The sequence below is a fragment of the Megascapheus bottae genome, chromosome 22, assembly GCF_031878675.1.
Source record: "Megascapheus bottae isolate mThoBot1 chromosome 22, mThoBot2.hap1, whole genome shotgun sequence".
Lineage (NCBI taxonomy): Eukaryota > Metazoa > Chordata > Mammalia > Rodentia > Geomyidae > Megascapheus > Megascapheus bottae.
The window spans coordinates 3,789,454-3,933,632 of NC_143530.1; the positions used below are offsets into that span (position 1 = coordinate 3,789,454).

Genomic DNA, 144,179 nt, shown 5'->3' on the forward strand with positions numbered 1-144,179 from the left:
GCGCACACACACACACACACACACACACACACACACACACAAAGTTGGCACCCAAAATGGCATATCTAGCATCGCTTAGCATCTACCTTGAATCTGTTTCCATAGGATAAGCAGTGGCTTCCATCCCCTTGCAGGGAAGGCTAAGACTTGCCACATTATTTCCATGCTCACCACACACCGTGTTTCGTTCACTAGGGTTACACAATAGATTAGAGAAGGAGTTATGTGAAAGAGTAAAAAAAATTAATTTTGATTGAGATATTCTATCTCAATGAGTAACTCCCTCATTCACCTCAGTTCCTGAGAAACTTCTGAGTGTGCATCTCTGCTAAATTCCATACTGAGACCCGATAGTCAAGGTTACGTCCGTGTAATTGTTAAAAGTATGCTGTCAGCTTGCAGGGGCCGGGGGTGGCAGCAGATACGAGATGTCAGCTCTGTGTGAGTGTGAAGTCATCTTGGTAATCCACTTTCTCTAAGCCAAGCTTTTACACTGACCCAGATGACTCACAGCTCTCAGCAGCCATTTTGGAGTAACCGTGTATGGATGTCTAGCAAAGTACATTGGCGTCGGAGTAGCTCAACTGGTTCTCATTATGTGAGCAGAGTCTCTTCACTGTCTTCGCTGTCCTGATACCTCAGATCTGGTTTTATTTTTGGAGTATTTTGATGGGGCATTTAAGGTCTATGTGTCACCAAGAATCCGTTAGAAGGAAATGGATGTTCCATTGGCAGGTCCAGAGCAGCGAGTTCTCAGTGAGTGTACCCCAGACCACAGCCCTGCCACCTGGTTAAAATACAGGCCCACTGATTCCACCCCAGGGACATGAAAGGAAAACAGTCTGTGCAGTCTGTGTTGTTGTGTTGTGCTACTAGCAATCTGGTGTGTGTGTGTGTGTGTGTGTGTGTGTGTGTGTGTGTGTGTGTGTGTGTGTGTGTGTGGTGGTCCTGGGGCTTGAACTCAGGGCCTGAATGCTGTCCCTGAGCAATTTTACTCAAGGTTAATGCTCTACAGTTGAGCCACAGCTCTATTTTTTGCTGTTTGGTTGGATTGCCCAGGACTTTGCTGCCCAGATTGGCTTTGAACTGCGATCCTCAGATCTCAGCCTCCTGAGAAACTGGGATGACAGACGTTAATGACCTGTGCCCAGTGCAACCTCTGTTTTTAATGTTCTCCCAAGGGAAGGTGCTTTTAAGAAAAGACAAGGACTTGCTAGCATAGAGACTGCTTGGTTTCATAAAGTGCACATCCAACTTGGAGACTGTGTGAATTAGAGCTCGTTAGTCTTCTGTCTGTCTCTGCGCTGACTGCGTGAACAATTTTCTCTCTGATTTCTTACCTGTGAGAACAAGGGTGGTATGAGGCAACTCCTGGCATGTCTTGTCAAATGTAAACTTGACAGTGAGGTCACTTCTCATCATGTAGGATATTTGTGCAGTGAAGCTGTGACATTTCTTTTTCCCTAGCAGTCCTGGTCTTTAAAGTAAAATTAACTGAGCTTTATAACTTGATGCATGATTTAGTTGCATTCTTCAGTGGCCTTCTGCAGTGGGAAACTTACCAGCTACATGAAGCTGTGGGGCAGATTTCCACCTCCTCACTACCAACCCTAGGCATTCTGGGAAAGAAGAAGAACCAGCTACAAATTATTGTCATGAAATTCATTTTCTATTGATTTATTTCATATATTTTAGAGGGAAAATGTTGGAAGTTTGTATGAGACGATCGCATTTGATATTTCCTACAAGTAGCATATCAGATATTGAAGCTTCTAGCCTGAATAATATGTGGCTAAAGTAGTTTATTTCAAATGTTTATAAATATAATTGTTTTTGTAGTCACTGAGGTACCAAATGTTTGAACCTTCAAATACTTTACCTTTTCTTCTGTCTCAGTGGTCATTGAATACTTGACAATGTTGATTATATATTACATCATTTTTTTCTATCAGCTGTATGTTGCTTCTACAAACTTCAAAGCTCACATATGGGCTTTTGAAACTATGTTGAAATCTTACCAAGTGTTTCTTATGGTATCTGGCTACCTACTCTCAAATCCAAACAAAGGGCATCAAAAAGATTTTTTTAAGGAATACTTACTATGAACCATTTTTTGACAACTGAAATTTGGAATAAATAAATCCTATCATTTTGTATTGAGCATAAATAGAAAGCAGAGAAAGAATAGTTTAATCTTTTTTTCCCCCAGAGCTTGTCCATACAAATTAAGTCTACTTCCAAGGCTAACCTTCTGCATTGTACTAATATCGTAGTGAAATACAAGACTTCAGTGTCCCAGAATTTCTGGTTTACCAGTTTGGCACTTAAAAAATAGTACATGTAGTTTTTTTCAGGGGAAAAAATACCCGAGGCCAAAAATAAAACAGGACTTTTCACCTTGCGTTCTGTTTTGTGTAAATAGTCTAACCTCTTCTTATTCACTTGGGTCTGGAATGTCTTTCTTAGCAAAATTCAAACTCCATCACCTTGTTAAAAATACAGACAATTGTATAACTTTGTGTAAACTCATGCATTATTGAGCTGGTAAATCGTAGTGGCTTTGAAAGAGCCAATATGTTACAGCTGCCTCTCATGCAAATTAACTGCATGTGCTAAAAATCTTTATGGAAATTTCAGTGTCTAAAAATATTACATACCATCAAAATCTAATGTTGTTTTTGTTTTTCCCCCCTACAGTATCTTCCCTGATAATAGATACTTCTTAAAGGCTACCAGATTTGAGAAGTTTTGGTTCTACTTTACTTCAATGAAGAAACCCTCAAGAATACATACATATCATACAACCTATCCCTGTATGAACATGCATACAGAATATATTTTTGTTATTAGCAGTAGTTGTCAAATAATCATGGTTAGTATTGCATTACTCAATATTCAACCTTTGTGTCTAGTGATGACAGAGTGGGATTTCTGTAACTTCTCATCCCGTTTTTTTACCCTAATTTACTTTGTTGTTGTTTTAGAGATGATACACAGTGGTGTCACTTTTCTAAAAGTCAGGTAAGTTAATTGGTAGGTGAATGCATAGCCTGTTTCTTGTGTGTTCCTGCTTAAAGACACCTTACTTAATGTATTATTGATTCATTGACAATATGACAATAAGTGTATAAGACATGGCTAAAGGCACCATATTTTGCATGTTGTTGACTCATTAACATTGAATTCACAGCCCAGAGCAGTGAGAATGAATCAAAGCTTGTTTCACACATACACATCTTCACCATAAAGAACTTTATATCCTTCTTGAGCTCTCCATATCCTTTAAGACTACGGTTAGGGGGTCATTTTAATTGTGAAATCCCTAGCAAAAAGTGTGAAAATACCAAGAAGAAATGTCAGTTAGCAGGCTACACAAGGGACTCTTGTTTATAAGATGGGATCTGAAACAAGTAGGTGGAGAATGATCTGATTCTATAGAATTGTATTCATTTAAGTTGGGGAATTTGAGTTTTGGTTTTTCTTTTGGCTTTTTTTTTGGCCAGTGTTCATAAGACTGTGATGGACCAGAAAGATGACATTGAGAATTTATTGATTTAGCGGTATTAATTTATCTAAGCAAGTAGGTGAATAAGTACGGAATCTACAAGAGAAGAGAATTATACAGAGCTAAGCTCAAAATTATGCAATAAATAAAAATGAATGCTCCTCATCCCGATGGCCATTTAAATTCTAATAAAACTGATATTACATTTTATTGAATAACAAGATTCTGCTTTATTTCATTTTGACCTGCTTTCTTCTTTGGTTATGCTATGTAGCATAGAAACATTTATCCAGGCAACAGCAATGGCCTTATTCTTTCCTGACTTTCCATGCTTTGGGTTGTGTTGAAGTATCTTTTACTTGACTCTACAAAGAGAAAGTCCTAAAAGAAATGTGGGGATTGAGCTATTGATGGACTATTCCTTCTATATCTAAATTATCTGCAAACATCAAACAAGTTTCTACACATTTCATAAATCTAGGTGTCATCTTATTAGATAGAAGTGCTTGTTATCACTTTATAAACCTGGTTATCTGTAAGCCAGAAGCCAGTGGCTCACACCTGTTATTCCAGCTGCTCAGGCAGTTGAGAGCTAAGAATTGCCATTCAAAGCCAGTCTAGGCAGGAGAGTCCATGAGACTCTTATCTCTAATTAACCATGGACAAAGCTGAAAGTGGAGGTCTGGCTCATATATACACAATATATACACACATATAAATTAACATATATGATGAATGAACATAGACACAGCAGATTAATATATGCATGCTAATTTGGTTGTCATAAAAAGCCAGTTGTTTCAGAGGAAGCTGTGTTTTGGCATTGACATACATTTTCCATTGGTCAATGCATTAGATCTAGGGGATAACCTATGTAAGTGGTCCATGTGAATTTGAGAAAGGTATTTTCTGAGCCCCATAGCCCAAGCTAAGTATTAACAATGCATTACTCATGATGTCATGTTTATTCATGGCTCAATGGGAGCCAAGGAGAGGAAACAAGTGCAGATGTAATCCAGTCTCCATATTGTCTTGAAGCTCTAGCAAACCAACAGGATAGAAATGTTTACATAAAGTATGTGTCTTTTCTCATGTGCTCTATAAAAAGAAAATTGCCTCTGAAATCTGAAGATCATTTTAAGTGGTTGGGCTGGTTACATTCTGAGTAAATGATTTTTTTTTCTATTTACATGGTATACTTACCCTGTTTACCTAAACCTGTTTGCACACAAAGTGCCTGAAAACAAGGTAATAGGCTTATGAATAAATAGCCCAGGGAGAAAAGAACCACAAGGAACCCATAAGAATGGAAGGGATTAGCAGTCGTACTTAACTAGTTTATTTTATAAATGAAGGGAGATTAGATAGACCATGCAAATCATCCTGTGCAGACAGGAAAGGAATATTCTCTGTCAACATAGGGGAACGGCATAAGGAGACATGGCATATTGCAGTGACAGTGCCACACCCCTTCTGAACAGTCATTGCGTTGCAGAGGAAAGAGGGTGGGGGAGCTTTTATGGATGGAAAAGTGGAAGTGATCTTCTGTGAGGTGGCTGACTTCAACCAGAGCAGAATGTTATTCTAGAGAGAGAGTGTGTGTGTGTGTGTGTGTGTGTGTGTGTGTGTGTGTGTGTGTGCGAGAGAGAGAGAGAGAGAGAGAGAGAGAGAGAGAGAGAGAGAGAATAGTAATACATTTCAGAAATGAGAGTTCTTGTAAATGTGCTCATTTAATTATAGCATTGTACTATAATTTTTAAACAAAGCCTTCTTTTATAATCCCATACAGCTATGCATACATGCAAATTGCTCAAGTTACTGGGCAACTTTAGATACATTTGGTGTTTTCCCATGATTAACAGACTGCATTCATTTTAAATTTGAATTCAGAAAGGACACAAAGAAACTTGTGCCGCCCCCCCTCCATCCTATGAAATCAGATCATTTATCAGCTCTGCTTTATTTGCCAAAAGAAGGTTCAGTTGCCCTTTATATTATTGTGAGCGCTCCAGACAATGTTTCTTTACTTATGAGCAGATGTTTGAAATCCTCCAGGAGGTTGCTATAAGACTATGGAAATGAACTTGGCATGGGTACTGGGTTCCCAGGTGGAGGGGTGCACAGAAGTCTCCTTAGAAGTTTTAGATCAAGGCTAGAGAGGGAGAGCTACAGACCGTAGCCACCAAAAGCCAGGCGCTTTGGTGAGTGACAGGTACAGGCTCTTTCTGAAGCATGAAAAGGAATGCTAAATGATCTCCCTGACAGAATAAATCTTCTGTTTGTTTGGTCTGGACCAGATGTACTACAGGCTGATGTGGAAATGTCTGCTCATGCCAATTTCACTTTAAATCACAATTTGGCAGGCCCAGTTACGCTTGAAAGTTGCAGTCCATTTAGCACTTTAAACAGAAATGATTGCTAGTGGTCTTTTCATTTAATTTGCAAATCCACACCAGGACCTTAAATAGGATCGGAAGAAGCTGCTCCCAGGAGATTCGCGTCACTTGATGAAAGAATTCTGTTTTGAGAACGAATGGGGAATGCTGGTTTGTTTCCTGCCCTCACTGGTGAGCTCTGTGCAGAGGTGGAGGGGCTTTGCGTGATTAGCATTGTGCTGAGGTTTATTTCTATTTATGTGTAAGTTAAAATATATATGTATATATAACAGAGAGAAGTAAAATGCTGATGACCACATTGCAATTTTGCTATTCAGTTTTCCATTTTTTTTAAGTCAGGGAAGATCTAAAAAGACACATCTTTTAAACCATCTATTGCACACTGTAAGTCTGTGAACACTTCAGGATTCATCACTGATGAAACTGTGGAAAATTTTGGAATGACTTTTTTCTTGAGAATAAATCTTGATGGAATTACACAGATATTTATATCTTTATCTGTATTTTCCTTTGGAAAAAATGGTTTTGGTAGCTCTGGTTGATTAGCAATTCTTTTTCCAGGAAACTCATTTTAAATCATGAACCCTGAAGACAGCAACTTTATTTTATTCATTTTTAGGTCCAAAGTGGTAAGAGGGGGGACCTGGAATATAGTAGATGCCTAGTAAAGTCTTATTAAATATGTTTATCCAGTTACTTTGTATTACACAATTGGAGGTTAGAGAAAGACTTTGTTACTAAAACTCCACGAAGAATTTCAGTTTCTGTGGATTGAGATATAACACTTGAACTCTTAGCTACAGTTCTTGTCTAAGACTTCCCACAAAGGCTTTACCTAAAATAAGGAAGTGGTATTTGTTAGATCTATTGTTTGCTGTAAAATTTGCTGTAAAATTTTGGCTTTCTTAGTCCTTCAAATAATTATATTAAAATTTGTCATTTGCTTTTAACAGGCTCTACCAATTCCACGAGGAATAACTTCAGAATACTAATCAGCAAAGCAAATGAAAGATTTTTTATAATTATCCACTATCATCATACAAAGGTATGCCAACTTTTAAGATGAAAATAGGAGAGGATTTTCAGTTTGAGATTTAAAAATAATATTTCCATCAACTAAGTATATCTAGGTAAGAGCAAGAACTCAGAGGTCATGGAAGAAAAGGTTTTAAAATTTAAGCACAGAAATGATAACTTCTGCCTTCTAACACAACAAAGCACACAAAGCATACAAACCACATCAAAGCAGGAAGAATTTCAACATATTTGAAAGCTAATGACCAATTTCTTTAATGTATAAAAGCTGCCCAAAATCAATTAAAAAAATCCCAAAGCAGAAGATGCTCAACCTCATTTAATGAAATGAAAAAAAGGGCTAATTAAATCTTTGACAAAATATCTTTTTTTTTCCATATGACCAACTGACAAAAACCTAAAAAGTTTGATAACATGCCAAATCCCAAGGAACAGAGAAATAAGAATCAGACATTATTATTAGGTACATATTGCAGCAACCTGTCTCAAAGGCAATTTAGGAATAACTTTTTAAGTCTCCATTTTAACTTCATGCACTGTGGTGTGCGCATTCCACACCTCTACCTCTGGATACGCTGATACCCGTGGAAAGAAGTCCCCGTGAAGGACAGTTCAGTGGAAGTTCATGAACTGTTGCTGAGAGTCAAAAAAACACTGACACTAACCTGTCCAATGGTCTTCAAATGGGTTAAATGTTCCTAATGACATGGTACTTCCAGCTGAAGGAACACTGTATGGTTGTCAAAAGTCCAACTGTGCTAAAGCTGGGCATGACTTAGGAGGTGGAAGAAGAAGCATGACTGAGGGTGATGTGCAAAGCACAAGCATCCATCTGAAGAATAAATAAAAGCACCAGGGCAGAGGGTGTGGCGAGCTGGAATAAAGCTCTGAACTCCACCTCCAATACAGTTCAGAAAAATTCCCCCAAGCAATCAAGCAAACAACAACGAAACAAAGCTATTCTTTTTTTCCCCCAGCATTCCAGACTTTACTTCCCATCCTCTCCATTTACAATTTGGCTACAAATGAGATTAACATTTCCTAGTTGCTTCCACACTGTCCCATTTTCTCCCTTGTTTTGACCAGTTTTATTTGTTTTTTTTTTTTATGGTTCCAAATACCAGGATATATTGTCAAGCTACAAGTTTCATAGGGTTTCTACTTTATCATGTCCTGGTACCTAGGAGCAAGAGTTGTGTGGGGTACCACTAAGCAGCAACACTCATGAAAATGCTTCACAGTGCTCTGTTGAAATCATGAACTACAATGTTTCTACAATGGACACCTGTGAGGCACCTTGTAAAGTACATATGTGCAGTGACTTTCTACTAATGAGAAGAATGGAGCTGGTTATTTCAGCTATAAAAGGAGAAAACACAAGACCAGTGTCTAGCAATTCAAGATATTTTAAAGAACCAACGTGAGTGGAAAACAAAAAAAATACTGCATGCCCCATCACCAATGCTTTTGCATTCTGGTGACAGAGATTTCTCATTTCCTTCAGCTGACATAATCAAATCAACTTGTACTGAGAGAAGATTCAAATCAATTTTTTCCTTTTTTAAAAAATGAATATTAAAACATTTTGAACATGAAATTCACAAGTGCAAATATTTAAAACATTACTTCCCTATTCTTTTTCTAAAACCAGCATTCTTTTTGTTCCAGGGCCAACATAGAGGCTTAGATTCCTTCAGGGCCTTGTGTTCTCACTCAGCTTTTGGACTGGTGCTCTACCACTTGAGCCACACCTCCCGCCACTCTGGCAGTAATTTGGTCCTGAGTGATCATCTGGATTCATTTGAGCATCGTCTGTGTGACAGTCGTCGTCCAGCAGTTATGTGGCTGCAATCACAAATGACTCGATTAAGATTGGCACCACATATTCGTACACAATGGAATTCTATGCTGCTGTCAGAAAGAATGACTTCACCCCATTTGTTAGGCAATGGGAAGACTTAGAAAAAATCATATTAAGTGAAGTAAGCCAGACTCAAAGGAAGATAGGCTCAATGGTTTCCCTCATTCGTCATAATCAGTAGAAACCTTGGGCTCTCCTAGCAGAGATCTGCAATAGAGCAAAACCTTGATACATAAGGCCATATAGGATGACGCTAAATGAAAGGACCTCTAGGATATAGAAACAAAAGCCATATAATGAGTGATGGTTGTCCTTAACGTACTGTTATCTCTCATCTCTTTTGCTATCCCTTGACTATCTCATATTGTTACAGTATCTTACTTTGTTATCTGATATATTGAATATATTTGTATTTGGTTATTTGAAATTGGATAGGGAAGGGGGGAAAACAAGATGAGGGGTGGGCTAAGGGGGAGGGAAATGGGGATCAAGACATGAGAAAGGGTATCAATATACGTGAATTAATGTACCTTCTATCTGGCAAATATAATGTAACCCTTCTATTAATTACAATAAAAATATATGAAAAAAAAGATTGGCATCACAGTGGATGGGGCTGAACTTGTTTGTAAGTCTCATGGGAAGAAACTAGAAGGAATGCAAGAAGACAGAGCCCATGGTGGGAGCTAACCAAGCATTTTTCAGTGGATGAGGAGAGAGTGATGATCTAAGCTGCCAGAAACCTAAGTTCATGCCTGGTGTGTGTTTGTGTGTGGTGTGGGTAGGCTTGGAGATTGTGTTGAACTCATTTACACCATTCTGCAGGCCTGGGGTTAAAGATCGCTAGAAGATGTGTGCATAGATTTGAGCATGGCTGTGGACCTCCTGGGTTTGATTGGCAGATTTTCTTCTTTGCCCTCTTATTCCTGCCCTGCCTCCTGTCCCCAACTGTAGAGTCTATAGCTCTCAGAAGATTCTCACAGCAATGAATAGAATCCAATTCTATAAGTCTGGATTGTTCATCTGTACAGCAACTTGTAAGTGAATACTTATTCTGGTGAACTACACTGAGAAGTGAAAACTTTGAGTGCATAGAGAGAGGTCATGGGAATCAATGTTCCAGGGGTTTTGAAAGCCCTCAAGCTGTTCTTGCATTCCTTGCTGGCTCTGTGGGGCAAATGGGATTCTCTGCACCGGGAAAAAATTGTTGTCAAAATTCTCCCTCTTTCTAAGCAGTGAAGGGCCATTCCACCCACACACCCATGAATGTATTTTGCATGCATTCTTTGGTGGGCAGTTCCATGAAGGGCTTGCTGAGTCCCAAAGGTTCTCCCCAATTAAATTGTTGACAAATATGCGATCATCCACATTAAAATGTTCCTGGCTATTCAGAAGGCTATGGTCCAAAGATCAGGGTTTGAAAACAGCCAGAGCAGACAAAACCAACACTCCTTCTTTCTCATTAACCAGTAGAAAGCCAGAAGTGGGGCCTGGCCCAGAAAAGAGGCCAGAAAAGAGTTCAAGCCCCAGGTCTACCTGCTCTGAGGCCCCAGTGTGTGTGGCAGTAGCTTTGGCTCGGTTCCTGTGAATCAAGCCCTGTCTGCCCTGACTGTCCTTGGTGCTGTACTGCTGCACCCCCTTCGCCGTCAGAGCTAGGGTACTATTCAGTTTGGGTGGCTGGTTTCTCAAACTATAGTTTGTTTGTTCCAGAACTAATTATATTGCTCCTTTTTACTAGACTTCCGTTTTCTCCAAAGGAAAGATAAACTGTCAACTGTGGCAAAGCCATTTGCATACACCTCGAGGAATAGTTCGCACTCCAAAACAACCCTCTGACACCTGTTGTCTTTTACACCACCCCCACGTCTACCTCATCCATTTTCTTTATTGTAGTTCTTGCTAATTCTTGGGAGATGATTTCTATGAAAATGAGATCTTTATTTCTTGAGAGCTCATCTGTTCCTGCTGCTCAGAGGGGGAAAAATACTTAAAATTTAAGCTCTCCGAGTCGAATTAGAATGCATCCTGGCATTTTCTGAAGGATCAGTAGCTTTTTCTGGTCTACCAGGAATTCAAGCCCTGCTGCTTACCAGCTGCTGCTGGATGAAAAGTTTGCCTGTCTTCTGCTGCCCTGGGCCAGGAGCCAGCCATGGAGGGAGAAGGCTGTCCCCTCTCAACCTCTCTCCCTCTGCATGAGGCCTGTCCTGTCACCTCCAGTCTGACAACTCCTCTCCACAGAGCAAGTGTTCAGATGATGGTGTCTGTGGTGATTATTACTGTTATTATATTTCACTGGTCGTGGGGTTCGAACACAACACCTCATGCTCAGTAGCCAGGCACTCCAGCACAGGAGCTGCTCTGCCAGCCCTTTGTTTTTGAGATAAGGCCTTGCTTTATGCCTGGCTTGGCCTGGACTGAGATCCTCCTTTCTGGGCTTTGCCATGTTGGAAGGATGCAGGTAATACAACATAGCTCATGCCCACTGTGCTTTCCCAGGCTGAGGAGGACAGCATTCACCAGCCTTTGGTCCAGCCGTAATCAAGCATGGAGCCTCGTGAGCTTTGGTTTGCACACGCTGGCTTTAAACAGTGATCTCCATCCAGCCTTCTATTTCTCCAGGAGTCTAGTTCTTTAACTTCATGTACGATTGTCCAGTTTATCTCATCATCCTTTCTTCCCATGAAAAAAATGCCATCTCAAGTAAGGATAACGAGATTTCTATAATGAAGAGGAGGTTGACATTACAGGTGCTTCAGCAGAGAGGCTGAGATGTTTTCTCAAGTAGCTGGGTTTTGTTTTGTTTTTTTTTTCCAGTCAGCGCCAAGTGCTAATGGCTGGATCTCCTGAGGTATTATATTATTTGTTTCGAATTTCAGAGTGAGAGAAGGGAAGTGATTTGAGGAAAAGTGGTCATGTGGACTCATTTCTTCAACTAAGGCCTATGATTCTAGAACCCACATGTAGAAAACTGCATTTTAAATAGAATTTTAAGAATTAGAGACTATGACACAGAGGAAAGTACCAAATAGCATCCCTTAAAATTCAGCAATCATTTCCTTGGCTCAGATGGAAGTTACTCTAAATTATTATAAAAATTAGGCTTTCACATTATGTATTTTCACTACTTACATAAAATAATACAGTAAAACCATAGTTTTTTTTTACTGAATAGAAAATGTATTTTTTAACTTCTTTTATCTAATGTCCTGAGAAAGAACTTGGAAAAAGTCTCATAAAAAGCACCTGCTGCATTCATCCCTGCTTTCTCTCCTTATTGCAAGTTATTTCTTTAGTACAGTTGACTTTGATGTACCTTAAACTAAATCTACTCACTTCTACTGTCTACCATTGGCGGAGACAACGTTCAGGAGAGGCGGGACATATTCGATGTTTATTTTCCCATCTTCTCATTGGCTGAAGAGGATCATCAATCTAGAACTGGTTAATGCTATGTGAAGGGAATTACACTTAGAGCTAATGGAAAAACGTATTGATCTTGCACAGGCATGACTTCCTGTTATTGTTTAATACAGATATGCACTATGGGGGAGTTTTATTGGGGTCTTGTGCAGGTTCTGCCTACAGATGTAATACAAGGTTCTACCACAAATATTCTGCAATTATGAGACATCACCAAATTCTCTGGAAAAGAAAGACATGAGGACTGGAAGATCCTGCTAGTTAGGTGATACCCTGGAGCTACTGGGTCAACCCAGGAGCTGCCAATGTCAACACCTCTGTTGTGTGACGTCGTTTTCATTGGGCTTTGAATTCCTCCCAATCAAAACTCATAAATATAACTGACTTGGCAGATGCTACAAAGGCTGAGTCCACACGCACACAGTGTGGATGTGCTGTTCCCCCTGTGGCCTCAGGATCTGGGGCTTAGATCTCAGAGTGACTGTGCTGGCAGTGACTAAAGAGAGGAAAGGCCTAATGGTGGGGGGAAAACCCTGGGAACAATGACCTCCACAGAGATTAAGGTAGTTACCGAAGGACTCAGACTGTCGTGAAAGGGACAGTGGGATCTGGGGCTTTCGTGCCATTCCTGCTCCTTTGCATGATTCTGAAAAATGAAGTTGAAGAAGTCTCATTCCGTTTGTGGTCTTCTGGCACTTCTGTCCATAGCTCCTGACATTTAAATTATATTTACCTGCATTGGTTTCTTCATTGTACAGGCTATCTACAGAGTCAGCATCTGGCTGGTTGGTGCTAGCTTATGTCTCACCCAAAATACTAAAATTTTTGTTTCTCCCTTCGCGGTCTCTGTCATCTTACGGATACACTTACATATTCATTTCCTGCTTGGTCAATTACAGGCAGTGCTTCTTGACTCTCTACTTTGAAGGTAAGGACATTAGCACTTCTAACATTTCTTTCAGCTTTCATCTCGAATTCTAATGGAAACTTTGTCCTCTTTCTATGCCAACTCTGACGACATGACATTGTATTCATTAACCATAATTAACTCTTATAATTGGTGATAGACTTGTTTCTAGAGGTTGAAAAATACCAGCAAATATTACAAGAGGACATGGGTCACATTTCATCCTATTGTTTTCATCCCTCTAGAGAAAATTGGGAGAGAAAGAAGGGGGGGGGAGAAAGAAAGAGAGCACACACCCAGGGCAGAAAGAAAAGGAAGAAAATTCATTTTTGAGGCAAATTTAGACAGGTATAGATATTTGAGTTATGACCTTTTAGAAAATAACTGTGTTGAATATTTTACTACCAGAATATACAGAAGGAGATATTTCCTACCTGGATATGATCTCTTTTGAGCAAGAAATGCCATCATCCTTACTTTAAAAACTCATTTGTTCATTGTGGACCGAATCTATTCTAGCATTATAAGGACCTGGGGACTTTTTGATGATGCTGAGTTTCCAGACGCCTTTATATCTCAGAGTTATCACCAGCCTTTGTGTTAGTGTTAGGTAGGGCCCAAGTCAATGCTCTGTTACTTGAGTCTTATTTGCTAAGGAAGGAAAGCACATTTGATTGAAAATGATTAGTACATAGTTAAAATAATTAAAAGGGACCGGGAGTTTGGCCTGGTGGTAGAGTGCTTGCCTAGCATGCATGAAGACCCGGGTTCGATTCTTCGGTACCACATACATAGAAAAAAGCCAGAAGTGGTGCTGAGGCTCAAGTGATAGAGCTCTAGCCTTGAGAAAGCCCAAGGACAGTGCTCAGGCCCTGAGCTCAAGGCCAGGATTGGCAAAAAAATAATTAAAATGGTAGATAGGATTTGCTAGCAGAAGAATTTTTTTGCCAGTCTTGGGCTTGATCTCAGGGACTGAGCACTGTCCTTGGGTTTTCTCAAGGCTAGAGCTCTACCACTTGAGCCTCAGCACCACTTCTGGCTTTTTTTTCTTCTATGTATGTGATACCGAGTAATTGAACCTGGGTCTTTGTGAATGCGAGGCAAGCACTCTACCACTAGGTAAAACTCCCGGCCCAGAGGGACTTTTTTTGCTCAGTATTGTTTAACTTCAAAAAATTTCCTTTTATATTTAATATCCACTAAGTGCTTTAGCCAGTTCATCACATCAAAGTTGTTTTATGGGTGGACACTCACTGTGTTAAATTCTTGCCTCGTTGGTCAAGTAGAATGTTCTTTTTGTCATGAAGTTCCTTAGATATACACAGTGAGATTTTGGAACACTTTGTGCTTCATAAAGACAACAAACAATACTATGTCAGAAAATGGCATTATTTCTGCGATTCAGATGTATTTTCTACACAGGGAAAAATCAATATTGCTCCAGGAAAGGTTTTAGATATATATGGCTAACCTCAATTCCTCAAAGTGAGAAAATTTTGGAGAATCAATATTTGAAACAAGTAGAATATCATGATGAAATAATTCAAGAAATGCAAAAGACAGAACATTAGACACAAAAATCTGTCTTGGACTCTTGAACATGAATAAAATTTCATGAAAAGCAAAACTATTCCAGATTGCAGAGGACTAAACAGATGCAATCAAGTACAATATTCATCCCTGCACTGGAGCCTGAAGAATATTAAAATTATAAAAGATTCAGTTAAGGGACCAGGAGCGTAGCCTAGTGGTAGAGTGCTTGCCTAGCATTCACAAAGCCCGGGGTTTGATTTCCTGGTACCACATACACAAAAAGAAGCTGGAAGTGGTGCTGTGGCTCAAATGGTAGAGCTCTAGCCTTGAGAAAGCCCTAGGACAGTGCTCAGGCCCTGACTGTCAGTTTTTTGAGCTGCGGATACCTTCACATTGTTTCATTGGATATTAAAAAAACACTTTTGTCCTTTAATTTGCAAATTAAGATATAAATAAGTCACACTGATCATTATGATTAGCATTTGGATGTTTTCCACTTAATGTCTGTTCATCAGTCCTCTCTATAGAAATGTGTTTGTGTTTATATAGCCAAATGTGTTACTCTAGTAAGTTACCCACTTACTTTTTTTCTCACGAGTGGAAAACAACTTTTCTCCAAGGTTGGCTGCTTTGGGGCTGAGAGACATCTGCCTCAGATAACAAAATATTCTCTTTCCTAACATGTTCAATAGACCTTTTCTTATGTGATACCATGGCATTTCACCTTGTTTATTCTTTGTTTCTGGTTGTTGTCCCTTTCATAGTTATTCACATGAATAAATGATTGTGGGAAACGGGAGTGATTAAAATTTCTGTGTGGCCATCCTGCCTCCATTCTCTTCCCAGAAAGCCAGACTTTTACGTCTCTGCTTTAGATCTCCATACCACAAGACGCATAAATAAATGACATGATATTTGAGGCATATACTATAGTAATATGGAAGAGGAAGAGAGAATGGGCAAAATAAGACTTGTTGAGAGTTGAAAATATTGGAATGATCGGAATGATCATTTTTTTTCTTTTTCACAAACACTTTTTATTTTTGGGGGGTGGTGGGGTGCTTGAACTCAGGGACTGAGTGCTGTTTCTTTTTTTAAAAATTTTTTAAAGACTTTATTAATGCTAATTTTTACATCATATTTTAAATGACAAGTTTAACAAACAAGTGTTCAAGGAGGGAATCTCTACTTACAATCACTGGGACTTAGTATTTAGAACTTAATCAAAATTAGGCTAAGGGTTTGTATGTCATAGAAACATATCAATTTATGAAATAAAACATTATGTCTATAGAGTCATAGGTTTTTATGTCTATATAGTTATGTTTATATTTCCATTACCATGTCCGTAGCTTTGGGTATGCAGTTATTGAGTCCTTGCTCTTGTACTCTTTGGATATAATAGCCACATATTAAGGATACCATGTGCCTTTTGTTCCTTAGGTCTTGACTTGTCTCACTCAACATGATTTGCTCTAGACTCATCCATTTCCCTGTGAATGCCATTATTTTATCTCGTCTGTTGGCTATATAGAATTCCATTGTGTATATGTACCACATTTTCTGCATCCATTCATCTGCAGTGGAATGATCATTTTTAAAATGCGCGCACGCACACACACACACACACACACACACACACACACACACACACACACACACACACACACACACACACACACATATATTGTGGGTCACAGAGCTTGATCTCAGCCTGGGCAGTGTCCCTGAGCATTTCAGCTCAAGACTACCACCCTGGGCTACAGCCCCACTTCCTGTTTTCTAGAGGTTAATTGGAGATAAGAGTCTCAGGTCCTTTTGTGCCCGGGCTGGCTTTGAACCTTGATCCTCAGATCTCAGCCTCCTGAGCAGCTAGGATTACAGGCGTGAGCCACCATGCCTGACTGCATGTATATATTTGTATTGATCATCTGATTTTTTTCATGCTCAGCTGTTGAAAGCCATTGTAGAATGAGATCTGTTGCTTGTCTGGGATACCAGGTACACACAGTGCCCACTGGATGGTCAGTGAGAAGCAGCGTTCCTCTCATGGTTATGCTCCAGCTTGTGTGGCCTAGGTCTGATGGAGTTACCACTCTCCTCAGCATTTTACCAACGAGGTGACTTGGGAATTGTCCAAGTCCCTCTATGCCAATGGCGTATCCACCCATTTCCCCAATCCAGAGATTCTGGATTCAAGACCTCTGGTGCTTCACCACGATGGCCTGAGGCATAAGCTGAGATTTTCACAAGATTGTTTCAGCCTAGTGTGATTTGACCATTTTGTTCTCCTTGTATGGAACTTACAAGTAATTAGAAATAATTCTATGGCCTATTTGAAGGATATAAATTCAACAACAGAAGTCAAGAAACAAGGCCATGTATGAGTCTGGGTGTAAGAAGTGAACATGTTCTGGCTGGTGCATGGACATCTGTAAGAAGGGTAGCAACTCTTTTATATGGATGTGAGAATTAATGACGCAGCCCAGTAGTGGTGGAGAGCCGTGCTATTGCTCCCTTTATCTGAATATTAAATTAGAGAACTATCTGGTCAATGAGAAATACTACTTTTGGATTTTGAGTACTATCCTGTAGGAAATGGGAAATGAGAAAAATGTACATTATATCGCCTGGGTTATCAGAACAGGATATGCTATCTTTGAGCAAATCCGTGGATGCACATGAGTGAATGGGGAAAAAAAAAAGGACCCTAGCATATTTAAAATCTTCCCTATGCCAATGTGTACCTTTATTAGAAACAAATTGATTACATCTGTAACACAGAAAAGAAAGAAAAATGATACCCTCCAGGAGGCAACAGGGAGAATTTAATAAGCTGCTTTAAATCACTCAACCCCCAATGCATCTAAAATGTTAATTAAGCAACTTTCCCCCCCCTACCCTCACCTTTGCTCTGCTGGCTTTAGTAAAAGCCTGTCTCTCAGAACAAGTCTCCACAGGTAGCAGAAATTCTGTTTGAAGTTGGTGTTCTGGGCAGGGCTCATTGCATTCACAGTAGATTTACCTGAAAGATCAATAAAAGCATGTTCAAAGCTAGATTGGCTTCATAGAGCCCAGGATTTTTATTAATTCATATAAACTTCCTAAAACTTTCACTATAAAGGGAAAAAAAGGCAAGAGAAACTTGAAAATATTCACATTGTAAGAAATTGAATTGGTATGGAGTTTCAGAATTGGTCTGGAGCCTGCAAATCCCCTCACATGTCAGAATTCATGGAAGTAGCAAGTCTTTCTGAAATCTTCTATGAGGTCTGAGAATCGTCAATCACATCAAAAAAGTGTCTGGTGGATTGCAGTCCTGGATGCTCAGAAAGGTCAGTAATTGGATTTTGGCCTTGCTGCCTGGACGACACTGGCCTCTAGAATGTGGACTTGGTGATAATTTCATAGTTGGAGAACAGACAGCAAAAAGGAAACTCAATCAGTTTGCAAGCTCCATATGAAAAAGTAGAAACAGAGTGGCTGGACCTGAGCAAAAACTGGGCAGTTTTATTTCCAGCAACATCCACTAATGAAGAAAAAAAGAAATGTATTTGGAAGCCAAACAGAAATCCAGTTGATATGGTCCTGGTTGGTTCACTAACTTTGAGTCTCAGTTTCTGTATATTGTGGTCAGGAATAAGAAAAAAAAAAGTTGTTGACATAAAGGTTTAATTTAAATAATGACTTAGACAAGTCTACACTTTTAGAAGGCTATTTTGAAAAACCTCTCTCCACAACAAAGTTTATATATCTTAAAGAGTGGGTTTGTAGAAGGGGCATAAGTTAGTAGATTTATGGCATGTCCTGGGGTTCAGAGAATCTTTTCATGGAAGCAGTGACATATTCACAGCATGATGTCCAATGTGAGGGTTCTTACAAATTTAAGAAAAGCAGACAGTTCTAGCCAGAGGGCACAGAGCCTGATAATTAATGTGTAATCTGACAAGGATTTATCACTTACTGGAAATGAGTTCAGTAGCACTAGTTGTCTTTATGTAAGACAACTTTACAACATCAATTGGTAATTTCTCCATGTGGAAGAGGTAGTGTTCCTTTATAAAGTTTAGATTTTTGAAAAAAGACTACATAGTTTGACTGAGTATAAATTAGGACCAAGAAACGAATCAACCAACAGAGAATCTTTGATCTTTAAAATGCTGGAATTATCTTTAATCAGAGGAGATTTAAATTGGCTAAATGGTGGGATTAAGCCAAAATTATTATCATTTTGTGGACTGAAATGTTGGTTCTGCTTCTACAAGTAGATGCAACACCTTAAATGAAAACTCAGTTTCTTTTTTCTGTTTTAGTGACCAAAAGCTTTAGCATTGGTTCAGCTCTAACAATTATTCAGTTTTTTTAAATGTAGTTTTGATACAAGTGTCAATGACAGTGAAATATAAAATGGCTAACCTAAGGTTTTATTACATTTGCTGGTTCTTTACTCCCTCTTTCTGATACAACACTGTCTGTCATTTACTTGAAGACATTTTCACAAGAACATTTTCTCCCTAGGAAACATCTTGATACCCGAGTACAATTTTTACTTCGTTATTCTGTAGGATCAAATCAGGATTATCTACAAAAGGTTCCTTTGAAACTTATTTTTTAGATATATTTACAATACTGAAATAACGGAACTCAAATAACTCCACAATGTTTTATAACACTTTTTTACTTCCAAGATATTTACGTAGGTTGCCAAGGTGACCAATTTTTATGCTGAATAGGTGAAAAGGCCTCCTAATATAAGTATAAATTCAACCTCTTGCAAGAGTTTTGTGTATCATTCATTTCTCTATTACATGTTCATTGACTGGGTCTTATGGAAGCTAGTTATGTGTATTGGTGTTTATAACTGTAGAATAGGAGGCATGTTTTGTTTATTTACTTGCTTAGTTTTTCATTTTAAATCGATACCACTCTCTTGCTTAAGCAAACCTTTATTACTTCACAATCTTTCATTTTTCATTAAACACTTGTTAAGAAAACTTTCTGCCAGGCTTTGGAAATGAATTATTGTGTAAATCCTATTCTGATAGGATTAAAGCTAGTAAGAAAGAGATCATGATAATCATACAAATCTAGAGTTTTGCAGTGAGGAAACTGATTTATTTTGTTGTCTTTTTTTCAGGGCTGGGGGGGATAATTCCAAGACTTCACACACTCCATGAAGCCTCGTCCCCAACCGCAGGGAAATACTTTCTGGAGAAAATATTGGTGCTAGGCTAGAAGAATGGCTTAGTTCAGAACAAAATTGGGGGAGGGGGAAGTCTCTGGCTACAGAAGAATGTGAACAGTAACCTCTCGGGTGTGGTTACAGTTGACTAGCAGGTAAAAAGTGATAAGAAAGAGAGCTGGCTCACAGAGGCCGTGAGAAAAGAAAGTGCAGGACCATGGCTGTGTCAGGGTTAGCAGCGTGTGTGGTGGAGGGGAAGGGAGGACAGTGGACAACTTAGGTAGAGCTCTTATTGACATTAGAAGTCCCATCCAGCATCCATGAAAATCCCTTTAGGACCCCAGGCAAGGGGGTGAGGGATTCTTACAGGATTAGCTGAGCAGTTGTGGAGAATGGCCAGCACAAGAGAAAGCAAGTGGAGGTTCCATGAGGCGGACTTGACACCAGATGATGGTGGCTGATGGGAAGACAGCAAGATGGGTGTGAGGTTTATTTGGAACACAGAAACTGATGCAAGTTGGCAGTGGGTGAAAATGTGTGCAGTGAGATTTCTGCGTAACTAGGGTGAGAACTTAAGTAGTTGATGGTTAGAGGCAGATAACACTGCAGAGGAAAGTTTGAAATTTTCATCTCTTTTCCCCACTTTGCAGTTGAATTCTTTCCTCTTTTCTCTTTTTTTCTTCTACTGTGGAGACTTCTTCATGTATTTTAAATATGTACATTTTTTGTGCAACTCCATCACTTGCAGTTATTGTAGGCCACTCTTGTGCTTTTCTTGGTCTCTTCTTCCTATTGTCTTCCACAAAGCCAGAGACCAGAGATTTGATCTCTGGGATTTTAAGTGGACTTGAAGCTAATGAACTATTATCTAAAAATTCTGTTTTAAAGTCCTCTTCAAAATGAGAGTTTGTACTTTTCTCACCCAAGGCTCTAATCTTGACCTGTTCTGGTTTATGAACATCGTGAGTGTGGGTATTAAAATATGAGTATGCTTTCTTCCAGAATGATACTATGGCACATAGATTTAGAAAAAATAAGACCCTACTTGTTGGTACTACCAAAATTTTATGCATTTTCTCCTCATTCACAAATGTTAATGAAACCTTCAAAAATGTCAATTTTCTAAGACAAAAAAATCGATAGTTAGTGCCATTTTATTCCAATCCTTGTTTCTGAACACCTCAGTATTTGTTAAGCTGAAAAGTCTGTCAGTAAATAATATTCACTCGAGTTTCTTGCTCTTTCTTGTAATGTTTTGAAAAATTTGACTCTGACAGAAAAATACTGATTAACTATTCCAAAACGATTTTGATCATATTCCAAGACCCAAGTGGTGCATGAATAAGTTCTTTAAGTTTTATATTTTAAAAATAATTGGATCTGTCTAATCCTAGGTGCCCATATCCCATGTGTTGCCTGGCACAGAAGTAAGTAAATAACCCTTTTTGTGTTTGCATTTTAATTTCCCTTTAACGGTTTGCAATCTATGTTTTCATACAGGGAGTACGCCTGCATTATAAATAGATGCCACTTGAGCTGTCATTTCAAAGATTTATGATAGCTATCTGAAAAGCTAGAGATAATGTTTAAAGTGGCAGACCTAGTTAGCATCTTTGAAACATTTCTAAGCTGTTTTCCCTAACATGGAAATGTATATAGCCCCCTAATTGGTAATCGCAACTAGTGGTAGGCTGCTTATTAATATGAATTACATATATGCATCAGTTTGATTTCAAGTTTACCAGACGTTTTTGAGCAAATTATACACAGAGTGTAAGTCTGGATTAACTCACTCCCCTTGTGTGCAGAGACATGCACACATACATCAAGTCTCATAGACGCAGCCTGCAAATGCCGACAGGATACTCGCAAATTTACGTCATTCTTCTGAGACAAGCAAAAGCTGTTTCATGAAATTCAAAAGATGCATTAGATAAAGTGAAGGAAGAACCTAGCACTTTGATTTGTGATAAGTCCTCTAAACAAACACAGTGACCTTGTTCAACCCTCTCTCTGTGAATTGTGTCTTGAAGGGGTATCACTTCTATTTCATACTGAAGCGGCCATTACTCTGGGAAATATTCGAAGCTAAAGACTTCCTATCTGACCCTGCCAAGGTGAATTCCCCCCCTCACATTCTTGACTTGCAGTCGAAGTTGATGTGAGAGTTTGTCTCGGTTGTTTTGACAGCCAGGCCATCCTAATCCAAGGATCTAGTCCCTGTGGTTTGTCAATTATCCTCCTCACCCACCGGTGGGAACAGCACTCAAGGCACTGAACTGTCACCAACAACCAAGTGATAATGTCAGGATTTGGAGAGGCAGGCAAGCGAGGATGCTCTCTGCAGTGGAAGTCGGCAGATCATTTGGTATTTATTTTATTCATGGAAGTGTGTAACAAATTAATTATTGGGAATCACAAAATGAGATTCCACCCATTGTTTTGGATGTTCTTTTGTGTCAAAAGTTTGAAAGCAAGAATTTCACTGTCTGAGTTTTTCTTGGCAGAGGGCTTTGGAGTCTTACTGATTTTTTTAAGCCTGTCTCATAATTATTGTGAGATCTGAGGACAAAAAATATACCTGGGCCCTGGGTATATGGTTATAGACATGTTCTTCAACATTACTGTTCTGTTTAGAGGGATATTAGCATAAAATGGATGGAATTATGGACTGTGGATGCCAAAAAATGGTCTCTAAGTTAAAATTCCAAATGAAATTTGCTTTTGAACCATCCAGGAGCACTAATGGATCTTAATGGAAGACGCAGCACATAACAGCTCATTGTCAGTGACTTTGAGGACAGAATCTCAAGTCTTAGTTTAAGTTGATAAGTAGCATTAGAGATTCCATTGGTTACTTAGAACATTGCTAATTACTTGTTTTATAAAAAGGCTGCCACAAGGGTAGCAAGCATGAAATTACCGTCCAATTCATTGTGAAAGGAAAAACTGTCTTGGCTGAAGACAAATCATGGATTCACTCACTGTACATTTTTGTTCTGACTCAGCTCTACTCATCAGCAATCCTGGGGGAATAATGCATTGGGCAGGTTTGCTGGAGCCATCATTTGACCAAGACTCTTGGAAAATTTACATGAGTACAACCAAACCACTTGTAGCAGGATATTTCTGTGCATTCAAAACAAAGCCAGGGAGTCACTCAAGCCTGTAGGTCTATCTGTTGGGAAGTCGAGATTGGAGGAATCAAGGTTTGAGGGCAGCCCTGGTGAAAAAGACTGTAAGGTCTGATCTCAACCAATGACTCAGTGTAGTAGTGTGTGCTAACCATCTTTAAGATGCTGCCTTAAAAATAATAAGTGTAGGAGCCGGGAGTTTGGCCTAGTGATAGTGTGCCTGCCTAGCTTGCCTGAAGACTCGGGTTTGATTCCTTGGTACCACATACATAGAAAAAAAAAAGCCGGAAATGGTACAGTGGCTCAAGTGGTAGAGCTCTAGTTTTGAGAAAGCCAAGAGACAGTGCTCAGGACCTGAGTTCAAGGCCCAGGACTGGCAAAATAAATAAATAAGTAAATAAATAAATAAAAAGAAAATAATAAGTGCAAAAAAGGGGCTGGTGGCCTGGCTCAAGTGGGAGAGCACCCGCCTAGTAAGTGTGAGGTACTGAGAGCTTAATCTCTAGTACTCTTCTAAAAATTAATGAATAAATAAAACATGAAAGATTGTGATAAGTCGCCAGCCTTTTGGCCACTCTTTTCAGTAGAAAATGTAAAACCTCCAGGAAGTGAAAGGAAGAAGAGAAGCCAGGCAGGAAAGTGTTGGGATAAGAAAATTGACTTAAGCCCACGTGCTCACTTTCTGATCTGTGTTGTGCCCACTCTTGTCCTTTCCACCTCGCGATGCTCTTGGGGCCTCCTCCTCTTTTGGACTTCTCTAATAAAATAGACACAGTTTTTGAGGTCCACCAAAGCTCAGGCATTGCATAATTTTGTGATTGAACTCCTCTTTTCCAGTGAGAACTCTGTCCTAATTCATAGGCGGCCGGTTGGCAATTCTGTATGGCAAAGCCTTCCTTACCCCTGGCCCTGTGCTAGGGGCCCTGTGGTAGCTCTGTGACCAGAGCTGTCAATCATTCTGTAATTATTCCCCCTGTTTTGCCTGGGTCAAAGGGCCTGCCCTCGAGATGACATTTCATTTGAAATACAATTGGGTGTATGCCATACTGGAAAGAAAAAATTGTTACCCCATATGCAATGGGGATGAGTTTCCCCAAAAGTTTACCCCTTAAATTTAAGATATCAATGAACTGGTGTTCACCAGAAGAAATAGAAGCTTGACAATTTGTCACTCAACTTCAGCAAAACTAGAGAGGAACAGTGCAATGAATTAATGAATAGCAATAAATCCCCCTGACAACATGCGAGTTCATTAAAATTTTATCAGCATTCTTCCTTCCTAAGGAAAGTGTGCCTTCTGTTCGATGTTGAGTTGCTTCAACATTGTTTCATAGCCACGTCTCAGCATTCCGGTGCCTCAGAATTCATTTTTGTGGAATGCAAGGTACACCTGGCCTCTCGACTGGGCCATGCCTGCATCCCTGGGGTGTGACATGAAAATACCGCCTGCATTTCCTCTATCCATGGCTGAGCACGCAGCAAGCACTTGCCTAGTCCTTTTTAAATTTTGTTTTTCGAGACTAGGTGGATTAGCTAAAAATCCACATCAGTGCTAATTTTTAGCAAAGGCACTTCATAATAATAAGTCTCTTCATAATAATAAAAATGGATCACCTGGAGAAGCTATAAAATATTTCTGGTTGTTTCTTGTGATGACATTCTCCCCCCCGCCCCCCCCGCCCAGCTTTGGAGAAGAAAGAGAAATGCTTAAGGCTTGACATTTGTTTTCCCTGGCTTCTTTTCTTGTCTTTGAATTATTAGTGGTATTATTTAAAGAGTGTATAGTTGAGGGGGGATGGTGTGGGTGTTCTCAGACTTTCCAGTATTATTGGACCGTGTGTCATTTTTAAAATTTAGAAAACAAACCACAGACTTACTCTGACCAACATCAGGGAAGTTGAGACAGTGCCTTGTACTTTTGAAGTGGATTAGAGTCATATGTTCTCCTCGCCTCTGTCTGCTCCCTCCAGTCAAAAGACCTGCAGTCTGCTCTTTCTACATGTTACTCTCTCAACTGGAAACACTACAAATCAGGAATGGAGCAACTTTGTAGTTTCTTTTATTATCTGCAAAATCAGGATTATGATTTTCTCTGCCATTTCAGACTGAGATCCTGGGGCTTGCATTTGCAACCATCGTCAGATCATTGTCCTGGGGGAAATGAAATGGCCTCCCCCTCCTCCTCCTTCTCCCCTTCCTCTTCCTCCTCCCCCCCTCTTCCTCTTCCTCCTCCCCATCCTCCTCCTCCTCCCCGTCCTCCTCCTCCATCTTACAATACATTCCATTAAAGACATTCCATTAAATGCATGGTTATTTCTTATGAGTTAATTACTCTGGTTTTGTTGAGACAGGATCTTAGCATGGTCTCCGAGGCCCTCCATGAGCTCTGATTCTCCCATCTCAGCTCCCGAGTGTGGGGACCCTCTTCGTGCACTGTCCCTGCAGACTTCCACTACACCTGAAGATGAAGTTCACCACAGTTGAAAAGGAAGCCCTTCATCTCGGGGAGACCCTGTATCCCTCTGGGAAAGCCCGGTGCGATGTGGTTAGGGGACCTGGGATGGGTCTATGCCTTACACTTCTGGTCTCCTCGGGTTGCCTGCTGTCCCTGCTCCGTGGGATCCGGGAGGGATCAGGGAGAGAGGACCCGGCCTCCATCCTCATCTGCAGGGGAGTTCACCACCCCACAGGAGGGTCTGCTCACAGGGTGACACAAGCCCCCCTGCTCAGTGGAGAGGGAGAGCTGCTGCCACCTGCAATGATCAGGCTGACCGTGGACATATATGCAAAGATAGATAGATATTATACATATGTGGATATGTATATATGCATGTGCATGTATGTATGTATGTGTGCATATATGCAAAGATAGATAGATATTATACATATGTGGATATGTATATATGCATGTGCATGTGTGTATGTGTGTGTGCATGTATGCAAAGATAGATAGATATTATACATATGTGGATATGTATATATGCATGTGCATGTATGTATGTATGTGTGCATATATGCACACATATGTATACAAAATAGATATTATACATGTGTGTACATGTATCTATGTACATATGCATGTATAAGTATAAGTATATATGCATACATGTGTATGCATTTATGCATATGTGTGCATATATGTATATGCATGCGCATATATGTATACCTACATGTATACACTCATATATCATTGTGTATATGCACAGTATACGTATATTTATGCATATATGTACATATGCATATACATGTATACACGCATATATCAGTGTATATACACAGCATACATATATTTACGCATATATGTATATATACATACATGTATACGCACATATATCAGTGTGTATATATACACAGTATACGTATATTTATGTATATATGTATATATACATGTATATGCACATATATCAGTGTGTATATCTGTATATTCATGTATATGTATACATGTATATATCTGTGTGTGCGTGTGTGGGGCAGTGTTGCACCCAGGGGTTGACACCTGTGAGACTGGGTGCCCAGATGCCCCTTCCTCCCTGAAGTTGTTTCCCACCCAGGGCCTCCTCCCTGGCGCCAGCCTGCTGCCTGAGTTATCACTGGAACTCCAGGGGCATGTTCACGGCCTCAGGAGGTGCTGTGGAAGCCACCAAGGCCGCAAGCCCAGGGGCAGGTGAGGAGCCAGGGGGTTGCTATGGCAACGCAGGGGCTGGAGTCCCCCAGCCAGGCTTGGTATGCTGGTGTTTTCCACTTGCGTCAAGAAAATAAACAGGGCTAATAAGGGACTTGTCCTGGCTTTGTTCTGGAAGTCTCCCCACTTGCTGTGTCTCTGCTCACTAGGCCACTACACTTATTCTCCAAGTACACATTAAATAAAAACTTAGATGCTGCTGGATATGGAACGTAAAACTAAAGAACTCAGGAGGAAGATAAGGCAGAAAGTGCATATTATTATTTTTTTTTAAAAAAAATCACAGACATTAAGAAACACATGTTGGAGCCTGTTTCTGGAAGAGATTTCCTCGAATACAGATTCTCTCTGCTAAAATGAGCTAAGCAATGGGGCTTCTGTCACATTCCCCAGGTGTCTCTGTGACACTACAGGATAACTAAACATTAGAGTATCTCTTTTGGCTGGTTGTCTCAAACCTTCTCTGCAAAACATCCCCGAGGGTTTCAGAGGATGATTTCAAACCAGCATCTGAACCTGAGTAGAAGATGCATTCTCTCTTACCTGGTAACTGCCAAGCCTGCTAAATTCAAAATTCTAGATTGACAACTTTAAGAAACAATAAAAATGGATGGGAAAAACATACATCACCCATCCAACCACTTGAGATGATTTTCAGTTCCCTCCACTTTTCAATTCTTTCAGGTACTAAGTTGAGCTTGAGCTTCACAGAACACATGAGTATAGAACGAATGTAGGATTTGTGTGCATACATTCGCACACATGAATGCATGCATGTATTGCATTCATGCAAATGTATGTGTGTACCAGCCAATCCATTTTTAGGGATTTGGTAATACAAGCAGGCTCAAAATTAAAAAGCACATGTGAAGTAATATTAATTTGGGGATCAATATATGCAAAGATGCCATTGTAAAACCTGTATGCTCAGTAAGAAAGATACCTTGAAATTGTTTTTTCAACAACTGGAAAGAGTAGAGCTCATTTTGTTCAATCTTCTGCCTAGAAGCTACACAACAATTTTCAAACATGCAAACTTCCTCAATCATAATAAGCAATCTTCAGTTATAAAAAAAACTTTTTTTCTGCCTTGCTGAAATTCTTTTTCCTTCCTTCATTTTACTCGGATATGAAACTCATAAGATCAATTAACATTTAGACTTAGCATTTCCTCCCATGCTCGTGTGATTTCAAAAGCAGAATTGGTTTGGTTATTACTTATTTCTGAATTGTCCTTTCAATCTTTTTCTTGTACCTTATAAGATTTTCCATCTTTTTTTTTCTGATGAGTCTAGATTCAACTGTTTAAATCCCTATATTTTATTCTTCTGGAATCTTTTGAATGTAAGGGATGGAACATTAACCTGAATTGATTTACACAAAGGTTCTAACAAGGGAAGAGCTCTGCCAACAGCTGGACTTTATGAACTTCTGATTTATGGAGCTATGGTAAGTGAATTCGCACTGTCTAAATGCATATGTTGATGATTACTATAAGGACAAGAAGAAACCACCTGAGGTACTTTCTCTGCCTCTTCTCCAATTTCCTAATTAAAACTAGTTTTTCATTGTGGCATAGACCTTCTAATGTAGCAGCTATAACATCCATTTATGTTTATTTATAGGGAATTACAAACCTATGATACAACTATAACAGAGAAACTGTGACTTCTTTATATGTAACATTACTAGAATTTTTGTATCTAATATTTCCAAAGCATTCAGTTTTTTATAGAGATAACATCTTCATTTATCCTCACATTTCTCTCCTTGGTAGAATTTTGTGTTTATTGTAAAATTGAGAAGAAACCTAGATGATTATTTTCCTGTTGAATAGATGGGATTTAGTGCCACTCAATGCATCTTACTGAAGTCATGAAAAGTTAGCTCAGAACATGGCTAACTAAAGTTGTGTTTGAAGAAAGTACACCATAGCTCCAATGTCTCCACTGACCACCTGAAATTGGCATGATCTTCTTGTTCAAGGGGCTGTATTTCAATAAGTTCGGATGGTTCCACAACAATAATCTTCTGGAGTCTTTCTCTTTCCTAACCTCTCCATCTACAGCAGCTAAACCAAGCCAAACACTTGAATTTCTATTTCCAGTAGGAGCTAAGGGCAGCATATAACCACTTCTACTATAAAGACATTTGAATGTCTAGTAGAACAGGTCCTGCAAAGGAAAAAAGAATGTCATTCACTCGATTGAAATTGACAAGCATTCTTCCTTTGCCACTTTCATGGACTATAGCTCAAGTCAACTTACCTTCTTATTACGTTAGTTTCTAACTTAGAAGTGACTAACGTTTTAGAAAAAGAAAAGAAGGCAAAAAAACTTAATAGAATTTGAAAAAGCAAATGGAGTTCAATGCTTCAAGATTTTTTTCCCCTAATGCTTAGTTATTTTTTGTTTGTATTTGAGGACAGGTAATAGCAGAAAACTAAGAAAACCTTACAGGTACTTGTACATCCGTCACAATTACAGATTCACATCATGGACAAATGCGTGCTCACTGGCACAGAACAGAATGAAGTTGAAGGCTAAGGTCCCGGGGTCACCTTCAGAGTGAGATGTGGATGGGGAGATCTGCCACAGACACACAGAATATGGATGGAGCTAATGTGAACAAAACAGGAATTATAGATTTAAACACAATTCAGTCTCCAAAGCGAACATGCAACATCACGTATTAGTCACAGAAAACCTGGAAATACTAAGTTCCACTACTATCTTCCCCCAAACTCAACGTTACGGGCTCTTTTCCCTTCCTCTCTTCTTCACTTATAAATTAGAAAGTGATGTAGTAAGAAGACAAGTTGACTTGAGCTAGAGTCAAATGAAACCATCAAAAGAAGAATGCTTGTCATCTTGTCGCTGTGTTCTGAAGTGTGTCTGCCTGTCTCTTTCCTGTAGTCTGCCAGACAGCTCTTGTTAATAGCATATGTCGTGTCAGTCAGACACCAGAGGTGGTGTTTGGAGTTTGAGATATTGACAACAGATATTTGCTTCCATCTCCCATAATCCCATCTCAAAGGTACGTGGTGGGAGCAGACACCTCCTGAAAGAGGAGAGTTAAAACACGGTGGGTAAAACTCGCAGGGAGAGTTCTGCCTAGGACTGTTCAACTCAGGAGGTGTTTGTTAGACGTAACAAAGATCTTCCCTTTACTTGAGAACAAGCTCGTGTTCAAGGATGATTTGGGGAAAAAGCATGCAGCATTTTGGCTGGCTAGAAAAAGACATGGCTTGTGTCAATTATAATTCAATAAAGTTATTAATAATCTAGTAATCGGTGGGCTTCATGTAAGAATCTGTGAAGAGATCGCAATATCAAGAGTTAAAGATCTCTGCTTCCAAGTGATTTTACAGTAAAAGTAGAAAGTAGGAAAAAGAGAAGTAGGATAATTTTCATGATCAGAGCAAAGACGTTAAATACTAGAGTAGAAGAGAAGATATTTATGCAAGCTCTAATCAAGTTATAGATTTAAAGGAGTATGAGGAAGACATTTAATGCAACATTTTCAACATTTATACTGCCATAGGAATGCTTGTGTGTTATATAGACTTCTGGTGGCCGAGGTTGGCGGGAAGATCAGTGGGATTTTATCTCCCGTACATCACCAGAAAACAGGATGTGGCACTGTGGCTCAAAGTGGTAGAGCACTGGCCTCGAGCAAAGAGGTCAGAAACAACACCCAGACCCTGAGATCCAGCCCCATGAATGAACAAAAAAAGAAAAAGGCCACTGAGTCTATTGGTTATGTTATAAGTTATTTTTCTTTCTGGGGTTGCTGAAAAACTGGGAAATCATTGCACAACGACTTTGCTATATCATTTTTTTTTGTTGCTGTTGATTGTAGGGTTTGAACTCTGGGCCTTGGAGTTATCCCCACTTCCAGTTTTCTAGAGCTTAATTGGAGATAAGAGTCTCACGGTCTTTAGTGCTTGGACTGATTTTGAACCGTGATCCTCATATCTCAGCCTCCTGAGTATCTAGGATTGCAGGCGTGAGTCACCGCACATAGCTGCTATATCATTTATACAAAGGCAAGCTATCAAGGGGACACAGGAAGTAGAATCCAGCTGTCCACTTCCTCAGTGCTCCTTGCTGCTCTTCATTAGGAATGGGGGTTGCCCATCTACTTAAGTTCTCAGAGCCTGAGTCATTGCTATGAGAGGGCAGTAGATTTGTGAAACATCCAGAGAAATGGACACACACCCACAGAAGGCAAAGGGCTGAGATGGTAGAAGAATTATCAGTGTAACTCTCCATCTGTTTGCCTTCTGTCAGTTTGGGACAGATATATATAGATAGAGATATAGATATTAATTACTGTTTTAAGGGATATCAATGTACAGGCACAAAATCAGTCCTGGCATCTGAAGTTCTTCATGTGAGCAGGTGGTTTTGGACCTTGCCTGTAGCACTCACCTTTGATCAGTTAGGGCCAGTGGTGCACTGCAGGCAGCTCCAGTTACACAGTTATCGGGAGTCATTTAAATACACATGTTTATCCTCTATCTTTAATCTTGCTGCAGCAATAATGGGTTCACAGTGTGTGAATATTTGAAAAGATTTTCCCCCCACAGTTATATTTCACCTCATTCCGTTCTGGGAACATGTGTAGTCCTTTTTCTTCTTCTTTTCCTTTTGTTTTTCCTGTAGGACTAGAACTGAGATGACACGTAAGCATGATGACTTGATAAATAGAATGATATTATAAGCCCAGTGCAAAATCACCAGAAATGGTTTCTAGATGAAATCTAAATCAAGCTAACTGTTTTGATTCAAGCTTCCTGCAATCTGGAGTCTTTCAAGGGATCCCAGAACAAGAAAGTAGGATTCTCTTTGTGTATGGCTTGGGAAAATGGGACGAGGTGTGGAGTAGCTGAAGAGGAGAAGGGCACACCCCCAAAGCTGGCCCTCCTGCTCTGTGCTCCACTCTGACAGCCCTGGCTGTTCCCAGCATGCAGGGCAGGATGACCAGCCAAGCCCAGAGAGGGGGAAACTCCTTTCTGCTCCAGGAAGCTGACAGCCCTGTCACTCATCCAGTGCCCACGCTGGGGTCTTTACTAGACTGGTACGACACACCAGTGAGAGGGGCCACTTACAAACAGCAGAAATGGCTTTATCGTGGTTGTGAAGGCTGAGGAGTCCAACATGGAAATACTGCTGTAGAAGAGTTTTCTGGTGAGGGCTGGCTTCCCCCATAGATGGACATCTTGTTGTCCCCTCACATGTGGGGAGGGTAACAAGCTCCTCCATCCTCTGGGCCGAAGCCCCTTGTCCTGTTGGTGGGGGACATTGTCGTTAATCACCTCCCAGTGGTCTCTGGCCATGTCCCTCGGAGGACAGAGCTTTGGCCCCGGAATGTCAGGCGGACACACACATTCCACCAGTGCCAGCGTTCTGCACTGGGACAGGTTCCCCAGTGGATTTTGGAATAAGTGAATGTGGCCACTGCTGAGTTCTTTCTCTTCTGTCGTCCTCATAACTGGAGTGGGGAGAATTCCTCAGCATCCTTTCAAAGGCCCTGTTTAGTTGCTTAAAGCCACTTTGTGGAGATCGCTAATGAGAACTTCAATCTTCTAATAATCAGGCCGCTTGTAGCACACCAAGGCAAGCTTTGATTTAAATGAGAAATTTCAACCTGTCTTTTTTTTTTCTTTTTCTGAATCAATTTTAAATAACATCCATATGTTTCTCCAGGGGCGAGAAGTCTTAGGATCTTCTTTGATTAGTCTTTTTGCCTTTCTTAATTCGTGTTTCAAAGCCAATTCATTTAAACTTGAAAAAGATGAATTTGGATTAAAATAATGAACCCATATGTTTCAAATGGATTTTGAATATACCAAGATAAGACTCCTTAAATCCACAATTGGTAAGCGCCCTGAACAGACTTGCTACACATCTAACATCATTTCATGAGTATTTAACTAAGGTAAAGGGAAGCGATCATGGGGCTGGTCTTTCCACACTGTTGATGGTTTGTCATCAAGATCCTGACTCCTTTTAGGTTCCTAAGAAGCATTGATAGAAAACTGAGTTCAATAAGAGTAATTCCGTGTTGGTTTTTTTTTTTTGTGATTCCATTTAAGTATAACTCTTTCACCTTACAAAAATTGAAACAAGTTTGTGACCTAGGGTTCATAAAAGAAACAAAAGGTATTTGTGCTCCATATTTTTTTTGCCAGTCCTAGGCCTCGAACGCAGGGCCTGAGCACTGTCCTTGGGCTTTCTCAAGGCTAGAGCTCTACCACTTGAACCACAGTACCGTATCTGGCTTTTTTTTTCTAGGTATGTGATACTGAGAAGTTGAACTTGGGTCTTTGTGCATGCTAGGCAAACACTCTATCACTAGGCCAAACTCCCAGCTCCTTATTTTTATAATGATGATTTTTTAAAAGAATTTATTAATGTTGATTTTTACATCATATTTTAAATGACAAGTTTAACAAACAAGTGTTCAAGGAGGGAATCTCTATTTTCAATCACTGGAACTTAGTAGTTAGAACTTAATCAAAATTAGGCTAAGGGTTTGTATGTCATAGAAACATATTAATTTAAGAAATAAAACATTATGTCTATAGAGTCATAGTATAATGATGATTTTTTAAAATGCATTTTATTGTTGGGATAATGTACAGAAGGGTTACAGTTACATGTGTCAGGTAATGGGTGCATTCCTTCTTATAACAATGATTTTTAAGTGGTGAGAATTATATGCTTTAAACAAAGAACAATTATGTCTTCTGCTTTTAGTGTATTCAAGCTACTCAGGAGGCTGAGATCTGAGGATCACGGCTCAAAGCCAGACTGGGCACAATGTCCATGAGATTCTTATCTCCAATAAACCACCAGAAAACTGGAATGGTACTGTGGCTCAATGGGTAGGGCGGTAGCCTTGAGCTGAAGAGCTCAGGGACAACATTCAGTCCAAGGTGTAGAGCGGTAGCTTTGAGCTGAAGAGCTCAGAGACAGCGCCCAGGCCTAGAGTTTAAGCTCTACGACCGACAAAACAGCTGCAGCAACAACAACAAAACATTTCAATATTCATTTCCATGAAGGAGAGTTTTTCTCAGTGAAGTACCTCATGATCACCCACCAAACAGACACAAGTGGGAATTACACACATGTACTGCATTTAGCGCCTGGACGTTCATCTCTTGATGACTGTGACAAGTGACATCACACTATTTATTTAGCCTTGTATTACATGAGCTAAAATATGCTTCCAATATGTTTGAGGGATATATAATTACAATAAAAATTATAATAAAGATCTCAGATAAAAGAAATGAAAGCTTGGGAATAACTGGGTTTTGAATTTTGTTGGCCTGAAAATTACACCTTTTTAAATTTTTATTTTATTTTCTATCCATTTACTTTTGCTGTTTTTATTCTAATTGCATTTTTAGTATGTTTAAGTAGTTGCACAAAGGAGTTTCCACTCCACAAAGCAACTGACGAATACTTGATGTGTATCACTCCTCTCATCCTCCTCCCCCATCTCTCTCTACCACACCCCTCCCCTCCATTTTCTTAATTTTGCAGGATATGCGTTGAATTTTTATGACAGCATCCTTCCTCCTTCTCTTCATTTGTCTTATTCTTAAGTAGTTGTATAAAAGGGCCTCTGTGCAACACGTCAATTTATGAGTGCCATGCATCTTGGTCAGTCTTTCCCCATCTCTCCCCACCCCCGGTAACCTGTGTCCATTTTCCTATAGGAACATTGAGCATTATGACTGCACCCTGCTCCTACTGCACACCCCATTGTTACCAAAGGAAAAAGCTCCATCTGGTGGGGTGTTCACTTGTTTGTGTTCTGTCCTGGACGTAGGTCTTCTCGGATGAGGTAGTAAATTCCTCCTGTGACACCATCACTCGGTCAGGGCTGTGGGACACAGTACTCCTGGGTGAGTCTGCAGAACAGTTGCAATGGGTAGAGGTGGGCAGGAAGCGTGGAGCTCTTCCTGTATGAAAAGAGCAATCACATAGACAGTGCTCAGACTTTGAGAGGTCCAATCATTCCCATTTAAAAATTTGTTACTCACAGTCCACTGTGGCCTGGAACTATGAAGTTCAGAAATAAACAAAAATAAACAATTGACTTCAGAATTGTCAACTCTCTTGAATAGCATAAAGAAATCGTGACCATCCCCCCTCTAGCTCAGACAGGACATAAATTATTTGATGCAGCACAAACACAGTGTGCATACCACCTGTCTCCTAGTTGCTTAGTAGTTGGTTTGGTTGTCAGAGGGACTCTTGTCTCCTTGCTTTTATAGGGCTGTGTATCATGTATGGAGTCAAGCATTCACTGGGGGTTTTGGAAAGTGTCACTTGCAAATGAGGGGAGGGTTCCCAAGCTAATACAGAAGTGAATTGTGCTTTGTTGGTTGCTATGTAGCAAGGAGTGTTGCTGGCTCATGCAATCTCAGTGTTCTTACTCTCACTTAGGAAGAGAAGTGGTGAACTGTGGGGCAGATTTGGGAAAAGGATGTTTAACTTACTAGCTCACATGTTATAGAAACAAAAGTATGCTGATCCATTCTCTTATTTGCCTGAAAACCAGGGAATGTGAAATGCAGAATTTTATGTTACTGGAGAAAGATGGGCTACTTGTTTAAAACGACAACAAACAAACAAAAAACAAAACAACCCTTAATTCTACTACCTATTTCTACCCTGAATAAATTTGATCAAGTTTCCCAAACGTATTTGATTAAAATGAACATAAAATACATTGATATTTTTGTTTGGATTATAATTTATGATGCCTTGTAATGATTGCTATTGGATCCAATCATTTTATTCACGACTAGAAGGTGTTACTAGCCTGTCCCCGAGTGCCACAGAAAATGTTGACTTCAGACATAATGATTACACTGAGGAGTATTTTTAAGAAATATGAGTTTTTAAAGATGATTTTTAGCTGTAACAATTTGCACAGATTGAAGAGAAGGCTAAGACAGGTGGCGAGGGAGAGGATTTGAAGTACCAGATGTGAAATGACAAGGAAAGGAGCAGACACTTATAACTATGCAGAAAAAAATAAACCAGGAGAAACACACAACTGCCTTTCCAAAGGAAACTGTTCAGTTTCTGTTTATGAGCAGGACTTCACAATATGGTCCTATATACCAGCCCTGACTAATAAAGTATGGAACAACTTGTTTATTATTTTCATTCATCTGGTAATAAACCTGTCGTTATAATTTAGTTTGCTGCAGCCAAATTCTCGATGGTTGTCTCCTTTCTAATCCTTCACCTCTCTTCTTTATGAAATTCTTTCTTAGTGATCCAAACTTAAAAAATATTAGTAAGTCTTTGAAGAGAATACACTTTATTTATAAGAGTAGTTAGCAATGCTTAGAATTTGCACTTAGAAATAGATAAACAATGAAAGTACCAATTTGTGGTACAATATCTACAATCTTGACTGGTATATTTTTTTAACCTCCCAGCAACCATAACCTGTACGGACCATAAGGCTCTGTTCATCATGTCGGCTCTATGGAAGTGACACGGGAATTTCAGGAACTGTTGACAGAAACGTCAGCTATGAAGTGAAAAGGAATAGTGCTCATTCCTGAATGAGGTGGAGATGAACAGAGCCCACAGGGCCATCAAAAGGCAGCACAGAGCAGAGGTGTGTGGGTAGAGAGCCCAACACCCGACGTGGGCTGAGAGTTTTCTCAATGTCCCATTTGAGAGTGATTGAGAGTAAGCTGCCATCTTACCTGTTCTCCCTATCACTCTTCCAAGGAAATTTCAGGCTACTAGAGTTATTGATAGATATCTCCTTCAAATAATTAAAAAAAATTTGAAAAAATTTGGATGCTAAACACCTCAATTTTGGTCCTGGGACCTTCTCATCACATTTCAACAGTTGAGGTTTGTCAAGAGCTTTCCCAGATCCCCAAGTATTATCTGTTCGTATTCTGCAAGAAAGATCATTAACACTCTTGTTTCCAAACTTTATTAAAGATTTCCAAACCAAAGTATGTAGCCCCAAACTTTATCCTTATGTCTGCTAATCTTCTGCCAACTGGATGTCCCTTCTTGGTTCCTTGAGACTGGTTTTGCTTTCTGTCCTTAAATACATATGGGGTTTTATTGCTGCATTTTCAGATTGTGTCAGATACATGCAGAAAAGCAATGGTAAGGAAGAAAGATGAAATATAACACTTTCATTTTCAAAGTTGCCTAACTTTTCTTTCCTAAAAAGCAATTGTCACCCTCTACAGCGTTGCCACTTTCTAAGGTTGGGTAAATGATGATGTGTATAACTTCCAACTTGGGTGTCATTCTGGAAGCCTAGAAACTACTGCCAGCCTGGGTTTCAATGTCAACATGGATCCAAAGGGGAAGGAGAGAGCCATGGTCTTTTTATCTGAGTAGCAATTAAGAGGACGAGTTTTTCAAATATATTGTAATGTATAGAGGAGTTACAGTTATATTTGCCAGATAGTAGGTGTATTACTTCTCACACATTGATACCCCTTCTCATGTTTTTGTCCCCATTTTCCTCTCCCCATGCCCTCCCACTCATAAGAAGAAGATTTTTAAACATTTTCCTTCAGTTACTTCTCTAATTCCAGGTTAAATAAATCTCCGCTATAATCAAGGTGATTGAACATGGCCTATAAAATGAGGCCAAAGAATGTTCTTCTACATCTGACTCTCTACCTTCAGATTGGGCCACACAATTACTAGCATTTAAAAAAAATGAATTCTTGGGGATTGAGGAACAATTTGATGCTGTCAGGATGGTTCATTTTTTACATAAGTTTTACAGATTGACATGTGGGAAAGGCAAAATAGAGCCAGCACATGTAGCATCCAGGGTATGGCTATAGGCAACAGAATGGAAGTTCTAGAATATGAAAACTAGTCAAAGCAAGCCCAGGTGCTTTGCTGCTAAACCAGGTAGAAATATAAGGGTGGAAATCCTTTTTATAGCAAGTCATCTGCATGAATTTCTGAATATGCATATGTGGGTAAAGAATGAGATCCAAGCTGCTCTCTCTCTCTCTCTCTCTCTCTCTCTCTCTCTCTCTCTCTCTCTCTCTCTCTCTCTCTCTCTCTCTCTCTCTCTCTCTCTGTCTCTCTCTCACACACACACACACACACACACACACACTCCTAATAGATAACTGAAGGCTTGCTGCCTGCATTGGATCCCAAGTTGTCCATGTTGAATAATACACTGCTCATGGCAGAGAGTGACTATTAGAATGTACGAGAAGAGCTTCTAACAATCAAACACAATACCTTTTGTTATGCTAGGTAATAATTACTATTTACTCAGAAAATGGTATAAAGAGGCTCCAAGATATCTGGCCTCCTGTAGGTTATCTTTGCAAGAATAAAAAGGACCAAGAGTGAGTTAAGTAAAGCAAAGATTTACCTTTTTATATGGCACTGTATTTGAAAATACACTGAATTGTGTGTCACTTTTAAAACAGGTGTATTTGCAAAATCCATAACTACATAAATAGTACATCTAAGAAACATTGTAGGATAAGAGGGACAAGAACTAAAGGAAGAATACCACAGGGCCACCTGTTTTGTGTGTGTGTGTGTGTGTGTGTGTTCAAAGTTCAGTTTCTAAATGTACAGCTGTAAATTTCCTATAACCGGTTACTTTTGAGACATACTTTACGATGATTCACTGTGCACTTGTGAAATATGTAACAGTGATCACTTGTTTGTCTTTCTCTTAGCAAACTATTTATTCAATGTCTGTCCTCTGTGCTTCTCAAGTTGATTACATGGATAATGTCTGTCTTCCCAGATCTCTTCTGAATTTTTACCTGCGTGGCTCCATCTGTTGTCTCTTCTTTTGGTGCTGTGTTCTTGACTCTCACTTTACTGTATCTCCCTGGAAATCTTCACCAGTACTTCACCCATTGCCGGGACCTACCACAGCAGCCCCTTAAGGAAATTCTCTTTACTCATTTCTGTTTTTTTCAGTCATGACTCCAGTCCAGCAGTTTCAAGTGAAAATGGGGTCTCCTAGCCTGTTTCGCTCAGGCTGGGATCTAAGAGAGTGCTTTGAAATCTCAGCCTCCGGAGCAGCTAGAATACTCATTCTTGAAGTCAACAATTGCAGAGCTTCTCATGGGATCAGTTAATTTTCAAACAGCACAGAAAAACCTACCAAATAATGCTGTGGAGATACATGAATCAATCTACACACATTAAAAGAACGAGCAACATTTTCATGATTTAGTATTTCACTGATATTTACATGTCACAGAAATCCACAGTAAACTGAATTCCATTGGAACTAGAGTTGGGGAAAATTCATGTAGAATATGAATACATGGCATAGAAATTTTAGTATAATAGGGGAAGACACTAGGACTGGAGCTGAACATGTAAAAATGTTTGAGACCCAATTTAAGAATACAGAACCAATGTCAAGGTTTAGTTCAGGGCCTGTAAGTTAAAAAATTTCTGATTTTTAAAGTATAATGCATTTGGACTCTAACTTGCCACATTCAGTGAACTAAATAAGTTGAAGAACTCACTCTGAAATTCATTATAATACTTATTTAACACTTGTGAAAATGTCGCTGATAACACCCATGGCTATCTGTGACTTCTCTTTTTCAGTGCCTAGTAGAGGAGTGTGAAAGAAAGCATGATGAAATTAATGCTAACACATTCCCATAGGCTAGGAGAAAATCTGTCTGGAAATCAGGCCTGGAGCAGACCCAGGCAGTCCAGCCAGTGTCAGCCTTTGGTTGGTGTTGGTTGAATCTACCTTGCTGAATGTGGGCCTGCGAAGGAGACTTGAGACTCAGTGCTGCACATAGTTTCCCAGGAGAGCCCCCACTTCTTCCTGTCTGGAGCTGATGTGTGGGAAACACTGGAGGTGATACAGGACATATGGGGAGGGAGGGAGGGAGGGAGGGAACGGAGACAGACATGGCTGCCTGACCTTCTCAGTTCACTGTGGTTTCCCCGTCTTCTGCCCTCTTAGAGATCTGTCCAGTCCAGTCTACCCACTCTTCCTTTCTCTGTACTTACTCATATCGAGTCTTTCCATTATTACCACCTCTGCATGTGTTTTCACACTTAGTGTGAGTTTGAATAAAAAGAAAAACAAATCAACGGTTGGACTAAAAATCGAGGAAGTGGTATGCACATGGACTATTGCAGTAGAACAGTGAGTGGGATTTAAGTGCAACTCCAATAAGTGGCAGAGAGAGAGAGAGAGAGAGAGAGAGAGAGAGAGAGAGAGAGAGAGAGAGAGAGAGACAGAGAGAGAGACAGAGAGAGAGAGAGAGAGAGAGAGAGAGAGAGAGAGAGAGAGAGAGAGAGAGAGAGAGATTAAGACATTAAACAATTGTCACATATTCTCTTGGATAAGCAGCATCAACATCGAAACCAAAAATAATGAAGTAGAGTATCTAGAGAGAAAATAAGATAAAAGTGATCTGAAGAAGCTAAAAGCTGAGGGTAAAAGCAAATCCAAGTAATTAAAGAAAGAAAGAAAGAAAATGATACAATTACAGACGCAAAGAGATAAGTCCCTAATTATTCTAACAGCACAGTCACTAGACTAAACAAAATTTATAGTCTTAAAGACTGTTAACTTTTTTTTAACCTGCTACCCTTCCAAAGTTTTGAATCAGTTCAAGAAGCTTGGGAGTAGAGTCTACAGGATTGTTTTTTTTTTTTTTTGCCACTCTGGGCTTGAGCTCAGGGCCTGAGCACTGTCCTTGGACTTTCTCAAAGCTAGAGCTCTACCACTTGAGCCTCAGCACCACTTCCGGCTTTTTTCTATGTATGTGGCACCGAGGAATAGAACCTGGGTCTTCATGCATGCTAGGCAAGCACTCTACCACTAGGCCAAACTCCCAGCCCCTCTACAGGATTCTTTAAATACAAAATCATGTCATCTGCAAAGAGGGACAGTTTTACTTCCTCTTTTCCTACTTGGATCCCCTTTATGCTTGCTTCTTGCCTTATTGCACTGGCTAGGAATTCTAATACTATGTTAAAGAGGAGTGGAGAGAGTGGGCATCCTTGTCTCGTTCCTGATTTTAGAGGGAATGGCTTTAGCTTTTCGCCATTAAGTATAATACTAGCAGTGGGTTTCTCATACACAGCCTTTATTATATTGAGGAATGTTCCATGGATTCCTAGTTTCTCCAGAGCTTTTAAAATAAAGGGGTGTTGGATCTTGTCAAATGCCTTTTCCACGTCTATTGAGACAATCATGTGATTTTTGTCCTTGCTCCTGTTGATGTGTTGAATTATATTAATTGATTTGCGTATGTTGAACCAGCTTTGCCTCCCCATGATGAATCCAGTTTGATCATAGTGTATAATTTTTTTGATGAGTTGTTGTAGACGGTTGGCCAATATTTTGTTGAGAAGTTTTGCATCGATGTTCATCAAAGAAATAGGTCTATAGTTCTCTTTCTTTTATGAATCTCTCTCTGGTTTGGGAATGAGGGTTATACTGGCTTCATAGAATGAGTTTGGTAAAGAACCTTCATTTTCAATTTTGTTGAAGAGCTTGAGGAGTATTGGCGTGAGCTCTGCTTTGAAGACCTTATAGAATTCAGCTGTGAATCCATCTGGCCCTGGGCTTTTCTTAGGTGGAAGTTCTCTTATTGCCATTTCTATTTCAGAGCTTGAAATAGGCCTGTTTAGTTGGGTTAGTTCTTCTTGGTTCAGTGTGGGTATGTTAATATTGGCTAGGAATTCATCCATTTCTTCTGGATTCTCAAATTTGTTGGCGTAAAGGTTTGAGAAGTATTCCCTTATGATACTCTGGATCTTGGTAATTTCTGTCGTGATATTACCATTTTCATCTGCAATTTTGTTTATTTCGGTATGCACTCTTCTTTTTTTGGTAAGATTTGCTAAGGGTTTGTCAGAGGAACGAGGCAACAATCAGGAAAGCAACTCCTTTCACAATAGCCTCAAAGAAAATAAAGTACCTAGGAATTAGTTTAACTAAGAATGTAAAGGACCTTTTTGATGAAAACTTTAAAATCCTGAAAAAGGAAATTAAAGCAAAACTGAGGAAATGGAAAAACCTCCCATGCTCCTGGATTGGAAGAATCAACCTCGTGAAAATGAAAATCTTGCCAAGGGCTATCTACAAATTCAACGCAATACCTATCAATATCCCAATGTCATTCTTTAAAGAAATAGAAGAGGCAATCCAAAATTTCATATGGAATAATAAAAGACCCCGTATAGCAAAAACACTTCTTAGCAGAAAGAACAGTGCAGGAGGAATTTCAATACCAAACTTTAGACTATTACAGAGCTATAATTATCATACAGCTTGGTACTGGCACAAGAACAGGCCTGAAGACCAATGGAATAGAACTGAGGACCCAGATATTAAACCACAGACCTATGGCCACCTAATCTTTGACAAGAGAGCCAAAAAAATAGAATGGAAGAAAGACAGCCTCTTCAACAAGTTGTGCTGGCAGAACTGGTTAAGCACCTGCAGAAAACTAAAGTTGGATCCTTCTTTGTCACCCTGCACTAGAATTAACTCCAAATGGATCAAAGACCTGGAGGTAAAAGCCGACACACTGAAAACTTTACAAGAAGGAATAGGAGATACACTAGGCCTCCTTGGCACAGGGTGAAACTTTCTTAATAAGGACCAAGAATCACAACAAATCAGAGAAAGGCTGGATAAGTGGGACTGCATTAAACTGCAGATCTTTTGTATGGCAAAGGACATAGCTAGAAAATTAACTAGGAAGCCTACAGAGTGGGAGAAGATTTTCACCAACCATACAATGGACAAAGGTCTCATATCTAAAATATATCAACAGCTCAAAAAATTGAATCACTCCAAAAGTAAAAGTAACAACCATCCCATTAAAAGATGGGCCAAAGACTTAAAGAGAGTCTTCTCTGAAGAAGAAACAAAAATGGCCTATAGACACATGAAGAAATGCTCAACATCTCTGGTCATAAAAGAAATGCAAATCAAAACAACTCTAAGATTCCACCTCACTCCAGTTAGAATGGCCAGGATCAAGAAAACTAATAACAACAGACGCTGGAGGGGATGTGGTCAGGCGGGATCACTACTACACTGTTGGTGGGAGTGCAAACTCGTTCAACCACTATGGAAAGCAGTGTGGCAGTTCCTCAAAAGACCAAACATAGAACTCCCCTATGACCCAGCAATTCCACTCCTTGGCATTTACCCAATCATCCAGAAACAAGGACATACTAAATCCACCAGCACAACAATGTTCATTGCATCATTATTCACCATAGCAAAGATATGGAACCAACCTAGATGTCCCTCAGTTGATGAGTGGATCAACAAGTTGTGGTATTTGTACACAATGGAATTCTATGCTGCTGTCAGAAAAAATGAGATCATCCCATTTGTTAAGAAATGGAAAGACTTAGAAAAAGTCATATTAAGCCAGACTCAAAGGAACTTAGGCTCAATGGTTTCCCTCATTTGTCATAATCAGTAGAAACCTTGGGCTGTACTAGCAGAGATTTGCAACAGAGCAAAACCTTGATACATAAGGCCATATAGTATGAAGCTAATTGAAAGGACCTCCAGGATATTGAAACAAAAGCCATATAATGAATGATTGTTGTCCTTAATGTATTATGTTGTCTCTCATCTCCTTTGCTGTCCCTTGGTTATATCATATTGTCACAGTATCTCACTTTGTTATCTGATATACTGGATATATTTGTATTTGGTTATTTGAAATTGGATAGGGATGGGGGGAAAACCAAGATGGGGGGTGGGGAGGAGGGTAATGGGGACCAAGACATGTGAAAGGGTATCAATGTATGTGAATTAATGCACCTTCTATCTGGCAAATATCATGTAACCCTTTTATTAATTACAATAAAAATATTAAAAAAAACTGTTAATATATTTAATGCTACTCTATTACTTAATTATCTATAATTGAACAATCATTTCCTTTGACCTTCTATAATCTTTCATTTCCATATCAATAAACTCATTTAGATTTTGCAGGTGTTTTATGTTCATTAGCTTCAATGATTTTTTTTTGCTTTTACTAGTGGATGCTTCTTTAATGAATTTTTGCTTTTTGCTTTTTAGTATTTCACTTTCCCTTTTTTTAAAAAAAAACAAAACATCTTTACTTGTGCAAAGAAGTTGCCATTTAGCAACACAGCCCATGAGTATCTTTGTCTCTGGTGTTCAGACATCTCGGCATAAACAGCAGGACCTCAATATCTTCCTGTGTGGTTTCATCCTCTCTACTTCACCTTTTTGCTACTGTGCATTTCATTTGTGAATGTTTTACCTACTAAGCTCTCTGTGATACATTTTGCTAGTTATTCTTGGTTTCCTCCAACTCTGTCACATGTATATTTAATGAGATTCTAGACTTTTTCCCCTTGTACTTAGTTCTAAATATCTCTGAAGCACCATCATTCTTTTCTGTTTTGCAAGCATTACTGCCTCCCCTTAAGTCTTTACTATCTCTGGTAACAACAAGATTATTCAGTGTTCATTGTTACGGGGACACATTCTTTGAAGTGTTCTTCATACACTACTATATTTTTTGCAGAATTTATTTGGAATAGAGACCATTACTTCTACGATTATTGTTATCATTATTATTTTCTAGTAAAAGCTGGAGAGGCAGCGAAGTTTGATCATATGTATCCATTCCCACAGCCAACTACAGGATCCTTGCATTCTTATGGGATCTGTAACTTGTGCTGATTATAATTGAGTCCTTGATCTTGTCATGGTTACTCTTGCAAAATAAGATTCTTGTTAAAAAAAGAAATCTTTCTTGAACTTTAGCAAACATTACGCCATGTGGCCTGCCTGAAAGCCTGTGTTCTCAGCTGAAACCATTAAAAACATTTCTTGGGACGGTTTCCTGCTGACATGAATGCTGACTTCCGAAGAGAATTTGGGTTGGAAAGAGTGGTAATCACAAACAGCTACTAAAGGCAGAGCCCGCTTCTCTTCCCTTCTGTAGTGGCATAAGCTTCCTTAGAGCTTTTAATCCCCGAACTCGGGAAGGGTTTCAGCAGGCTTAATATTTTTGTTTTCCAGCCTACCTAAAGGGAAACCTGCACAGTCTTTCCATTGCTAAACCCGCTCCCGTTTCCCACCTTATCCTCGCCAGCTCATTAGGTGTCCACACTACTCTCAAGCAGAGACTCCTAATTATGTTGGTAGTTCACAGCTTGCCTTCTTAAAAACTGAGCTTTCCTCTGTCTGTGGGATTTCACTGGAGAGGAAATCTGCAGCGGCATGCCAATGGAAGCCGTAAGCCACCACGTGAAAACTTGGAGGGTAATATATAAACATATATATATACACATATAATGCATATACATATATATATATTGTTGTCAGTAATGAGATCTTAGGCAGTTGAAAAGTTCACAGGGTCCTATGTACAACAGGGAAGAATCCCTCTGTTTCCTCTGGTGCTGTTTCATGCTAATTTGAGAACATCAGCTGGTGTAAGGCATCTCCACTGAAACTTCAGTTCACAGTGGAGACCCTTTCATCCTTTTTTTATTGCTTTCTCCAGCTAGGCAGTTAGGTTTATCTTGTTGATCTGTCAAAGGAGAAAGAAAGAAAGAAACACAGTCACATGAATATAACAGATGGAACAAATTGAAAGGTTTGCTTCCACGACTTTTCTCCTTAAAATGTGAAAGGAAAATTGCTTTTCAGTAGGGCACACATTATTAGGACTGGATGGACTAGTTGCAAATTGCACGATAGCCTAAATTTCTATGATCTTTGTAAGCTGCTGGTGATGACTGATTAACAACAGTCACAGTTACAAGGATTTTGTTCACATTTTGAATTTGCTTCAGGATACCTAGTTATGTCCAAAGAGGGAACAGAAAATTAAACTACCCTATCAGTCACCAGCTTGGTTCTGTGACCTAGAACAAGTCATAGAAATGGAACTAGGAGAACAGCTGACTACCCACTGGCTTGCGTGGTGCATTTCTACGGTGGCCTATCTGCGTTGTGAAGTTGGAACAACTCTAGGGGAATGTTCTTCCAGGGTTGCCTCCTTAGAGCCTCCCTTTTCTCACCACCTCAGTTCCAGCATTATTCCCCCTAAGTTGCCGTCCCATGTCAGGAAAGAAAGAACACAGGTGAATCTATCAGAATGCCTATGAGTCTAAGGGTTCAAACTGCAGAACTAAAACCACAGTCTCACAAATTTACCTAACCTCATCTCCTACATTTTGAGAGTAACTGAGATTTCCCTTTTCTGATGTGTCTTTATTAATCTTTTTTTAAAGGCATTTGATTTTATATAAAAAATAGAATCTGAAAATTTCAGCCTAGTACAAAGGAAATGAACATTCAAGTTCTCATTTCCTCTGGGCTCCCAGTACCCTTAGAAAAAGGTCCTGGGAAGTGGGAGAATTTTTGTTTGTTTTCATTAGCGTGCATCCTTAGAGTCAACTGCGTGGTTCATACTTTTATAAGATGAGGTTAATATTGAAGACCTCCTTTCTTTTTCACTTACCTAAGTTCTGACTAATCTACCTCTCATATTTCAAGTGAAGCATAACTTATTCTTTCTTTCTTTCTTTTTTGTCATTCCTGGGCTTGAACTCAGGGCCTGAAAACTGTTCTTGGGCTTTTTCAAAGCTAGAGCTCTACCACTTGAGCACAGCACCACTTCTGGCTTTTTTCTGAGTATGTACTGAGGAATCGAATCTGGGTCGTGATGCATGCTAGGCAAGTACTCTATCCCTAGGCCAAACTCCCAGCCTCCTTTTATTTATTTATTTATTTATAATTTGTCCATAATCCTGACTCTCTTCTATATAGCCAATCATTCTCCACATACTCTATTTTGCTCTGTAGTGTAAGTAAAACATGTATCTATTGCAACACTGTATAATTATATATGCATTTGTATAATTCTGCTTAATATCTGCCACATATAGGGAACTGTGGACCTCATGGAGTTAGAACAGCATTGAGTATTATATCCCAGGGTAGCAAACAGCAATGTATATTGGGAAAATAATACATATATATTAAATACGTGCTGAACCCATGATATTCATAAACGCACTTCACATTTGACCTGGCATTTTGATTTGAACTGGTGACAAGACCATTACTTAATTCTGAAACGTTAGAAAGACATAAAAGTGGAGTTGGAGGCATGTTTCGGTTGGCAGAGCATCAGCTAATGAATGAAAGCATCTAGGACTGAGATTGTGTTCCAGTTTCAGAGTGCACCCCTCTATACAGCATCTTGCAATGAAATTTAAATATAAAGAAGAAAAGAAACAGACATGTTTATGACGAGAGTGATGAACAGTATAAACCTACCATGGTAGATTTTGCAAAGATATAACAAAAGAAGGGCTAGAAGCCTGAATTAGAGATGCGTTAACACCTTTTAAATGAACTTGTCAATGAATATTAAAACCAGACTATGAGGAAGTTTCCAGAATGTATTCTTCAGGGAATTTTGAGACATAACCTCCTTTCTGTTCAATTTCTTCATTTGCCTTTCTGAGCAATAGAGCGATACACGAACGATATTTAAAAATTCTTTGAAAATGATACATCTCTATGATTTGCCAAAATAGAAATTATACAACGATTTTCTCCATGTATTGATTAATTTTTGTCTTTGCAACATTGTGCAAATTTGGCAGGGGGCCTTTGCAAAAATGCAAAAAATGCCATAACAATGTTACTTTTATTTGAACAGACATGGGCCAACATTTTTTTTTTTTTGCAAAATGCGCTGATGGTATGCAATGGTAATGATAACGAGAAAGAAAAACTTCTAGAGAGCTTCCAGTCTCCACTTGCAGTGGAGAAAGGGTGTGGGTGAAGGGTTTAGGTGGTCGCAGAGGGTCCACCTCGCAGCTGGCCTACATGTGGCTCCCATTGCTCTGGTCGCCCTCCCTCCAAGAGAGAGACAGAGGTACAGCAGCTCTGTCCCTCCCCAGCCCCGCAGGGGGAGGAGATGCACATCGTGATAGCATCACTTTCTCCAGTGTGCATGCTTCCAGCTCTCTCGCAGGCCTGCCATGCCTCCACCAGTGCCACCAGCTTTGATATCCCCACCGTGTGCCCCAGACCCCAGAACACACACCGCTCAGGGGACTGTGGGTCTCTACTGCGATGAAATCAATGGGAACACAGGCTGTTTTGCCTGACAGCATTGTCAGGGTGTATTATCTGGTTTAGGCTGTGGCTCCCGTTCATAGCAGTCGTCAGTTAAATTTCCCTTTCTGAAGCTGAGCAAAGTGTGGTAATGTCACAGCCACAGGCGACTGCCGCTCATAGGATGGTTCCTGGAGAAGCATCGCCTCCTGGCTTGTCACACTGGATAGATCTCAGGGTCTTCTCTTCCTTCCCACTCAGAGATTTCCAAGAACGTTGCCTGGAGCAGTCATGGGATGCAAAAGAGAACGATTTTTGTTCTGCACTTAGCAACATTACCACACTTCACACTCGGTTTCTGATGAGGGGAAATTTAACTGACTTGCTGTGAACTCCATCTGTCAGATAATCCACTCTGACAGGGCTGTAGATAAAGGCTAGGAAACCTACTAATTTATATTTCATTATCTCCAGACTTGGCTTAATCTGTTATCTTTTGCTAAGTGTTAGGAAGTTAAGGAGAAGGGAAAGAGGGACCCCCAATTCCACCAGGGAGACAAGATAACGCTGGGCAATTCAGTCTCCTGGGTTGAGAAACTACATGACAGAGGAGAACTTTGGAGCTTGTGCTTCAGGGGAAGAAAAGAAGAGGAAGAGATGGCAAATGGCGGTGGCTTTTTGCACATCAGAAAGCAAAATAAGGACGATGGAATTCTGAAATATCTCTTGTTCCAGGCAGTACAACTCCTAACCCCTCACCTGTCTGTTTTGGTACACCCACCACCTTGATCAAACCAGGTACCCGGGTGTTGCTTATGGAAAAGTCATTCTCAAAGATGGATCCAAATTCCTTGGCTTCAGGTAGAAATCTTAATCTAGGGGGGGCTTAATTCAGGCAAAACTCTTCTTTTCTGTAGGATAGCGGATGGCTTAGACAATTCCAGAGGCCAAAAGGATGGGTGACATTGTCCAGATCTTAGTTAGGATGTGATCTAGTGAAGCTTTAGAATGTGAGAAACCCACGCTGAAGTTTTCCAAGCTTTGAAAAGGCAACATCCAAGAAATGCAAACCAAGATGAAATTGTGTCTTGCAGCCTTTTCTGTTGAAAAGAAACTCATGAAGTTACCTCTCCAAGGTCATGTGATTTCTTTTTCTTTCTTTCTTCCTTCCTTCCTTCCTTCCTTCCTTTCTCTTTCCTTCCTTCCTTCCTCCTTTTTTCTTTCCTTCCTTCCTTCCTTCCTTCCTTCCTTCCTTCCTTCCTTCCTTGCTTTCCTCTCTCCTCCCCTCCCTCCTTCCTTCCCTCCTCCCCTCTGCTCCCTCTCTTTCTCTTTATTTTTGCTTGTGTTGACAAGAGGTTCATTGGAGATAAGAGTCTCAAGGACTTTAGTACCTGGGCTGGCTTTGAACCATGAACCTCAGATCTCAGCCTCCTGAGTAGCTAGGTGTACAGGCATGAGCCACTGTGCCTGGAAAACTAAAAAATTTTAAAGATAAATTAGGTCCTTGAAAAAAATGAGAATGCTAAATATTTCTTAAAGGATAACATTGGCTCCCAAGATATTTTCCTAATGAAATGTGCAGTGCCTGATTGTAAACTCCACTGGACTCTTCTGGAATAACTCTTTCTGCAAACTACTCTGATGTAAGCTGTGTATTCATTTGTTTTGGCAATCTCTCTAGAGGCCTCGGTGGTCAGTTACCTAAGGGACACGACAAAAGGCTTTCATCATCCTGATTTTACTTCACACCCACGTACAGAATCAATGTGGGTTCTAGGGTGCTACTGGAACCCTCTCTCTCTCACTGCAAATGGGCAGTGACCCTCCGCCCTTCCACAGATGCCCTTGCATTAATGATTTCTCCTCTGCTTCTCTCCAACCAACAGAGCCCATCCTACATGCTGGTATTTAACTTGCAAATTAACCCTCAGAGTTTGAACTCGGGATAAATGTCAGGTGATACTAGCTGGGGGTCACGTCTTACTCATTCTTAAACGTTTTCTTTTCTTGTGGAGTGGCAATAGTGGCCCTCTTCATTGACTTGATTCTCGGGGAGGTAAAGAGAATTATTAGAGCCACAGTACTGGGAGTGGTAGCAGGCCCTATGAAGCTCTGCATGCTGTCTTGCACCCCTTCTTCTACCTCTCCCCCCAGGAGAAGGCAGGCCTGGAAAGTCAGCCTGAGCCCCACCTCGCTGATGCTTTTTTCATAACACTTCTGGGATTTAATTATGAAATTCTTTACGCTCTTGCTAATGTTCTTGAAAGTATGTTCTTTTCAGTGGTTCTCATAAGGCTTAGACCTAGTAGGATGAGGTTTATAAAGCTGGAGATCCTGACTTCTTCTGGAAAAAGTATTTTCCAGGCAAGGAAAGATTACAATGGTGATTTATATCCAGAAGGTTTATAAACCTTCTCAGGTCACTGCTAAGTTCCAGACCTGCTCTTCACAGAGAGGAAAAAGAAATCAGTTCTACAGAGTGCTGGAGCCAGCCCGCAGGGAACCGGGATGCCTGACCTTAGGGGTGAAGACTGGGAAAAAATAGAAAAGAGGAAAACAGATGGGGTCAGGAGGACGACAGCCCAAGTCAGCAGCCCAAGAAGACTGTGAGCTCAAGACTGCACCCCGTTTACTTCTAAATCAATAAGGTCAGGGAGCTCACAATACAGACAATGCAGCTCAAAAGTTCCTACGCAGGAATATGACAGCTCATATCTTAGTGTGCTTATCTTACTGAGTTATGCAGATTCATGGGTCAGTCCGACTCCACATTCTGGCTCCCAACAACAGAGTACCTTTCTTAATTAAGAGTGTACATAGTTTGATGAAATGTATTGATTAAAAGAGAGTCATTGGTAAGTGGGACTGCATTAAACTGCAGAGCTTCTGTATGGCAAAGGACATAGCTAGCAAATTAACTAGAAAGCCTACAGAATGGGAGATCTTCACTAACCATACAACAGACAAAGGCCTCATATCTAAAATATGACAACAGCTCAAAAACTAATCTCCAAAGTAACAACCATCCCATTAAAAGATGGGGCAAAGACTTAAAGAGAGTCTTCTCTGAAGAAGAAATAAAAGTGGCCTATAGACACATGAAGAAATGCTCGACATCTCTGGCCATAAAAGAAATGCAAATCAAAACAACTCTAAGAGTCCATCTCACTCTAGTTAGAATAGCCAGGATCAAGAAAACTAATAACAACAGATGCTGGAGGGGATGTGGCCAGGAGGGATCACTACTGCACTGTCGTGGGAGTGCAAACTCGTTCAACCACTATGGAAAGCAGTATGGCAGTTCCTCAAAAGACCAAACATAAAGCTCCCCTATGACCCAGCAATTCCCCTCCTTGGCATTTACCCAATCATCCAGAAACAAGGACATACTAAATCCACTAGCACAACAATGTTCATTGCAGCACTATTTACCATAGCATAGATATGGAACCAACCCAGGTGCCCCTCAGTTGATGAGTGGATCAACAAGATGTGGTATTTGTACACAATGGAATTCTATGCTGCTGTCAGAAAGAACAACATCGCCCCATTTGTTAGGAAATGGAAAGACTTAGAAAAGATCATATTAAGTGAAGTAAGCCAGACTCAAAGGAACTTAGGCTCAATGGTTTCCCTCATTTGTCATAATTAGTAGAAACCTTGGGCTGTCCTAGCAGAGATCTACAGTAGAGCAAAACCTAGATACATAAGGCCATATAGTATGACATTAAATGTAAGGACCTCCAGGATATAGAGACAAAAGCCATATAATGAGTGATTGTTATCTCTAATGTACTTTGTTATTTCTCATCTCTTTTGCTTTCCCTTGGTTATCTCATATTGTGACAGTATTTCACCATGTTATCTGATATATTGTATATATGCATATTTGGTTATTTGAAATCAGAAAGGGAAGGGGGGAAAACAAAATGAAGGGGTGGGTTTTGGGGGGAGGGAAATGGGGACAAAAACATAAAAATGGGTATCAATGTTTGTGAAGTAATGCAACTTCTATCTGGTGAATATAATGTGACCCTTCTATCAATTATAATAAAAATATATGAAAAAAAGAGTCATAGAATGGGTACATTTGACCAAGCTATATTGTGTGCACGTGTGGAAATAATACAAGGAAATCCATTTGTGCAATTAATATACACTGAAAAAGATAGGAAAGAATACAATAAGATTACATACTGAGACACACAGATGATTCCCCATCAGTCAGATCTACCCTGTCCAGGGATCTGGAGTTAGAGACAGGGAGAAGAAATGGAGGGAAACAACAAGATACATATTTCTCAGTGCAGTTCATTGATCATCTATTTAGCTAACAGTTTCACATAATGTTTCCCCTTGTCTTTTTAGGCAACTATTTTGGAAAATGCAAGTCTCTGTGAAAACCCAGAAAAGTTGGGTCTAAATTTGTAACAAAATAGACATCTGAATACTGAAAAAAATAAATGCAAACCTGAATTATGGTTGAATGCCTTGGTAATGCATAGCTGTTTTGTCATAGACAGCGGTATTTGAATTAATTTTTTTGCCAGTCCTGGGGCTTGAACTCAAGGCCTGAGAATTGTCCTTGGGCTTTTTCTCAAGGCTATCTCTCTGCCACTTGAACCACATCATCATTTCTGGCCTTCCTATATATGTAGATTCGAACCCGGTCTTTGTGCATGCTAGGCAAGTACTCTACCACTAGGTCAAACTCCCAGCATGGCAGTGGTATTTAGCTGTGGCTTGCTAATTTATGAATTATCATGGGATTTTTTGTAATGATTAAAATTAATGAATATAAAGACTTTGCATGAGATAGTTGAGTGATCTATAAATGGTAGAGCTATAAATGTTTGTGTTGTGGTAGAGGTTTGGCTTCTGAAGCTTATAAATATTTTTCTGTTTTATAGGAAAATAGTGCACACTTCTTGGCTTTTCCTTTAGATGGCTTTTATAGTATGCTCAACATATAGATAGGACAAGAATATGTTGGGGCTGGAGCTATGAAAGGGAGTCAAGAATTGGAAAAAGGGAGAAAAATGGATAATTGCTCCTTGCTAATTATTCTGTGATATTTTAAGAAGTTTTCCATGAAATTAACTTTATGGACTTAAACAATCTTGCCTTCTGAGGTTTATTTTTAGTGAAAATGAAATACTATGGAGTTACAGAAGCAAATGTTTGCATTCCTACCCATCTTTAGTAATATTCCTAGTAATATTCCACAGAATAGAGTGAAGAAATAGGTATTGAATTTGTTTTTCACACAGTTTATGTCCCAATGGTAGTGAAACCTTTAGTATCGATTCTCTAGAACTCATTTTAGTACTGTTTCGCCATTCTTTATTCATTTAAAAAGTGATTCTGATGCATAAAAAAGTGATTACAATGCATTCTAGCTGTCATCTGACTGATGTAACTGTACTCTCTTTGTACAACTACTAACTAATGAAACAAATTTACAAAGTGATTGTAGATTCCTCCTCATTGTTGCACAGCTTTCTGGCCATCTGACATCCCCTGCTTCATGTACATTTATGAAAAAAATGATGCAAAAATACCTGGTGTTTTCTCTCTTTGTGTTTTTTCCTCTGACACAAGAATAAGCATGTCAGATGAAAAGGACATCTCCTATAGTCTGAGTTCCTGGAATGAAGACGACCCCAAAGCAGAGATGAAGTTAGCATTCACCCTGGGGCAGAACCACTGCCAAAGCTCCAAATCCAGTCTCAAACTTGAAACAGCAACAGGAAATACTCATAACATTTAATTTGGTAACCGTTCCGAGGCATTCCTGATTGACATCAAATAATGAGGCTTGAATACTTTTCATCTGATTTTCCAAGAATGAATTCAAACCCGAAATTAAATCTTACAAAGCAGTTTAATTTTTTTTCTCTGCCTGGACAATAAACCACACCATGGATCAGTGTGGAAATCCAATCATGATTAATCAAATGCATTTTTAGGATGCTAGTTTTGGTAGCAGTGGTTCTGCACCAAGTCTAAGGTGTAACTACTACGTCTGGCATTGCAGAAGGAATTTATCATCACGTGATGACACTATACCCTCTGTTAGTTGCTGTTTGCATGTAGGAGCACACCATCCACCTATGGATAGGTCAGAATAAAACTCCCTTGACAATTCATGAACGTGAGAATGAAAATGAAGAAAAAGGTGAAAAATAGATGGCTCAGATCCCAGCTTAGATACAATCTTCTTCCTGGTTAACCTGTTGAATGATACTCTAATATATATAAAATTTAACCAAAAGTATAAATAAATTGAGTATTTAAAATAAAAGATGGCAGAGGACATTGGATCCAGTGGTAAAGTCTGCAAACTCCTAGGATCCTGGGTGCAAGGACTACTAACTCTCTCTCTCTCACACACACACACACACACACACACACACACACACACACACACACACACACACACACACTGGGACTGTGGATGAACTTGTAATAAATTACCTACCTGGTATGTGAGAAGTCTTGGGCTCAGAAAACAAAAATAAAGTGGAGGAAGACGACATGGAACATAGTTTTTCATCTTTTCAATAACAAACAACTCAGATAGACACTGTCAACAGGCATTTGTTTTACATTTTCCATTGAAAGTATTTGAAACTTTAAAAAATAAAAGAAATAGAACGACCTAAACAACATTGTCTCACACTGGATTGTCACAAGAGCATATGTGTTAAGTATTTTTCTACAACACTGGAAGATTGGGTTCAAAATTATGTGTAATATATATTTGGTTCAGGAAATAATTTTTAAAAATGAAGCAATCACTAGGGTTTTTATTTTTGCCTTTGAAATAATTACTTCTGTAAGTGAACTGAAGGGATACTTTTACTAGATTTAACAATTCTTCAGTATCTGACACTTAATGCTACAGGTCCTTATGTTCAATGAATTATCAGTCCAATTTCTCTTAATGCACATCTACCACAAACACAAACAAAAACAAATCCTTGATCTTAAATGGGACTAGAAAAATGTAGGAAGAATGGATTCATTGCTTATCATGAGAGGAAGTCAGGGAAAAAAAAAAAACCTTGTTCTAAGTGTATACAACAAACCTATAGTAATTGTGGCCCGATAATATGAGAAGAAATTATTTTAAGGAATTATTCTGTATTTACCAAACTTGGGGCCTGAAATTCAGAAATCATTTATATTTTATAATTGGTTTAGCAATGCATAACATTTTAACGGGAGCTCTGCCTTCTGAATTGTTTGCCTAAGGCAAATATTAAAATTAATCGTATTCCCTGACCACCAGCTAAGTGATAGCAGGGAGAACAAGGCCGGGGAGGCTCATATCTATTAGAGGATTGGTTACAGATCAGCCAGAGGATGGTTAACCGCTAGCAGCAATCTAAGGAGCTGGATCTTGAAGGTACTATCCGAGATCCTACGAAACGGATTATTTCTGACTGGCAGATCCTGGAATAATAAGGGTTCACAAGTGAACCTTAGCTGCCTATTTAGCCCATGCCATTTATACCACAATTTGGGCACTAAACCTGCATTTATCTAACACACTTTCTGATGAGTACATTTTACTTGTTTCTTATTGAAGAAGTGCTGACATCTATTTTGTCTCAAGTGTCTCTTAGTTTTAGTTATCTAACAGAAAAAAAGTTGAATCACCAGTTGGTTTCCCAAAAAGGTGTTTTCTACGATCGTCTGGCTTCACGAAGACGGAGACTGTCCAGAAACCAAACAGAATCAATGGCATTACACTACCACCACAGTTGGATATAAAAATGACTAGAATCCTCCATAATTTGTTCCTAAGTTCCAGAAATAAAATCAATGGAACTTAACACCATTTCTTTGTGCTCAGTCCATGGCTGGGTGGCCTTTTAGATACTGAGAATGCAGCCGATTCTGGATTGGTCTCCTTTGAAAAGTGTGGATCTCTTCGTCTTGCCTTCATAGTTTTAACTTGTTCACTAACGAGTAACCATACATGAGAATTGGGGTGGGGCGGTGGCAATACAAAGAATGACCTTGCCGCATGCAGCCTGCTTAGCTTTGCAGATCAACCTCTGCTCAAAGTTTCAACATCTGCCCGGCCTTCTCTTGTCTTCTAAGCCTCTTCCCTAGAGCCTTGTTCTGTATCTAGGGTCCCTCCACTCATCACTGCTTTGTGCACAGGTCACATGCTATTTCCTCTTAATGGAATACCATCGCCCTTAGCTTTTCTTATTAGATTTACCACATGTTACCATTCTGAACAATGAGTCAATCTAAATATGATCTTTTGTGAGAGCTCATTCTACTTAGGCAGTTAACCAATCACCTGTTAAAATGAATGTCCAATAGACTTACGTGTGCTCTTTTATAGATCTGGAATGATGTCCTCATTTCAGTTATTTACTTTGATCATTTATCTTTCGGGTACTTACTGTGGCCAGGTGTGCTAGGATATCAGAAGTTGTGGGTTCAATCTCACAACCAAAAAACAGGCCTATCCAATGAATGTTAAAGCAGACATGGCTACTGAAGGTACATCTTATCCTTGCACAGAAAGAGGGTGAGAGCTTCACTAGGTTAGAGGACTGAGTCTCTCTGCATAATTTATTCTAAATATTGCATGTCTCTTTACAGTAGCTAAGACATGCTAGCCAACGTTTCTATAAAGTGCAGGTTTTCCAACCTTGAGGCTTTCCATCTACAAGATCTACAGACAGAAGATGCATGAGACCAAGGACTTAATTGCCCAAACCCCCAGAAGATCTGGTGCTTAGTAAGTGGATAGCAAGATCATGTACACATAGAGGAAGGAAAGAAAGAATGCATAGATCACATAACAAATAGAGCCAATGGAAGAGTGAAATAGCTCTAGTCCCTATTTTTGGATGTCACTTTTTGGTTCAGCGTTAACTTTTCATATTAAGAGATCCTAAATTTTTCATTTCCCATGAAAGAATTCATTTTTTCCCCAAGCAAGGAGACTTTCCCACCTCTGTTCACATTCTCTCCAAGAATTAGGCATATGCTCAGTCAAGAAATGAACACAGTCTCAGCGGGTGGGCTGTATGCTTCAAACCTACAACGGATTCTTTGCAAATATTGCAACAACAACAACAAAAAGCAAATTATCAGGGTAACAGAAACAGACTCAAGCAATGCCTCCTGCCAGCTTCTCTCCATGTCTGGCCCCCAGCAGGCACCATGCCTAGGAGTGAGGAAGTGAGAGAGCTCACCTCCACCGCTCTTCACACGACTACAATTACAGGGAGGGCTGGCGTGCTCATCCCTCTTATTACCCCTCTCTCCAGCCCTCACCACAGCCCAGAACCAGACTTCCCTCCCTGGGATTAATTAAGCAAAAGCACTCTTTGACCTGCTAATCATCCTAGGGTATGTATTGAAGGCAGAAGCTGCCAATTTCCTTTCTGTATTAATTAAAAGTTGTCAACGATTCTTTAAACACTTACTATGTTTCTCTCGACTATGTCTATGTCTTCCCACCTTCAGACAGGCTGCTCTCTCGTCTTTTGAAACACTCCTCTCCCATCAACAACCATCATCACGATCACCAACGTGTACGAAGCTGATTTCATAGTACTGAGGTAGCCACTGAAATCTTTCCTGCCCACCATCTGCCATTTCCCAAGTCATTTAAGTAAATAGTCCCTTGTCACAGCATTCTGGGAGTCACTGTGTATCTTAGCATGTCCTGGATCACAATTTTGATTGCCACATATTTCAGTCAATGCCAAATCATGTTCATTGTCCTAATTTGGTTCCATCTTGTTCCAGCCAGTTCCATTGGGCAATCAAATTAGAAAAGACAGTATTTTCTCGGGAATCATGTTCTTGACTATAGATTTAGTGCACCCTTAAAGATCAGAGTATTTAACAGGGAAATTATCTGTTTGATTAAAACCCAATTATTGGTGTCTTCTTTGGAACATCCCAAGAGGTGATTAACACATGTGATTAACCTTCAAGGCTGTAGTTTCCAGCCAGTCTCTGTGTTTCTGCCCTTCGGATGTTATCTTGGGTGAGTGTTGCTCACATTGATGATTTTTTTTCCCATGTCTTATGTGGTGTTTGGTTCTACTCTAGTTTTATGCCCATGACAACTGTAAATCTCTCTGCTCCTAGTTTACTGCTTGTACAGGCCTTCACCTCCAACTTAACATTTAAATCTCATCTCCTTTATTTCATTTCCTTCTGGTTGGTGTCTTTTTAACCCAATTATATGTTGTAACTTAATTCTGCAGGGAATATTTTTCTTTTCTTTTTTTTCTTCTTATATTATCTTTCTCTACCTTTCTTTGTCTTCCTCCTCTGTCTTCATCATCATCATCTTCTTCTTGGGGTGTGTGTTGTGTGTGTGTGTGTGTGTGTGTGTGTGTGTGTGTGTGTGTGTATGTGTGTGTATTGGTGGTGGTGGTGGTCATAATGTTTGAAATCAGAGTGCCTGGACACTGTCCTTGAGTTTTTTTTGCTCAAGGCTAGTGCTCTACCACTTTGAGCCACAGCACTACTTCCAGTTTTCTGGTGGTTAATTGGACAAAGGAATCTCAAGGACTTTCCTGCCCATGCTGGCTTTGAACTATAGTCCTCAGATCTCAACCTTCTGAGTAGCTAAATTGACAGCCATGAATCACTAGTGCCCAGCCTTTCTTTCTCTTCTTCTTTGTCATCTTTATTTCAGCCTCCATCTTCTTCTGCTCCTTTTTCCTCTCTCTTTTTCTCATTCTTTCCTTCTTCCTTTCCCTTTCTCAAATAAGTTCTGGATAAACTCGAATAAGCTCAGTCTGGTCTTACCTTTAAATTCTCTTCCAAACAGAACTTTCATTGCCCTGAGAAATTAATCTAGGCCAGCCTGCAACTCACTCTGTGCTTTTCAAGGGCTGACTATAGAGCTGCTTTCTAAGCACAGATTGGAAATGTCATGTCAGTGACTAAGAGACCAAAAGAAACACATGCTAATGTGTATCCTGGTATTGAATATCCATGCCAATATTACGAAAAAGTTTTCCAAGTATGAGCCAGCAGATGTACAGGCTGAGATTTGAGCTGCTTCATAGATATCTAGTGTTGGGAAAATTACCTGAGCAGTTGCATCACTAATGGTCTTCACTTTGTGGTGGTGGAGATGAGTTCCTGGCCCTGAGATGTGCTTATTACCGGAAAATCAAGGCAGGGAAAACTCATGTGCAGTGTTCTTGCGTCTACTGTGTGGCCTTTACTGAACTCCAAGCAGTCCACTGTCTGCTTGGTCTTCAGACACAGGAAAGTACGTACGCCAGCTGTAAAGGAGTGAAGCAAACATGAACACACGATTCACCCCTTGCCTAATAAGCTCTCCACGAGCCTTCTTCATTTCTCCTACCATGGAAAAAATAAGTTGGTGCTGTATACAAAATACTCATCTCCTCTGACTTAAGATGCAGACAACCTCTTCTAAACTGCTTACATTTCTGTGAAGAGCTCCTTATGAACTGCTTTAGGAATGCAGCTTGTCTCTTTCAGAGTGAAATCACTGAGTACCCAGGAATCCTATAAACACCCTCTAGTGCTCATACGTCAACAGTGCTTGAGGTGTTTTGAATCATGGTAACTTCTCTGGAAGAGAAAAAGAAAACTGAGTGATGACCTCAGAAATGTTAGGTATGGAAAAAAAGAAATGCATGGACTTTGGATGATACCACCATTTAAGGTTTAAAAGCTTTACTAGGCCCTCTATCTGGTGAGTATAAATGTAACCCCTCTGTGCATTGAAATAAAAAAAAGACTTCACTTGGATGGCTCCGCATTCTTTCCATTCAAAGTGTCACCTCCACTGTCTGTCCTCCTCTAGTCTCCCGGACACAGAATAGAACATTCCCTGCCAGCCTCCACTCTCTCCCACTGAGAACAGTATCTCTTTTCTGTTGGCCTCCACTCTTTCCCACTGGGAAGGGAGACTCCAGTGCCGGCCTCCAATCTCTCCTACAGAGAACAGAGCCTCTTCTGCCAGCCTCCACTCTCATTGAGCACAGGGTCTTCTCCCAGCTCCTCGTAACTGCATCTTTATTACAACCCAGTAACTGTCAGGAAGCTGTGTTCTCTAACATGCCTTTCCCCGTGGCTTCAAGTAAAGATTTTTTAAATAAATAAATACAGTTTATGTTGGGCTTCCACCACTTGAAGGGCTAATGATTATTGACTAGCCTCCAGCAGGCATCAGGGAGTCTTGCCTCAGGCCCTTCCCACTCGCCCCCAAACAGGCCGAATGTTAACACATGTTTCTGGATTGTGGCTGGGATTGGACACAAACACGGCAGTCAGAATGGACCATTTAGTGTACAAGTCAAGATGACAGATCTCTGCTTAATACAAGGAAGAGAAAAAATTCGTATCTTATTGAAAACGGCAGAAGAGCCCCGGGTGCTTTCACTTTGTGATTCTGCAGCAAAAAAGTGGGTTGTGTCAATATAAGTCTGTGTCACCAGCTCACAGCTGCCACATTGAATTGACCCTGTTCACGGCAGACATGCAGGCCTTCCATTTCCAAATTCTCTCTAATGCTCATCTGTGAATGGGAGCAGAATGTGGAAGGGAAAGAAGCCAACGACTCTTCTAGCTCTAGGAGGAGAAGGGAGGCAGGATCTTCTCAGTGCAGCAGCACAACAATCTGTGGTGTGATTTTCTACCACCAGGCAAGCAAAGCAGGAAGGTTGGATGCATTTAGAATCCTGGAAGGAGAATGCTTTGACAACACAGGCGTATGCCTTGCAAATCCCAAGCCAGGAATGCTTCATAGTTCTCTAGACTGGTATAAACTGCACAGGCTGGATTAAATGGTCTAGCCATGCATTTCAGCACTGGATAATTAAAATAGTCTTTCTTAGCACATATAAGGGCCTGCAGTGTGTGGCTTTGGCAGTAGAAAACTGGTCTAGGAAGTGCAAGGCTCTGAGTTCAATTTTCCAGTGCTATATTTTAAAAAATGTGTGTGCATTTAAGCATATGTATGTATGTGTATTATGTATTTATATATACATATCAAAATGCATGTGCAGAATGCATAGGCATAGACACATACAGAGAATGTCAATGGGAAGTTTTTGCCAAGAAATATTTCTATGATCAACATAATGTTTGGAAAGGTTTGGGTACAATAGTTTCTTCATCGCATAATATTTCTGATTACTTCTATGTGTAAAACACAAATACTCAAGGCAGATACACAAGTTTTATATTTTGAGGACAGAAGCCCTTTATTGAGGAAAAGCCATGAAGTTTTCTATGGAGCACAATAAGAAAATGTCAGGTCACCAGAAGAAGCAGCATTTGAAATCTCTTATGCGTTATTTTAATGCTTCCACAAGAAACTGTACCTCCACCCTTATATTTGAAACTAATATGTTAGTTTCAGAAAATACAAATTGGGAGCCAGCTATATGAGCCAGTATAACTTATGTCTGTCTCCTAGGCTAGATCAAACAAGATTCTAGGAGGGCGGGGAGGGAGGGTCTGGAGGGCAGGGACAACAAGATTGTGGAATCACTAGGATTCTTGACCTTTCCCTCCCCCCACTACTTCTCAGTCCTAGGGCAAAATTGAATTGTCTTGGTGACTTGGAGAAGTATACGACACACCAAGGTTGTGTGACTCAGGCACTGCGTTAATCACAGGGAAGATTGTCCTCCTAAAAAGTGAACAGTTCTTGGATGGTGGAGATGGGGAGGATGGTGGTTCAAGGCACCAAGTTCAGGAGACCCCAACTCCACCAGAAAACCCTGCACTTCACACTTCATCCCAATTCAGCAAGGGCTGTCAGGGAGGGGTTGCAGCTCCTATCAGCCTGGGTGGAAGGCCAGGCCCAATCTCAGAACTGGCTGTAGCAAACAAGGAATAGATACATGACTCGCGTAGTAGAACCACGGCCTGAGGAGCATGAAATCCCGAGTTCCCGCTTCCATGCCACCACAAATGAGAGGACGAATGAATGAATGAATGAATGAATGACAGTACAGGAACTATCTACACTATCTACAAGCAACATACTCAAGCCAAACATCTAAGCAGGTTAAGTGTAAAGAATGGAAAAACATAGGGTATAGAAATAGCAACCAGAGGAGAGTGAGAATACATATAATAGAAATCACAATGAAAGTTTAAAGAAGAAAAACCTACTAAAATAAATTTTGGGGTGTGTGTGTGTGTGTGTGTGTGTGTGTGTGTGTGTGTGTGTGTGTGTGTGTGTGTCTGCCAGTCCTGGGCTTGAGCTCAGGGTCTGAGCACTGTCCTTGGATTTTCTCAAGGCTAGAGCTCTACCACTTGAGCCTCAGCACCACTTCTGACCTTTTCTTCCTATGTATTTGGTACTGATGAATCAAACCCGGGTCTTCATGCATGCTAGGCAAGGCCTCTGCCACTAGGCCAAACTCCTGGCCCCCCAGATTTTTTTTTTAAACAATGAATCAAGTAAGACACAGGGAGTGTAAGGAACATGTCTTGTTGGTACAAGATGCACTACACACTGAAATACTGAATTTTTTTTTTCTGACTTGCAGTCAGTCTCCTTCTACATGTGACTTTGTCAGTGGATGAACTTTTGAAGTAAACCAGAGGCAACGAGGGGACACGGAAGGAGCAAATCACAAGAGGAGCTGTAGTCACCTCTCTGCAAGCCTTTATCTTGGACTTTGCTTCTCTTTAGGGAACCTAGTGTCTCCTTTGTGTAGGTGTTGGGCTCACGTGAGAGCAAATTACAGGAGATGGTTTTGAACATCATGAAGTGCCAGCGAAAATGCAGCCTTCCTTACATGATTTGGGTCAGGCCCAGTCAATCCATAATGCATTACATCATCCTCTTTGCTCATTAAGATCGCTAGCTGTGTGGTTCCCAATCAATAATTTACAGTGCAGTCAGGCTGTGCAGGTAGGCGTGGAAGAAGAGAATGCCAGTATCTGAAAATGCAGATCTCTATGTGGCTGCCCTGTCTTAGTGTAACCTCAGACTGGTCCCCCGTCGTCTGCATTTGAAAAATTAGGAGCATGTCGCTGACCTGGTTTATAGAGCTTTCATTAAGAGGTATTGAGGTATTGATAGAACACGATTATAAAGCACCTTGCAAGTGGTATTGTGTGTAAAACTATTCTTGCACAGTTCGTGAATTTAGACTCTTACTAGGTATATAGAGCTTTTAAAAATCATAGAACTTGAACTTGAAAAGTTTGTCAGGTAATGATGGCAGCTGTGGGCTGAGTTTTTAGAGCCAGGCTTTCCCTGCTTCAGTTATCTGTATTGTTGGTTCTAGCATTAATTTACTAATGAACGTCTCCTAAGTTCATATCATACAGTCTGTCTCATTAGATAATTACATCATTTAAAGTGAAAGAATGGGATCATATTTAATATCGTAGCTTGTGTATACATAGTAGGGGAAAATAAATTTCCATGGCTTATGGAGAATAATTCCGGAAGGAAATATGTGCTGATAGAATTTTAGTGAGAGTAGGATTTCTGCAGATTCTCACAATTCAGATGGCCTGTACCACTGGTGACGCTGTAAAAGCAGTTATGATACAGTTAGGGTCTCACTCTAATTGAGCCCACCCAGGGTGCTTGACACCTTATTTATGTTTGATGCACAGAGAAGCGGAGAGAGAAAGAGATAGAGATCGTTAGAGAGAGAGATTGATTTAATGATGAAGGATGTCTGAGTACTATGGTAAAATGCTTAGTCCATATTCCAGAGTGTTTCTCCTACTAAGTTTAGCAGTATCTCTGGAGCTGAGCTGGATTCTGTTACTCACCACCGTGGTCATCTAACCATGGTCTCTGGAATAGCAACATCAGGTAGGAATTTAGAAATTTCCAGGCTTTGCTCAGGTCTGTTGAAGAAAGCCAGTGTTTTAATGTGATTCCTAAGTTGAAAACCATGCAGTCTAATCAATAACAGACAATTCCAGCATTCCTTCATTCAGAAAATGTATAAAGCACCACCAGGTGTTAAATACCCAGTGATCCGTGCAATGTAAAGTTTAGTCATTGTTGTTGTTAGTGGGCCTTGAACTCTGAGCCTGGACACTGTTGCTGAGCACTTTTGCTCAAGGCTAATTCTCTATTACACTGAGACACAGCGCCACTTCTGTGAGCCTGGTGGCTCACTGGAGATGAGTCTCACAGACTTTTTTGCCTGGGCTGGCTTTGAACTGTGATCCTCAGACCACAGTTTCCTGAGTAGTTAGGATGACAGAAATGAGTGCAGTGTGTTCAAGACCCTCCTCTGCCTTAGGCTGCTTTCTGTATCTGACTGTCATTAAAGAATGCAAGACTTGCTGCAATATTTAAACCACCGGGGTTTTAATATTGTTGGGTCCTTTAGGTTATATCCTAACTTGGTGTCACTAGTTAAAGTAGAGAGAGTGATTCATTATATTTGAAGTGTAGTTCAAGATTATACATTGGTAATTATCTCTCAAGTGACGATGATGCCACTGGCCCTTGAATTGCAAGTCTAGTAGCTCGGTCTTAGACAACACAGCACGCATTTAATAATGATTATGATTCCTTTCTAAGCTCTCACCAAAGTGGAGGGCTCTTTCCTATTTTAATTAAATGTCACCAAATGGTTCTTATGCTCCAAGACAGGTTACCATAAGTCCCCCAAATGCGCTGCGTTATACTCTGAACATCTGTCACTCCAGATCTATGCTGGCACGGCCCAGTTCACCAGTGCGGGGAAGCGTGATATATAAATGTTTATGTAATACAGTGGCATAATGTTCCCTCGGCTTCATGACAGTGCTGCACTCAGACTTGGCACAGCCACAGCTCACACCGTGTGTTTACCATTAAAAGACAGAGCCGAGGGCCTTCGCTATCCCAGCCTCACTCCTGGAGAAGCCAGAGTGCATTCCAGGAACACACACATGTACCCCATCACCAGTGACCTGACCGGGACATTTCCTGGTTCCCAACCCCCATCCCCCCACCCCGTCCCCTATCCCCACCGCACTGCGAGGCTGGGATTCACTCTTGCTGGAGAATGAATGTATCATCATGCTCCCCCCCCCCATATATGCATTAGGACGAGCTTATGACTTCAGCACACTTCTTCAGAAATTCCCAGGGCTCTCAATCTGCCGGCGCTTAGACCTTCTGTGGAATTTCTCATAGGCCAAAGGGATCCACTGTCAGCTAACCAAGTAGAATGACCTCAGGGGTGCGCAGAAACTCTTTTCTCAAGCAGGGTCCTCATTTGCACATTGATGCATAAATACCAACTGTCGACGTTTTTCTATTAGTATGGCTTGAAGTTTTCCTGAGTGCTAGTGTAGGCTCCTGTGTAGGACTCAGAATGAGTATAAACCCTCTAACTGCATGCAGGGTTTCATACTCAGTATACACATGGGTTTTCTTAGTCATAGGTGCTAGAGGTTTGTACTCCATTATCTGCCAAACTCAGATCCAGACAGTTCTTGGAATTCAGAGAGGTTTGCCTTTCAGAAAGTCAGGACAGTACATGCACGCAATGCAATATTTAACAGCTCTGGACTGGGAGACAGGCTAGCACCTCAGATTTGAGTGCCGACACGTTCCTTCTGTGAAAGAGAAGTAAAGGCTAAATAAAGACTACAAATTGCATTATATCCTTTCAGATCAAGTTTCATTGCTCCATTCATTATTGAAGAAGTACGAATCGGAGAGCTTTTTGGAATTCCAGATTATTAAAAGGGTATTATATGCATAGGCCCGCTTCAGCAGAACCGGGAGATGCCCAATGAATATGGCATGAGGATCCATCCACTTGTTTCTCTTTATTTTTGTAGGATCTAAAATCCTAACCATGTAGTGGCATATTTCCATGGCTTCTTATATCATGTCTTGACAAATATTAGGCTGTCTGAGTAGACAATCCTATGTATTAAAATTTAGAAAAGAAAACCTCTTATGACAGTTGTGCAGACACCATGTCTCCAACAAAGCATCAGACTGGAACAATTTAAGGTACAAACCTGAAAACTGCCTTGTCCTGAAATTGCGGGTGGGCAATTTGGCAGGATGTAACAGTAGGCAAATGAACTAACTTCTCCAAGCATCTTCGGCGATACTAGGAATTATGTTCTGTGTACAGCATTCACACAGCACCTGTCACATTGCCTTAAATGGACTCACCCGGCTATCATATTTGGAGTACAAGCACCTAACGTGGATCTTCGCTTCAGTATACAATGCAGTGTTGGCAGATTTTAAAGTGAGACAACTAAGAGATCATTTCCAAGAGTAGGGACTTGTAAGAGTTGGGATACAAGAGGCAGTACACGCGTGCACACCCCCCCACACACACACAGGCACACACGCAATCAGGGTAACGCTGAAGAACTGGACTCTTGACTAGTGTGTGCAGGGTGCAGTGTGGCCCGTGTCACCTGGCCGTGAAGGCTCCTAGTTTGTCCCCTGATACTGCAGGGCACTGAGAGGCCTCAAGAAGGGATTTTAAAAGTGCCAACAAGTGCTTTTCAAGGAGAGCCTTGGAACTTGGTCTTTCCAGACACTTTCTCTCCGTTGGCCCTGATGGGAGGAAAACTTGTTGGATTTGCATTTAAAATTACCCTTCATACTGGGCGAGGTGGCTCACGTCTGTCTTCCTGGCTACTCAGGAGGCTGAGATTTGTGGATCGCATTTCAAAGCCAGTCCTGGCACGGAAGTCTGTGAGACTCTTATCTCCAGTTAACCACCAGAAAGCTGTGGTAGAGTGTCAGCCTTGAGCTGAAGAGCTCAGGGTCAGCATCCAGGTCTAGAGTTTAAGTCCCATGACCAACAAAATAAAAAAAAATTACCCTTCATGAGATCATACATCACACAGGTCTCAACGCAATCACACAGAGACCGGAGGAGGCTGTTCTTAGGGGAGGATCACGCAGGCAGAAGAGCATCTGACTACATAAAACAATATTTATCGAAATGAACTCCAGGAAGTGGGAAGTGGAAACGTGAGGGTTGTTTTTTTTTTCTTGGCTGTTATGTTTGTCTTCTTTTCTTTGGGTCTCTCTGTCATAGGGAAGGTGAAGGAGACACGGAAATGGAGAGACCAAGGGTGAAAAAAATGGCACTTACTGGACAGTGAAGGACATGAGCTACACCACTTGTGTGGGGGTGTTGAGAGGGAAAACCTGGAAGACAGGGAGAGAAGGGGAAGGAAATTGTTCAGAAAGAAAGGTTTTCTTTGTCTGACTTATGTAACTGCAACCCCTCCGTACTCATCTTGACAATGGTAATTATGTGTGTCTGGCTGAGGCTTGTGACTGCTCTTTCTTCCCATATGCACAACTATGGGAGTCAGGGGTCTGTGGGTGGCCCAGTCCAGCCCAGCCATTCAGGGAGGCAATCTCACAAGGAAGATTCACTCCTGATCCCAAGGCCCTGGCCCATGGTTGGTACTGTGCAGGAATGTAGCTCCGCTTCTCCTGCCTGTGACCACTGGATTTTGTCACAAATATTTCAAAGAATTGTATTTTAATTAATTTTATTTATCAATTTCAATTTATTTAATGCTTCTTTTATCCCCTGGCCTGTGCCTACATTGAAATCATACTGATGAAGTAGAAAATTAGAAGACAGATGATGGTCAATTCAAATAAATTCTCAATTACATTTGGAAATGAGTAAAAAGAGTCTCCCATTTAATCCCATACCATGGACCCTTGGCTTGGATATGAGAGATATCCTAAAAAGAACTTGCTTAAATAGAAGATTAACTTGCCGAATAACCTCTGACTTTTGTGACCATTACTTCAAGAGATGCACATGGTTTGAGAATAAGCTGATCTAGTCTTAGGTAACATACCAAATGCATTATCTGAGGCATGAGTTTCCACTCTAACAGGTTTCTGAGAGTCCAGATTCAGGCAAAAGTAACTCTTGTTCTATGAAAAATGTACATGGACGCAAGCGTGACTCTCTCTGCCCAGTTTCCCTCTAAACGCTGTGACCTCACTCCATTCCTGAAGATTAGCCACCCCATTCAGTAGAACACAGAGACCAGCAGAACAGGCTCAGTGGGAATTCCAGGCTTTTTTCCTCATAGTCGTTGCCCATTCTGAGTATATCAACTGTTGATAAACATATGCCTACATTTACCATTTCATTCTCTTGGAGAAAACAGGGTAGTACTTAAGTGTTTTGCCCTCTGGGCTTCCATTAAAAGTTAATTAGTGCCTCACAGGGCCACCTCAGAAGAACCCTGGAACCAGGAGCATCATATGTGCCTCTCACATCCACTCTGGGTCTCTCAGAGCAGCGTGCTCTCTTCCCCCTTAGTGAATGGCTATGAGTTAAAACCCACACTACTTTCCATGTGAGTGCTAAGTTAAAGAAGGCCAACTTCTAGTGGAGACAGGGGGAAAAATAGAATTAGAGCCTTGGGTGATTCAGTGAAAGGGAAAAAAAAAGTGCTGTGTGAGGTCTGACCTAAAATATTGATGTCTGGCTCTAATTAGCTGCTCAGCTATGTATTTCACTAAGCTTGGGTTCCACTTATGGTTCATTTCAATATACTTACACTTTCTACGGTACGTATTCTGAATGAATGCATTTGTTCAATGATTACTGTTAACGCAATGCCAGTTTATGAATGGTTGTGTGGTTTCTTGGTCACATTTCATATGACTTCAAGTCCAATCCCCCATCTGCTTAGTTCACTATTAAGTACACAGAGAGTCTTCATAAATGCTTCACTGAAGAGAGGGAGGCAGTTTCTGCCTATAGTTATTGAGGAGGGAGAATTAGATATCACAAAAGAAGAATTAACTCATTATGGTAGGTGGTAAAACCAAAGCCAACGTGATGCCTAGAGAAGAGTGAAATGAGATGCATGGAAACAAAGAGGGTGAGAAAATAATGCCCATGGAGAATTGAAACGGACCCGAAGAAAAATGTCTGCAAATCTACTACTACCATCAATGTCAAAAAATCCAAAGTGAACAGATGATCTGAGCGTGCCGCTGACACGCTCTTTGCACGCTCTCCGTCTATGAAATCCTTCCCCGGCTTCCTGCAACAAAGGCACGGTTTTGGTCTACATGAGGTGTAGCTACGCAAAGGAAAGCACTCCCTCTCCCCTGCATGCATTAGTCATCAGTGTCCTCTGCGCGTGTGTCTTAATTGCCTCGCCTGTCTTATTAGATTGAAAGCCTACTGGCTTAGGACCGTCACTGCTCAGGTGAGCAGTACTGAGCTTGGCAGGTGATCAACACTCAATAAATGTCTATCGTGACTATCAACCGATGGATAAATCTCAGAAATAGGCCTAATCGTGGACCTGACAGATTAATGCCTTGGGCTATTTTTTGTACAGCAGCATGGGCTAGCCAAATCAAAACTCAGACACCTCAGATTCAATTCTTTTCAGTTTTGCATGTAATCCTCACTCTTTCACATTTTTGTCCTGTGACAGGCAGGAAAAGAAAAATGATAGTCAACTTTTCACTATAATTGAATTTAAAAAAAATGTTCTCTTCTGTTCTACCTGCTCTTTCCCTCCCAACCCTTCCTTGTCTTCTTCTCAAGTGCTATTGACCCATTATAGAGATGCCATGGCTTTTTTTTTATATTATTGATAAAGGAGTTTCCCATTGTATAGTATTTTTTTGTTGTTGTTCTGGTGTTTCTGAAGTTCTGTGTGGTGAATTTTCTCCAAGAACAAATACTACTTAAAAGATGCATCTAATTTCTACTCCAATGAATCCTCTGAGAAACAGTAAACTGAGGCAGAGCTGTTCTCACTATTTCTCTTCCAGAAACAAAATCAGCATGGAAAAAAAATAAAGCCTGATCCATCCAGAGGAATGTGGGTGTGATCTAGGGAGAATTCTGAAATAAGAAAGAAAGATTGTTTCAGAGCCATTGAGGGTATTTGGGATTATAATAAAATAAGATAGTATGTCTATGTGTATCAAGACTTGAACTCGGGGCCTGGGCAACATCCATTAGCTTTTATACTCAAGGCTGAACTCAAAGTTCCCCTTTGGCTTTTTGCTGGTTAATAGGAAAAAAGAGTCTTATGGGCTTTCCTGTCCAGGCTGGCTTCAAACTGTAATTTTCAGATCTCAACCTCCTGAGTAGCTTGGGTGATGGCTGTGAATCACAGAACCCAGCTAAACTATAACAGTATTCAAATTCCATTTTCCCTAGTTTTCTTGCGTTAGTAAAATATTTCTTAGTACTTCTTTTAAAAGCTGAAGTGGTAAAAAAATCTATTCAAGTTAGATTATAAAATGTATAATAGTGTCACTGAAATGATCTGAAAAATAAATTCTCTTTTGCTCATTTTGTTTGGTAGTTTGTGTTCTCAACCCAGGTCTTGTCTCAGGCTGACTTCCAGCCTCAGTTGCCCAAGTTCTGGGGTTAGGTGCATACACCACAAATGCCAGCCCCAATAAATGCCTTAATCACTCAAGATGATCTTTATTGTGCTAGGAAGCTGGCATTTTTTAAAAACCTATTAATAATCTGTTTATTTTATTTATTTTATTTTTGCCAGTCCTGGGGCTTGAACTCAGGGCCCGAGCGCTGTCCTTGGGCTTTCCTCAAGGCTAGAGCTCAACCATTTGCGCCATAGCACCATTTCCAGCTTTTTTCTATGTGGTGGTACCGAGAAATCGAACCCGGGTCTTCATGCATGCTAGGGAAGCACTTTAACCACGAGGCCAAACTCCCAGCCCCAGTTATCTGTGTTGAGATTCAGTGTTGTTGGATTTTTCTCTTCGAAGATGACTACATGGACAAGTACAACAGACTCTATGAAAATCTAAGGTGAATGAGAGAAAATTCCATTCTAAGACCCAACCCAATGAAAAAGTTGATACCACACCAAACATGAAAAGAAGACACAGGCATCAGATTAACATGCCACAATTTGAGAGAAATAAAAGAAGCAGGAATTGATATAAAAATATTTTCATATCAATATTCTTTTACAATGTATTTACCCATGAAATTTGGAAGTGGTATTCCTTCAAGTTGGGTGAAAGTAGGACAAACATGACAAGAAGATGAAATTTGTTTTCTCTGAAATGACATTTAAAAAAATGTTTCAGCAGTTCATTAAATGCACATAAGGTCCTGTCTTAAATGTTACAAAATCCCTATTCATAAAACAAGAATTAAAAAATTTCATGACTTGAATTGCTAAACAAGGTGGTCAGCATAAGAAAAAAATAAACTAATTAAAAGAATACTGTTAAATGCTTAGAAAATGATGCCACTCAAGTTTTCGCATTTTTCTCCCACTAGTTTTGATGAATTTTCCATCATAAATACCTGATTCTATTATTCAGAATCCGTATTTGGGCAGATCTAAACCTAACAATTCATGAGTCAGCTGACAAGATTCCTAGATTGTAAGAAATCTACAGAGAAACTATTCATAGATGTTTTCTGTGCCTTGAGTAGAGGGGCACTGACTTACAAATAGAATTCTCTGTAGACTGACCACGTATTTTCAAGAGACAAGTTTCAATCCAGAAGCACCGTCAAACAAGAGCATTCTCCATAGAATTTGTAAGCTGTGTTGAGGAATCAGAAAGCATTTAAGTAGCAGATAGAATGCAAGTATCAGTTGACTTACGCACAGTCTTGTTTTTTTTGACCATGAAGATTCAAATATTTATAAAGATCTTAGACAGTCTCCATTGAGTTCATAACATTGGACGCATTGCTTAGGTTGATTGATCGGAGTAACTTTTGAATTGTCCATCATGAAGCTTGAACCCAGAGCCTGGGTGCCATCCCTGAGCCTCTTGGTGCTCAAGGCTAGTGCTCCACCACTTGAACCAGAGTGCCACTTCTAGGATAAGAATCTCATGGGGACTTTTCCGCCTGGGCTGGCTTTGAGCAGCCATCCTCAGAGCTCAGCCTCCTGAGTAGCTGGCATTACAGCTAGCCTATGGAAGTCTGACTGACAGCTCTCAACAGCTCTGCAGACCATTACCATTAATGGCACATCTTTACCTCCCCAACACATCCCAGAAATCTCTCCCCATATTTTATTTATTACATCTCCCACACTCTGAAATATGCTTGCTCTGGAAATGAGACTTCCACAATCTAAGCTCTGTATTTTGCATATGCAAATTGTCACAGATTCTTTCCAGCATTCTTTAAATTATTTGCTTCAATGTTTGTTGCTGTCTTTAAAAATTAGCTCAGAAATGATGATTATCTTCATTGCCACCAGCTAAAAAGCACTGGACTCCTACAGAGAAGCTTGAGGGGATTTGTAAGTTTTCTTTCTCTCCATTAATATTTAAGCTTAAGCGAAGGCAGACAAAACTGAATACATAACAAATAACCATCAAGATTACTCTTTATGGGTCAAATGCAGTGACAGCCTCAATTACTGAAATCCCCTACAAAGGAAGAGGAGCGGCTTACCAAAAATACTCTCCAAGTTCTTCCTTAAACTTGATGGTTTCCGGTTTTAAAAAGCTAGTTTTTGGCATCAGATACAGCAATTGAATAGGGTTGAATCTCAGCTTCCGTTTTTCTTAAACTATCTCTCTAAGCCAGGCACTGTGACTCATGATTCTTACCCTACTTACTGAGAAGGCTAAAATCTGAGGATTCCAGTTTGAAACCAGACTGAGCAGGAAAGTCCTTCAGGCGCCTATCTCTGATTAACCACCAAAAAAAAGCTGGAAGTAGAGTTGTGATGACAGAGTTTTGTAAAACACCAGCTTGAGTGGAAAAGCTATGGAGAACCCAGGTCCTGAGTTCAAGCCCCAGTACTGGGGTGACCCAGTTTTCTTTCAAATGTGGATCTTAAACCCCAGACACAATCTCCCATATAAACACCTTCACGTTCATAGGTATCTACAATTATCTAGCAAAAGTATGGTACATGCAGGAATAAAACTCCATGGAGGCAACTGAACAAAATGAATATCAGAAAGCTGAAGCAGGTGTTGAGTGGCAATTGTGGGTAGCCCTCCCAGAGAGCTGGGGGAACTGGGGTAAGGCTCAACTACACCTGTGAGAAAAGAAGACAATTCAATGTGACTGGAGGGGGAAGGGTAGGTGCAGAGCAAGACAGAATGGTGGAAGGGCTGACTCTGAACTCACTGGACACATCAACAGACATGGTAGACTGCAACTGTCTTGCACACTACTTGAAGATTTTAATTATGTGAAAACAAATAAAATAAGGAAAAAGGGCATGGCTTAGGCTGGGAAAGCAGTGGAACCTGTTGGTGCCCTGTACATTGGACAGGAAAAAATGCATATCTGGAACACACGTGGCAAAAGCTGAGTTTTCTTCTTTTACATAAACACAGATTCACATTTTTAGAAATGATCGTCCTGGTGAAGGGTTTAGGGCTGCTTATGGGGGAGAAAAAGCAAGGCAGGGGCAAGAGACTCTGTGTGAAAGAAGCCTGGCTCGCTGACTGCTGGACAGTAACTGCTGCTTTTCAGAAGGAACACAGGCTACCTTGTCTCAGGAAAAGCATCCTGAGGAAGAAAACGAGAAGGTGACAGTTGGTCTGGGTCTGTCTCTCTCGTGCCGGATGCATTTCCAAATAATGGTAATACTTAGTTCTCACAACAGACTTACTGTGACGATAGCATCTTTGATGTTACATAATTGGACAGATTGTGATGGCAGAAATTCATGAGATCCAACCATCACCATGGCACCTGATACAGAGCTCAGGCTAGCCAGGAAGGCCCAACAAGACCCAGGAGGCTTCGGGATACGAGTGCCGAGTCTAAGTGTGTAAGAAAAGAGCATCTGAAAGACTTGCCCAGCGCAGGGAGGCCTCCCTGGAGAGGAGCAGAGCACAGCACGCACAGAAGAACCCATACTTGGGCTCTTAAAAATGAGTTATCCCACACACCCTGATGCAGAGGGAATGGCTTTGTGTGCTTCCTGTTTCAGGTTGGAATGGTTTCACCTGGGGCTGTTTTGACTTCACACAGATTGCATTTCTGCTGAGAAACTCTAGGTGCTAAATGCATGTCTTATGGATAGAATTTGTCTGATGTGAGACTATGAGATAATACAGGAGAATATTTGATTCACTGGGTGCTCTTCCTTTGTGTCTGTCTCTGTCTGTCTGTCTGTCTGTCTGTCTGTCCTCCTTATTTTCCCAGCTTCATTTTGTGGTTTTGTAAAGTACCTTATGTTTGATATATTCTCTAAAAATTGTAAGGAAAACATGACTGTTTCTGCACATTTGTCAGCATTAAGAGAATCTTGCCACCTAATCTTTGCACAAACTCTGCCTTTCATAGACCTAAGGACAGTATTGAAGGATGCCGATGACAATATGTGAGTGTATATGCCTGTCTTTCTTTTTACATATTTACTTGCTAGAAGGAATAACTAACTATCCTCTTGTGTGCAGGGTATTTAGTGCTTCAGGGCACAATCTGTGGCCAAACACATAGCATGGTTGCTAAGGCATCTACTAAGCTAATGGACGCCGACAGCCCCTGCTCTGACTGTGAGGTTTGGGTAGCACTTATCTTGAATGTGGGAGCGAGGCTTAGTGATACATGCTGGAAGAAGAGAGAATTAAGTTTGTTTCTATGGCATGCTTCAAATACTTGAGAGCACATTTTCTTTTGAAAGAGTTTGGAAGTGTCTAGTTACAAAATGGAGTCCTGTTTTCTTTAAGATTCTATTATTATTATTATTATTATTATTATTATTATTATTATTATTTTGCCAGTTCTGGGCTTGAGCTCAGGTCCTAAGCACTGTCCTTGGACTTTCTCAAGGCTAGAGCTCTACCACTTGAGCCTCAGCACTACTTCCGGCTTTTTTTTTCTATGTATGTGATACAGAGGAATCGAACCCGGGTCTTTGTGCATGCTAGGCAAGCACTCTACCACCAGGCCAGGGCTCTATTATTTTAAAGTCTGAGCTTTCCTTCTCAACTTTGTTTCCTTCTGTCAATAGTATTCTTAGGTTGACATCATCACTACCCAGTGTTCCTGAATAGTTATTATGTACATCACACTTAATTGAGAGAGAGAGGGGGGGAGGGAGAGGAGAGACAGACAGAGGCCTTATTGCACACAAACCCAACTCTTTTCTTCAGACAGAACAGGAGATTTTCTATATATGTCCCACCTTCATTTTCTGACTTCTCCACAGGGTTTAGAAAAGCTAGGAGAACTTGACATTGATTAATTAGCACAGAGTAATGAGGGGCTGAACCCAGCTCTGCAGTTCACGTTACTGTGATGGGTTGGAAGAGTGGGTCCTCCCAGGGGGCCTTCTCAGTGAGGTTCTGTATATGTGCTCATGTAACTGTCACCCCAATTTGGGTAAAAGTTCAGTTTATACGCTCATGTGACTGTCACTCAGGCTGATTCCAAGAAATGTATCAAATACATGGGGTAAAGTAACTAGGAAACGTCTATTCTTTTTTTTTTCAGCCCCCTCCATTCATTTTATTTTTGTTGTCATTTATTTATTTCTTTGCTCAGTTCCGTCTGCCACATCAAATGCCTCATGACCCTCTGCACCCACACGAAGGTAAAAGCCAGTGCTCCTGCCCCCAGCGGAACTCGGGCTTCATTAGATGTAAACTGTCTATCAAGCAGATCCATTATCAATTGAGGACATTGGCCCAGTCCCACGGGGAAAGGCTTGATGGGTATGAAAAGAGTCAGACGTGAGAGGACTCCAGCTCCGGGAAGGGCTGCATAATCACTGTGAACCAGGAAGACTGACGAAGCTGAATTAAAATTCAGCCTCATCGCTTACAGGATAGGCTAATACTGGGCAGATTTCTCAAACCTTCCGAAAGTGAATTCTCATAGTCCTGGACATCATCCCGGATCTCTGGTGTGCGTCAGAGAAATGCTGACCTTGGTGACACGTGCCTGCTACATTATTAGAGAAATGGTGGCTTTCCTACAAGGAGAGGCAGCAATGAAAAGAATCAACTGAGAAGACTCCATTGATTCGATGATTTGCTTTAAAATGGGACATTTATCTCTTTCTACTGCTGATTTAGTCTTGGACATTAGACAACCAACAGAAAGGGAACCATTACAAATAAGATAGTCAAAAGTTAGTATAAATATTTATCTACAAATGAGCTGGATGGACGTGTGAGATTACTTTTTGAGAGAGTAATCTCTGAGGAATAGCGTCTAGAGTAGGACTGATTCAGATGTGGCAGTCTCACAAAGAACCCCCTCTGTGCAATTCATATATGCGACTAAAAGGAGAAAGAAGAAGAAACAAACATTGTGGAAATAGAACTTGCTGAAATTTCTGTAGGCATGGAAATTCTTTAGAACTGGTTTTAGGAATTTTTTTTTTTGTTGGTCGTAGGACTTGAACTCTGGGCCTGGGCACTGTCCCTGAGCTCTTCAGCTCAAGGCTACCACCCTACCCTTGAGCCATAGCCCCACTTCCTGTTTTCTGGAGATTAATTGGAGATAAGAGTTTCATGGACTTTTTAGTGTCTGGCTGGCTTTGAACCTTGATCCTCAGACCTCAGCCTCCTGAGTAGCTAGGATTATAGACACAAGCCACCATGCCCAGCAATTTTATGAGTTTTCTAGATGAGTGAGGATCCCACTGACTTCTCTTATCTGCCATTTTCATAACATCTACCTCTACACAAGATCAGGAATAACTCCTAAGAATTCACTATGTGCACAGTAAGTTTATGAGAATGCACATTCTTGACAGCAATCTGCACTGTAATGTGTGTGTGTGTGTGTGTGTGTGTGTGTGTGTGTGTGTGTGTGTGTGTGTGTAATACTGGGAACAGGTGGGCTTGTACTCAGGGCAGGGCTCTGCCCCTTTGCTTTTTTCACTTAAGGCTGACACTCAACCACCCAAGTTACAGCTCCACTTCCAGCTTTTTGGTGGCTGATCGGAGATAAGTATCCCATGGGTTGTCTTGCTCAGGGCGCCTTCAAACATCCATCCTCAGCTCTCAGCCTCCTGAGTAGCCAGGATAGCAGGTGTGAGCCACCAGCACACAGCTTGCTCTGTGATATTTTATTCCTTTAAACCAGCTTCTCAATCTTATCTTTTTCCACTAAGATAACGTGGGCTGTATGTGCAACAGACTTTGCAGTACCCTGTCTGACAGACAACAGCTGCCTGTTTGTTCTGCCCTTGTACAAACTGAAGGGCAAGGTGTTAATTTTCTACAACCTCATGGATAAATTACAATGGTTAATTAATGACAATAGCATCTCACCTTGGTTCCCTTACTTCACTATTTCCTATCTCTAAGCATCTTCCTCCTGAAATGGGTTCTCTTATTTTACCATTGTTTTTATTCCTGGGAACTTGTGCTTTGTTAAAAATACAGCAGAACTCTCCTCATGGGTTACCATAGCAAATTGCATAAGAATTTACACCATAAATTATTCATTACTCCCAATTTAGTATAATTATTAATTCCCGCATACATTGGTGCCTGATTACATCTCAGGGCTCCTTGCTGGATCTTGACCATGTTCAGCTCAAAATAATGATCTGTCACGGTGAATCAGGATCTAACAAGTCCCACTAAAACCTGGAAACATTTAATTAACATTGGTGTAATGAAACAAGTATGGATGCAGTTGTTATAATCTGCCAAGATTTCCTTCCAAGGTCACCCAACATCAACCTGATAATGAATTTAAAAGCTAGCGTGGATGTACAAGCAATCAAAGTGCTTTCCAGTTCAAGGGCAAATTGGGATGCTTCCTTGGGTGTCATTCTGCAAAGTAAATCAGCTCTGCTTGCAACTGGAAAGCTCTGCTCCCAACACCAGTTTGAATATACGAAGCTTTCGTGCTCCATGCTTCCTGTGAGCCCCCTTCTCACATTAAAAGTGTATCCTGTATCGTCAGGGAGTGCTCCAAGCTGCATTGCCTCCCATGCTGATTTCATCTTACCTCTAAGTTGAGCTGAGCCAAGTTTGCAGTTGTATTTCCCTCCAGAATTTTAACCTGCACAGGATCTGACGCTGGCCTCAGTTCATAGGCCTTGTGGTCGCAAAACCATTGGTCAACGCATCCAGAAAGTAGCACCAAGTGGTGAGTGGGGTCCTGGCCTAATTTTGATGTGAATGTTGGGGTGTCTCCCAAAGTGGGGAGAAGCAGCGGGGCTGATATGCAACAGGATGGATGCAATCACTTGGTGTTGTCAATGGCACACTCGAAGTCCATTTTTTTCTTCTTGTTCTGGGTGCCCTGCGCAGTAAGAATCGTATTCTGGTGGAATATTGCCTGCAGTTCCCACACTTGGGAATCTGAGGCAGAAGAATGTTGAGTGTAGGTCAGCGTGAGCTATCGAGGGAGATCTCTCAAAAGAAAGGGACAAACAATATTAAATATTTACACACTTGCAGAATAAATTTAGTGGCCTTTGTTGCTCAATGCTGGGAGAGAAATCTCACTAAAGTGATAGCATCTGGATCGATAAGGATAAGCAAAAAGAAAGCCAAAGATGAAGCCCTCCTCTAGCAAACTGATGAGCAGGAAGACACTGAGGTATTTATGATCCGAAGTCCACAGTTGTCTGTGGCAGTGCAAAGTGTAGAAAAGTACCTCTAAGGCACAGGCACACGACAGAGACTGAGCAGCTCAACTGATGAGCTTTCCCCATCTTTCCTTCTTAGACCCTGAGTCAATTTTAATGCACCATCTTGAAAGCATGTATATGGATAAAACGAATTGGTATGTTTACTGGCTGGCTCTCCTTCAAAGTAACAGAACTTACAACTCCCAGTCTCTCATGCTACGGGAATGAACTGTGATCATCTCATTTCAATTCTACTTCCTTTCCATTGTCCTATATATTTCCCCAGGAAAATATTCAGCATTTCACTTCTAAGGTTTGTTTTTTTTTTAAATGTGAGTGTATGAATTTGGTTTCAAATACTTATTCCCAAAAAGTATAAAGCCTGGGACTTAGATCACTTCAGTGGAGGGCTTTAAGGGCAGTACATGCCAGAGAAACACTTTGAGTGGCCTTCTTACAGAAACCAGTGGTGGACAAATGCTATCATCTTTGCCCTGTAGTTCAGCAAACACAAGCTGAAGATGCTCTGGCCACCAGAGAATTCATCAATATCTTTAAGCTGAACTTCATACACAGCCCATTCAATCCACCCTAGAATTCTTCAACAATGCAGATGTGACTGCCATGCAAAAGAGGTCACAGTTGTGTTTATCTATAACCCTTCCATCTGCTTCTGGGGCTTCGTTATGCCTAGTGGCACGCAATTTTTGAGGTCTTTTCTGAAACAACTAGTTGCTGAAGTGTGGTGCCAGGGTTTTTTTTTCTCTCTTTCTTTCTTATTTTTGTAAGTCTGTTGGGTTGCTCTAAAGCTGAGAGGGAAAACTCCCAGGAGCAAGACTGTGAAAGCTAGTGTAGGAACAAAGACTGGAAGAACCAGGTAGAATAATGAAAGAGAAGCCAGAGAAGTAGAGAGCAAAAACTGCAAAGAGAAATCTAGCCCTGCTGACCTCTTTCTCTCTTTAGACACATGTATTGATACCAAAATTTTCACTCAGGCACCAAGTGAATCACATCATTTATGGAGTAATCACTCAGTAATTTAATTCTTTACCTCCTTGAAATAGACAAGTAAGTGTGAAGACATGACATGGAGAGTCTCTATTAACTTGATGAATTAGAATTTAGAAGGCGTTCAGTTGGAGCAATATTCTATAGAATGAGTCTACAAGGGAACTTTGTGGAGCGAGATGGAGAACGATCAAAAGACCATTCTGTACATGTACATGGGAACCTTTTCTGGTCTGCCTCCCCCCAGACACACTATCTTCTTAGGGCCAATTTTCACTTAGTACTCAATTAGTCAGATGGTAATAGACATATTCATAGATACCCTTGATAATAATGCATGGCCACAGTCGAGTAAGGCAGTATTGGCTTAGCAAAGCTGAGTATCAAGTCCTAATATAGGTGGAAATAGAACAGTAACAACTGAGTTTTTTTTCATCTGATACAAAAGGAACAAAGGCTAAAATCACAACAAAGCAATGGAACACTGAATTATGGGGTCACCAGCTGGATGTGAACTATAGACCACCAGAATGGACTTTCCTAGTGCAAGGCCTGAATGCAGCATGCCTCACTAGCGTTGCAGTTGAAGAACTCAAACTGGACTTCTCGCCTCTAAAAACAAACCAAGATAGAAGAAGTTAAGATTGTATGGGTATCAGATAGGGAATCAATGAAATATCAAAGAAGCTTGGATTGTTACCAAATTAAGGATGAAATTAACACTTCAGGTAAGCATTGTTCACAAGATCAGAACATTAAAAAGTGATAATAATACATAAAAATGGTCTCAAGAATTCTGCTTTCTAAAGATGACCAGCACTGATTGATAAAATTAATTTAATCTATACTGAAAGTTCATTTCATATTTTCAACACTCTAACCAATGGCTACACATTTAAAAAAACCCCAAAACTAGGAAGATAATTCTCATTTTTTAAAAAAAGACATCTCAACCAAGGGCTGGTGATGCAGTTCAGTGGTAGAACATTTGCTTACACAAGTAAGGCCCTGCGTTAGATACCTAGTACTTCAGGGAAATAAAAAATAAACCAGTAAAGACACATCCATCAACTTCTAGCCAAAGAATCATGGCCAAACACCCACTTGGAAAAAATTATTGTCCCATCTGTTTATGAAAAAGCCCAAGGAGGTTACACATATGTATATCTGGGCAGAGCCAGGGTGTGTGAAGAGACAGGTAGTGTTAGCTTGGAGAAGCCTGAAGAAATGGTGCTTCATCCCTCACTAGAGTGCAGATAGGACAGGAAAGAAGAATGAGGAGGAAGAGGAGCGGGAGGGAGAGGAGGCAAAGGAGGAGGAGGAAGGGAAAGAGCTGATTCTGCGCAGACGGCCTTCTGCTGGGGAGACAGGAACTGTAGTCACAGGAGGAGTGGATTTCTTCTCTAGTCCCGAGCTCTCCATCTCTTGCTCCTTCCTGGAAGACTCGAACACACGTGGAGAGGAAGCCAATGGGCAGAGCCAGTTTGTTTACACTTTAAGAGTGCCCAGCCTTGTAGCATCATGCAGATAAGATGAGGAAGGGAGGTTTGGGCCTTACGGACAATCAGTCAAGTGAAGGAAAACAGCATCTTCAAGATGCCTGTCTTCTGGATTCTAGGACCTTCTGCAGATCCTACCTGTCAGTCTTCCTGGAAGTTCCTTGCCATTCCAGCTGCCTTTCAGGTTTTATTTAGCTTTTATCTGTTTTTGATGTGTTTGGTTCTAATGGTTTGGTTTTTGGGTTTTTTTTTTTAATCTTGCTGTGGTTGAGGTTTTGACACTGTATTTTTTTAGTTCTATTTTTCAAATATTAATTCAGTTTTAACTAGACTTTATAACTTTGGTCTGTTTTATTATTTTTTTTCTAGTTTCCTAAATGAATGAACTAGAACTTTCAAAAAAACTTTGTCTGATAATTCCGATCTGTGGATTAGAATTTGTGGATATGTGGGTTTTTTTTTTAATTTCCATCTTGACTATCTGTCACATAGTTCAGTCTTTTTGAAGGTCTAAAAGTTGGTTATTGAACCCAGATGTTGGAATTTAAGAATTCTGGTGAGTGCTATCTTCCACGAGAGAGGGATATTTCTGCTTTCTTTGCTGGGCAGTCAGGGAGGAGATTTGGTCAGCTTCACCTGTGGCCTGGCCTGGGTTAACGATGAAACCATGCAGGTAGATGGCTGGTTGGCACAACTTCACTCATTGCGTAGAGGACCAGGGTCAGGAGAGTTCAGTGTAGATTTTCATGGAAGGTTTATTCACTGTGCTGGTTGTCTTGAGGGCTAGACACGGGCGTTTAAGGCTCCCCCTGTGCACAATCTTTTCACTCAAGTTCTCAAACTTCTGCTGGAAATGTCACTACTTTCTTCCTGGGAAGGACAGCGATCCGCAGGCTCTGATCCTGCCCACGCTGTCAAGTGTTCCCAGGTAGGAAGTCAGGAGGTTGGCCCCTGAGCCAGCAGGCTGCCCTTCTTTTTGGCCAGGGGCGCAGAAAATAAAATGCTCTTTTCAACCTCACCGTCTTAGAAGATTTGGATTCCTTAGAACCTTTTGGCTTGCTTTGGTCTTGATTTCTGAGGAAGGGAAAACAAAAGGGTGACTTGGAGTGTGGAGGGCATGGTCTTACTGCCTCCCGCTCTCCTCTAGTCTGGAAATTCTGAACTCCAGTTGAGGCGAGCCTCATGGCATCCTTGCTGTCTTTTTCTTGTTTCTTCTGCAAATGATACTCCAGTGCCCAGAAAACAGAACACTTTTTTGTTGTTGTTGTTTTCCCGGGCAGTGTTTGGGGGGTCTAACAAATACAGATGTAGCTGCAATAGAAGCTTCTTCGTATAGCTTATTCTTAAAAGGAGAAATTTGTGATAAAATATATGGAGCACTAGAAAGGGCTCAGATGTCTACTACAATATTAATGAGTTAAATAATGCACTGTGACAAGCATACTATGCTAATTTTATCTGTTTTGTGACTGTGTTAACTATCAGCATTTTTTCCCACACCATCTCTGCTCACGCACTCTTATTAGCTAACTTAAGAATTTGGGGGGGAGGGAATACAAGCTTTGTAAATACAATTCCTTATTTTAATACTGGCACATCAACTCAGGTAATTTCTTCTTTTTAAATCACTTGTTAGTCCCCCTGAGAAGAGTATGACGCAATCGCCCTTCTGGCTCCCGAAGAAGCATTTTCTGAGCTTTTGACAGGAGCTGATCAAATATACCCTACCATCAATTCATCATGTCCCTGGTACATGCACACAAGAGTGAGGCTGTGAATACCTCCTCTGTGACACATACGCCTAGATGCAGTTCTACACTCTGGAGGTCTGCAGACTATTCCAAGTAGCAAATGGTAAGTTGAGCAGCATTCATATAAAACTGTTGGTAAGTGGCCACATTAATGAGGAATACCAAAATGATTTGGGGATAGAAATGACCCCATTGACACCTACGAAGCAGCATTTCTGTTATTCAAGCCCAGCCTCTGGCCAAGAGTTTTGGCAAATCAATGAGCGTAAGTGCTCATGGGAAAGGAGGAGACTGGATGAGATGCTGTCGGTAATCTCTACTCAAGCATTTTGGATGGCAGGCCTGCTCAAGGTCGGGAGTGCTGTTACATTCACCATTTCTCCTGGGTCTAAATTTTGAGAGACAGTGGAGCTAGAGAGTAAAGGATATCTGGGCACTCAAGTCTGTCAGTTAGGAAATGCTCTTAGAGTGTTTAGAAAAGATCAACCCACTCCGGGACTTAAATGGTGGTTGTGGAATACAATAAAAGCAGAGGAGCTGTGATTCTGGAAACTTCTCCCCTTCCACGACTCAGAAGGTGGGAAATCTGAAGGATTGGAGCACAGCTTTTAGACAAAGCTTAAATGATTCACAGACCCTGTACCAATAAATGCTCAGAGAGGTGTGAAGTGTGGGTATGACAGGACAATCATCCTCTTCATGAGCCACAAGAAATTCAGTTTTGCTCATTGTGACAACAGTGTATGTGTGTGTATACATATATATATATATTATATATATATAAGAGTAATGTCCATGGAAGAGTAATATCCATGGAAGTCTCCCTTGTAATACATATACTCAGATGTGGTCTTGCCATCTTTACTGTTTAGTGATGATACATTTCAATGTATACATCGATGACAAATGATTAATGTACTATTTGAATACCCCAAACCTTCTAATCTACCTAAGAATCTAATTTGTCATAGAGATGTCACAATTTGTTCCAGTGGTGGAGTTTGGGCATCATGGTGGCTAAAGGCAAACTGGGAATTTTATTAAAGATATTTGCACACATGTGGGTAAAATTAGTCAACTTAAAAAAATAACTATTTGGTTAAGCCCTATCAAAGCACCAATTTGTAATGCGTCTGCAAAAGAAAAAGAAACCATTGTTTGTTGAGCCATATTCACTTTAGTGCTCTATCCTCCCTCCCCCCTCCCTCCCTCCTAGCCTCCCACTCTTCCTCTTCTTTGTTTCCCATCTTCCCTCCCCATCTCTTTCTTTTCTATCAGTCACCTGCCCTTCCCTTTCATAACTTGACTAGTAAACCACCATCCGGTGCTCTAACACTTCCATCCACATTCACACACATTCTTTATATTAAATGATTGTGAACATCCATGCTGTGCTGAGGAGACAGGAAAAAAGATTCACTCTAATGGAGAGCAAATTTCAATCATTACATTACTACCATTTAGGTCCAATCTGAAGGGGGTAAGATAAAGTTTATCTGTAGAAAGAGAAGGAGAACTAACCATAATTCAATAGCCTTCACGATCAAGTTTCCAACACCTGTCAAAAGTTTCCTTCAAATGCTAATAAACAAGTTAGTTATCCCCTTGTTCCTATCAGGGGATTGTGCTCTATGACACACAGTAAATGCTCTGCAAAAGAAGTTCACATACCTTTAGGATATGTATCTGACTGGAAGCAAAATGGGAAAAAGAATAAGAGATGAAGCACTTGCTGGAGTTGTTTTTCACTTGAAGCCTCTTTGCGCCCTGAGCTCTGAGAATTCTATCAGCGGGGTGAGAGAAGGCAGAGGCCCCCCCGGAGGCCAGGAAACACGCCGCAGGGAACTGTCGGGCCTGTGGCCTCAGGGACCAACAAGGGCTACCTGAGTGTGATTTCCACAGCTTTGCTTTCTAGAATTTGCATATTCTAATAGTCAGAAGCAAAAGAAAGCACCACGGCTGACCACACTGCCACCAGCTTCAACACCGTTGATCAGTGAGTTTTCTGGGTTTTTTTTCTTCAATCCCCCCACCCTCTCCTTCCTTTCTCTCATTAGACTCATTTTCTAGCCCAACGTCTTAGTTTAATCCTCCTGTTTTAGTTGAATCGTAGCCTAATCTTCATGGTCTAACCTTGTACCTGGGCAATTTCAGAAATATCACAAACGTGAACGAATGTTCATACAATAACCTGAACTTCTGATCAAGACAGAGAACATTGCCAGGACGAAGCGAGGCATGATAATTCACACCGAGAAGCCCAGCATCCGAGAGGCTGAGGCCGGAGGAGCGCGATGGAGAGACCAGCATGGCCTCTGCAGTGAGCTGGAGAGTCTGTCTCAAAAAAGAAAATTAGGTGCGCAAGGACTTCAGCAGTCTTCTTGTTTCTCTTCTACTAAATTACCCCGGCCTTGACTTCACCTGGCGCAGTGGCTCTTTTGCGTCAGCGTTGTTATTTTTTTTCTGTGCATTGTGCTTTTCCTCACAGCTGTATTTCCTGCGAACAGGCTGCAGTGGACTTAATCTTCCAGCTCTCCACGGACCTTTATACATTCTAGAAAGGGTATTTTCCCTGAGCTCCTTCTGGTCATGACTGGTGCTCTACCACTTGAGCCACAGCTCTACTTCTGGCGGTTGCTGTCATATAATTAGAGATAAGAGTTTCACAAACGTCCCTGCCCAGGCTGGCTTTAAACCAGGATCCTCAGTAGCCAGGATTACAGGCACAAGTGCCTGGCGGGTAACTCTTGGTACGAACAGCTTTCTTGTCAGATCTTTCCCTTTAGTTAAGCACATTCTTGATAAGCTCCTGAGCAAGCCTAATAGTTTTCTTCTGTGAGCTGGCTTCCATCCCTACTCTAGCTCATCTCTGCATTGACTGTTCTGTACTTTCTGGGAAAAAAAGTGGAAGATACTTATCATGTCTCTTTTTTTTTCACTATTAAAATACTTCTGTTATCTATGTTGCTTTTGGGATTGTTTCTTTTTTTAATTGGGTTATCTTCTCTGAGTCATATTTCTGTTTCCTTGAGTGTCTCTCAATTTATGACTGGATTAAGGATCTTAAATTAATGGTTGCAGGATTTCTCTTTCATTCTGTTGACATGTATGATTCTGTTCTGGGAGGCAGATAAATGTGGTTATTTTGAGGCTTGTCTGTAGACTTCGTTAGACAAGGCAGTGTTATTGACTGCTCATTGAATCCCCATTGTGGGATGATATGATAATTACTCTAGTGGTTTTTATTAGTAAATGATTTCAGTTTTTTTTAAATGTGTAATTATTACTCATGAAAATGATTACGTAGTTATTTCTTATATTCCCAAAGCAAATAGTAGGGAGGAAGCACTTTAGACATGTATCTTGTGGTCTTACTCTTGCCTGGGTACCATGGCAGAGATGTGAAGAAGGAGAGCTAGAAATAACGAGGTCAATCTGTCCAGGGTTAAGTGGTTCACTAACGTAGTCACTTATCATATTCCATCCCAAATCCATGATCGCCCAAGTAGGAAGTGATTTTGTTTATTGGGCAGAAATAGAAGGCTATGATTTCAATCTAAACACTTTTTTTAATACAGTTGTATTTTTAGTGACAGGAAGTTGATATTCATTTGCAAACGATCAATTTTTTTTTTCTGATGAGGTAAGAGAGCACAGAAGGAAGTTGAGTTCCCAAACCCGTGGTCTCAGGCATCCAGCCCTTAAGAAAATGTTTATTAGCTGCCACTGCCCTTTTCCTTTGGACCAACTATACCTGAAGGAGAAGATCACCATGGATATGATTTTTTGGTTTTTATCTGGTTCTAAATATCACCCACATAAGTGGTGCTTTCAGTTTGCAAAAGACTCGCATGTATCTTATTTAATGGTAGCCAAGCAGCTATTCTGTAATGAGCATTTAGGGGTTATTAGCACTCCTGTGGTGCACCCTTCCTCCATATTGTACCTCCATGCCAGATGTAATGCTGTTGTCCATGGAGCTAAAGGCTTTATAGTCTGTATAAAGGCAGATGTGGGGAATGGGAAGGGCCGGTCCAAGCAGGGCTCTAGGTGTCTCACCTTTGTGCCAGCCAGGCCTGCTCTGTGTGCTTGCCTTTATCTCTGGAGGGGGATTTGCCTCGGATCCCCTTCCCACCCCGCCTGGTACAGTTATAATGAATTGACCTGAAAATAAGTGCGTTAAATGGCCACAGAGAATAGAGACACTAATTAGTTCACTTGGGGATCGAACCCATGATAACAGACTTATTCATGCTTTCCTCCATCCCCCAAACTGCTCTGATAAAAGAAAGGGGAAAAAAAATAAATCTCTCCTCTCTATGACAATCCTCAAGAACACACGCTTTAAGTTTCAAGTATAATCTGGTTGATTCTGTCCGAGGGAACTAATTCTGTCACTAGGCAGAAAGAAGGAATTATTGTTGAGTCTGGACCAGCCACACATCTTATTTCAGAGCAAAAGAAACGCAAATTATCAATACACATGGAAAAAGGATTTGCATTGCTTTGTCACCAAAGCAATTTACGATGAGATTATGGCGGGACAGGACACTCAGACTGCTCCCCGTGTGAGTGTTTAAAAACAATCAGGTGCAAAGTGGCTGCAGTTGCCCCTTCACACATATGGCTTCTTGGGTTCCACCTGCCACTATTTGAGAGCCTCAAACGTGGACTATGGCCATAGTGTTCTTTGGAGGACGTGAGGGAAGTGGGGAGCTTCCCGTGCCTTCACCAGTGTCAGAGGGAAGGTCTGGACTGTCTCGCACTGCAGTGAGCTAGTCTACATAGGCTGATGGGGTAGGAGCTGGTGGGGAGCCACCAGGGCAGATGAAAACATCACCCAGCCCCACCACGCCTAACCACGCAGTGGACAGAGGTTGTGGGCTGAAGTCCCATTGACGGGCTCAGAGGTTGCTCCCTGCAACCTCCCCAGCACGGGCCCTCTGCATTCCTGGTGCTATAGGCCCAGGGCTGTTCTCACAGCCCTACAGCTGCCTAGTATCCAGTGCTGTGCATTTCCCATCTCCCTCTGGGTTCTGTGGATGGCGTCGTTCATTCTGATTTCTAACCTCACGGGAGATAGTCTAACTCCTCTGAAGGCCCTGATTGACCTTTCTGGAGAAACTTGGTGGGCTGGGTGGGGTTGAGCTAGATGGGAGACGATGGAAATCTGTAGAGGAAATATTTCTGTGTCTGTGTGGCTTTCAGTGTGACTTGTCACCAGGCCCAGCTCTGTGTTCACTCTGCTATTTGCTTTTATGCCTTGTTGGGCAGAACTGAGGTTTGTGGGAAGGAAAAAGTGCCCTTCTCCAAAGAGAGGAAACACACACACACACACACACACACACACACACACACACACACACACACCATACATGTGATGTGAGTTTACTATGGTTACTGATTGATCACTTTATTAGAAGACACCGAGAAGGATTGCCTATTCCTATTACTGGACTAGAAGCAGATGATAAGATTCTTATAATATTAAAGAGAAAAGAACCCAATGAAGCTTCACAAAAAAAGACCACAGAATGTGTGCTCATTGTCCTAAGACAGTAGCCAATGGCCTCCACTCCTGTTTGCACGACTGTCAGATCACAGCCTTAACATCACGTATCTGTATATGAATAAATGGAGTCTTGGTCAGCCATAAAGAATAAACTTGTGTCTGGAGATCACAATGCTAAGTGAAATAAGCCAGGCTCAGAAATACAGACATCACGCCACTGACTTTATTTTTCTCACACCAAGGATCTAGACCTAAAAAAGGAACATGGCCTGTATGTAAAAGGGGCACTGTTTGTGATGGGGAAGAAAGAAGATGATGATGGGGGGGATGTGACTGAAGCATATCATATGTGAGTATAAAAATTATATAATGAAACCCATTAGACAATGTAAAAAATTTAAAAAGCAACAGAGGGTTGTTTGTTTGAAGTTCAGGGTATTTATGTATGAAAATATGACAATAAATAAACTTGTGGTGTGATAAATTGAATGCAAATGTAAAAATTAGGGAAGGTAGTTTTTCCTGTGATTAACATTGTGATGGTCTAGGATCCTTACCTTAGGAATTTCTAAAAGGCAACCGCAATTATCCAGTGTCTCGAGCATCACTGACTACATACACAGCGGCACCACTCTTAACTGATTTTGAAGAGACGGCTCTTTCTATTTTATGCGGAAATCTGACAGGATCTCACTAATTATTTGATGAAGCATCTCAAGAAATTGTAACAATAGGGCACAAATTCCCAATGATGAAAACTTTCACTCAATTTAAATACCAAATGAATATTAATAGGAAGCTTTATTCACTTTCAAATGCCTTCCCTGTTTCACTCCCTTCCTTGGGTCAGTGGTCTTTAAGTGGAGCTCTGAGTAGTTTGCACAGTCTTATTATCTACAAAAGTATGCACAAATCCACAGGCATCCTGTGAGACTCTCCAGAAGAAAGTATACTAATTCCTATTAATTCTTGCATGTGCTGAAATATTCTTCTTGCTAGGCTAGGTGCATTCAAGGATGGGAAATGGGACCTGCTTTAAAATATCACATTCTGCCATCAAATGTTTTGAAAAAAAATCGTTGGGGAATGTTTGTTTGCTTTTAATAACACATCCAAAATGGTGCCCACTGGGCTTCTCCCATGGAAACAAAGGCTGCACTTTGAGATGGAGAGCAGAACCACTTCATGGCTGTTTATCTGTCAGGGTAGAATACTTCCACAGCACAGAAGAGCAGGAGGAGGAAGAGGAAAACAGGAATTCAAAGGTGAACGCTACTGGTTTTCCCTGGAAGATATATATTTGTTTCAAGGCAAGAAGAAAGTATTTTATTTTTCAGTCCCTGTCTCCCCAGGCTTTACAAAATGTAGATGCTCTGTTGTCAAGTTAGGAAATTAGAGCTATGATTACCTTAAAAAAAGTTTTACTTGTCAGAATTTCTTCCAAGCATGTAAAACACTCCTTTGTAGCACAACAAGCCACATTTTCCACTTCTGGAAGACACACAACAGAGAGTACCTTGTCCAAAAGAGCCAGCCTCAATGCTTTTCAAACCGTGCCAACTGATGCTAAGAACTTCCTACTTTTATTTTCCACTGGGCAAACATTTGAAACTTTTCGAGAATGACAAATGCAATTCTGTTCTGAAGTAACACAGAGAAGTGGTATCATTTAGATCTGGTATGGGTTCCATGGACTCAATTTGCAATTCAATGGGCATAGCTGAAGGGTAATATGTATTTATGGGAATTACAGTATAGACTGAAACCAGTCTGATTAAAAACAAACACAGCAGCCATCTTAAGAATCGTCGTTGATAATGAATCAAAAGCTGAGTGTGGTGTTGCATGCCTGTAATCTGGCTTCTGAGAAGGTTAAGTGAGGAGGATTATGAGTTCAAAGCCAGTCTGGGCTAAGAAGTGACACCTTATGCCAATAAAAAAAAATTTAAGTGTTATTTTAATAGGAAAAAAAGGTGAAGAATGAAATAGGTGAAATGTTTGGCTATTGGCTTCAAAGACTTCTCACATAGTACTCTTAGCAGACTCAGCTTTAAATGAATATCATCTCTGTCATTTATCACCATCAGGGTCTGATTTCAAACATAGTTTACATAACCAGGAGCTGGTGACTCATGCCTATAATCCTGGTTACTCAGGAGGCTGAGATCTGAGGACTGGGATTTGAAGCCAGCCTGGCAGGAAAAGTCCATGACAGTCTTATCTCCAATAAACTACTCATAAAAAGCCAGAAATGTGCTGTGGCTCAAATGGTAGCAGGATAACCTTGACCTAAAAGAAGCTCAGAGTCATCAGACTCTGGGACTCAAGCCCCAGGACCGGTGTTTGCTCACACACATACGTGTAGTAGTATCCATCTACATTCCAGACATAGGCTGAGGCAAGACTGAGTTGAAGGTTACATAGGAAGACACCACTCCCACTATACACTCTATATGCATTAGAAAGATTGAAATATCAAAAAAAATGTTTGAGAGTTGATTGCATCTTCCTGCCTTGGCTCTGTGGTATGCAGCTACCTGTTCAGCATCATGTTTCTATAGGAAGAATGAAGTCTGAAGTTCCGGCTTCCTCTGGATACCCCACAGCAGCCAGTTCCAATCCAGCAGCCCGTGGTGTGTGACGGCAGAGTGCAGAAGGAAGATGGACAACTCAGAGGAGCTGTGCGGAGGTGTGTCTCTGTTCTAAGCTCTGCCTCTGTAACACTGATCTTGTAAAGACGTTTCGTACGGAAGTACAGAAGATTCTAGATTCTCTGATTCATCAGAGACATGTGAGACTCCAGACCAATGCCAAAGCCAAGGCATTGCTTTGCTAAAGGCTGGACAGAGAAGGCTGCCAATCACATTCACTAACACATAAAGCTAGAAAGAACCATTGACACGGTGATGGAATGAAGAATAAAACGTACTTAGAAATATGTGATGGTGGCAGTGTAAGAAACTCACTGATAACACATACATACCCATGTATCTCCTAAAACCACAGATTGTGCGTCAGGCAAGGAAAAGTTTAAAGACAATAAACTATTTATGCAATTGGAGGGATGTTCGCTCGGTTTATAAACCCAGAGGTAGGATACTCAAGTTGTAAAGTCAGAGTTCCTTTCTAAGTGGTGATAAACAGACCCAGAAAAGAAATTCAGACTTCTACTTATCGGATAAATGAAGATGTAATGATAATGTGACAGCTAATGTGTAATACCTGTAAAGGCATCATTTACACAGTTTCCAACCAAGAGAAGAGGAGGAGAATGCGGCCAGAAACTCAAGGCAAATCCTACAAAATTAAGAAGAGCAAGGGAAAGGGTGGGTAGGGAATGGATGGGTGAGAATGTTGAAAGGGGGAATATTGTCCAAGATGCATTGTATTCATAAACCGCTTTGTTAAATGGCAACTCCTTTGTACAACTGCTGAAAGCTAATTTAAAAAAATTAAAAAGGATAAAAACCAATGTGGAAGAATTTCAGAAACACATTTTTTCCCCTCAGTACAGAATTTTCTAAAGATGGAATTATCTTCTTTGGGAGCCTGGATTCCACAACCTGAGGGCTGGACAGGTAACAGCTATGTAACCAGGTAAGAAAATTGGAATTTGACAGGCATAAACAAGGTTGTACATTAGGATATTAAGCACATTTGTACTTTTAGACTATTATGTTTTTGAGCTTCTGAGATTTTAAGTCTTTGAGTTTACTTGTTTTTGTTAGCTGATATTTTCTTTTTGCAACAGAATTTCTCTCCATATCCAAAGCTGACCTTCAAGTCCTCATCTTCCTGCCGCTAACTTCCAAGTGTTGAGATTCTATAGGAATGACCTGGTTTGAGTTTCTGTTTTTAGGAGAAAAATTTAAAATATATTCTTTTCTCCTGAAATCAAGGTGTTTGGAAACTATCAAATTTGTCAGAGAATCTGAAAATTTATCATCAGAAATTCACCCAGTGAGAATGTAAATAAGAGCTAACTTATTTCAGAGTATCATCGTACTAGATCTCCTTGGTTTGTAATCAGCCCTCAGAGAATTTATGCAAGGAAGTTGAACCTGCGATCTTCTGTCAGCCATGGTAGACACTGAACATCAGGACAGAAGGAATCTGTCTACATCCATCCATACACCCGGTCAAGACTAAGAACTGTATAGTCAAATCTCTGAAGCACGGGGCATATTTCATACCACTTCTTGTTTTCTCATCACAAAACTTGTTTTAAAATTGCATAACCTGGGGCCAGGAATTTGGCTTAGTGGAAAAGTGCTTGCCTAGCATGCACAAAGACCCAGGTTCGATTCCTCGGTACCACATACATAGAAAAAAGCCAGAAGTGGTGCTGAAGCTCAAGTGGTAGAGCTCTAGCCTTGAGAAAGTCCAAGGACGGGGGCTCAGGCCCTGAGCTCAAGCCCAGGACTGGCAAAAAAAATTGGTTAACCTATGCTTTCAGTGGGAAATATTTGCTAACTTTTCATCCACGATATGTTTCCACAAAACTCACATTTTCTCTCTTCATTGGTCTGTTGGATTCCTGCGAGATCTTGAATTTCTTCCTTCCATAAACAGTTCCAGAATAGAACTAGCTGAGTCACTCTGAAACAGGCTTCTGGGGGAGGGGAAAGTTTGTTGCATTACCCCAAGACCTGGTCATGTATTTTCCCATTCAATACCCTATTAGCTGGCCCTGGCTCCAGTCAGTCTTACATTAAATGAGTCCTCCTGGGGATGAGGCTTTGACTCCTTCGACTGGAGGTTTTCACATTTTTTATCTGCTAATCCCTGGAACGTCCGGGCTGCCTGCTATGTTTTACCCAAATTCACAGCAACCACTCTAAGGAGAGGTAACGATCTGTCTAAAGCTCCTCCAGGCCTGGCAAGGTCATCTAAGGGGATTGCCACAAGTTGTTTTTCTTGTGTTATCAATACTTAGGGCTCACCAGGGTCTCGGGAGTCTGCACTGAAGACTGGGGGCTCTGAGAACGCCTCAACGCAGCTCTCCTTTAGGATCTGAAGATGGGGTGAGGAACAGATCACCATGCTCCTTCCTTCCTTATCTTCCATAGGCAGGACACACTGGAATGACAACAGGAATTGGAAAACGGTTGAGTCTTGCTTGCACTTGCTTTCATTTGGTGCCAATAAGCATGTCATTGACACCTTTCTTTGTGCTTAAACGTACATCACCAGAACCTGTCTCTGGCCTCCCTGTTTACACCGGACCTCAGGAAAATGTTCAGGCTGATTTCATGGGTTCCTTTTGCCAAGGATAAACAACATTCCCTATGATCAGTCTTGGGAAATTCATATGTGGATTGTATGTGCTTTTCATGAAACTAGCATGCTTGTGAACCATCCATTCCTCAAACCATTGCCTATGCTCCACTTGCAAATGAATGCTCAGACACTGGTGTGTTAAAGTCCTCATGGAGTCCCTTCCCACAATCCAGCCCATCTCCTGCCCTTTACACCTTCCTCTACCACAAGACCAGGACTGACCTGTGTGATAAGTAAGATAATGCAAAAGATGCCACATGGAGGCTGGCTCTCCTCTGCTGAAGCCTCACAAACCTCACTGCCCTGCAAGGAAGTGCAGCATTCTCACAACTCATAATGTATCCTGAGGACAGCTGCCCTAGTGGGTATGTGATGCACCAATCCTCTACCTTTGCCCATCCAGCTTACATCTAGATTCCTCACCTCTGGACGAGCATGAGATACCAAGCATGCACTGTTTCACAAGGGTAAGTTTCAGAGTAGTTTGTGATTGAGCAATTCATAAATGACACAGGTCTTGTTATTTGGGACATCCAGAGAGTTGGCTGTGAGCAAGGCCATAAAGGCAATGATACATCGCATGCTGAAACTAGAGAACGCTGTGGTTAAGTGAGGATGGTTCTAAACAGCACCTAAGTTCATACGCACATCTTTGCTCCTTCAGTTCTGAATATTCCAATCCTTTACTCCGTGGAGAGCACTGGCTTGTATGGAATGCTCTCCTGGTCTGTAACCATTGGTGTCTGCAGTCTTGTTGTATTGTTTCTGTACCTTTCAATGTCATTTCTGAGAGAATCCTATTAATGGTGAGTCATAGGCATTTGTAACTCCTGAAAGGATGACTGCGACCCGGTATCTTTAAGAAAATTGAAGTCCATAATGCTCAGAGTTCCTGGTCTCTAGCCCATGTTCCTTTACTGAAACACAGACCCAACTTTCTAAGATCAAAGAAATATTTTCTCTCTTTTTTTTTTCAAAGCTAGAAAGCCATTAATAGCCATCTCTGTAAAGTAACTCAAATGAATATTTCAAAAGTGACTTGTATAATTAGCAGGATTTCACCACAGTGTCAGGCCTCATGCGAGGGCTGGCTGTGGGGAGCGAGAGGAGCCAGGGCTGCAGGGGGAGGGGGGCGGGGTGGAAGCCCTAGGAGGCCCTGGCTTGGTGCGACCCATTACATTGTTCTGAATTGAAGCTGCTTTATTTCTGAATTGAACATGCCCTTTTTTCTTTAGGAAACAGGAATTAATTAGCAACTATAAAGAACCACTTTGTAAATTTGGAGCATTTGGAGAACAAATATTATTACCATCACTTTGGGTTGACAGCCATAACCTAGGAAGTCAAAAGTATGAATTTATTACCTAAAACAGGATGCGATCGGGAGAATAAGGGATTGATTACAGGGTCCTTTCGTGGAAGGTGACAGAAAAGCAAGCATCCTCGCTAAAGAAATAGCGTGGTATTGAGTTACTTACACTTATAACTGAGAACCCTCTCTTGCTACAATATTTTTTATATCACAGATATTTCTATGGCTGTTCTTGTTTATTTGACTGACTTCAGACAGAGCACTGTTCTTCTTTTCAGATATTAGAGAGTGGGAGGAAGGAATGTTTAAGCTGACATGGAAAAGAATATGCTCTGGTCAAAAAGAAACATACTCAATACCTGACTTATATAATTGTTATCCTCTGTATATCACCTTTACATTAAGTTGTTTTTTTTTTTTATCAAAAGACACCTAAGGGAATTACATTCAAATTCAAAAAATAAAAAGGTATGCACTACAATATATAAAGTACCTAAGACGAAGACAAAAAGCCTTTATGCCTGGGTAATTCACTTTTAGCTCCAATCAATCCAGGTATAAAATCAAACCTATGACGAGGCTCATGAAAGCATAAAGTCTTTGTAGATTAGTATTGCTTAGGAAAGAAGTGGAAAAAAATTGCTTTTGGATATTGAAGTAAAATGCTGTTTGGAGTATGAAGATTTAAAATATACCTATGAATTACCAATAATGAAACAATCATCTCGATATTCTAAATTGTACAAACAAAAGTCTAAAATTTTATTATTTAAAAAAATATTCCGACAACTTGGGGTGGGGAGTTTGGCCTAGTGGTAGAGTGCTTGCCTAGCATGCATGAAGACCCAGGTTTGATTCCTCCATACCACATACATAGAAAAAAGCTGGAAGTGGTGCTGAGGCTCAAGTGGTAGAGCTCTAGCCTTGAGAAAGTCCAAGGACAGTGCTCAGGCCCTGAGCTCTAGCCCAGGACTGGCAAAAAAAATATATTCCGACAACTACAAGAGAGTGAAAGAAGGGGTGATGCTGTCCAAAAAGAAATGTACTCATTGCCTGACATATAAAATGGTAGCCCCTCCGTCCATTACCTTTACAATAACAATTAAAAAGGAGGAAAATAATATCCTCAACAGACACATAAGAATTTTTTTCTGATTATTTTTTCCCTGAGCAGTTATTGTCAGAAAACTTATTGTAATTTCTATTAGATTCTTAAGTAAATTTTGTCCAGGTAACTCTTGGGTTATTATTATTATTCATTTAAAAAATCAATCTGTATTTTGTTCATTTTTTTGGAGGGGCAAAAATGTTCATCTTCTTTATGTAGCTATGGCATAGATTTCAATGCATCTTTAAAAAAGCAAAGTAGAACAAATAATTATGTGTTACTCAGCCGCTTGCATGCAAACTTACCTGTTTATATTCATTTTTTCTGAGCTAACCTATTTCTTTCATTGTTACCCTGTTGATCATTGTGAGTATGTTCTTCACAAAGAAGAAAAACAGGGACAAGAGGACACTATTTAAAGTTGTTTTTGTTTTGAGCTTTACTCTTATTTCTTTCCTTCCAATGATTATAGAATTTGGAGATAGTGTAAAGTCCTATTGCAACTTAAAACATGCCTTTGTTTTGCCTTTTCTTTTTGTGGAGTGGGGAGGAGGAGTGGAAGGAGGTCTTTCTTAATCTCTCCTTTTAATGAAATCAGCATCAAGCTGGAGGACTCATTTTGATGGATCGCCATGGATGCCTTTTTCCCACTCCGGCTTCCGTCCATTCATCATTTCCCCTCTGTGACAAACATTTCCTAATGACACCGCTGACTCCTGTCTCACATCCCAGTCCCTGACCTTCCACGCCAGGATAAGGAAAAAAACTGGCATTCTCATCAAGTCAGAGCAGGCTCAATAATTTGCCACATAAATGATAAAGAAACAAAAAAAAAAGAAAAAAACAAACAAACGCTTTTTTTCCCCCATAGCTGCTAAGTCTTTAGAGCCGGGGAAAATAGTTTGTGATCAAAGTATTACACCTGAAGTTATGGCTCAGAAAGGCTATAAAATAAATGACCTGCCCAGAGATGTTAAACATCAAGGTACACTGACATGACCGGCTATCTGATCATTGGTGAATGTGTTTCTTTATTACATTTGTCTATGATTATTATCATTATTATTAATTATTATCATTAGAGTCATTACTTCCTTTTGTAATTTCTCAGTGGAAGCAAATTCATATCAGAAACAGAATGCTCTGCCTCGCTTCAGCCATTGCCAATCAATACCCACAGACCTCCTCTGCCCTGTCAGAGCTCTCCACCCCTTTCTTGTTGAATCTTTCTTAATTGACTCCACTGAAGCAAATCCAATTTCTACTCTCGGTCCTTGTACATCTATGTGAAGCATACTAAATTTAAACTATTTCTGCTCAATTTTGTGCTGTCACCCCATGACACACAAGACAGAATGAGATCACCTGAATGTGCTTTATATCTTATTTTAAGGCCATTTAATTGGAATGAATTTTTTGGTGCCATTGTTTCAGGATTGTATTAAAGTGATATCTAGAGGTGAAAAACAAATAGATTACTTGACTTCAATATCCAGCCCCTCTGAAACCACCTTCTTTGCTTGGTCTGCCTGGTTTGATTTATGTATGAGATATAAGTGTCAATAACTTGTGTTTGATGGGTGCAATACTGCCAGGGAAATGGATATTGTTGAGAATTAGGCTATAAAGAAGGGTATGAGGCATAATTCAGATAGGCTTCGTGACACTTGTCCCTCATGTGACACGCATGCTTTTCATTTCCAATTTCACCCGAACTAGCAGAAAGAATGGTTTCCAATCTGTACCACCTCATAAAAAGAGACCTGTGTTTAATTCTTCAGGACCTAAAATTATCCTTTGGATATTGTCAGCCAATCATCCAAGAAAAAGATGCCCAGCCAAATGTAATATAGAAATCTTCTAGGTGTTGAGATGACTAAATATTACCATTCCCTTGCTTTTAATGATTGCACAAAATAATAACAGAAAACCCAATGTGATAAGTGAGAGAGCCCAGAATTTCCATCTCTTCCTTTTTCTGATGAAATGAAACCATTCTCTCAGTAGTGTACAGCAGTTTGCAAACGGGATACTTTTAAAAAGAAAAATAGCTAATCTTAGGGTCTAAAAGACTTTAATATACCAAAGAACTATGCTTATCAAGGCCCACAGCTCATTTAGTTGTAACTGAAGGCATTATATGAAATATATTACTTTTATTTCTGAGCATGATGGTGTTGGCAATGGAGGGACAATTTAAATTGTTCCAGTTAAACTTTTCTTTTTCTTGTTTGATATATCCAGAAGAAGACAGATCATAAATGCTGGATCTCTCTACACGGCAGAGCCTGATGGAAAAGTTAGTGGATTATATTTTAGATACCTACACTAATATTCATGTCAAATCAACAATTATATACATACATATATGATATATACTATTCATATCAGCATAGAAATTAGCATATGCACTCTTTCAAAATTCAGGCATGGAACCAAGGATAATTTTAGTTCAAATTTAGTGGAAAAAAATACCCAGTGGATTTTCTTTAAAGGCCTACTAAATAGATAAATGAATCTGTAACTTTACTTTCCCAAGCTTGTATTAGCAGAACATGAGTTATATATTCTGCATGTTCTATACATATTAGTGAATGAATAATTGCAAAGTTGGGCAAAAACCCCTCATAAGCTTTCCCCCTAATGTAAATACATTCTTTGGGGATATCCAAATAAGGAAGTGACTTTGCATTTTCCTGTGATATCTGCATTTTCTTCTTTTCCCAGAATAACATACAGGCACACTGGATGAGCGCTGGTGGTCCCTTCAGGTGACTTAGTGGACAAAATCCAGGTGGCAGCATCATTATTCAATCCCAATCCAATCTCTACCTCCGCTGATGTTGGCAGGGTCATCAATTGATCACTGGTGTCCACTAAGCTACTATGTTGATAGATTCTTTTTAATATTATGCTTTAATTAGGAGAAATTATTTACATTGAACTTATCTCCCTTTTAAGTCATTTAGTTATCCACAAGGGAAATACGGAGTAGAAATAATATTTGCACATATTTTGTTTTTATATAAACATATTAGCCACAGAGAAGATGAATATTCTAGTGTGGAATAGTTTGTAACAGGTACTTAGGATATTTTCACCAGACGCTTAAAATCAACCTGGGCTAGGAAACATAATCGATCACAACAGCCTAGCAGGTGGATTACTCCCGAGGAGAATTGGAAGTAAGGGGCAGAGTCCCTTAGCAATGCTTTTAAGCCACTGTCCCATTGCTTCTTGAAGACAGAAGTTTAAACCAAGTTATTGCAGGGGCCAAGGCCAGGATTCATTTCAGAGCAATGCTTTCCAATTTTGAATCTTGTCAGTAATCTATCTGGGAATCTAACGACATCAGATTCTGACATAATAGTCTTGGAGTGAGCCTGATGTGATGTCCCTGTCAGTCACAGCTGAGGAGCGGGACCTTCTCATCAGAGGCTGGGTGGGTGGAGCTAACCTGTGTGAGTGGATTACATTTCCTTTGTCCTGACTCCTGCTGGGAAGTCCTTAGCAGTTTACATATTCAGATTCATTCAGTTTCTTAGGAGGGGGTCACTGTTGCCATTTTACAAAGGAAGAAAGGTGCAGTCTGGTGGAGTGACTTGATCAATCACACACACACACACACACACACACACACACACACACACACACACACACACACTGCTCCTATATGAAATATGCTCAAGCTTCTGTGATGTTACATAGTGGATATGGGTTTTTGAATCCAGTCGTGTGGGTTTAGAATGCTGCACACTACTTACTGACTGTCACACTAATGAATATTTCATGAATGTCAAATGGAAAAGGCTTATAACAAAAGTTGCTTTATGGGTGGATAAACTTCTGTTTTCTTTTTCTGCCAAGAGCCATTGGTTATTCATTATATCATTTTGGGTCAATATAAAATTATCAGTACAGGCAGATGGCTGCTGCCTGTGGAAAGAATATGGGAAACATACTTATGTGTCCCATCCTGCACAAAATGATTGCCTGGGCTTTCCATGGAGCATGGCCTGGAGGTCCTCAAGCTCTGAGTGGAAATGAGAAATAGGATTTCCAAGTTAAGGTTCCTAAAAGGAACTAAGAGATGCCAATGAACTTTTTGTCTGTGTTTATGTCAAGGCATCCCAAAAGCAATCTCATTATTTTGCACAACAATACAGAAAAATATCAGTAAACTTCTGGTCTGTAATTGGCTGATCCGTGGTTACAATGATTTTTTTAATAAAAGATATAATGCTCAATACATTTTGCAGCCACACAGAGATAACAAAGATCATAATTATTTCAGATGGCTGAGAAGATCTTTCTGTGTTCTAACTGAATCTAATAAAACACAATTTTAGTGGGCTGTAGTAAATTCTTGTTTATTGCACATTTACAGGATAGAGAAATTTATTGCCAAAATTCCTGTGGTTTTATTTGACTTCCTGCTCCCCATGAGCCAATGCGGTGTTAACAGATGCTTAAAAAAGTTAATGCATTCTTGAACTGCAGTAATAGAAGCAGAGACTAGTTCAAGGGTGGTCACGGTGAAACTGTAATATGAACTACTCAGACCACGTCTTGAATATTGCATTCAGTTCTGTAGACTGCATTTTAAGAGCTGTTGGAAAGGTGGTTTTCACCTAGGGGCCATGGTGATATTGTCGAGATTGGAAACCAGAGTGTTTTGGAAATTAGGTACATCTAACCTGGAGAAGAAGGAAATAAGACTATAAAAGTCCTCATTTTTTTTTAAAAAGATACTTCACTTCTTGAAGAAAAAGATATGTTGACATAACTCTGTGGAGTAGATTCAATAAGCTCCCAACTAAGTCTTAGGCATATCTATGTTTTTGGGTGAAAAGGATGTAGAATACAATAATTTGCAAATAAAAAGTAAATTATAATTCTGACCCTTTAATGTGATAAGTCATGTATTGAAGTAGCAGTTCATATTACTCATGTCTAATAGAACTTAAGTAAAAATTGTCAAACAACTGAGAGACATTGAAAATAAATGATAACGTCTCTTTGTGTCAAGATCCCTCTCTTAGCATCACAACATGCCAACACCCAGACATTTCCCTAGAATATCTCTGCACATCCAAAGTCACCAAGACCAAAGTGCACCTAACTTCTAATTCTGATGTCAGTCAATTTAACCACTGAACAGTTCGTATTGCACATGATTGTTTAGGGCTTGCGTTCCGAATCAAACTTTCTGTCTCAGTGAAGTAAGACCTACTTTGTTCTAACTTGCTGAGAAATCTGTTATTCAGACCTATGTTTACAGAATTTAGGTGTTTATATTTTACATCACTTATTATGAACTTGACTATTATAACTCGCTGAGTACAGCTATTAGTTTTTAGTTATAGTTTCTAGAAACAGGGCTTCTAGGAATGAATATTTAAAGATTTCAGTATCTTTCACAAAATCTAGCTCAACAAGCATTATCAATTGAAGCTTCCAAAAATATTGTGCAAATAATTCCACATATATCCACCATATCACTTTTCCTATTTTTCACAGAATTTCCTTAAATATTAAGAAATATAACCACTTATAAACCAAGTACAGAGGCTTTTTCCTCTAATATTTAGTTTTTAATTTAAATGTAGTTGTGATGTACTTGTAAATATATTAGCTTTGATAATTAGCAGATAAAGAAAGGAAAATTAATATTAAAGAAACTAATTGAGTAAGAAAATCAGTCTTTAATTTATCAGTAATGCTCTTGCTTTTTTAAGAATAGAAGTTGGTAAGAAAGTGAAATATAGGGTCTCCAAACAACAATTTTCATTTTACATATATCTACTAAATGAAACTCGGTAAAGAAATTCTTTGATATTTTTTCTAATGTTTAAGGTTACATCTATAAGTTTAAAACAACTCAGTACTTCATTGACTAAACATCACCTGAATTTATTTAAAATTTATAGCTTTGATCATACACTGAATCAAAACAAAAAATGTGAGCTGTAAAATTTAAAATATATGCTAGTCATTTTACGTGGACATGTGTGTGTGTAGTTAATCTGAAAGCTGATTTCTTTTTTTTCCTCTCCTGTAGCTGTGCATTGATACCTACTGGATATAAGAAAGAACATCAAGATGCACTGTAAATGTCAAGCTCCTTGCGTTGCCTGATGGCTGATTTGAGTGCCTAATGTTCTAGTGGATTTGAGCCAAACAATGATGGGTAAAAGTGGAAGAATGTCATTAAACTGCTAAGAAATAGAATGACAATCTGTTCTCTAGTCTCCATACTGATGCTAAGAATAAAGGCGGAAATCAACAATCTCAATAAATAACTCTTTTGTGTGTCTTGATTTTATTTCTGTGGCCCTGGGCACTGTCCCTGAGTTCTTCAGCTCAAGGCTACCACCCTATCCCTGGGCCTGGGCGCTGGCCCTGAGCTCTTCAGCTCAAGGCTAGTGCTCTACCCCTTGAACCCAGCCTCACTTCCCATTTTCTAGAGGTTAATTGGAGATAAGAGTCTCAGGTTCTTTTGTGCCCGGGGTTGGCTTTGAACCTTGATCCTCAGATCTCAGCCTCCTGAGTAGCTAGGATGACAGGCGTGAGCCACTGTGCCTGGCTTCCTTATTTCATAAGAATCAATTTCAATGAAGTAACACAAGCTGCTACATGATGGTACATCCCAGCGTGCAAAAAATGGGATGGCTGATGGTGTATCTTCCTGTGGTTTCCTAAACCAACTTGATGATAAAAGAGAAAGCTGGCATGGCAGAGGAAAACTCCTCTGAGAAGGGAAGCAGGTAGAAGGCAGGCAGGAGATGGCTAAGCTCTGATGGGGTTGAAGCTGCCCTGCCCTGAACAGGGTGCAGAAGAAGAAGGGCAAATCTGGAGGCCCTGGTGCCTATGTCTGCGGTTCTAGGACCTGTGGGCTTTTGACCCCTCTGCTCCTCTCCTCCAAGAGGCGACAGACCTCCTGTTCCTGCTGACCTGGAGGCCGCTGTCCAAAGAAGCCCGAGTCCTGAGTGGATGGCAGGGGACGCAGAAGGGACTGGGGGCTGTCCCCGAGTCCACCTCCCTCTCAGACCCCAGAATCACATCTGATCCATCCTGAAAGATTGCTCTTGCCTTTCAGGCCCTCTTTGATTTTAACTTTTCTGAGCTGGTCACACTGAGTGCAATTATAGAAACTTACCAGGCAAGGGAAAAGATGTTTCTGGAAGAGATGTTTCTGATTTAGAAAGTTCGATGTTTGTCAAATACAAAAACAATTCAGTAGGTTCTTAAATCAGTTATGGACAGACCAGGATAAGCCTTAGTTGCTTAATTTGTAATGGCTTGTGCTCTTGGCATTCCCAGAACTACTGTTCTCTTCTCTATTAGCAATTAGGAATCTTCAAGAAATAAAACCTTGCTTTCGTTGATGATGTCTCTCTGTCTCTCTGTCTCTCTGTCTCTCTCTCTCTCTCTCTCTCACACACACACACACAAGTGTGAATGTGTATATGTGAAGACAGCAAAACAAAACGCACCAAGCTCTTTGAAAAAGTGGGAAGATGCTTGTTCACCAACTTTGGTTTAACAGGCACGTAACTCATGTCTGTAAACTTATCTATTCAGAAGCCTGAGATCTGAAGGATTTCTGCTCAACACCACCCAGATAGAAAAAGCTCTTGAGATTCCATCTCCCAAATAACCAGCAAAAATGCAGGGCCAGGGACATTGTCGACACACTGGAGAGCCATCAGAGAAACTAGAAGGCAATGAGTTCAAATCCCAGTGCCAGAAACAAAAAAGAAGTAAGGCTCACCCTAGCTTGCCCTGCCTTTGCCATTTCTGGATGAGACTTGGCAAAGAATCCTATTACTTGAGAGAGTTCTCCCAGCTTGGACAACAAACCAAGTTCTCATTTCCCACCCTCGCTGGCCCACATTGGCAGGCCTTAAGGAATTCTGTGAGGCCAGAATTCCTGCATCTTTTTAATGTCTTCTTGTCCTCACAGTCACTTTTCACCCATTGACCTTGACCTGTTGCTTAGCTATCAATTTCCACTTTTATTTAGAGTTGAGCTCCTTTTCCTATCCTTGTTAGCTGGTGTCAGAAGTTTTTAAATGTTGTCAAGAGTTCAATGTTGACATATAAGCAGTATGAGTAACATGAGGTTTCTTTTAAATGCAATACATAGAAAAGAAGGTTAAATACTAATGAGCTGACAATAACCTGTCACCCTATGAATGAAAGAAGCCATTCTGCATTTTTACAGGGAACAATCCAGTATTCAGGGCTTGCTAGTTCAATGTGGATGGTGTCTTTCTAGAATGTATATGAGCCACAAGATTTTCCACTATGTATTACACATTTACACATGTATGCCCTGGGATCAAAATGATATTTTACTTTCTTATGGTTGCAGGTTTTATTAAATGTTATTTGGAGAAATTTCCTGAGGAGTAAAATAGAACCTTTGTGGCTAGAAGTACAGCTCAGAGTTATTGTCTTTGTCTCTTCTTGTATGCAAGTCCCTAGGCTTGATTTCTAATCTTGCAAAAATTAAAAATAAAAACAAAGAATGAATTCTTTTTTATTGCTGATGTCTAATCTGAACCCAATTGCATGTCTTCAAATCAAAACCAAAAAAAAAAAAAAAGCAACTGGAAATATTCTTTTTTTTTTTTTTTTTTTGGTTTTCAGTCCCAGCCTGGGGAGTCAGGTGGGAGGAGAAGGAAATAGGAGAAAGGCTTGAGATTAAACACTTTGACAAGTTGAGAAGAGTGTCTTATGTGTCTATGACACAAACCATCGCAGTGGTTTGCCTGGCAGAACACAGGGAGAAAATCTGACAAATAGAAAGGAAGTAGAGAACACACCCCTCGGAAGCAAAGAGGAGCTTGTGGGGAGGGAGGAAACAAGGAATCGCTCTCTGAAGCAACCAAGATCTGTCTTCCAGTGATACTTGAAACAGCTGAAATTTTCTTCTGTTTTACATTCTGCTTTGACAGCAAGTCTGCTGTACAGAGAGAGAGAGAGAGAGAGAGAGAGAGAGAGAGAGAGAGAGAGAGAGAGAGAGAGAGAGAGAGAGAGAGAGAGAGACAGAGACAGAGACAGAGACAGAGACAGAGACAGAGAAACCATTTCTGGATGATAACTAGAACAGAACAGTGGTTTAAATGATGACAGTTTAATGAGATAGAAAAAATGGGGGGAATAATGAAAAGAAAAATAAAGGGCATTATGGAGCTTGTTCTTATTTGTGCTTTTTTTGTTGTGTTGGGTAAATTTAGTGACTTGATAAAGAAAGTATATTGAGAAGACTTTCTTTCCAGACGAATAATAAATGATCATCACTTTAAGTCCTCAAGTCAAAAACTTATATACTTCTAGTAAGCTCATTTAACATCATATAAACACACACGCATGCGTGCATGCGTCACACACACACACACACACACACACACACACACACACACACACACACACACACAGGCACACAGCTTGTAACAAAACAATGGAGGGGTTTGGCCCAGAATTAGCAGTTACTAATTAAACATATTTCCCTTCCTGGTTTTGGCAAACCAACAGACTAACCGTGGTAAACAAACTTTGTTTCACAGCTTTGAAGTCTTCACACCAGTTTCCCCAACTTAGACAAATTATACTATTTATAAAAGTGCATAAATTGTAATTTAAGTGAAAAAAAGCCTTGAAATTTTTATCAAAAGCATTCAAATTACTCTCTCCCCAGGTCAGCTAATGAGTTGTCAGGGGCTGGCCCCTTACTGTAGCGCACCCCTGCAGACTAAGATAGTTAAGCATGTTCTCATCAAAGGAAATGCTCATTAGTAGAGCTTTCAGAAACTGATTTGATTATAGTTTCACTTGTTAAAGTGAAATATTTTGAGCTCATTAGGATGATTATGATTCAAGGTCATCGTTTGAAGCTAGTCCTGTCAATATAAGATAAATGGGCCCTCATCTTTTCCCTTCTTTACGTCTGTGCTTTTTAAACTCTTCTGTGTAAAAGTTCCATAGCCATAATTAATTTTTAGTTCTTCTGTTACAAAGCTGTTATTTTTTTTTAAAAAAAAGAACAAAGATTTTGGCTACCAAAAAGGCCTTGAAGAACTATTAAGAGGAGGAGGAGGAGGCTATCTTGTTTCAGAAAAATCAGAGAAAAACCTTGAAAAGTTCAGCTTTTGAAATCCAGCTGTTTTCTCCTTGACCTTTCCAAAGTTTCTAAAAGGTACTTTATACATAATTTTGCATGTACTCTTTCATCTCGGAAGTATAAAACTAAGCTGAAAACCATCCAAGAACTACCAGTGGTTTAATTAAACATCTCCTCTTTCATGGCACCAGACAAAGTTAACACCTTTTAAAGTTGTTCTTTCTTTCCCTAAATCTACCTCTTGAATCTCACAATGTTAAAGAGCCAGTTAGACACTAAAAAGAGTGATGTCAACTTTTATCAGCCAGTCATTTTAACATGAATTTGGCCCTTGAACTTCCTTGCTCAAATATTACCTTTTCCTTTAACACTAAAAAGAGGTTAGAATGAAAGCATCATATTTTTTAACCTCTTGCACGTTGTATTTTGGAAAAACACTTTGATCTTGCAGATAGTGAAAACTCCAGTGCTATTCACATGGATTCAAGCTGATACTGAGCTTGAGCAATAAATGACATTTTAAAACTTACCGTAGACTCGTCCTTTCAATTCATAACATCTTTCTTCATTCTTTGTTGGGCAACAAGTAATTAAAACCACTATGATTTCTTAAAATATCTTGTAAGCTCATGGTTTTATTTTTAAGGTATTATTATATTATATAATTTTAAATGGTAGCACCTAAAGGTCCCGACCTGTGAAAATGCACAGAGATTGATAAACAAAGTTATTTGTTTATTCTCCCACATGTCTGACTGCTCCTTTGACCATGAAATTTATAATAAAAATTATTAAATTAAGTTTGGAAGGATTTCTTCAAATTCCAGTAAGTACTCACCTAATCCCATTTTATTTTAGAAAGTCTAAAGCCTGGAGAGCGTGGCCTACGAAAAGCAAGGGAACTCAATGCATGCTAAAAGACAGGGTGTGTGAGGGATAATAATAAGTCAGCAGGGGTCGTTGAATTCCCCTAACAAGCCATGAGTGGCTGGTGTCTGAGCACTGGAGTGGCCAGAGACAGTTCTCACAAAATAGCAGACTGGCTACCTCACCTTCCCACACAATTGCTTGTGAAGATGATACATGTATATAAAAAAAAGTGTACAGGACATCAGTGCCACCAGCAAGGAACATTTCACTTGAGAAGTGAACAGAGAACTTCAATGAGCCAAAAGCTACAGGAACCAGAGCAACGGGTCTTCAGTGCAGAGCAAGACACAGGCCTCGCTCACTTCAAACCCTAACAGCATTCATTTGCCTTTTATGAAACCAAATTCCATTGCTTTCCACCCCCTTTACTCTGTTGTGTTTCTGTTTTTGTCTTCTTCTTCCAGTTGCACTCACCCATGACGATGTGACACGTTCTACGTGAGTGTAGTGAGTGGGTGAAGAGCTCATGACTTGACTTCTGGAATTTTAGAGTGCAATAGTTGGCTTGGACGGCAATCAAATGCTATGGACTAGATAGGAATTGGTCACAATGGAGGAGCTGAACTTCGAAGTCATGGAACCCATCGAGTTGATGTGGATTGACTCTCTCGCTCAAGGGTGGCCTTTTTCTCTCTGTGTTTTCACCTGGTCTTTCCTTAGTATATGTGTGAGAATTTGGGGTGCATTTTGCTCTTCTTAAAACAACAAATTCTCTACTAATGGAAGATCTAATTACCTTTTCAAACCTCTAACTCCAAATATGGTCACTTTGGACGGTAGGACTTCATATAATTTTTAGTGGGTAAATGAGTGTGTGTGTGTGTGTGTGTGTGTGTGTGTGTGTGTGTATGTGTGTGTATGTTCAGATTCATCCCATACAAGAGACTTTATAGACTTATGGAATACAATGACTAGAATTATTTTTCGTGTATTTATCGGCTCATAATCAAATAAAGGTGGCTGGGAGTTATCACATGTACAATCTCAAGAGCTTGTTCAACTTTCCAGAACATTTAAGTGTCTGTGCATATTTCAGTTTTTCTCTGTTTTTTTTTGGTAACATTTAGGCATGCATCCTCTTTCCATGTGTGTGAAGTGAGAACTGTACATGCACACCCATGACCCTGGGGGTGGGGGATGGAGAGTGCTACCTGTTCCATTTGCCAACATTTTTTGAGTCTTTGGCTTTTACTCAGCTAGAATGCTTTCATTTTTGGCTTACCCTACATCAAACCTTCATACATCTCATTCAAATTTCAATACCATTTTAGTCTCTGTAATGAACAAGGAAAATATTGCCTTTTAGTCTGGCTGAGCTGTCAAAGGCCGTCAGTCAAGCGTGCTAGACGTAGTGGAGAAAGGAGTCTAACTTTGGACTGGCTGGTATGCTTCCACTCTGGAGGTGCTCGTTTCATGTTCAGACGTGGTCATCTGCTTATCTGTGGCCTCCGTTAGGAATTCTGGTGACACTGAGCATACTCTTCGAGTTCTGTGTGACTCCCGTAGGAGCCAATTGATACCTATTGTTTCAAAGAATCTTGTAACTTATTATGACCTGCCATTTATTCCTACCAGTGGGTCACTGCGTGGGTACTCAGACTAATGTCTCAAATCCAGCTAGAGAAGCCGGTACATTGCCACTGGGGACTCATTTTGTTTTTCTGATGGAAGGGAAGATTTAAACATTGATAAAAGTGTCCTTTTTTTTGCTTAGTCCAATGGATGTAGCATTTGCATTTTCTTGTTTTGAAAAAGCAAGACTTTGCTAGAAGTGAAGTCAAAATGCCTCTTCTCCAAACAGGGTCTTTAGCTTTGGCAAATACCAGCTTTCAAGCCAGCTGTCTTTCAAATCCCAGTGTAGTCCCTCTCCAAAAGGTGACATTCACTGATTGTCAAAGGGTGACAGTGGACGTACTCTCCCCTCAAAGTTGGGTGACACTGACTCCAGACTTGATATCTTTTAAAGCTCCCCGAAAAACGTAGAGATTCCGAGTCCTTTGTTTCACTGACCTCTGGAGTTCTGTATCTGGCTTCCTTTCTCCTTTCTATTCTCCAAAGTGACTTGGCCTTTGCCCTCTTCCTCATTAGGCGTCCTCGCTGGAGCACTATCAATCACCCTTGCATCTTTGCACCCTAAAAATAAATGGAAGGAAGAATTTAATTAAGGGTGAGACTAGCCTGACTTCCTTTAAACGGTGGCATTTTTCTCTGAGGCTTTCTGGAGCAGAGTTAGTTTGGGTTTTCTTTTTTCCCCTCTGACAGCTCTTAGGAAATTTAACCTCTGTGGTTCTGAGTGCATCCATTTTTGAGTCCATGTTTCAATCTTTTCACAAAGCTGCCCTAAGAATGCACTAGCCTTCTAAAAGACCTGATGACTTCAAGAACAATCATGCAAGTTTTCTATTAACTGCTTATTTTATAAATATATATATGTGTGTGTGTGTGGAATATACATACCTGCACATATACATACATAAATTTAAACCTTTTTAGCAACTTATTTGCATGTAATTTTTTTTGGCCAGTCCTGGATCTTGGATTCAAGGTTTGAGCACTGTCCTTGGGCTTTTTCAAGGCTAGGGCTCTACCACTTGAGCCACAACACCACTTTTAGCTTTATCTGTGTATGTGGTACTGAGGAATTGAACCCAGGTTTTCATGCATGCTAGGGAAGCACTCTACCCCTAGGCCAATCTCCAAGCCTTGTTTTTCTTAAGAGTACAAAGAACTGAGGGATGTCAGCAGCTCACATCTCTACTGCTAACTACTCAGGAGGCTGAGATCAAAGTCGGGCTCTGCAGGAACGTCTATGACATTCCCACCAAAAAGCCAGACGTGGAGGGACAATTTAACTGGTAGAGTACCAGCTCTAAGTGAAAAAAATCTAAGGAAGAGCACCAGTCGCTGAATTCAAGCCCCCAAATGGTATCCCCCACCCCCACACTCAGGACTTCCTTTAGGTTTTCCACATAATTCTAAAATGCTTCTTCCTTCTCAGTGTCATTCAATTGCCTTCATAGACTGAACAGTTGTCCTAGTTCAGAAATTTGCATTTGCACATCCCGGCTCTTCGAGAGCCTAAACAACACCTTGCAGTTATGGAGAAACTTTTATGTCAAATATGCGGTTGCTTCTGTGTTTCTAGGATGTTTTGGAGGTTCAGGATAAGGGAGGTTTTATTCATTTATTTATCTATTTTTGTTGTTGTTGTTTGTCAGTCATGGAGCTTGAACTCAGAGCCTTGGTGCCATCCTCGAGCTCTTTCACTCAACAAAAGTTCTCATAAAAACTTTGGTCATTAAATGTCAAAATCATTTGCAGGCTTTAGCAAAGAGAAATTTGACCCAAATGTTTCATAGAAGAAGCATTGCTGAAGCAACAAGAGATGCAGAATTGCTCTGAGCTTCAGGCAATATTTTTATGAGTAATGTGGGGAATCTCCTAAGAGTGTCAGACTTGAAGTTCAAAAATATCTCAATATGTAATCATGGCAGGTCTCATTTATTCCATCTTGTCTGCACATGAATCATCACTTCTTTTTTCTGGAAGTGTTTTGTGATGCAAATGCATCTGTTCTTATTACTGTTTGACTTCACAGAGTCACCAAAGTTCTGGCTACCTGGATTGAAGTGAAGCGTATCAGTCTAGTGAATTGACAGGTCTGAAACCCAACAAGCAGATTGACAAGGCTGTACCTGAAACATGGAAATTCTTGAGGTGTGAAATTCAATATATTCCTCATATAGAATAGAGAACTCACAACAGAACTCTCAAGCTACTTGATGTTCTTTTGATCCATGTAACTATTAGTTTTTCTATAATGATTTGGTCAATGAACCAATGTTTTTTTGAAGGAATTTCTCTTGATAGTTTAAAACTAAGACAAAATATTAATTTTATGACCTTAATTGCTCAGAGAATATCTTTGTCACCTGATATTTAAGAGGCAGACAAAAAGCCAAATTGGTTTTAAAACTCGAATACAGTAATTTGTATCGTGGATTAAAAATATGTTCAGATGTCTCAAATATTATTTCATCTGAAAATGAAATTTGGAATATAGAAAGAGTTCCTTGAAGTTTTGAGTAGAAAAAAATATAAGACACATGATAAAATAATCTGAGTCCAAAAATCTATCTATACAATAAACCCATTGACTCAGTAAGTCTGATCCTTTGTACAGCCCGAAAGTTGAGCAGTTTTCATTTGGAAGATGAAATAAATGAGAGAATAAATGAGCACAGACATGAGTAACAGAATCAAGATGATACACTTAAATTTGGGATTGACATGAAATTGGAAAAATATGAGCTTGTTAGAAGAAAGAATGTGGAATCAAACTGATGGTGGTCTCAACAGATTTCATTGTTCTACTTTTACACACGCAAATAAGTTAATTTGTCCTGTATCCATGCCCATGGCTAGTCTTTCCTTCCACAGATGAGAAGAATCAGATGATAACTTTCTGAAGTCAGATTTGGGCAGAGATGGTGTTGTTCTCCATCGGATTCCTCAACCAGAAATTCTCTAATCCCACCATCTTCAAGCAAAAATTGATATCATTTTATTTTTATTTTTAGCTGTGTGATATCTCGTGGGATGTATGTTTCATAGCTTTTTTTTAAAAAACCATTTGCCTTTTGTTGGGCACCTTATGTGATTCTATAATTTGATTATTTTGGACAGGACTGCAATAAACATAGGAATGTAGGTATTTTTCCTACCTTCTAATTTATAAACCTTCTGAGGTATGTGGAACACTGAGGTGTGGTGGAGTCACCACAGAGGCAGAATACCGTCGTGGTTGCATTAGTTCACATTCCTATCGAGTGTGTGTTATTATTGCTCACATTCTTGCTAGCATTTATTGTTGGTTTTCTTGATGGTTTCCCAATACGACTGAGGTAAGATGGACTCTCATTGTGGTTTTAATATTCATTTCCTTTATGACTAAAGTTGGCCCAAAAGTAACATTCACCTAATATTTTCAGTAGGTCCTATTTTACGCAATATTTTTCAGTACGTCATATTTTGACTGTGGCTTGTCACATATGGTCAGTATGAAATTTTCCATTTGGGGCATTGTGTCAGAATTGAAAAAAAAGTCTCAGGTGTGGAGAAATTCAAATTAAAAGATTTTTTGAATCAGTGATGCCGTGTGTGGCAATCATACAGAGCCAATCAACATTTAGTTGATTTGTAAACTCATATGAATTAGATGATTTTAAAGTAATCCAGTAGAATATTATGTAAATGGTAAGTCATGGTCCTATATGCAGGTCATTTATATCAATCAAAAATAGAAGAAAACCAAGAGAATATTCTCCTCACGCCAGGCATCCCATTTTCATCTACTGTTAATCTGGACCTGGGGTTTTTCGTTTCTTCTCTCTTCTTTTCCTTTCTTTTCATTTTAAAGTTGGCACAGTTAGTTGAATATGGTCACTACTAAAATAGAGAGTCTGAATATCTCTCTTATGCACGTTTCATGACATATTTAAGAAGCACTGGACAGAAATTGAAAGCAATACCCTTCTCACATTTGTTTTCCATTATTAATGTCAAAAGCCATCAATCCATTCCATCTCTATCTGTCCACCTATCCACCTATCTCTCATTATCGCTTACCATTCCCACTCTTGTTCTTATCTTTGCCTCTCTAAATATGTCAGAGATGGTAAAGTGTTTAGTAAGAGAGTGATTTATAAAAAATACAACCAAACCACAGTCCTGTCTGAAATAGTGAAGCTGGCCAGCATATGCAACTAATTCTCACGGAGGCATTCTAGAAAGCCAATGACAAGATTGGGACTCTGGGCTAGCCCCAGGGCAGTCAGCGGTGGTTGGCTGCTATGCACAGACCCACATACAAAGTTTCTGAGCTGACACAAAGCTTAATGGAAATGAACCTTGACGATGTGGCCAATCGAGTGTAAGTGACATCCTGCTTGGCATGCCATGATGCTTTTTTTTTTTCTTTCCTCTCTTGAAGGCATAATGCTTCCTATGGGAAACACTCACTTAAAAAGTCAACTGTGTGCTTGGATAGGACACTTTCCAACCCCGAGTAGGATATACCTGAAATAAGGATCTCAGAAACACCCTCCCATAGCCTCCCACTCCTCCATTCAATAACTCAATGAAACCTGAGGCCCACTGGTTTCATTCCACTCGGGATTGGGTTCCAAGCATATCTTTATGTCATAAAAATGAATGATGTGGGTAAAAGATGAAAATAGACCCCAGCCAGTATAGATTTATTAACTAATGAATATATAGTAGTTCGTTAATAATATAATAGAATTACAGTGAATTAGTGATTGCTTCAAGTCTGTGAAGGCATAAACAACGAGAGATTCTGTATCTCTTTTAGGATCTTTGGTAGTTGAGAAAGCAACATTCACAAGAACATAACCATAATGGTTACGATAGCTACTAATATTCAGGATGTGTGTAGATAAATAGAAATTATCTAAAAAGAAACCATTTTTATGAGGATTTCAAGCTCTTTGTTCCCCCAAAAAGTGATCATATCATATGATGCATCACAATTTCTACAATTCCTCTATTGGAGATATTTTCCAAATAAAAGAACAGTATGCACTAGACTTCTGAAACCTTTAGTTGCAGATGTTTTTATTTCTTTTTCTTTGATGAAGTCTTAACTATATGGTACTTAGCCTTAAGTTAGAATAATATTCTGGCAATAGAATGCACCACAGCTAAACTGGCTATGTGAAGGTTGCCAGTGCAGGTTGTCAAGGCAAATTAGTGCTGAAGGAATGCGACCCCAGTCCCTGTGCAGTTAGTGGACTAAATCAACATGCTATGTGGTCTTTTTCTGTGGGGGATACATACAGTGAACTAATCATTAAGGCAAATTATACTAATTGTTATGATAGGCTAATTATAGAGAATTAAAATGGCCGACTGGACAGGAAGTGAGATATACTTTCAATGTGGAAGAAGAGACTAAATGACTTAGGGTCATTAAACTTAGAAGATTTAGAGGATGAGTAAGAAATGCTCGAATTTGGGCCAAGAGTGTGGCCTACTGGTACAGTGCTTGCCTAGCATGCATGAAGCCCTGGGTTTCATTCCTTGGTGCCATATACATAGAAAAAGCCAGAAGTGGTGCTGTGACTCAAGTGGTAGAGCACTAATATTGAGAAAACCCAAGGACAGTGCTCAGGCCCTTAGTTCAAGCCCCAGGGGAACTGGCAACAAAAAAATGAAAGAAAGAAATGCTCAAATTTGTGATGTCTTGACAAGTGTTTAGTACTTAAATACTTCTTACCATAAGGCTAGTTCCATGCTAGTGGAATTCAATCCATAAGATGATGCTTTATTATCAGTCGGCAATAGTATCACCTCTATTAATAAAAGAAAAAGAAAGTGAAGAGACTCATGAAGTCTGTGACCAAAGAAAATTCCAGTTCAATCACACTACAGAACTAGAATGAATGAGCCTGAGAGGGTGAGATGGAAACTCCAGTCTTCTCGGAGGTCTAATACCAGTTCTAAGACCTTCTTTTAACACTTTGAACTCTGGCAAACTACCAGGTAACAATCGGATCCTTGACTTCATTGTGAATGATAACATTCATTCTTTTATCCATTCCTAGGATGCTAAATTCAATTACAATATAAATAAGTAAAGACTGAGGACGGTAAGAATTCACCTAACCTACATTCAGAATTGATCTAGCTTAATTGCTCACTGAGCGTCAAAACCTAGTTGAAGCCAGTGGTAGGGATTTCAGTTCTGTGAGATGTCAAACACTAACCCCAGGAAACCAAATTTGTTCATTGTTTTGGTAATCACTTTTTGAGTGTTAAATGGTTCCATTAAATGAAGTATCACAAATTAAGTATTGAAATGAAGTGACCTGAACAATGCACAAGAGACACGCCCCGAGGCTCCAGACAGGCTTCTCTTTTATTTTGATTCCCTCTTATTTGGGATAATAATGGGACAGAAGGCCGTTTACTGACTTTTTGAAGACTAAATAAATTAGTCATGGCTGGAACAAGCCTTCAATGAGATTCCAGAAGCAGACTCCGCTCTCAGAGCTCACCTGCTCCTGACTTTACTGGGACGAGGATCAAGGTGGGGACAAATGTCTCCAAAGCTGAGAAATCCAAGACAGCCTGGCACATGGAGCACAAATACAGGCTTATTCTTGGGGAACTGAGCACTCGGCCCTCAGCAGCCTTGGCTAGGAGATGCCCACATCCGTTTATTACAGCAGACAAGAGAGATGATCAGAAGGGAGATGGAAAGAGAGAGAGACAGAGATAGAGACAAAGAAATCCTGACATGCATTAAAAGTAGTTTATGTGCCAGGAAGCCCCGCTAAGTAGCCTCGTATTTATTAATCTGTTGAAAGCATTACTTTCTCCACAGGGCAGAGAGATTTGGAAATCTGAACCACATTTGATTGCCAATTTCATGAACTGGACATAGTATATCCAACCAAGAGAACCACAGAAGACAGCTAGTGTGATCATGATTCTGTACTGAGTGAAAGGATAAGCAGGTTAAACTGTCTCTTGCTTGTTCCTGGACTGTCCGGTGCTTCCCAAGTAGACACCTTATTAAAAGATTGTCTCTTACTTTAGATAAGGAAGCACCTAGGATAGTTGAAATCTGTAGTCTAAGCAATGAAGTGTTTATTTTTAGCCAGACTAAGTTCCTATTGAGACCAGCAACGCCACCAAAGCCCTCCTCACATATTATTGTCCTTCTTTCTTTTTTCTTTTTCTTTTCAATGAGAAAACAAGATGTTATATACATAAATGAAAGGTGTATATCTAGAAAGTAATGGGTATAGTTCTTTTTTCATATTTTTATTGTAATTAATAGAAGGGTTACATTATATTCGCCAGATAGAAGGTGCATTACTTCACAGGTATCAATATATGAGTATTAGTTCTAATTCCCTTTTCTCACATTCCAAAGCTTCTCCTCTTTATCCTACCCAAACCACTCATTGTTCTGTGTTTGCAGTATTCCTACGCTTCAAGAATAGATTCCTGTTCTCATCCCCAGACTCACATAAAGAGAGCAAAAGGACAACACACAGTTGGCTTTGTATGCCTTCTATGTACTCAACACAGTCTAAGTAGCATGGGATCCTATCAAAGCCCACCTAGCAAATTGTTCCCTGGAATTGTCACACAGTGTCGGATAGCGCCAGCTTCCCATTACTTTCTATTGCAAGGTCCTTATTACAGGGTGGCTTTGCCCCTTTGAATGACTGGCTGAAATTAGTTCATTTCTGCCCACCTACTGGGGAGCTGGGGCGATCCACTTAACTTTGCCTTCCCACTGCCTCTTCTCAGCATGTTGGGAGATGAAATTGTCTATGGCAAGTGATTCCCCGGTGTAGGCCCGGTGCAGAGCTCACTGGTCTTCATCACCTGAGGGCAGAGGGAGACAAGCCAGGTCCCTGGGGCTGTAAAGTGCTGTGGAGCCTGGGGCTGGGAGAAGCAGCCACCACTGTAGGCTGCTATGATCACCAATGGGGAGAAGGGTCAATGGAAGAAGGAACATGAGGCTCTGGGGATGGGCAACCTGCCTCAGTTTCTCCGGTGTCACCTCTAGGCAAAGCTTAAGATTCAACCACGTGGGGCTAGGAAAGCACTGAAAGGTGCTGAGATGCCGACAGCAGATGAAATGCATTAGAGCAGCACTGGGGAGTCCTGCAGAGGGGAAAGAAGGGAGCGAGTGAAACCAGTCCAGAGTCCCAGGTCCCTTCACTGCTCTGTGGTCAGCAGGAGAGGGTTCCGAGGTGCTGACCAAGGGCTAATTGCACTGCAAGGAAATAGCATGGTAATGACCACAACTGTCTCTCAGAGTGCATTCTACTTCCTGGAATGAGGGACCAGCGTAGCTGTGTGTGTGTGTGTGTGTGTGTGTGTGTGTGTGTGTGTGTGAAAACCTTAAGGCTTTTTTAGAGACTTCATACGCACAGGTGTAGCGCCTCAAGAAAGAACACAATTTAGAACCGGCTAAATATATTGTCATGGTGTTAATTTCTCTGCACTACAACTGTTTTTCAATTTCACACACACACACTTCTGTACTTTCATTTAATTAAATGTTAATTTGTCCAACAAAACACATTCATTCTAACAGTACCTAAGAAGAGTAATTTGATGCATGTTGGTAATTATCATAAGTGAAAATTCCAAAGTTTACATGTTTTTAATTCTATTTGAAACGTGTATTGGCTAAAGACATACTTCAGCACATGGGTACTTTTAAGGGTTCTTCTTAGCAAGGCATGTTTTCTGTAAAACTTACTATGCCAAAAACTTAGTCTAATTATTTTACCAACTTTGCCTTAGTAAAATGCCTGGCTAAAAGAAGCAGGAATAGCAGAAGAAACTTGAAAGAACTCTGTGGGTCTTTTTGTAGGTCCAAAGCTTTGTTGTTTTCGTGGGATGGACCCACTGTAAAATCAGCAGTGCAGGTCTAGCTCACTCAGCTCATTTTCTAACAAACACATAGGCATATTTCAGTATGAGACCAAGTGATGAATCTAAAATACATATTTACAAATACAACTTGGCTGGAAATATCAATAAAATAGAATGCTTGTTTTTTTTAAGAATATTAAAAGGTTAGCTTAGGGGACTAAATTACGTGAGCATTTTAGCATGGATGGAGAATACCCCAAATCGTGGTGATTATTTATATAAGATAAAAAATATTTCTAGAAAATATTGGCCACTTAATCGAATACAGATTTCCCCAGACATTCCATATGTTTTTATATATTTATGGCCTGAATCATTAAACAGGCAATACGATTTTAAAGTTATATGTATATGCTTGTGGGTAGAGAAAATTGTACGTTGTTAAGTATCTATCTTTATACAAAGAGACAGAGCTGATACATTTGAGCACATTATCCATAAGACCTTAAATAACTGATGGGATTCAACTTCTGGTTTCATTGACTGCATACTTTTTCTTAGGGAGTTGAATTTCTCATCCTGAGAGTTGAGGCCAGACCTGCCAAATTGTAAAAATCTATCTCTCGGTCTGCACCCCACCCTGCAGCCCTGCTCTTTTCCAAGGCTCTGCCAGCCACTTCCTCCATCTGAAAACTCAAAACCACCTGGGAAACTCCCGGTCTGAGGCCACCGTGGCCCACACTCCCAACAGCTGCCCATGAGTCCCGGGAGAAAGGGATCTAATCAGCAAGACCGGCAAAGACAATGCACAGGGGACGTGTCCACCCTCCACCAGGCGAATAAAGGACCTCTGACCATCCCCCAGCGCCTGGCGCCCCACAACTAGGCCAGATCTCTCCCACAAAGATGGACAAAGCTCTTAATAGAGAAATTGGAAAAGCTGACAGTCCTTAGGGAAAAGAAGGCCTCATTGGACCGGCAAATCTGCCCTCCGGCAAATCTACTTTACATAGTCACGGTAATTATTTTATGTGATTACTTCTCTTTAGTCATCATTAGTATTAGCACACTAATGGAGGGGGAAAAAAAACAGCTTTTTTGTTTTCTTCAAGACCACTGGAAAATATTGGTTAATCAACTTTCAGAAACTGATAGGGAATGCGTTCTCCCAGTGAAACTCCCTGAATTTGTTTGGTATGACCAGTTAGCTTTTCCTTTGTCTTAGGAATAAAAACAATAAGCCTCTGGTTCCTCTCCATTCATTTGTGTCTGCATCCTGATTTGAAGCCGAATAATACGTATACTATAAGCCATCGGATGTTTCTCAAGGAAAATGGGAGAGAAATCTTTCCAGAAAAGTTAGTTTTCTAACTTTTAGATAATCCTCTCTCCAGAGATTTTTTTTATAAAAATCAAGCTTATTGAAAACACAAGCCTCTGCATTAAACAATCATTTCTGTGTAATATGAGGGAATCTGTGTTCTCATTATTTCAGGCCTTTTAATTTCCATCTATCTACTATGTGGCAGCTCCTAACATCTGCTGAAAAGCCTACAAAGGAAGTCCTTTCTGGTAACATCTCTCTTCACAGTTGCCTCCTGAAGGGTAGCTCCATGCCAGAGGAAAGCCAGCACTGAACACCTGCCCAATGCTTCCTGGCTTGCTGACACCTGTCGGGTTTTGTGATTTCAGAGAAGCTCATATTTGCAGATTTCTGCGACTTGTCAGGTGATTTCATCGGGTTCTCTACCTGCGGATCACAATGGCAAGTGCTGTTGGGCTGAAAGGAAGAAAGAGATGCCAGTTTGCAAAACGGACATGGAAAAGTCACTCTGCATGGGGCATACGTGAGGACAGCAAGGGCCTAGTGTGTTCCGAGACGCCCCGTGCCCAGGTCTTTAACTGACTCCTGTGCATCAACCTCCCAGGGTCTGACTTGGATCCTGGATGGCAGGTTGTAGAATTTTTCCCTTCCTGCATTGCCAGCGGGACTCTTCATTTCTTTCTTGTTTACTCCATACCTGGTCCCTGCGGTCTGGAGTCCATCTGTCCTCAGCAATGCCTAAATGTCTCTCGTGTGTGCACGGCTTTCTAGCAAATCAAGCCAATTAAGGAAGTCAGAGAATCCCTGCCTCATGTAATCAGTCCTACATTTTTCTCAGAAAGCAGCCCCTGCCTTGGCTTTAAGTAACAAGAATTCTTCTTTAACTTTTGCTACCCTATTTCCTCCCATGTTCAGGCAAGTGTATGATTCTGACTTCTCAGCGGGTAGCAGGTGCTTAATAGATTAACACTTATGGTATACAAATACAAGAGGTCTAGACTAGGAAGGCTTGCATTTAGCTGTCAACTACTAATTGTGTCACATTAATCCAGTTATCTACCTGTTTGAACTCAACTTTCCTTTTCTATCTATCTATCTATCTATCTATCTATCCATCTACTGACCTATAAAAGGTTGCTTTGATTTTGTTTTCAATTCTTATTTCTTTCAGTAATTGTCATATTGAATAAAATATTAACTGCATCGATTAATAATGCTTAGATTATAGTCAGCCAAGGATATTGATTGTAGTCCAATATCCTTTGTTATCCTTGCTTTTGAATGAAATTTTTCCTGGGCTTCCCTTAATCATTTCCTTTTTTAAAAAAAATTAGGCCATTTCCAGGAAAGTGGATACTAATGGAAAGCAACATGAGAAGAGAAACAAGGCAGAATTGTGGCAAACACTGCTCATTCTCTTAGTGACATAGATCAAGCTTTGCTATATTCATAAACTGCTTTGTTACATGTCAACTCCTTTGTACAACCGCTTCAAGACAATAATTACATAATATGTGAATCAATAAGTAGGTGACATAAATGGACAAACAGTAAGTAAATATATGAAGGACAGGAATGTAAAGGAAGTGAGAACGAGATGGAGGAGGACAACAGATTTATGTTTGGGTAAGGGTTAATATAAAGGAAATATTTTATATACATGCATGAAATGAGCATGAAATTAGCTGCTGAAACTCTTACAAGTGAGGAGGAGGAATGAGGGGTGAGTGGTGGAGGAATGGGTGGGATCACCCATGTATGCAAAGAAACATTGCAACGGGTCTAGTGTACAACTAACGTATGCTAATAACATGGAAAACAAATCATTTCCATCCCTATGTTCCTATGCTGGTAATTATCTGCTCTTCACATTTAAGAAAGCTACAATTATTTATATTGTCCTTCAGGACACAGGCCTTACCCGGCGGCTTCTGCAGCGAATAGTCAGGGTGATTCCAAATTGCTCATTATTAAACCAGGTCATATGCTAGAAGAGCAAACAGATCACAACATAAAACTTGCATCTTTAGTAGTAGGAAAATTAGAGCATTTTATTGTACAATCTTTTAGGAAAATATATATATATATATCTTCATCTTTTCTTCCTTGGAGATATTCTGACCTCATTCTCACAGGCTTATTGTGATGACTACCTAATAAAACTGATTGTAAAGCAAGTTGCAAGAATAAAGTGGGATATAATTGCTTCATAATAATAATAATTAGATTTAAGTCCATTATCACATCTAATAATTGCCACAGAGAGAGAAAACAATTTAGTCATTCTGCATTCATTTTTTGAGGACTTTTTCGATTTGGTCTTGGCACCTTTACCTTGTCTATTTTCATGGCCAGGCCCCTGAGTGCACAGTGTCACATAAAAGCCCTGGAGAGCTACAAAACTGCTGAAGATCATGCTGTACAGCCACTCAGATGCGGAGGGCTGTGTGCAAATCCACCATAAATTCACTACCCAAGTTCTCTGGGCTGAAACTACAAGCACTGAAAGGAACGTTCCTTTAGGAGAAGAAACAGTTCCGTCTTGCTTCAGTCAGATGGCAATGCATGCTGTAAGAATTTGCCAATGGCATTTCTAAATAAATAGAGAGGCCCTGATCCTTCAATCATTTATTGTTTTAAATCTGTACACAAAACAACAGTACTAATGTATGGGGTGACCTGAGATGTTTACATAGTGGTATACGTCATGTATTACTCAAGTCAGAGTAAGTATTTTTTTAAGTTTTACAGCCATATATTCATGAGGTAAGATATAAGGCTTGGTTGAGTATGTATCTCATCTTATACATGTTTTACCCACTGAGTTTCAAAGCAAAATACAAAGTAGGTAAAACAAAAGTTTACTTGAGTACATATCCAGCGTTATACACGCAGAATGAAAATTTGCACCAGAGACATGACTCAGAGTTTACTATTATCACAAGAGTTATATCTCTACAAATGCAATTCAATAGATTGTTACTGTAAATGAACATACCTCGGTTCAGACCTAATATTTACTTGGGGGAAAGTCCACTTTGAATTAGCAGTGCCTTAACTATCCATTTAGCTACTTTTTCCTGGTAATGCCTCACACACTTCCAAAAGACCTAGAGGTGCATCTGCTTCTATAAACACAGATGAAGTTTATAAATCCACGTTCATTTTCAAGAGTCTTTGAGATTTAGAAGACCATCCCATAGGATTTCTCTTCTACGAATGTTCAAGAGCACAACAGTTTTTTTACAGGTCACCTGGGCTCTACGCTTGAAATGAATAGTAGACTATGGCATTGAAACCTGTGAATCATTTGCCCTTGTATGAAGAAGTGAGTGTGTGAGATGGTAATGCCAAACTGGGATATCACCGTCAAGTTCTTAAGGTAGGATAAGCCAGTCTGACAAACATCCTTGAACGTCAGAAAATCTAATTGGCTTCATCCTTTCTAAAATGGGTGAAGTTATGGGAAAGCTGAGTACAGTAGCAAAAAATAAGTCCTCCCATGGCAGGAACTGCTCCAGGACCTATGTGGATTAACTTATTTCTTCTGACAGCACTCCTCAGAGGCAGACTCAAGTAGTACTCCCATTTTAGCAAACACGAAGGTAAGGCACATAGAAGTTATCTTGCCAAAGGTCCAAGGTGCAAGGGTAGGAAAATGGGATTCAAACCCCACCACTCTAAGAGCTCAGAAGCTAGTCTATGTCTGAGAGCACCAGGATGAATTCCTGGCCTGCAGAATGCTATCTGAGGACCACGCTCTCTCATGGCACAGACTAATACTGGCCATCATCTCAATTGACTGATCACTAGGGAACAAAGAAAGAGACTTTAGGTACTGCACATTTTCAGATACAACCACAGACTTACTTAGGAAAGCATGAGACCGGAGCTATCTCTGCTTCTTCCTGGCTAGCATCATCTTTTGGATTTACTACATAGGTTAGACATGTCCTTCTGTTCTCAGGTTAAAACATCTCACCCTCCATCTTGAAGAAACTGGTCTGTAGAAGGGGGATTTATAAATCATTCAGTAACAGATGACATTATATCTAAAGCAGTGGGGGTTTTTGAAATATCTACATCAGATTAAGCTTGTGTTTATTTCACAAAGGCTCTGATCTCTCATGGATTTTTGGCAGGCTCAACAGGATTCCAACATGAACTATTGTAATCAAAGCTTTTTTATTTTTCTGAAATTCCAACTTGGAATATTTCCAGTCCCAATTAAATAGCATTTGATGTGTTTTGGACTTCTCTTTTTAAGTTTATTTTATTTTTTGAAGAACTTACCTTTCTTTATATTGTTGGCCACAAGCTCTGTTTAGACCAATGCTTTCAAAAATTTGCTTCAGAAAATAGTAAGAACATCAGCGCTTTTTATCAGTTTGCTATCAAGAAATGCAGACCTATAGCCCATACATAAAAGTAAACATAAACATAGACATCCAATTTCCAAATACCATTTTGTCTTCTTTTCTCATTTTTTGAACATTTGAAAAATTGGAATATTAACACTACTTTGTACCATCCATAGATTTCTGTCATGTTGTACAGATTACAATTTTTTTTAAATAAATGGCCCACTTCTGATGTACCAGTCAAAAAAATATCTGACAGAGTCATACCAAGGGAAGTTACTAAGGGGAGGACTTTAAAAATGTCTCTCAAGGGATTTTACCAACAAAATAATTCATTATTATTTCACACTGCCCATGAACCACCCTCACAAACACAGCACAACAATTAATTATGTATACTAAATGGTTTGATAATTTATGAAATTGTGGGATTCTGTTTAGCCTGGTTTTAAAGTCAATGCATATTTTAAAAAAGAGAAAGTTTTGTTATACCAAATCAACCTCTTTCTAAAAACGTATGACTCAAACAATAGTATTCACATTGCTATGTAGAATACTGAGTTTGGAGGAACATTAAATTATAAATGCTGATTATATTTCAGCATTCCTTCTTACAAACTGTTTCCATATCAAGTTCCCTTTAAAAATCGTTTCCAGGAGTCTCTTTGTGATTTATTTTTATAAAATCAATAATATAAATAAGAATGACTAACTATATAGTTACTCATTCTTTGTATTAGGAAAAAGGCATATTGGATATAAATCATTAGTAAAACTGTGTTTTTATTTTGTTTTGTCTTTGTCAATCATGGGGCTTGAACTCAGGGCCTGGGCTTTGAGCCACAGTTCCATGTCTCATTTGTTAATTGTAGGTGTTTAGTTGGTGATAAGAGTCTCACAGACTGCTTGGGTCAAGTTTGAACTGCGATCTTGAGATCTCAGCCTCTTAAGTAGCTATGATTAAGAGCAACCAGCACCCAGCTAAAAACGATTTCATACGTTAAAGATGGCCATAAAAATATGTATGCTGAGAAAAGTTATGGTACTTGTTTTTGATGTGTGCTAGAATACAATTTAGTTCTAATGAGAGCCGTGAACTTGTTTTCTATTGGCTAAAAATAGATATGATACTAAAAGGATTGAAACAAGCTCTGTTTCCACTGTGGGATCCAAAAGTTTTACTTCATTGTCAACTCCAATACAAAGCTCAGGCCGGGTGACAGTAACTCAGGCCTGTAACCCTAGCTACTCAGGAGGCTGAGATATGAGGAGTTTTTATTGCCATAAAGACACAAGGTTCGACATCAACTGAATGCTTTTTCTCATACTCCATTATCTTCTCTTTGTTGATACTGTTGCTACATTATGCATTATTTATTTTAGATTTCCTTTAGCAGTGTCTTCAATTCTTTGAAGTGGGGTTTTGAGATACCTGACTACAGTGATGGATTTGCCTCTGTCTTCCACCTTGTCAGATTTTTCTTCAGACATTTTGAAATCCTGGTATTCGTTGCATGCAGATTTCAGTTGATATAATGCTTAATTGATGAGGTAACCATTTTTTAAAACGGGTCCTGGTGCTTGAAGTCTGGGCCTGGGCGCTGTGCCTGAGCTCCTTTCTCTCAAGGCTAGTGCTCTACCACTTGAGTCACTGCTCCACTTCGGTTTTCCTGACTTGGGTTGGCTTCAAACCATGATCCTCAGATCTCAGCCTCCTGAATAGCTAGGATTACAGACATAAGCCCCAGCGCCTGGAGAGTTAGTCATTTCATTACTGTATGATACCACTCTTCTTCTTGCGACTTCTTTTTTGTCTATGCATCATATGATTTTAATACCGTCATTCTTGATTTCTTTTAAGTTAGTGTTTTATACACTATGGCTTTTTTTCCCATCCTTTTTCTTTCAATCTACTTATAGCATACTTGAAATGCATTTTGTGGCTTTTTGGAAAAGTTTTGAAGCAGAGATATATGTACAGCATACTGATTAACTCAGAAAGTCTAAATAGGAAGAAATTTATTCCTGAGATGCATTTTATGACTAATAGAATTAATCCTTAGATGACTGATTTATAGTTGAAGGCTTTTCAGCTGCTCCTAAGGCACACGTGGCATTGTCTATCTGTCTTCTTCATCACATCCCGAGTCTTTTCTAGTGTGAATTTATTCTAGAATTTCCCTTCTTCTCTGTCTGATTTAGATGGGACTGTGATTCCCTGTTAATACCACATACCAAATGCTTAGTGGAAATAATATTTCTCTTCTGAACAGCTTATGACTATTTCCAACACTGAGTTGAAAACATTATTAAAATGTGAAAAATAAAAATTCCCATTTGTAGATACAACAACTTAAAATGCCATTATATATTTTGATGATTTTATAGCTCTGGGCAATATGATTATCACTTACAATGTATAAGATTTAATAAGGCAATTATAAATATAGCATATGTTACCAAACACTACAACAGCAACAAATAAATGGAAGCTTTTTAATCTTAGCCTCAGAAAGGAGTTAATGTACCATCACCCTAATTTATAATCAAAATACTAAATAAAATTCATTTTAACAGTTATTGCACATGTAAGGTGTTTCATATCATAAATTTCATAAAGCTAAAGGCAACCCTGCCTTTTTAATTGAAAGAGATTAGAGAAAAAGTACATTTCAATACATATGTACGCTGTAATAAAATTATAACAAAGTAGGACTTTAAGTACTGGTGAAGTTTTGCCAACAGTACTTTCCTCCCCTCTAGGATTCTTTCCAAAATTATGAATAAAATTATTAAGAATATCTGAACAAAAAGACAGAAGGGGAGAACACAATGAAACACTATGTGGTTTTTAATGGAATCAGAGATGAGACTTACTTTTGCTGGCACTGAGATTTGAACTCAAGGCCTCATGATTTCTACCCCCAAGCCATTCGGCCTTTAAACCCTTGGCCTATTTCAGTGCTTCTTGGAAAGTCAGAATCAACAGCTCGACTCGCTGCAGTGACTAGAAATAGAAGAGCAGGCACACACACAGATGATATGGTTCTTTTTATTTAAAGAAGCTTCAATTGAACTTTGTCTGGGAGAAGGTACAAGAAGTCCATTGAAATTACAATAGGAGGGTGTCTTGATGTTATGTCATTATATCCATAAGAAAATTAAGAATTATCCAATACGATGCCATGTGTTGTTCTGTGGAATGCATTTTATACTAACCGCTTGCTCTGTATCTGCTGTCATTTGAATGTCCTTCCAAAACTCAGGTGGGAAAGAGGCAGGCCATGTCCTCGTTTTGAAGGAGATGGGTTTGTTTCTGCACCAACACGGGAGCTGCTTTGGCTCAGGTTTTATTTCTAAGCCCACTCCTTGTCTCTATTCTAATCATCGGCTAGGAATGTTTTCAGTTTTCCCTGATGACAGCACTCACCTTCATTCACGTGTCCTCCAATCCCACGCCTCACGGATGGAAGCCCTAACCTTCGCTGCAATCCCGCAATCCTCTCTAGGCTCTTCCCGCTGCAGCCCCTACTCTGGCCTCGGCGACAGTGTCATGAATGACTTATATCTGCATGCCACCTTTGATCATCATTCATTCCTTTCGACTTCCAGTTTCTATCTAGGGGCCTGTTAGAAGAACAAACCCTATGTAATTTACCCTCTTCAATATGTATTACCTAATTACAGAGTAAAGTTTCCTCAGTGGGGGCGCTATTGGCCGATTTTGGCTGGCCAGTTTTTTGTTTGGCGGATTACCTGGGGTCCATAGCATAGTAATTTGGTAGCATCTTTGATCTCTGCTCTGTAGACGTCAGTGGCATTTCCTGTCCTATATCAGGACAGCCAAACACGTCTCTGTCCATCATACAGGGCTCCGAGGTTCAGAATCACTAGTGTGGGAGAGTGGTGTACAGGGCTTTGCAATGCCTGTGGCCAGTTTGTGAGTGGCTTGGTGATGCTGTGTGACGTCACACATGGATGAAATCCCAGCCTGGGCTCACACCTCTCCAATTCTGCATCAGTGTCAGTCGATAACGTTAGACAGATACTCTCTGTGAATGCTTCATTCAGTTTGCACAATGAGCTGAACTATTAAATTCTCAAAGACTTCCAGTGTCTTTCTCCTCTCTGTCTCTCTCTCTCTAACTCTCCTGCCATACCTGTCTGTGCCACATCTGTCACGGAAGAGCTACTGGACTTTATGCATCTCCACTTAGATTCCCTGAGCTCTTCACCCTACCCTTGAGCCAAGCCCCACTTCCCATTTTCTAGAGGTTGATTGGAGATAGGAGTCTCAGGTCCTTTTGTGCCTGGGCTGGCTGTGAACCTTGATCCTCAGATCTCAGCTTCCTGAGTAGCTAAGATTACAGGCATGAGCCACCTTGCCAGGCTTGAGATGTAGATTTTAAAACATTGTCCTACTTTACAATGGTTCCAGCAATGAATGCCCACTGGGACACAACTTTTAGTTAGTCAGTGCCAATGCTAACAAATCTTACTCCTATTACTCACACATCCAAAGTCATAAAGTTATTTAGTAGGAACAAGATGTACCTACCAATATTTTAAATGAACCCCTGTGTGGATTCATTCTTTTTTCCATGTCTTAAAATAACTTCCAACATGCACACAAAAGAGTTGAACTGATAACTTTCAGAGGGCCTAATTATTCCTAGACCCATGCTCTGAGTGTCAAGAGCCAAAGAAGGATATTTACCCTTTCCGTTAAGAGAGGAACAATTTAATGAGTGACTATTATGAGAGGTTTGCTTTCAAAGCCTGAGGCAGAATTGATACCAAGTACACAGCTAAGAGACTAACAGATGATGATGTCTCCATGAACAATTAACTTTGAACCAAGGTATGACAAGCAGGGGATTTAAATTTTGTTTTTTCCTACGAAATGAAAATAACCTGGGTCTTAAGTGCCTAAATTTATTCACATTCTTTCATGTCTAGCCTGGTGTGATTTTGTTTGTTTGTTTGTTTAATAACATGGTCTTATTCCATTCTTACTCTCTCAGGAAAAACTGTTTTGTCAGCTCCTCTTCTGTAATACCACCACAATTCTACCCTCACAATAACCTCAGTAACTCTGCATGCTAGATGAGTATATAATAAATAATTCTCTCTGGATTTGAGTGTTGGCTAACCAACCCTACCAGAATCTGCACTGCTACATTTTTGTAAATTTGGGAAGATACTTAAGAAAAGAATTGGAAAATTTTGCCTGAGATCGAGTCATAGTCTGGTAGTGGCTGTTTAATTTTGTTTAAGTTTATAAGAAAAAGTCAAGAACTTTAAGAGGATGGGGAGAGACTCCTATCACTTTCCTGCATTTACAGGCACTGTGAGGCTTCAAGGAGAGAGTGGCTGTCACCAAAGCACTAAAGCCCAAAGTTCATATGCAGTGGCCAGATGAAAAGAGATAAAATTTTTTAGAATCACATGAGAGAGCCCTCAGCAGTGAAGCAGGGAAGGAAGAAGGCCCCTCGCAGTGAGATTATCACTAAAAGGGGGAAAAGAACAAGTTGATGAGTTCCAGAGGGACACAGTCTGGGGTCTTCCAAATAGGAAGACATGGCCCTGCGACAAGCCAGCCCTGGGAAAAGGCATGTCCTGAACTTGCCAGTTAGAGGAAAGAAAGACCAGAGGAATCGTGTTGTGTGATCATACTGTTCAGGTGATCAAAATCATACTGTATGAAAAGAAAATAGGGCGGGGAGTTTGGCCTAGTGGTTAAAGTGCTTGCCTAGCATGCATGAAGACCCGGGTTCGATTCCTCGGTACCACATACACAGAAAAAAGCCGGAAGTGGTGCTGAGGCTCAAGTGGTAGAGCTCCAACGTTGAGAAAGTCCAAGGACAGTGCTCAAGCCCTGAGCTCAAGCCCAGGACTGGCAAATAATAATAATATATATATATGTCATTCCAATGGATGCTATATGGATGTTATTCATTTGTCGGCAAGAGGTTGACTGGGACTGGGACACAATCTCAGAGATACAAGCTTACATGAAAACGTGCTGCTGTCTTACTGAGTGTGGGTCCAGCCTCTGAGAAGGCTGAGGCTAACTGTGTTTGGTTCTTACCAGGGCTGGAAGAGCGAGTGATGCAGCCCTGGTCTGACAGCTCATTCTGCTGCTCTTGCCTTGTCCCCAGCACAGGTTGCTTTGCATTCTTCCCACTTAGAGCCTCAGAGACATTGACAGAACCCATTGCCACTGCCTGGGCAATTCCCATGCCCACAATCACAAGGACAGAGTGTCTCTGGTGCCGTGTACCTGTGTGCTCCACAAGCTGAGCTGTGGAGGTCACAGGTGACAGGTGACCTCTAAGGGGTCATTGGATGATGCCCAGCCACACACATAGAGCTCACTATTAACTCACTCTTAAGAGTTTAGCTCTGCAGGGACCATCACTGTCACCAGCGCAGGGTGGGGGGGGAACAAAAAGTGAGGGATGACCTCCAAATTGTCTTCCCTAGTGAGGCCTGTGACCAAAACCAAGAAGGCACAGACCCCGCCACCCCTGCACACCAGAGAACGTCAGTACTGGAAGCTTTCTCATCTTCTCAGCAAGGAGAACATTTATTTATCCAGTACGTTCTCATTGGTCATTTTGTTTGGGATTGGATTTTCTTATATTTTATCCTCATCATTTCTGGCCTATCTTTAAATATATCGAGTTATTCATTGTTCAGATTGTGTTTGTCTCCCTTCTCTCCTTCCTCGTTTTGACTTTTTGGTTTTGGTATTTGTTCTTCTTTAACGAGTAGACTGTTAGAGTCTGTTTGGTGTGGTCGTTTTACGTTTCCCTTCCTGTGGTCATCGGTGTGGCTGTCCTTCTAGTGTCTGTTCTGGGCAGCTCGATATGCTTGCTCATCAGTTGTTCTGATTCCTGTTGGCTGCCATGTCTTCCCAGCATGCTGCTGCCATTGAGTCCAGAGCTTTGACACAGAGTGGATTCTGTGATAAGAGGGGGGAATATTAGAACAATATTGACATTAACCTAACTAGGAAAAAACATATAGAAAGTATACATCTAGTATAGTCACTGTACAACAAGATATACTAGCAGAGATCAGGCTCATTATGTTTCTGTCCTCTTCTGTCCAGAGCCTAACTATCTCGGTGGCACATGGACAAAGCACATATGAATTCTGTAAGAAGAGTGAACCCCAGGGTCTGAAATGATATTTATAGACTCAGAGCCAAGTACAGTTTAAGAAGCCACGAGATAACTACAACACGTTGTCTACTTGGAATTAAATTGAACACTCAGCAGCAAACCTGTATCTAAGGGCACATTGTCAAGAGAAAGCTAAAAGATAAGAAGGAAGAGAAATGTATAATGTTCCACTAGAGGCACAAATCTCAACATGGAGAAGTATGATTTTTTAAAAGCAAGGCAACATGATTTCTTGAAAAAATTATAGTTCTTTAGCAAATAACTTCAAATTCTTGAATAATCTTGAGTTTATTATTGATCAATTATTTAAACATCTTTGAACAACTATCAGTATTCAAAAGATAAATCAGTTCCAAGAAAAAATTATAAAAAAGTGAAAAAATAAAAATAAATGTAAATAAAAATAAAAAAGTGAAAAAACATAATTGAGAAGTTCAACACAGAGATCCTGCTAAAGAGACCATCAGAAATTGAGAATATAAAAAGCTATAGTCAACAAATGAGAAACTCAGCTGAAAGCCTCATCAGTAAATCTGATCAGATGAAAGAAAGAATATTATTAGTGCTTAAAGATAAGGCTGATGAAACTTTCACGTTCAGACATCAACGGGGAAAAAGAAATTATGAACCCAGCATAGGGCACCTTTGAGATAAGAGAACAAACTTGAAACTGATAGATCAGGAAGAAGGAGCTAAGGTAAATTCTAAAGGCATGGTAACACATTCAGCAAAATAATGACAGAGAATTTTATGTATTGCAGAAAAAAATATAAACTACCAAGTAAAACAGGAGTGCATGGCCTCAAAAAGAATTGGGCAGAAAAATAACTTCTATATATCATCTTCTGGTTAAACTGCCGAGAGTACAAAGAAATGCTATGGGAAGCTACAAAAAAAGAGAAACTACCACAAAATCAAACCCATCAAAATATCAGCAGATTTCTTTCTAGAAACTAGGAATGGTAATGTAATGATTCCACTTAAGCTGGGAAAGAAGGTAAGTTTAGTTGTTAACTGAGCAATGTTATACTGTGAAGTTGAAGGAGAAAAAAAAAACATTCCAAGATAAATATACACTAAAAGAATTAATGACTGCCACTGCAGAAAATAATTGAAGAAATTCTATACACAGAAGAAAAAGAAAAAGAAAAGGTGCATAATAAGGATTTACAAAGCAAGAAAACTCTAGTAGGAATAAGGAAAAGAAAAGCAGCAAAAGAAAAATCACAGCATACTTGACACAAACATAAGAGGGATAAAATATGTCTGAACTGGTAGAATGTTTGCTTAATAGACACAAAGCCCTAGGTTCAATACCCTGTACTGAAAAAAAAAAAGACGCAGAAGGAAAACACACAAACTAAAAGAAATACCACTCAATAACACTGAATATAATTATCTTAAATTTCTAATTCAAAGTCACAAAGTAATTTATTGGATCACAGAGTTTCTACTGTTAGCCAGGAACTCACCTCACCAGCAAAGACTCACACACAGAGAAAGGATGAAAAATTATTTCCAGCAAAAGAAACGAGGAACCAGGAATTGTAACTGCAATCTCAAGCAACAAAGGACAGCTAAAGCAGAAACTAGTCATAAAAGACAGAATAAAGAGGTCACTACACATTGACAAAGAAGATAATCCATCAGGAAGATGGAATGAGTACAAATATTTATATATTGTATGTCAGTACACCCAATTTAATGAAACAAACACTACTGGACATAAAGGAAAAATTAAGACCCCACCAATGATAATAGGTGACTTCAACATTCCGTTTTCACTTAGATAGATCATCCAATCAATAAATGAAGAAACTTTGTGATTTAACAATTATACTCAATAACCATAGAATATGCACTATTCTCAGCAACAGCTCATAGAGCTCTCTCCAAATAAATCATGTTTTTAGGGCATTCAGAAAAGTCTTAATAAATATTTCAAAATGCAAAATATTATATAACTTACCTGATAATGATGGAAGGAAAGTAGATGTCAACAGCAGGAAAAATGACAGGAAATACACAAACAATTGGAGACTGGACTTTTTAATCTAAATTTATCACTGGATAGATAAGAAATTAAAAAGTTTCTAGAATCATATGTAGGTAAAAGTGCAAGTAACCACGACCCATGAGAATGCACTGGAGTCAGTTTTAAGAGGGACATCAAATAATGAGTGGAAACCTTAAAATTTAGAAAAGTTTAATTTTGAATGAAAGTAGATTCATTATGTTTAAAAGTCTAGAAGAAATGAAAATATTTCTAGACACATATGAGTTACTAAACTGAGCCAATAGGATATAAAGTTTGACAGGCATTCACAGAAGTAGAGAATGAAGAAATCAGAACTATTAATAGGTGATGGTGAGTGTATAATTCACAGAGCAGAGTAAATCAAGAAGAGGGATTTTAAAATGTGTGAAAGGGCTCAAATTTAGAATTTTCACTTTCCTAAAATTTGTCATCTAAGCAATGACACTGGAGAGCAGGGAACAGAGGTGGAATTCTTACCTTTACTGGGAAAACAGGCATCAACTGTGAATGCCCTGAGTTACCATGATGTGGTCACGCCCACTGTGCCCGGCTCAATGGGGGTTTGTTTAGGATTGTTTGAGTTTAGAATTCTTGAGTTCTCCACGGAACTGCTGAAAAGATTTCTTGTTTTGTTAATAGTTTATTTTCTGACATTATCTATTTTAGAGGATTTTTCCATCTTTGGAGAATCCTCACTTTCCTTTGAGATCCAACTGCTTTTTATACATCCTGTAAGCACTGATATGTCTAGTTCTTCCAATTATTCTTTTTAATTAATGCCTTCAATTTACATTAACACTAGCTATGACAGTTGCACAGATAGTCTACAGGTATCTTCAGGTTTTTCTTCTTCTTTGAGCTGTCGGCCACATATCCCATAACGAACCGCTTTCCTCCTTGATACTTTGAAACCTGACATTTCCGAACCATGTCCTGTCACCCATGTCATGTCCTGTCATCCCAGACTGTCTTCACATGCAGCCAGCATCCCTTCCTTTCTCCAGCACAAACCTAGCACTCACTCTTGAGACCTCATCCACCTCTGTTCCTAACTCCTTCCGCTGTCGACCACATCTCTTTCCAGCTTCCCTGCCATCTCCCTACTTCCACGATCACTTTTGGGGGTTCTGCTAAGTCTCCTAGCTGCGTTTGTGTTTCTGCACATGTGCTCCTCCAATTTACTCTGCATGCCATAACAAAAATGGATTTTCACGGACTAGAGTTAGCTTTCCTCTGATCAGAGGTTAAAATAAGCCTTTCAAGGTCATCAGACTCTTTGGCACTTAGTAAAGGAAAAAGAAAACTGTTGATAAGCAGGCTTTCTGGACTCCCTGAGCTCTGAGGTCTGTTTCTCAATGAATGCTTTGTAGTACCTTCCTGTTCATACCTGTGCTTCAGTTACCATCAAGTTCCTTAAAAGCACCATCTTCCATAGGCCTCTAAGGCATACACCTCGTTATCGTAACTTATAATTGGCATAATTATAAGGAGGTATCCTAGACCTCCTCGCTTTCTCTGATGCTCCCAACGGTTTCCCATGCTCCGAGTGAAGGTTGATAGGGAGCTGTCCGAGTGAGGCCAGCAATGTGGATCTCCTGCACTGACCCGAAAGTTCCATGATGATCACCCAAGTGGAAACTCCACTCTCCATCTTCCGTCTTGAGCCTCATATGACATACTCCACAACAGATGCAAAGCAGAACATAGTGTTTATTGAATAACTGAGTGACCTGTACATGGAAATATTAATGTTACACCAAGCTATTGGGCAAGTCAACCTATAGATATTATGGTTATATATTATAGATTTTTACCTATTATAGACATAATAGGTATTTTCTGGGAGGTTATAGATTAGAACAATTGTAGATATAATAGATTTTACCTATGAGATATTACGGTTTTATTAGCATGTGACGTTGAGGTGATCTACCATAATTCTTTTTTAATTCTAGTGGGTACCCCACCCATAAAATTAGAGTTTGACAAGTTTTCTTTTTTTTAATCACCTATCATACATAACTCAAAACAGGCCGAGCACACAGTAGCTCTATTCTACACAAACATGAAATTCCCACTACTAATTAAGTGTCAACATCAGCACCACAGCCCAGGCCCTCTGACTTCAGAGCCATGTTTAATTGATTCGTGCTGTGAACATAGAGGTAATTAAGAATGGACTATTACGTTCTAAACTCCCTTCTTTCACAACATAGCACAGAAACAAAAGCACACACACACACTCACATACACTCAAAGGCATACATGCTCCATCACCACTGCTATCCTGTTTACATTCTATTTTGTAGTCATGTGTTTCCTTCAGAAGATATCAAATCTATATACACATGTACCTATGTATACTTATATACATAAACACCCAATACTTATGTGTGAGCCTAGGCATATATATATATATGTATACACATTAATATATATTATGTGTATATATGTATGTGTGCCTATGTGTGTAAATACAATCCAGAACATTTGTTAAAGATATTAATTCCTTACTAGTATTCTCTTACAACGTATTTATAGTTGTTTGCATTCAATGGCTTAGCTTCTAGTCTGCCCTGCAGTCTGGATACAATGCCCATTATATTTTGTACAAAATTATACACAGCCTTGAATATGAGCTCCCTGAAATGAATGCTTCGCATACATGAATAATGTAGCTAGGCATCCACAAATGGATATGTTGATTCTGAGTCTGATTCTTTCTCATAGAATGGAAGTCTGCCCCAGTGGTATTGATTTGGCCCTCCTGTTTTTTCCCCCTCGTTCTTCCTTTTAGACACCCAGTTCTAAGTAGCGCAGTGGCTTTTCACCTCTCTGCTTGGTTCATCTGGCCCAGTAGGACTCTTTCTCCCAATTTGCCCACACTGAGTCATGAGCACTAAATGAAGCGAATAATTCGGTGCATTGTTGGGGGGGGTGACAGTGGGGGTGGGAAGGGAGGGGACAGCTGACAGCGAATGGTGTCAGCTGCAGAAGCAGCAGAAAAAGCCGACATCTTAATAAAACAGCCTCAGGCAAAATCCCATTAAAGCCTTCAGAAGCTTGTTTCGCTGCAGTTGAGCAGGTAGGCATGGAGCACTGCGAGGCATCCCCGAGTGCTCTCAGGGATTCCAGTTCAAAAAAAAAAATTGAGTGCTGTTTTTTTTTTTTCTTAATATAAATCATCCACCAGCATAGCTCCTCAGAGTCATTTGCAAAGCAGAGAAAGAGAGAGAGCCAGCACAGGAGAAAAGGAAGGAGGGAGGAATGGAGAGGGGTGGGGAGGCAGGGGTAGAAAGGAATGGAGCCCAGAGCTCCAGCAGGAGCGGTGAGCAGGCGGCCTGTGCGCCCATTAGTGGTGCAGGAAGACCTCAGGCTGACCTTTGGAGAGGCGAGGAGGCGGGGGACCAGCCAGAGCCCAGACAGAATGACAATGAGGACCGATGGGCCTGAGAGGAGCATTGTCTGCATTGCTCCTGGGCCGAAAGAATGGTGGTGTGTGGTTTGTCTGTACCACTGCCAGGAGAGGGGAGAGATGAGCTGCCCGTTAGTGAAGATGTATGCACGGACAGCATGGCAATGCAAGTGACTGACCTACCACAAAACAGAGCAACGGGGAGGCACACGTGAACCTCTTTTTTATGTCCATACTCAGTACCTACCATGCAGATTACAAGTGTCTTATTCATACCCTACACCTAGAACCAATGAAAGTACGCCTGTAAGAGTTGGGGAGCGTGAATTCAACTTTTCCGAGCTTCCAATACAGTGAACACAGCATATCTAGCCAGGACTTCTCCCAGTGAATACAGGGTTCCCCTTGTGAGAGGCTCATTGTTCTACCTTCCTGCCACACACGCAGGACATTTCCCAAAAGAGGGAATATGTTCCATTGACAAATGCAACACATTAACTTGGCCATGGCATTTTAATGTTAAAAAGTTACATACCCTATAGATTCATACTAAAGATTAACTTCTTAAAGGACTACTACTTGTTCAGTGAGTACAATTTCAGGAAATGAATTTGCAGGGTTTCTGGTTCTTTAAGTACAGGTTGATAGAATGCAGTCTTTGTGGTACTAAAAGTTGGGGGAAAGGTAAACTTATGCTTTGAAGACAGAAATTGACAAATAATAATGTGTGGTGAATTTTTTAGGAAGGTGTCTAGTCTACAATGCTTTCTTTTTCTTTATTTGAGAGCAGGTTTTGTGTATCATGTGCTCTGAAAATTCCTTGCTGAGTTAAACACACCTGTCATTCTGTTGCACGCACAGTTCACCCTGGGAGCCACTGTCCCCAGCACGACTGACCTGCTAGGAAAAGTGCAAATGATAATAGAGATACTAATAGAGTCGGCTCACTTAGATGAATTTTTTTTGAGATAGCAAAACTCCATATTCAATATGTTGGCAAGCCATAAACAGTCATAAATAAAGGTGCTGCGCTCACTATATCTGGACTGATTAGATTCTAGGTGATAGTCAAGGCTGCTCTCCAGTTCAACTCTACCCACTGTCTCTTCTCATCTGGCCACCCAGTCTTCCTTCCACTCTACAAAGAGAGGGCTACATAATTGGATAATTCAAGACCATTGAATGGGAAAGAAATGAACATTCTAATCTGGTACATGGGCTAGTTGGTCTCTAGATCAGAAATTACTTCTCCCATCTGTACCTTCCACCTCCCTCTCTCCCTTCCTTCTTTTCCCTCCTCCCCACCCTTATCTCCCTTCTTTCCTTCCTTTTTCTTCCTTATTCCTTTCCTCCTTCTCCCTCTCCCTCTCTCTCTCTCTCTCTCTCTCTCTCTCTCTCTCTCTCTCTCTCTCTCTCTCTCTCTCTCTCTCTCTCTCTCTCTCCCCCCCCCCCCGTTCTCCCTCTTCTTCTCACTCTTTTCTTGTTTTCTCTTTCTAATACACTCACCCTACCATGTCTTTTGGTCTGACTGAAATCCTTCAGAGTTCCACGTGAAGAGCGCTGTAAGGCAGGATTAGAGTGTAAATGCGGCATGCTTCATGTTCTAGTCTAGGCCTCGTGTAAAATGCTATTTTTGCTTTTATTTGCCACAGGTGTGTAGAACATATAACACAGTGGTTTGGGTGGAACCAAGCCAGAATATATAGCCTGGATTCACACAGTTATTCACACCCCTAAAGGTGAGCTGTTAACATTGTAGCTCCTGGCACAAGGAGTAAAGGGGGTCACTCTGCATGCTGCCACTCTGTGTGCTGCATCTCCAGGTGGACAGGGGCTTTGTCACTGTACTCCACTGGGATTTCAATTTTCTGTGTTTCAGTTTAATCACACCATGATTAACTCAGGGGCTGGTGTAGCACATTAGGGTGAACCAGAGCACCACAGGCTGTGGTGCTAGAGGCAAAGCTTTGTCTGTGGGGAGAAGGGCTATGAGTAGAGAGAGACCTCTAGTGTTAATACCTCCAACTGCAGGGGAACTTCAGACTGGCTGCGCAGGATCCCTCTGCTAGAAGGAGAGAGGGGCTTAGGGATTTACATTTTTTTTTTATGTGGGTCATGTGGCTTGAACTGGCCTGGGTGCTGTCCCTGAGCTCTTTAGCACAAGGCCCTACCCTTGAGCCAAACTTCACTTCCCATTTTCTGGAGGTTAACTAGAGGTAAGAGTCTCAGGTCCTTTTGTACCTGGGCTGGCTTTGAACCTTGATCCTCAGATCTCAGCCTCCTGAACAGCTAGGATTACAGACATGAGCCACGACCCGGCTGGGATTTACATTTTTGATCTGGCCATGTTCCTGAACCAAATGATTTGGCAATATGCATTCTGAAACCTGTGAGTAGATTCCTTTGTCGAGCAATGAGATCCTGATTCTCACCAACAAAAACACCAAAAGGGGGCCAGGATAAGCTTAAATCAGAGCAACCAGGTCTTCGCTGTTTAAACATTTGTACTTAGAACTGGTAGAGCCCATAGCCCTTGGCATCTTGCTCTGTGTGTTCTCTCTCTGACAGTTTTTAGGCTACATTGTCACTAGGCCTTTTCAAAGTCCTAATGTAGAAATTTAAATACATCAAGATTACACTTTTTAACTCCTAGAGAGAAAAGGATTTTTCTTTCATTGCATAATAAAATGTCCCAGGCAAGGGCTTGAATGTTTTGTCTTACATGGCATGAGCACTCCAAACCAAATGAGGCTTAGTGGTTAGCAGTTCCAATATTAGCCCTGTGAAGTCCCATGGCCACCCTGTGTTGGAGACAGAGCAGCGGATGGAGTGTGCTGGGCCAGACACTCCCAGGAAATGGAAGGATACCCAGGCCTCCAGAAAGGGGGGGATGTTATCCAAGACACCACATTCACAACCTCACCCAACCTGACCTTCCTCTCACCCTAAGGTAGGTCCTGTGTCCTTTCTACTCCTGTGAGTCCATGTTTTCTCATAGAAATGAGGACATGCTATTTGTCTTTGTGTCTAACTTATTTCAGTTAGTCTAACACCCTCACAGATCCATCCAGATTGTAGCACATAGAAAAGCTGAATAATATCCCACTGAAGGTGTGTACCTGTCTTCCTTTATCCATTCATCCACTCATGGACTATCAAAGTGTTATGAACAATGTACAAGCAGAAAGGGAAATCAACGACCCAATTTGCAGTAGTCTCAAAAAAAACAGACCCTAGAAATAAATCTAACCAAAGATGTAGATGATCTTTATAGTGAAAATGATAAAAATCTAAAGAAAGAAATCAAAGGGAACACCAGAAAATGGAACGAATTTCCATGTTCGTGGATAGATATGAAAATGGCCATACTTCCAAAAATCAACGTACAATTTTAATGCAATTACCATCGAAATCCCAATGATGTTCTTTACCAAAATAAAGATAACAATCCAAACATTCACATAGAGCCACAAAAGACCCAGACTAGCCAAACCAATTCTAGGCAAACAAAAGCAATACGGATTGTGTCATGACACCAGGCCTCCACTCTACTACAGAGCCACAATACAAACGCAGTGGACCTGACTAGAAGTTCCAGATGTCAAGCCATATTCTTACAGTTATCCAATATTTGATAAGGGAGCCAAAGATATGCAGTGGAAATAAGTAGTGTCTTCAATAATTGATGTAAGGAAAACTCAGTCTCCATATACAGAAAGTTAAAAGTGGATCACCATGCACTAATATTAACTCAAAGTGGATCCAAGACCTCAACATCAGACCCAAAACTCTGAAAGTATTGCAAGAGAGTATAGGAGAAACATGAAATCTTTTACACATAGGTAGAAACTTCTTGAAGAGATCCAGGGGCACAACAGACAGGAGACTGTACAAGTGGGATGACATCAAAACAAAAAGTGTTTGCACAACTAAGGACATAGTTACTAAACTAGATAGAAATACTGCCACCACTCTGGGAGAAAATTGTTACCAGCAGTATAACAGACAAAGTCCTCCCAAACTTAATAAACCAATCACTGAATGGGTAAAGGGAGCTAAGGAGAGACTTCAGAGAAGAGGAGATAAGAAGGGCCAAAAACACACAAGGAAATGTTCATTACCTGGCCATAAAATAAATGCAAATCCAAACAACTCCGAGATTCCATCTCTCACCCCGGTTAGATCCACCAACATGGTGAATTCAAACAACAATTGTTGGGAGGGATGTGGGGAGAGAGAAACCCTACAGCACTGTCGATGGGAATGTAAACTAATACAACCTGACGGAAGTCTAGCTGTTCCTCAGAGGACTACACATAGACCTTTCCCGCAGCCCCGCCATACCACTCCTTGGCACCTACCCTTAGCATCATGAGCTAGGATATGACAAGGACACCTGCACACCCATGTTCATTGCTGCACTATTCACAATAGCCACAATATGGAGATGGAAACAACCCAGATGCCCCCAATAGATGAGTAGATCCCCCCAAAGTGATACCTGTATACAATAGACTTTTACCATCAGGAAGACTAATGTCATGTTCAGGGAAAAGAGTGGAGCTAGAACAAGTCATGTTAAGTGAGGTAAGCCAAGCTCAGAGAAACAAACAGCACATGTTCTCTCTGATCTGCTGAAGTTAGATCTAAAATATATTGGGATATGAATGTTTGCACAGGATTCTAACCACTCATACACAGTGAGATCAAAAGAGGATACTCGTAGAAGAGAAAAACTAAAGCGCAATGCCTAAGTGCTCCTTCACAGTTACATAAAATAATACATGTATTGAAACAGACTCCAAGATTTGGAAACAAGAGACCTCTCTTTTTCTTTTTTTCTTTGCTTTAGTTGTTGATGATTCTGTCTTCTTTACCTTAGATAAGGTGTGTTCGCATGTACATCTTTGGGAGGGCAGGGGGCACAGAACTAAAGGGCAAAGGGTGAAAAACGGAGCAATACGACTCTCTGGACACTGCTGAAAGTGAATTATACAACCCAAGGGTAGAGATGGGAAGGAGGGACTGGGAGAGAAGGAGGGAAAAGAAGACACTGTGCAAAAGGAACTGTACCGGTCACCTGAGTCATGTCATTGTGAAATCTCTGTACATCAGCTCTATAATAACAATCATGTAAATTAATGATAATAAAAAGCAATACCAAGGGAGACTAATGCAGCAATGACATGGGAATGCAGATATTTCTTCATAAGACTGCTTTTAATTGCCTTTGGATAATATATAGACTTGGATTGAGTCTTATGATAGTTCTGTTTTCAGTTCTTTTGAATAAGGTACATATTTCTTTAGAACACGGCCATGTTAATATGCATACCAACTAATAGTACCCAATATTATCGCGTCACTACATCATTAGATTATTCTATACTTTGCAGTATTATGCATCATTTATGTACTATTACTAGAAAGATGGAATTGTTCAAAATATAAGCACTTCTCTGGTCTAAACAGTCAAATGCCTGGACCACTTCATGGAAAGAGATACTGATTTATCTTAAGTTCCCCTAGCCTCTATACAGCCTTGCTGACCGACTCTTCTGGGTTTTTCCAAGCCATAATGGACTTTATTCTTTCCTCAATGTGAATATGTATGGTATTATCTGAAGAGATATAACTCTTCCACAGAAAGAACATTTTGTGCATCAAGATTCATTAATATTGTTCCCTGGTGTTTAATCTTATGTTAGTAAGTACATGTGAAATGCTTTTAATTAACTCAATTGGGTTGTTCACACTGTATTTAGGAGGGCACTCAGTCTCATTAAATCGAGCCTTCATTTTTTAAAACATTAAATATTGCATGCTGCTGCATATTGGTTTTAGATCATAAAAGAGACGTCTTATAAATACCAAGGCTTTTGGTAGGAAGCTTTGCATTTTTTTTAAATTAAAAGTGTGCTTAATTCCCTACTAACAAGTGAAGCTGATCAATGAATCTGGAAGTGATGAGGTGGCCAACGAAACATAAGCAAAATTGGTCTTATAATTCATACTCGAGTTCCATTTCACTTCTCCTCAGTTACTTGCTCCAGCTCCTGTCTGATTTTCTGTTTTCTGGCAACTTGCCTGGGCCTTCCTGTTGCCTTCACATCCTCGGTGAGAAAGGCAGAAAGCTGTGGGGGATTGGCATGAATCTCTATGGCCTTCCTGGCCTTGGACACAGTGAGGTCACCGCCTGGATGTTTTGTCTGAGCAGGACAATCACACTTGAAGTTTCCTGGTGTGCAAGCCCCAACGACAGGAACGTGTGATCACAGAACCCAAGAATGATATTGTAGAGGCCACTATTTCCTTTCACTGCTCTTGTGTGATAAATATGTGCCTCTTCCTCCAAAGTGGATTAAGAGTCTAGACGTCCTATCAAACGTGATGCAAGATGGATCTTCACCGTGCAGGCCTCAGATCAGAGCATGCCTGTAAGGCTGCTCTTTTCACAGTCAGATCAATACAGTCACATGCAGATATACATATAGATAGAGATATAGATAGAGATATAGATAGATAGATAGATAGATAGATAGATAGATAGATAGATAGATATACATCACTTTGCAAATAGAAAATGATATCAAAACACAGAGTTTCTTTTTGGTTTCCTACATAGAAAGTAACACGACCAGAACTCAAAAGAGGAAAAAGTTAGCTGATGAATAAACACCCAAGAACTTGGGAGAGAAAGTGTATTTTTTATTACCCACTAAGCCACGATAAGGGTTATTATCATGAGATAATCATTTCTCCAGAGCAAGGCAAGGCAGGGGACACAGCCGAGTGCCATCGTGCCCATGGGACGTGATTAGCTCATGATAACAGCATCGCTTGGACTCATTGCTATTATGAAATGTCTATTCCCTCCCCCCTGCCCCATTTTCTATATATAAATAAATGATTTTGGCGGACAGATTCCATTCCCCATAAATTGCAAGTTTGCATTAAAATGCTTCAGCTGTGAGATTCACAGATATTAATCTACCCTTTTGGAATGTTGAACAGTCAATCAGAATCCTTCTTCGTCTCAAGCTGTTTTATGATATTATTACAATGTATTTGGCGGCGGAATGGCGGGGAAGGCGAGTTTCAGAGAGATAGACTTGTTTGGGCTCCATTTAGTCGCTTGAGGGAACCCTCCACATAAAATGAGTCTGCCTGCTCACGGAGGCATCCTAACTTTCTCATTATTTTTTTTCCCCTGCCTGACTCAATTTCTTTGGTGCATTTTAGAACTCTAAAGTTCATTCTTCTAACTAGATTAAGAAAAAAAGCGGGTTGCTCATTTTATATTTCAGAATTGACAGGGGAAAAGTACTGCTCCAGTAATGTCAGAGTGAAGTGAGAAAATATTAGCTCAGGCTTTAGGATTGTAAAATTAACTTTGAATTGCGACGGATGTTTGGATTCAGTAATATGTGGGAAGTTTTCGACACTATCTCAGGAAGTGAGGTCAGTGAAGATGACACAATTAATTCAGGAAAATTTAGAAGAATTTTGACGTGATCATATCACTGGGGTGAAGCCAGATCCCCGACTGTAATTTTATATTTGTATATTTTAAAATATCAATTCCCCGATTGCTATTTTATTCTCTTCCTCCTCGTTACCAATGTTGCCTTTAGGGTGTTACTGGTAAAAAGAAGATTGTTATTGAACCAGCCAGAAAATAGACTCCCATACTGATGTTTTTGTTTTTTGGGTTTTTTTGCAGAGCATATGATAAAATCATAAATTTGAGTATCAACTTATACATAAGTATGTATAAATGAAGGATGTTATTATTTATACTTTCAAATGGTAAGAGCTCTTGATGTTTAGTGAGTTGTGAGCCACTCACGTTTCTCTTTTGCATAAGACCCGAAATGCAGTTGTCTCTTGTGTGGCTCTGAAGAAAGGCGTCCTCCGTGTGTTGGTTGGTCTTCTATTTCACTTCATGCAGCTCACCTCACCCAGGCCCCCTCACATGCTAGGGGTAGCTGCATACTAGAATCAAGATGTAAATGATTCCCATGATTAGTTGGTTTCATAAGGAAAATGTAATCTCTTCCGGCCTGATGCCGTCACTTGAAAGCCCTGAATCCTGAGGCTTTCTAAAGGGGGAAGAATTTTAGCTCTGGATTGTGTCACCCATTTCTTCTGGGGTTTCCATCCTGCCTTTGTGAACCACCTACTCCTTAATTTCTCCAGGCCTCGCATAGCTCATCCTCACAAGGCAACATAAGAACAGAATCCCATTCTGTTTGTGTGACGGGCGCCCGCACATGTGTACACATTACTGGTTTTGCCTTCAGATCCCAACTAATATATTTGTAAAAACAGAACTAGGAAGTCATATCTACTCCAACTTATTTGTTCATGTTGCTTGATGTCATGAAGAACTCTAAGAAAAGAACGGTTTTGAAGTCTGTTGTGTAAACTGTTGAATGGTGGTATAGACGGGCTCATTTCGACATGTCAGCTATTGAGTCCAGTGCAGCTCGATCCAGTCATCCTCTCCCACCTGCAAAATGGAAAATCAAAACATAGGAATTTGACTGGGGTTCTAGGGAACGTGATATAGCCTT

At 40.2% G+C, this 144,179-nt stretch overlaps 1 long non-coding RNA gene across 1 annotated transcript in view; it reads right to left on the reverse strand.

Moving 5' to 3' along the window:
* Positions 1–143,901: 143,901 nt before the first annotated feature.
* LOC150047587 (uncharacterized) overlaps positions 143,902–144,179 on the reverse strand; it is an 11,745-nt gene continuing 11,467 nt past the window's right edge. Inside the window, exon 2 of the long non-coding RNA XR_016539215.1 lies at positions 143,902–144,115. This is a non-coding gene — a long non-coding RNA (uncharacterized LOC150047587). The remainder of the gene's footprint in view (positions 144,116–144,179) is intronic.